Below are 144,179 nucleotides of genomic sequence, written 5' to 3'. Positions count from 1 at the left end.
ACAAAATAACTCTAAACAGTATTTGAACTAGGCATTTAAGAAAATAATGTAGTTTATTCTCAATGATCATGATAGCTAAACATTTTTTTGTGAATCAATTTTTTCTTACTGTTATTTGCTTTTGAAATCGTTGGGAATTATATTCTAGTGACATCTGTTAACACTGTTGCTCTTAACATGTAATTAGGAAGGGAAAAAAAGAAAACAGAAAACAAAAGCCTGTGCCAATCTAAATGTGCTTGAAAGGTGCCAGATTGATAACTCTGGAGAATTGAGTCCTCTGTTTATCCTCTGAATTAGTGCAGCAAAATCAATGGCAGCATAAACTTGCTCATGTCACCCTGAAATGTCTTGTGCTCACTCGGCTGTGAGGGTTGCCTGGGCTTCGCTTTGCCAGCAGTCCTTAGGATCCCAGTAGGCATGATATGAAGGATGCTGTGCTGTGGTGGAAGGACCGTACTGAGAACACTAAACTCATTTCAAATAAATTTCTGACTGTCCATCTGAGGTCAAACTTTTGGTTGTACTTTGCAGTTCCAGCACAGATTACAAATGGTGATTTTGAATTAAAAGGCTTTATAGTGCATTTCCAGTCTCTTAGCTATCTAATCCCCTGGTGTGTTTTATTTAATGCATAAACTTCCATTGACATGACAGAGCCAGAGGCATTACAATCTATCATGTCAAGACTTCATACATTAACAGTTCTTGTTAGCACGCATTGGCACAATACACTGTAATAGTTCTGAATTATGCTAATGATCCATGGATAATGGGTTGCAAGGAGATTTTTGAACCGTACCTTTAAACCAATGCCACAGTGCTTTTAGGATGTGTCAAAGTGCACAGAGGCTTGGCACTATAACACGCTTTAATGCATCTTCAGAGCACCTTATCTTGTATGCTCTGCTTTAATTGAGATTAAATGGCTTTGAAGGACCTAACACAATTTCAAGGACAATGCAATATCTCATATTCTCAGTGAAAGGTTTTTAATGTATTTTCTTAAAACCAAGACAAATATTCCATACAAACACATTACACCAAACTGATGTTAAAGGTCTGTCTCAAACTTAGAGAAGCCAATACAATTTGAATAAAAAGCATTGTGTTATATTCTGAGACCATGACTAGGATGGGCTGAGGGAATTGCATGGGATCTTGGGTTCTGCAAGAGCACTAGTTAGCAAAGTAGCATGAAAAGCAACACTTTTTTAAAGGAACGTAGAGGTACCTAGATCCTGTTGAAAGTCAGATTGAGTTTGTGCCAGGGCAAACTTGTGAGAGTAGTCTTCTGGGGGTACATACTCGGAATTCTTTGCACGAAGGCAGGAGCAAAGCCATCCTGAGAGTTTGGTTTAGTTTGTCCCGCAGCCTTTACTACATTCCTGTAATAATCATTTAACAAAATATAAATAGATGTCATCCGAAAAGAGAAATGACAAAAAGACAGAGCCCCCTTCCTTTTTTTTTTTTTGTAACTTCAGTTTAATACTTAGCATTTTATTTAGTTGCAAACTTGTCCTCTCTGCCTTGCTTCAATAGTGATATAAAGGTGCTGCAGTATCCTGGAAGATCTTGTTGTATTCCAGTAATGATAACTGTGTAGTTTCATGACCCTCCTGAGCTTACATTTGAGGACTCATTGGAAAAACTGCCATCATATCACAAGGATGTGAAGTGTAATACTGCCAATTTTTTGAATTATTCATTAGTCGGAAGGAAAAAGAAGCAACAAAGACACAGGCTGCTTCTTTTTATTTATGGTTTTACTACTCTTCATATCTTTTAAGTGAAGGGAATACAATTCTTCCATCTTTTCCACAACAATTCAAAAAGAAAAGAAAAGGTGTATGCTTGAAAAGTTGGGATTCCTGGGAATACATTTCCCTCTTTTAACTTGCATTTTAACATAAGGTAAAACATTTTTTTGACAAGGTAAGTAGAGTAAACAAAGATCAGTGAGAAAGCAGAAATTATTGAAGAACTGGAAAAACTGCTGCAGGCTACTTTTTCACACATTGCTGCTCAAGTCAGGATTATGCTATGACAGTTCTAACTCTCCTGCTGACATCCTTATAGACTCTATTACATTATTTACTTCTTGTAAAATAACATTCTATTACAGCTCCTTCATGTCCTGCTGCTACTCTAAGTTCAAGGGGAAGAAATTCTGCTCAACCATAATTCCTCGCTTCCAGCTCGTTAATACAGCTCCGAGGAGATCATTATTAAAGACTGATATGCAGCCTCTATTTCATGCCCCATTTTCTGTTGCAGTAACAACTGTATTTCTAGGGTGTTGGTCTTCACTTAAACCAACAGCACTGCATAAGATGCGTTAGCCTGTGTTTGAAGTATCAGATGAAGCACGCCCCACCCTGTGCTGGAGATGTAATGTCATTTTTATGTCTGTAAGGGGGAAAGCTTTCAGATATTTCTCTTGCTTTTTCATTGCAGGGAAAAGCAAAGCCAGGCATGCAATCATACGTGATTTCAAAAGAAAAAGAATTGATTCTCAGTAGGCTTGCCAGCCTGTGGATAAAACAGGGTTAACAGCAGACAGGTTACTTGAACAGTCTGAAAATTGGCTTAGGTCTCTTTTTCAATGTCAGGAGATAATCAAACACATATCACCGAGTCCCATGTAAGGAGTCTGTGGAAACTTGTTTTCTGGGAAAGCATACTTATTAGGACCCAGAAAATGAATTTGCCTACTGTCTCTGAATACTCACTGTAAGTCCAGTTAGCAACTAGGTGTACCACTAGCAAAATATTCCCACAGTATGGTAGACTGCTCCCAAAGCACCAGCCTTTGAAAAGTAGTGCTTTCATGACTGCCTGAAATCACCCTGGCAAGTCAATCATCAGCCCTGCTGCTTGCAGTGTGAATCTTGAAAGCAGCACTCGACACTTGAAGAACTGGCATCAAACCAAACAGCAGTGACCACATCCTTTGAGATGGTCAGAGGACAGGGAACCCCTGGCACTACAAACACAGTTCTGAGCAGTGCACCTCATCGGCTTTCAAAACCTGTTTGGACCATCCCTGATGAAATTTAGGTAGCATTTCATCAGTAATTATCTAATTATCCAGTCCTGGGGAAGAGATACTTAATAAACTTCCCAGAAAAAAGTGCATGATGCATGCTCTTTCTTCAAGGCAAACAGTGAAACAGCTGAAAAACCACCACCGTCTGTGGTAGCATTTCATTATGTATGTGGTGGGTCCTGATAAGAGCACTGCAGGGCATTTGGCTGTTGATCTCTGAAGGACTGTGTGGGAATCAAGGGTGACTTTTGCCACTTGCCTTTACCTGAACCAGAACTTCAGTCACTGTCTCTATTACTTTCACAGTTTGCTGCACAGCTTAGAGTTATGGTGCTGAAACTGGGGATAAAGTTACATATATATAAGTATGCTCTGTCAGAACCTGGTGATTGTTAACTCTTCATGGTAATGGACATAGCTAATTAAATATCTCATTCATCATGAGAAGAGTCTGTGGTGATCCCTCACAGAGCCAAGAGGTAAGAGGGGCAGGAAGTCCAATTTAAAGAGTGTGGTTACTAATTCTACTGGAATAATCCAACAGGATAGATACTTGCTGTTTCTTTCAGCTATGGCGCTATTGATCAATCTGAAAGAATTATTTTGATTCCTGGTACCCTTTGATTTCAAGGGAATTTGGGACAGATTCCCATTATTTTGCTTCACAGCCTTCTTGGTGGGTTAGTCTGTGGAGTCTCTGGATGTGTCACACAGGCACAAGTATGGGCCACATATTTATTACTGGCAAAATAAAAAGCAGGCTGTGTGCTAGTGCTGCAGATTTTCTTTTCCCTCAGGTGTGAAAGATGATCCTCTTCTTCATCCCCTTATTTCTCTGTCTCCCCAGTCTGACCTGCTTTTTCTGTAAGAAGGGTTGATTCTTTGGGAAACACATTTTGAAAGAATTCCAGTAAAAATAGCATTAATATCTGACCAGCTGTTAAAGTCATTTAGTTCAAGTGCCTGTGGAATGTTTTTAAGGTCTGGTGTCCTAGCTCAGTTTGCACTGGTAATTCAGTCCCTGAACCAGGGAGTCATTATATTTATCTGTTTGGGTTTGGGTTTTGTATACCACCAATTACTGTTATCAAAATATGTTAAATTAACTGTGTTCTAGGAAAGCAGATAATTTCACTGTAGACTGGTAAATATCCGATTATAAATGAAGCTACCTTTTATTTATTGCAAAGGCTAGCATATTCATCAGCATGCCTAATTAAAATTTAACAATTAATAAGCAGTGGCAAACCCTGTATGAAGGTCAGCAGCAACCTAAGCAAACTTATCAAAAATGCAAAGGGGTTTAGAGTTTTTAAAAAGTTCATTCTGTCCTTAATTAACAGATCTAATTACAGCTCTGCCATAGCAAAATGCAAAATGATCTCTTCAAAAGACAAGAAGTCAAAGGTTTAATAGTGCAGATAACCTTCTTCTTCAGTACATACCGACCCAAGTGTAGAAGGGAATTTTACCAAGCAGTCAACAGAGTTGATTGGATGGCTTTGACAGAAATTAAAGCTAAGCAATACGTAGAAATCCCCAAACAACAAAGGAATTGAGAGGGAATAAAAACTCTCTTGTGTCTTGGGATTTGAAATAACACCAAGTCAAGACTTTGGATAATCTCCTTTCTTAGCAAGTTGTCAATGTATTTATTCTGTGACCTTTGCTGGTTAGTTTTGAATAACACTTTCTATTCTATAGACTGCATGTGTTTAATTATCACCTCATTCAACCAAAATGGACAGTGCAAAAATCAGGGATAATCTCGCATAGTAGAGCTGTATACAATAGAGCAAAACGCTTAAAATTCCTGCAGTTAATAGTCAGCATTTAGGAGCTGAAGGGTGATTTTCTAAGTTTCACTGAAGGGTTTAGTTATGCCTTACTTCTTCAAGAAGCCTAAAAAAAGCCCTGAGCTTTATGGTCAGAGTTTTGCAGGAAGAGTCTGGAAATGAACAGAACTGGGTTCATCAGTAAGCGAATTAAATCTTCCTGGCTGATTTATGTGGGCAAGGGTCATTACATGTGGGTAATATAAAGTGGCTGAAAGAAAAATTAGGCTGCTTAAAATTAATAATATATAGCTGAAATAAATTGTTACTATTCATCTTTACATTTGGATTAGCAGAAAGAACACCAGTATGAGAGGCAAGATCTCTTCAGGGAAACCTGACCTATATGAATATCCTTACTGGTTCCCTTCGTACCCTGCCAGTGACAAAGTGAATGTAGACCTATGGAACATAGGTACATAAAGTAGAAACAATTGACTCTCAGTAATTATCTTGGAGAGGCTCAAAAACATAGGAGCCATATTCATCTTATACTGGAAACGAAGTGCATCATAACAAATTTTTCCACCAAAAGGCTCGTTAAACACAACGTGAAAACAGAGAGGCTGTTCTGAGCAATCTCCATGACTTGTCCTCTAGCTCTACAGCTGCACTATCATGACCTGAATTCATTTCATATGGTGTGATAGTTTTCTATTGGCTGTAGGAGGGAAAAAGATGAAGCCCACTAGACTGATGAGCTGATGAGCTCTTTAATTCCTTTTCTTAAAAAGAACATAATCTTCTGTTTTTAAACCGATAGGACTGACAGGAAGCATCAACCATCAATAACACAACGTACTAATGTGGCCTCATGTTAGTCCTGTGGTATGTATTTGAAAGCAGAAATGGTGAGGCTTTTAAATGGAACAGATATACTCTTTTCTCCTCAAAGGAGCCAGACATCCTGTGTCGCCATGACATGATCCCCACCTCACCTTTAAGGAAATTAGAGTGATCTGTCTAAAATGTGGGTGCTCAAAAAGATCGTTATCTGCTATTTGGTCCTTTTTTGCATCCTACCTCAGTAGAGGAGACAAAACTGGTCCTGTTGTGTTGCTTAAAAACACAAATAGTAGAAAACGCATACCGCATTATCACGTTCCTTTCTTTGGTAACACTTGCTTTAAGATAAGAAATGAACATAATTACTTGAGTTCTGCTGATGGGAAGTGAAATATAAGAGGTAGGCATTATTACTGTTACTGTTATTATTATTGAAGTAGCAGGAAGTGCAGTGCTATAAAAACTCTTCTAAGTAGTCACTCCCTCTTACAGACCATTAAAGGTTCACTTCACACTTGTATCTCTTTCTTCCAGACTGAATCCTGAATCATTAATTTTGCACTTGACGTTCCTAAAAGAAAGCTTTTTTGAAGCAAAATGTTCTCTTGATGTCTGAATGCACCCTGAAGATGTTAATCACCAGAGCCGTAAATCCAAGACAAAAAGCCATCCAGGTACCTTGAATTTATTGAGACTTGAAAGCAGTGAGATGAGATTATTTTTGTTTTATTTTTCAGCACCATACAATGTCCAAGCTTTAGACAATATCCTTTACTAATAGCAATGAGAGTAAGCAAAGCTGTTAAAAAAAATATATGGCCCACGACACTGTATGAAAGGGTGATAAATTAGATTCAAGAGCAAAGCAAAGCAAACCAAACCAAACCCTTCCTGCCTCCCTTGCCAAACTCTGTCAGTTTACAAATCAACTAGCTTTAAAGATAGAACTTGAGAGAAACTTAAAAGACTTGACAGTAAAGGCAAGTACAATGTTTGGGCTGTACAACTAAGGTACTTCTAATGAAGGGACAATTATTTTTTTAATTCTACCTATCTCTATAATTTTTTTCCTCTTCTCTTTCCCCCTTTTTTTTTCCATTTTTCCTACTGTTTTCCCTTTCCCCCTCTTCTCTCCTTTCATTTCCAAGAGATTTTTCTCTCTTAGTGCTTTACCAAAATACAAAATAAATTCAGGGATCTTAAAATGTCCCTTAATACCTTGTTTGGAAGAGACACCCCTTCCCTGTATGCAGATATTCTTCCCAAAAGAGTTTCTCATTTTCTTTTAAGAAAGCAGTGTGAAAGTAAGCAAGTGATTCTTTATTTCCAGTCTTCCGTGAAGCTTTTTCTTCCTCCTTTCTTACCCCAGCACAAGTCCTCTCCAAATTAAAGCAAACACATGAAGCAAATTATGAATTTTGCTTGACTGTTAACAAATGAAGACCCATCTCAAATATTCTGAGGCTCAGAAATTCTGAATATCTCATGCATTATTGCCCTCTAGTGTTACTTCAGAATCTATGTAGAAGATTCCATCTGTAAAGTTGAACAACAACTGCATGTTTTAAAGAGACAGGGCCAGATCTGAACTTGAGAAGAAGTGAGATCTGTGAAAACAGGCATTTTGCAACCCCTTGATTTTGGTTGGGTCAGTTATCTAAAGTCTTTCCTAAGAACCAGTACTTTGAGCATTCATTTCCACACAAAAGGAGTGGGGGGAGCACAGGGATCTGTACTTTGCTTTCCACATCTTTATTTGTACTCCAAAGAGGATGCCGCTGGTGCCATATGGGGATTTTGATCTAATCCCGGTTTTCCTGTGGCTGAAAGTTTCTCAGGGAGTTTAAAATGCATGGTTTAGTGATGGGACAATATAAATAAAATGAATAAACGTGCCAGAGTTAGCTCAAAACAGCATTGTTGTAGGATGGCATGAACAAATGGGAATGTGACCTGTTAATCATGTCTGGTTCATGAGACTTAAATGTGCATCAAGGAATGGGAACAAAGTAAATAATTATAATTTTCTCTGTGCTTCATTTTTCCCCTCTAGAAAATAGGATGTTGAAATATTTCTCTTATGTAGAATTCTTTCTGTAGATGAAAACGGTCCATCAGAGCTGGAGTTTTACTAGATAATATCCAGACTTCCTCTGAAAGCTCTACACCTAATAGGATAAATTACTAGATTTTTTTAAATTCTCTCCAAACTCACAATAGTTTTTCAGAAACGTTCTCTAACCTTCCTGAAAGTTTTGAGTCCAGATCAGCAGGTATATTCACTTTCCTCAAACTGTGCATAATACTCATTTTGCTGCCATTTAGGGAGTACTTTGAAGGAAAAATCCAGAGGACTCAAGTCAAGAGTCCCAAAGGGATCCATGCAAAGTACAGTTTCCAGTTCTCTCACAGGTGCTGCCATCCTGTGCTCATGCAGGACCTCACCTGCACCACTGGAAATGATTTTGCTGGGAACTCGCTGATGAAATCCATCAAAGAACTCTTTGCTCATTTCTGATTCAAAATCCTGAAATCCCCAACACAAGATGAATCATGAGATCCTAGCTGTTTACAAACAAGAAATATTACTATGTTTTTTGCATATTCATGTTGGGCATTAATTTTATCTCATACTGGTTTTACATCTGTGTACTGCAGTCAACTTCAATGACATAATGTGATGTATCCTAATAAAAGGAACAAAATCAGAGCGATGTTAAATATCCCACTGCATTTTTTGCTCTATTTATCTGCTGCTTTAAATGTGTAAGAGGTCTGTTCTATGTGTTCTTTTGCCAGCCATTTAAAGGCACTGATGATTAGACTATTTTAAAGTCGTTTGTGCACTTGCCATGCTCAGTACCTCCTGGAATTTTCAAAACAGCTGAGATACTTCTGGATTTAAAGAATTTTGACAGGAGTGAGGTACTAATAATTTTTTAAAAACTGTCAATAGCCATTTATCTACATCTTTAGAAATGAAATACCTTTCAAAATGTCCCTTTCTGAGAAGAGCAGACCATGGCATGGCATCCCAGTACTGAGTGTGTTACGTGGCACTTTTAAAACACACACTGCCAACAGTTTCATGTCTCCTTGACCTGCCTGCAAGATGTTAGCATTCAGACAACTTGGAGAGGGTGATTTAAAATCTGTTCTTGAACAAGACACTATTTTTCTAAAAGATTGCAAACGTCTCTAACATTTCATGCTCTGAAGCTCATTTTTTTAATGATGCTCATAACTAGATTTTTATGGTGAATCTTTATGATTCAGAGAAATCAAATCTCAGAGTGATTTGTGTCCCCCCTTAGCTATGGTTATAGCTTTATAGTAATCTGAGGACGTGCACTACTTGTTTTTTATATTCAAGGCCTGTTAAAGGATTTATATCTGAAGCTAAATGGGTAAATGTACTGCAGGTTGCACAGTTTCCTAGTACATCATGAGGCCAATTGTCTTTGTGTATGTGGCTGAAGTGAGAGGTTTTCCAGAGATGAGTTCCACTAGAGTCAGGGAAGGCTTCAGAGCAGCAGCAAAAATATCTGAGGATTTACTTCATAGCCCACAGCAACTGCAGCCATCATAGTTGTAAACACTTGTCTCCATAGTGGAACCTGTTGGGGTAAGCACGGCGCAGAGGCACTTGGCATAGCTCTACCTATGTGTTAAACACTCCACACAACCCAACAAAATACACAAACAGTGTGGAAATAAGCTCTGGCTGTTCACTTTGTGTTCAAGCAGCACAGCTGTACTGGCTGATACCGATGAAGCTGCCAGCTCCGGCCTCTGAGCAAAGGAACTGAATGTGGTGCATAAGGTACCTTCATCTGCTGGCTCCAGGACTCGGCTGCCTTTGGGCTGTGACTGAACTGGTTGCACTCTAGATTTACCGTTGAGCCAGTCACAGTAGTAGTATACATAAGGAAGATTGCACCTTTACCTCTAATTTGAACTTGACACAAACAGGATGCTTGTGAAAATTCTTTTGGGTTCAGAAAACCTACAGGTCATGGCTTGCACCTGCATGTCCCTGTGTTCCTTCTCTCCTTCTGGTCAAAAATGGAGCCACGTATAGTGGTCCTTTCATACTAATTAGATCTGTTCCCTGCATGCCTTTTTCCTTTCATATGGCAAAAACAATTTCCAGGGTCTTTTTATTCTTGTTAGTCCTGTAGAATCAGCGGAGCGGTAGGGAAGTAGTTTGGATTATTTTTTCTCTCTTACATTAACAATAGAGTTTTAACTAAGATGCCACTTCAGAAGAGTGGTAATGAAATGCACAAGTCAAGGAGAACACAGCTGTGACTTTCAGAGTTTGCAGGGTTGTCAGCGAGAAAAAATTGTATCTTTACCTGTAAAGCAGGCAAATTTATTCTGTAAGACTTTGAGAGAAAATAAATTTGGAACTTCACAATGCTATTTATTCAGAGTCACTTTTCAGCATATAACCACTTTTTAAAGTTCTCATAGGAGTCAGTAGGAATCTCATAAGCATCTCAATGCACCTTACATTCTTACCTGTGTCAAAAGTCAGCAACCAAGTTTATAACAAGACCTATCTTCTTTTATTTTGCTGGAGAGACTCTTTTAATCAGTTCACAGTTGCCTGGTATGTGTCTAATTTTATGCAGCAAGAAAAAGATGAGCATATCCATACTGACTTCGCAAGTTCAGAGATATTTTGCTTTGAAATTTACAAACAGATAGGATCCATGACTGGAATTACAAATGTAGATAAGCATAACACATTTAGAATTGCATTTATTTTCTTCTAAATTGTTTCTCTGCAGCTTGTCATTGCTTGTGTAACGTATCAGCAGACCTGGGACAGGCACAGGAACACAAATGTCACTGGGCCACATTCAGAGTAGGATGCAAACTCTGGTTTCATATATGCAAATACGTATTTTAAGATTGTTCACATTTTAACAGAAAGCTGTACACGAGCGATGCGGGAGAATAACAAGAAACAAGAAAAGTTCAGCTTTAAATGGATTCCTGCCACTATCTCTGGAAAATCTCCAGTCATTCTGTAGCGTTTAAATCTGTACTGAGAGGAAAATTTGGCCCTGGAAATAGCAGTCTACATGGTGTAGGTCTAGCCAGGAGCATGCTGAGCTGGAAAGGAGAATTGGATCTATGTGGTTTAGGACCATAGTTTTTGCCTTGAGTTCCATGAAGCAGAATGACAGAGAAAAGCCTATTATAAGTGTCATTCTTTAGCTCAGGAGCTAGTTTCTTAAGGGTGTTGGTGGTATTATGTATACCTCCAAGCAGATACTTAGCACCTAATGCATTTTAATGGAAACAATTTTTGATTCAAGGCTTTAAATGTTAAATAATAGCTTATGTAGGGTTTTGAAGATCCAAGTAGCTTAAACCTTACTGGGTTTGGTACCTGGAGTCAAGTTCCTCTTCATGTTCTCAGAGTCATAGCTATTCTTCCTGCCTGTAAGCTCTGAGCACAAGTGTGAACTGGTCTCCCTGTGCCTGGGCTTCCTCTGACTGAAGAGCCAGGGAAAGTTCAACATACAGAGCTGTATCTCTCAGAGTTTGGGTTCAGATCCTCCAAGGTACATGGCTTTCAGCTGGTATGAGATGCGATAGATAATAGGTGCTTAAGCTTATTTAGGATTTGGACCTCAAATGTTGGCACTAAATCAATGCTGAATGGAAGGGCAGAATGAAAAAACTTTCTACCCTCAAGATAGTCCTTCCCAAATTAGGATGTTTGCCGAGGACAGAAAATATCTTGAACATGCTGTACTTGCACTATACCTGTTCTGTAGCTGTGCTGAGAACTCGCAGTTCTGGCATCTCTCCCGGACTCTGCAGTATGTTCACTTTCAGTTTCAACCAGTTTAGTAGTAAAATATCCTTCCTTGGCAGTGGCTACAAATATCAGAATTCCCACTGTGAGGAAAAGTTTAAATATTCAGAAATTCCCCTTTCAAAGCATTAGTTGAAAATCACTAGAAGAAATTCTGCTCCTGTCTTTGCCTTTTATCTTGTGAAGAAAAGCAAAACCATAAAACCTTAAGAAACAAAATCTGTCTTTGACCTTGCCCTTGCCTGGATTAGGCACATATGTGTATGGAACTGGAGTCGTCTTAGTCAGCAACCGAATGTGTTTGCAAGTTTAATGATAGGGTGTGCACCCTATTCAATTACAATACTAGAGCTTAGTCACACTACCAGCGAACTCCTAGGGATCTGGAAGCCGTATTCTGCTCATACTTGATACTTTTCTTTTTACCTGTTACAGTGCACTTGGGCATCTGCTAGTTTTGGCAAATTCAAGTAGGCATTGTCTTAGAGAGGCAAGAGAAGACCACAGCTGCGTGTCCTGATTGTAATTCCTGGAGAACCTGAACTGGGCCACCTGTGAGAAATTAAGTAATTCTCTTGGTCCGGTATAAAAAGGATCTGCTAAGTGCTGTTCTGGTTAACTGTTTTTATGTTGGAGGGGAGGCCTTAAGGGGAAGACCTTTAGGCAAAAACACAATTAGAAAAAGTTTTTCAGAAATTTTCAAGCGGTATGTTGTGGTTCTTAATGAAATTTCTTTAGTGGCCAGGGTGAACAGAATTGGCCCTTTGTTCTTAAGCTCTGAGTTTAGAATATAGGAAATTACTACTTGTCTTTCTAACAGGCTGTAACTGTAGGCTTTGAAACTGTAGTTAACTTGATGTGTTCTTGGCTTGCTGACTTTGCTTTATCCTCTTAACAGAATAAATGATCTCATGTAATAACAAACCTGACAGATCTTCATAATTGATCACTATTCCTCACAGATGAAGGGCACAGGATGCAAACAGAATGAAGCAGTGTAAGTATTGTGCAATGTAAGTATTGATTCTTTTAATAGCAGTGCTGCTTTTCTCTGTAAGTGCCCACCTCAGCAATAAGAAATTATGGGGAAAAATAGAAGTGGGAAGTAAAATTAGACTTAAATGAAAAAAATATGTAACTGATAACTCAGTGAGAGCTTGCCAAGTAGTCCCTCATTGCCTAAGGGTTCAGCTTTACATAAAGTCCTTAACTGTATCAATAGATTCCTTTTGGAGTATAAGTGGGGGAGGAGTAATAAATCAACCCTGCTTGTACTAGACACAAGTTAGGAGTGTTGAAAACCCCTTTATACAATTAGAATGATTTACAGGTGAGTGATTGGCATAGGCAAAGAGGTGCTGTGGGTAATGGGTAGAGTGGTGTGGGAAGGGCTGCTCACATGTCTTATGGCAAAATTATAATCTAGCAATTTGTGCTTTCAAAGCCTGATGTCCTTGATAAACAAGGAATGGCAAGGCTTATTAAAGCGTAGTCCAATCATTGTTATACCCTGATACTGGAAGAGATAGGTGTCAGGTTCTGTTACTGCTGAAGTTTTCACAGCATTCGAATGATCTATTTTGAGGTGTGTGAGAAGGCACATTGGCACATAATATGTGCACACCTATTCCCAAACCTGCAAAACCACTGCAGGAACCCTTTAACCTGTTCTTTCATCTTCTCTTATACATCACCGTTGTCTCACAATCTGCTCCCACTGAGCATGCTGCAGTTGTCTAACGAATTTCACATTCAGATGGTTGACTCACATTACACTCCACAGGGTCATATAAATGTTCTGAAACTGACAGTTGTGATTACAAGTTAGTTGGGTAAGAAGAGGACCCCTGGGCATGAATCTCTGATGTACCTGAAAATTTTTTTGGCAGCAGTGACTAAATCTATCCCAAGCCTACAAGGTCAATTTGCAGCTCAGTTGCCATCCATATTTATCTGCCTCACACATTGAAATTTTACTATGACAGTGATAGGATATCTAGGAAATACCTCAAGTAGCTGTTTCCATGGATAGCCTGTAATCCTCATTCTCTTGAAACAATCTTCCAGGATATGTCTTTCTCCTGATGATGCTATCTTAAGTTTAAAAATGGAACGCACAAAACAAAATATGTTCTTGCAGTAATAGAATTCATCTTGATTTCAAATCTCAAAGGCCTGTAACTTGGTAAGCCTTGGTCACAGCACTGTCACCACATGTAGGCATTGTTCTGCTAAACAATAAAAAGGGGAAGGGTTGGCTGCTAGAAGGGACAAAGAATACAGTGTAAGAATATAAAGTAACTTCTTATGTTAGTTGTGACATCTCATATTATGGAGGCACTTACAAATAGAAAAAATACAGAAGACAAGGAAAATTATGTTTACATATACAGCCTCTTCTCTCCTAAGCACTTTCAGTATCTGATGATTTGTCAGTAGGAGCTCCTGCTGAGTACCAATATATTTAATCACAATAATAGTATGACAAAACACCAGATAACTACAGTTAGGAACAGAAACATTCCTGGATGTATTGTGTGAATTTTAGAGGCAGTCGCAATTTTAGAAGCAGTTAGTGGGAGGAGGAAATCAGACTGTTAAAACTAGTTTTGAAGTGTGTAGCATGAGGTGATATTTGAGACTTTTTCAGCTTCTCTTGGTCCATGATCAAGGCAGTGGTGTGATATAGGGACATGCCTGAAATGGAAGAAGGTTTTAACTAGGATTTTGTAATCCACTAGATGAAATGGCTGATTCTTTTCAACTCTCAACACAATCCATTTCTGAACTGCTAAATATTGAAAAAAATAAGACATCATTGCTTTGAAGTAGCTGTTTGATATTGAGACAATGCAGCCGATATTTTTGTCTGATTTTTCTTTTTTTCCAAGAACAAAAGCATGTAAAAGCAAGGAAGGTTTCTCAGTGGCTTGGAGAAACTAGTATTTTTTTTGTAGTAGACTGTAAAATGAGCACTGAAAGAGAAGGAAAATAACTTTTTCTAGCTCTGTTTTATATGTTTTGCTTCAGTCGTGAAATATCTGTGTAAGAGTTCAAGAACTTCAACAGTCAAACACTGTCACTGCAACTAGCTGCACCAAGGGCCTAATGTAACGCATGCTGAAGTCAACAGGAGTCTTTCCATCAGCTGGAATGGATGTTGGATCAGGTTCAAAACAACACAGAAATGCAAACTCTGCAGCTCTTGCTCTCAGAGCAGCTCTCCACTATGTCAGCTGAAGTAAACTCTCCATTAGCTGAGTTGGTGTTGTCATCTGTGATACTGAGCACAAGCAATTCTGCAAATAAGCAGAAGGTAGTGATAGGCAGTAGATGCAGGTAAGTACGTAACTTCAGAAGAGCCATCTCTGTGCTGTGTAAGCGCTATGATGTGCATTGTGCAAAGTTTCTGCTCAGCAGAATTAGTCTTTTTATTATTTTTAATTTTCATATTTAATCAAAAGACGGTATTTTATAGTCAGTCATCAAAGAGTGTTCCCTAAGATAGGGAGCTAATGTGCAGGGAGATGGACATGCGGAGGGTTTTTCTGAATCTAAACGCTGATCTCCCTTGTGACCCAAAGCAAAGTCGCTGTAGCTTTCTCTGTCGTTACTCAATTGATAAAATAGCAATAACACTTAACTAGGGGCCACAAAATGCTACCAGTGTTCTGTTGTGAATGTGCCCTCTTGACGTTCACAACCTGGAATCCTAGTCCTGCAAAATTTGGCTTTTTATTTACAGCCCTCTAAGTACATTTCAAAAACTAGATAATACAGATGTTGTCTGAGGTAGAAGCAATAAAATATTCCTGTAGAGCTGGTGTCTCTGAAGCTGGAATACAACCCAATCAAACTGACACAACTGATAAAATTCGGTGCTGCAACTCTTGTGAAGTCTTTGCAGCGTTCTGAAATGCTTGACTACAGAGTAGTCCTGAAATCAGTAGGATTTTGCCATAAAAACACACTACATCAGTGCTGGGGAATAGTGTCCTTCATTGCACTGATTTAGTGCTCCATGCCAATCCCATTCTCCTCAGGAATTGGTCTCCAGAGACAAAGTGTTTTGCTGGTTTTAAGTAAGAAATCTAAATTAGTGGAAGCTTCTAGTGGAGGTGTATGTTTTCTTTTACTACCAGAAACCCCTCTGTCCTTTGCATCAATAAAACCTATTGATTCTAAATTTGCTAATCCTTTTGAAAATGGTTTTATCGTACTCTCTGAGTCTAGTAAATGGGGATGGCAAGTGATAGTTACAGGAGGTGCAGTATGATGTAGATGGTGAGTCAGAACTCCTAAAGCCCAGCATGTTGGGTGTTCTTAGTTTTATTTGAAGAAGTAATCTAGAGCTGCATTATAAATGTACCTTCAGCCCTAAGAATGCTTTGTCACTTATTTCTTGAAGAACTAACTTTATATTAGGTAGCAAAGTATTTCTTCCTGTGTAGAAGAGGAGAAAGTTTTGGTCTCCTATCACTGCACATTTGATGACTGGAGAAAATACTAACCCTGTGTATCTCTGAAGTAGCTGTGGGGGTATGGTACATGGCATCACAGGTGCCAATCCTCCTGGATAAAACCCCTTAAAGAATTTCACTGACTCTTGTAGTTTATTGAGCCTGGAAACTTGTTCAGTACCTACCAGCTTTTAACCACTTGAGTTTTTTGTCCTCCCTTCTGTCCTACAGGAGCAACATAAATTTAAATGAAAGATGATTTACAGTGTTTTGAAATAACATGTTATATGTTAACGTGTAACTGTCAAATATCATTAGACCTGATGGGAAGGATGAAAAAGACTGTATTCTGTGCCATGCAAAAATGCCCTGCCTGTAACACCAGCTTGCAGCAGAACTCCCACCCCAGCACGTTTCCTACTGCTTTTCCATATTGCTGCAGGTGATACTAGAGAGGGAGACAAAAAGAAAACAGATTTTACTTTTTCAAAGCTGCATCTTTCCTTCTTTCATCTCTTCTCTGCTTATCTCTTGCTGTTGTTCAGACCCCCCTCTAGGAGGAAGATTAAAGAACGATATGGAAAAACAAAGGAAATAACAAGAATGTTTTATTTTAAAGAAACCTTTCTCAAGAATCTTTGTTCTCAAATGCTTACCTTCAGATTTTAATTTTGTTGTTTGTTTTTCTGTGTTTAAACACATTCCAATCTGTTGTAAACCCCCCTTGTGCCATATCCAGTGTCAGGAAGGGAAATCTGGGGCTTGAACTGATTGTGTAAAGCTACAGTTACAAGGAGAAGCAGATGGAAGATAAAACGTTGGGTGAGATTTTCTGTCTGTCTAGCCACCCATTCATTTATTGTTCGTTTCCATCTGTCTTTGCCTGGCTTCCAAGATTGCATTGTGTATTTCTCTAAGTGCTTTTAAGTGCCAGAGATTTAACTGAGTGCTGCACTCAGTGCTACATTCAAGAAGAAATAGTATTTAGTTATACTGAATTGGGTCTGTGCTCAGTGGGTTTTATAGGATTTTTTAAAAAATGTAGTTGTTCCTGGGTCTGCAGAAGGCTTTTGTGACAGGTTTATTGTGTAGCCTATCTTAACCAAAGATATGTTACCTATGTGCTTCAGGGTTTTTTTTTTTCTTCAGTGCTCATATCTTTATTGTCTTGCAAGTTTTTAATCCTTATTCTCACTTTTCAGATGGCTTGCCTCTTGATACCTTTGTATTATTTTCTGTAAGATTTATGCAGCAAAACACTTCTACGTTTTGTTAGCATGGGAAAGGAAAGGCTTCAGTAAAGGAGGTGGGATTGTATGCAGGTTTTAAGGTGGCTTTCCGGAATTCTAAGCCGGTCAGATCCTAATGGTGGGTGTTACTTTAGAAAGGACATAAACTTCTTGCTTCTGCCTCCCCAACTGGAGCATGGAGGTGCTAATGTTACTCTGTCAACTGCAAATGGCTGGTTGAAGAGGGTAGTTAAACAGTAGTAACTGTTGACTGTTTTATACACCATGCTGATAGTTGTAATGTGCTGCTGCAGCCTTAGAAGGACTCACAAAACCTGGACTTGACGTTTTGTTCAGATAAACACCAGTATTTTACATGTAACATGAAAATCTGTGTGTGTGTATATCAGAATGCAAAGTCTGTTGTTGGGATTGCAGCAGCTGTAGGTTAGAGGACTGAAATGGACAATGGGATTGAGTGCACCCTCACCAAGTTTGCAGATGACACCAAGCTGAGGGGTGCAGTTGACATGCCCAAGAGACGGGATGTCACCCAGAGGGACCTGGACAAGCTCGAGAAGTGGGCCTATGTGAACCTTGTGAGGTTCATGGCCAAGGTTTCCTAGAGAGGTGGTGGATGCCCCATTCCTGGAAACATTCGAGGTCAGGTTGGATGGGGGCTCTGAGCAACCTGATCTAGTTGAAGATGTCCCTTTCCATTGCAGGGGGGTTGGACTAGGTGACCTTTAAAGGTCCCTTCCAACCCAAACTATTCTATGATTCTGTGAAATGACCCAAACCAAAACCACTAAGATGTCATGGAATCCTACTTAGAATAATAATGGAAATGTCCGGTGAACTGAATATTGTGATGCTAACAATTCCTGGATATGGAGAAGGAGATAATGGCAAAGTTAAACAGTCAGAGCTAATGACCACATGCTGATGTCAGGAGCTTTTAGGGAACAGCTATGGGAAATGACCCAGGTCAGATCTGCAACTGAGAAGGGATGTGTGCTTTGAAGAAAAGATCAGGAGATGGAGGCAAGGGTCCTTATGTTCGGGTCATCAGAGCAAGATGGTAATTTGAAAGACTTAAAATATGAATTCTGACATCTTTCAACACCTAGATGTGGTTACTGCTTTGTTCTCAGTGTGGTTCTTTTTTAACTGTTCATTCATTCATTCATCCTTTCTCTGATTTCTTCTCCTGCAATAACAATTGTGTGAATTAGCTGAAAAACTCCATAAAGTTACCCGGGGTTTTAACAGATTCTCAGTCTTCTGGAGGGGCCTGGGGGGAATAATTTTTCCTTTCTATTTCCAGGATCCTTGTCCTATCTCCTCTTAAGGGTAAGTGCACTCATCTCCTTTGTTAGCTCTATGTGTGAAATAGTCAATGCTGAGCAACATTTAATTATCAATGCAGAATCAGCTCAGCTATGATATGCTGCACAACCCTATCAGCAACTGCTACAATGTTGGAGGGGGGGAATCCATATGCAAGTTATTTCTCAAGTTTGTGTCAACACAAACATCTATTTTTTTGTGAAGCTTAAATATGTTACTAGTTTTTTCATTATCATTTTTCACTTGCTTGAGAGTACTTTATGCAGTAGACTGCAGTGAAAGACATTTGGATAAGAATTATAGGATTAAGAAATGTAGGATTAGAAACTTTCTTTATAGAAAAAAATTTATTTTTTCTCTCTAAGCAATTATTTTATTGGAGTACAACTGGAAGTTCCCCAAAACTTCATGCCTGAATTTCTGAAAAGAGTAATTCCATCTTGATCATTCCCATATGTTTTGTAAAAAGAAATAGCTGTCTGTACTCAATTTGCTTCAACAATATGCATTAAAATATTTTTTTATATATTTATAGCAGACCCAGATACAATATGTATCTTCATGTCTTGTAAATAAATGCTTTTTCTGTATTCTGGCCAGTTTCATACTATAAGCCTTTCTGAGATACCATCCTGTTGAAATCTTAGGCGATATGTTTTTTTTCCTGCCTTTTTATAACATTTTAGTGGTTTGGGATCTGAATGTATTATAATTCATGACACATTCCTCGATCTGATTTATTTTGTTATATTATTTTTAAAGTTGCATGGTCACTGCAGTGCTACTAAGATGTTCAGAGTGAGAAGAATCTAGTTTTTCTTCCAACCTGTTTTGCAAACTTGGCAACACCAAGTTGCAAGCTGGTGTTGGCATGTGCTGTTTTCCAGATATTCTCAAGGGAATTTCCTGGTGTGAGGAGTCTCCAGTCTGTGTAAAAATACCACAACCAGATCCTTTGCCATATTGCCTTAGAGAATTTGAGGATAGGAAAATTGTGTCTAATGTCTGCTGAACTCTGACCATATGGGTATAGGAGATGTCACATTGAAAGCCACCCATTATAGATTGGACTAGTTGCTCTGGCTTTTCTGACTATTAAGACACTGTAGTTGGGTTACTAATTTTTCCAACACAGTCAATCCCATCTGCAGAAAATGTTTTCTTACTGTACTCCCATCAAACTGTGCAATAGCCAACTTCATCTCCATTTTCCTTGGCACCTCTACATGCAGATCCACAGATAACTGCGCTATCTAGGATGTTCTTACGAGATCTCTTAGGGTAGGACGAAGTCCTTAATGACTACCACAAGTTATTCCAATAGCTCATTGCCATGTAGTGGGACACTGTTCACATTTCCTGGTGCCTTTCTCAGAGAAGAGTTTGTTTGTGTTCTGAGAAATGCACTAGATTTTCCTTAAAGTGTTTATGAAAGAGGAAGAGATAACCATGGGGTTGGAAAAGCATCCTGCTTGACAGTGTAATGGCTATCTGGCAATAAATACTTGGATAGGAGTAAGTTGAAGTTGTGAAATTGAATCATGGTATCTCAACAGATGGTCATAAGCAGCTTAAATGTGAGGTGAGTGCATCATATGTTTGACTTGACTCTGAGAAGAAGATTTATACAGTTATGTTCTACCTTAAAAGGAGATACTTAAATACCTTTGCTAATCTAGATCTGTACTACATTAACTTTTGAAGATATACAGTATCTCCCTTGCACTCTTAAGGTAGATTATTGGTTCTTCTGAGCAAGGAGGCATGTAAAAAATGACAAAAGGGAATAGGCTGCTATTGAATTTACCAGAATAAGTTGATGAATTGCATGTGAAAAGGGAGGTTGGAAGTATAAATATGTTCTACATCCTTTCCATGACAGGCTATGGAATATTTATTATAAATGGAGACATAAAGCAGGAATAATCTTCCCCATGACCTCACTGTGACAAACTGGCTTTCTAATTCTTGCTGAGTGCTGATTATTACTTGGCTAACACTCTGAGCTAAAGATGAAGCATGTGCTACGTTGCAGGAATTCTTACAAATAGGCTGAGCTATTTTCAGAAGGGCACTTTTAAGGACACATTCATGTTTTTACTTGCAGGAGTACTTTTTTCTTAAAGCATACGAGTAGATCCACATATTTGCAAAACCTTCAGGCAAACAATATGAATGCAATTGCTCATTTATGCATTGTGTTTAGTGCCTGGTTCAATGAAGTAGGCTTGTGAAGGGGGGGGTTAGAGAGCTCGGTTGCGTGCTGTGAAAGGCACTCTCATTAAACACCTTTTCGGAGGTGTATATTAAAGGAACAGGTGTAACTTTAATAAGCTTGCTTCAATTTTTGTCAACTCAGAAAAGATGCTAAGAACGAAGGTAGCTCAGAAATAGGTATCGCATGAAAGAGTTAAGGGGTTTCTTGTTGAGTTTTGTCACTTGCTGGAAACATTTGAACTATATTTATGTACAGACTTTCCTCTTGGAAGGAAGCAAGGATCCTTCTTCATGTAGCAGTGCAGCTGGTTTGCCATCTACTTCCATACAGCGCTTTCAGAAGGCCAGAGAGAAGAGCTACAGTGAAATCACAGAAAGAAATAGAAAGTCATTAAATTAAGAATTTTGCTTTTCTTCATGCAAGGTTCCCCCATGTACTGTCTCGATGATTTTACTGTGATCTGAATTCAGCCAAAACTACTTCTGGTCTGTACTTGGAAGGTAGCAATGCCCTTAAGCAAGGACTCACCAGATCTGTCTGATTGTAATTAAACTATAAGAGCCAACCCTCCTAATGTACTCTGAGCAGTGTAACAGAGACTTTATACTGCTTAGATTTAACCTGGACGCAATTTAATCTAGTGAGCAGGTCAAGCCAGTCAGATCTGCCTGAACAGTTGTCTTGTTCCCTACCTTTCCTGTGTTGCACAATGTGCTCTTCCAAATCTTGCACTGACCTTTGATCAATTCCTCTCATGCTTACATAGCAACGAGCCATAGTCGGGGGAGCTCTACAAGCTCGCTCTTCCCATGTTTTCATGGCCTGTTAGTGGTAGCCTCCTTGCAGTTTTGTTCCGCAGCCCTCTTGATTTGTAGATACAGGAACATGAGGAAAAAAGGTAAAAAGTTTTCAGGCCTTACTGATACTTAACAGCCAGAATAACACACTTCTGGGAATGGTTGTTATAGTATTTCTTCTAATAATGTCCAAAAAGTGTATAAAGGAAGGATTTATCATTCATTTTGTAATAATCTAAACATCTGTAACTTGCTTTCAAAGTTTTCCTGTATGACATAAGAGTTTCTCTACAAGTTATTCTACCGTCTCAGCACGCAGTCTGCTTCTATGATACAACACTTCTGTTCTGAAATTAAGACCACTAGGGGAGATCAGTGGAGGGAATTGTCTCACATGAAGAGTGTAAAACATCAAATAGAATGAGCAAACACCTCTTTTAAGTTCTAGATGAGCTGTGGGAAGTTTTTGCTTCTATGAAGTTTCACAGACTGCCTGAATTTAAATCTCCTAAATCTGTGAAAACAGGAGGGTTTTTTTTCTTTCAGATCCCAAATACGAGACTTTCTCCAAAACTAGGTATGCTCAGCACTGAGCAACACTGACAAGAGAGAAAAGCTATCTCCAAGCTCAGTACCATGTTTCTGTTGGCTCTGTCATTTGAGCCCTGTGGTATTATCAGTGCAAGCGTACTGTTAATCCATGTAATGCTATTGAACCAGCAGGTGTCTTTTAGTTTCTCAGAACAGTCAATGTTTCTTCCGTTTTACAAAAAGTGTGACAACTTTGTGTCTCTGAGGTTGTTGTCACTAAAATGGAACAAATCCGTTTTTGCAAGCGAATCATCCAGCAAACGTAGGGTGTTTTTTCTCATATTCTTTATATGACTTTGAAACTTTGCTACCTGCAAAGAATCTCTGCAAAACATCTTTTGCAAGCACACACTATACATTAGTTTGGTCAATTGCAGCTCAGTTCAATTTGTCAAAAAAACTCAAGTAAATTTTAATAGTTAAATTTGCTTTCTTGTGCATCTCATGTTCATGGGATAACACAAAACATTTACATAAAATACACCAGTGATCTAAAGATATGCTTTCCTAGTACTGAGGGTTACTCTGCTGTATTCTATGTCGGCATGTCAGATTTGAAAAAAATAGAGCCATAGTAAAATAATATCCCGTAGATGTTTAATTTCATATGCTTGAGAGTGAGAGTGTTGTGTCGAGAGTATGATGTCGATGTACAATGTTACTCTGGTAAAATGGCTTTACTCTGACATCAGAGGTGAATTTGTAGTTTCATACTTCAAGTTCTGACCAGCTTCAGCTGTAATTTTATGTTCTTACCTGCCTTCAAAACTTAAAAAGAAAAACTTTGGTTAGTAAATCAGGGAGAGAAACAACAAAATAATTCAAAATCTGTTTTATGAAAGGTCTGTGAAGTTTTAAAATGAATTTCTATAGTTAAAGATCTGGGAAGCAATAAAAATCCACCAGACTGTCCTCTGCAAGAGAATTCACGGTTCTAATTTTGCCAGTCCACTTAGAGTATTTTCCAGAGGCTTTGGGGGATATCAGATTACCATTTACAGGAGTAGTTCACCAGGGAGAGTGGTAGCATTTCTTTCTAAATTAGAAGACCCTGGAAAGATATTTTTGCCCTGAATCATTAAAGGTTAAACCCATGATCTCAAAGATACTCAGTCAAGTCCTGTCCTTATTTTCAAACCACAGAAAGATGGATGCAGCTTAACGTTCATTTATATGAGAAGTATTTTTCCAGGGGCCATAGAAAGTTGGCTGCTTTCAGTTCCTTGGATCCTTTCAATTCCTGCCTAGACTTTTCACTTAATACAGCAGAGAACAGTATTAAACAAATTGTCGAATGAACATAAGTCCTAGAACAGAATTTCAGGTTATGTCTGAACCTATCTGTAGGTTCAGAAGTTGTTCACGTTATTGTTTCTACAAGCTTAAATCCTGCAATATCTTATGGTATTAATCAGTACCTCATGGGGTGAGTCTGGTTACAAAGTTGTGTTGGGAAAAAAAGGTCATGGAAAAAAAAAAGCCTGAATCAGGCTTCACAAGAGAGATGTTTCTCCATAGCAGATTCTGTAAACATGCAATACTCATCCACTTTGCAGGAACAGAGGTCAGATACTTTCAGAAAGGGACCTCTAGATACATGATGGGAACACATGGTCAAACCACTCCAGGGGAACTCAGGTATTCTGAAGGACTGGTTTAGGGATTGTTACTGAAAAGATTTTAACCACATAACGGAGAAATTAGTGCCATACCTAAAAGAAAAGCTTACAGTATAACTTTGACAAGTCTAACATAAAGGAAATGTATGTTCTCAAGTGTTAAGAAACAATCCCTGCTGCGTAATCTGATAGGGGTGAATTTTACTCACACTTCAGGTGAGCTGCATAAAAGCAAGAATTATACTTGTAGGTAGGAAGCTCAATGTAGATGTGGCTTCACAGCTAAAGAAACTGCTTCAGGTTAGAGCCCTTTTAACGGTAATTGCTAGTATAATACCTTAATACTACAGCACTAAGCAGCTTGCTTTGGCCAAATTAAGTATGATTCTTAATCTAATTTTTTTTTTTGCTTCAACCTCTAACAAGTAAAGAGAAAGGCTTCTAAATTTTGCTAGTAACATCTGTGCAGGTATCAGTACTAAACTGGAGAAGCACACAGAGAAATCATGGAGACTGGATCTTTAAAGAGGTTTGTGTGTGTAACTGAAAGATAACTGGAAGCAGATTTCTTGATAAAATTCTTGGAAAAATTGCAGTATTAAAAGTAAGATAATAAATGAGCAAAGAACCAACCCAACATGGAGGAATAGAACTCCTAATGGCAGTGCTGGAAACCTCAGCAGCTGCAGAAGTGGCTGGCAGAAGTTCAGACCAAAATGTCATTCACAGCACCTGTGAGTGCTGAATTCCAGCAGCAGGGGAGTGCTGGGAACCAGTGGCTGTTTGGGGAACACTTGTAGGTCACCCCAAGTGGAGGAGAAGTGTGACACTGCAGTGCAGATATTTCAGAAGGTCTGTGTTCCATGTTGTTAAGTCTTTCCAACAGCTGGAATTTAATCTTGGAAGTTAAAATTTGCCAGACTCCCTGATTTGGCGTTTACAAACAAACAAAAACCATTGAAAAGTCATTGAAAGATCTAGAATGAACCCTTGAGATGACAGATAAAAATCATTGTAGTAAACAAAAGTCACTCAGGGCCAGGATGAGGCTTGTGACACTTAATTCTGGGTATGTTTGAACCCATAGTACACACAAAAATAAAATCAAACCAAAAGCCTACACTTGCATGAACTCAGGGCCAGGAAAGGAGAAATCACACAAGAACGAACTGCAGGACTTTGTTAACTATGACAACTAATATCTGTTCTACTGGAGTGGATGAAGTAATTCTAGTATTAGTAAATATCTACATAGAGCAATATCTACTTACTGGATATTGATATCATTCCAATTCTCATGGAGTATAAATTTTAGTACTTACTATTAATAAGTATGACTGGGAAGGGGGAGGTGGAAGACGGTACTCTAGAGATGCCCCAATTCTTTAATGCCAAAGCCTTAAATATCTGGAAGTTGGAACTGGGACACTGCAGAGTGCTTATGTAGCATGTCTCAGCACGGTCACAGAACACCATGGGATCGTGGCACAAATTCCTCCCTGGGTACAAAAGAGATGAAAAACTGAGATTTGTGGAGAAAGATGGCAGAAGTGTGAATTTGTCGGGATGTCTTCTGGTGGTGGTGGTGGTGGTGGTGGTACGCACTCTCCCTCTGGTGATACCCTTCAGGGTCTGGTTGGCTGCCATCAGGATTTAACCCCTCTTACCCTGTAAGGCAGGCAGTGAGATCAGAGTTTGTATTCCAGTTGCTGGGCTGATAGCAGATCTGCTTGTGTCTGTGGAAGGATCAAGGGTCTGTAACTCTTATCTGGAATAAATAAATACTGTTTTTCCTCCTCCACAGATTTTGTGTGGAACCTTTGTGCATATGTTCAGCTTCTACACAGAAGCATGCCATATGTGCAGGCTAGCTCTTCCTGAGGTGGAAAAAAATAAGAAATCAGCAAATGGCACCAGCCCCACATGTCTGGGGGGTTTCAGAGCTGGAGCTCTGAGGGCAGGATGACAGTAAATTCTTAAGGAAGAGGAAGAAATTGGGACAGAAGAGCAGCAAGCAGTGTGAAAGGGAAAGGAGAGGCCTGGAGCACAGCGTGGAATCTCAGTGTGACTGAGTGTTCTGTGGTGAGCTGAGCCATGTGAGGCCAGGAAGATTTTGAGTGAGACCTAATTAAAATCATCTGGCCCTCATGAGGGAGATTCCTTTTTCCTTGCAATTATTTTTTGTGTGTTGAGGATATTTAATTAGGCACGTAGAGCTGGTGTTTCTGAGAGGAATTCAAAGTGAACTCATAGCTATTTTTAGTATATTATTGTATTGTTGGACTTGGGGATTATGATCGCTGCAAGTCTATAAGAACAAAGGCACTGTATGTCCAAGGCTGCAGCAATGGTCCAGGACTGACATGATCTGCAGCTATGGCGGTTCTCTGTATCTGATTTTTGGGAGACAGTAAATATCGAAGTAGAAATTCTACAGCATCCCAGAGTATCATCATCAGGGTTTAATTGTTTCTTCTTTGACCTACTCACCCCCCTGCAGCTACTCGGTGGCGTATTATGAAACTTTGGAGAACCGTGGTTTTGATAAGGTTTTCCACTAGTGTCTTAATTTTTTATTTCAGCTAAACTTTTTTTTTCGTTTTCCTTTTCGATGATCACAGTTATAAAAAGATTCCATCTGGGAGCTTTCTTCTTGCAAGTGGTCTTCATAGCAAAAAGTAATTTAGCAAGCAGTGCTTAATAGGTAACTGCTGGACTGATGAGGTGCCAGCTCCGGCTGCTTCATTATAATTCCACACATCTTGCATCTTTCTAACATGAGGATGAAGTTGCATGTTGTGGCTCTGTGAACATCCTGAGCGCTAGCACAGATATGAGACCGTAAGTGTGTAACTTTCTCAGAGGTCTCCCTGGAATAACTTTGCAAAGGCAAACTCAGAAATCATCCCTGAATGTTCTGCTGTGAACCCTTATGGCTGGCGGCTTTTTTTTTTTTTTTCTTCATTTCTTTCATAGAGCTAGAATTTGGCACACAGAACGAGCAAATGCAGGTGCTATTCCTGATATGAACTGGGCTCCTAGGTTCTCTTGTCTCACTCAAAAGACTTCATACTGTTTTCACAACCACATTCAAATAGAGGTTAGCAGAAATGATAGAACACAGAGGGGTGAAGCAGGCTCTCTGTGTGAATTCCCCAGCAGTTCTAAGGATCTCTCCCTCTGGACGTTACCCTTTTGTTTTATTGCACGGTATCAGGCTTTTCTGTCAACAGCAATGTTTTGATTTAGAAATGGGTATGTAAGAAAAAAGTGAGGTAAATATATATATATAAATATAACAACATATACATATACTTGTTCCTAAACAAAACTTTGAAATTCACTTGGCACTTGGACATCTTTTTTAATACTTGAGTTCTCACTCGAACATTCATTTCTAGAATCATAAAGCAATGAATAATCTTGTCTCACAACTGTTAAATAACTCAAGAGCCCTTGTGCTCTGCTGCTGCATTTACTACGAGGTGAAAAGCCTATGAAATGCATTGCTGATTTTAGCATTTAGCACTGTATTTGTAGTGTAACTCCAGTCTCTCTAAGAACTCACTGAATTTTCTTCCAGCTCCTGATTCCTTGCTACACTCACTAGGTGGCTGTCTAAGAACACTCATATTCTTTAACTTGCTGAAACACAGCTTTTCCGCTGCTCTGCCATTCTCTTATCTCACACTGGAGAGCACCCTCTCATCAGCCACAGCAGGTCCAGGCTCTGGGAAGAGGGAATCCAGCCCCACACGTACTGGACACCAGATCCCTTCGATTAAACCACTTTCTCCAAGACAGAATTAAGTATTTATATCAACTAATTCCAAGTGTCCCTTGAATGACTTCCTTGCAACACCAGTTTTTCAAATTCAGTACAGTATTCATAGGAGTTAGGTAAAAACAGGGAATAAGGCAGCCTGTGTCTGTCTAAGGCTAGTTTGTTCTTGCCGTAAGCTGGAGGAGTGAGGCAAAGCAGCTTCCAGAATCTGGAAATTGTGGTTTGTGTGTGCGGGGATAGACTGAGAAAAAAATATGTGCTGTTCACTTAACATCCTTCTTCTTGTTGAAGTTCTTCTTACCAGATGTGGCTTGAGTTTGGCTTGTACATGCTGATTTTGTATGGTTGCGAATCCTTTAACTTAAGGGAAATTATTTCTGATTGAGACGAAAATTGGACCCCAAGGCTCAGGCTGAGCTGAACTTTGGGCATGTATCTTGGTTTTCCAATGCTTTTTGCTGGAAACCCTGACTTATGAAGGAAAGTATGCATGGATCCATCTCCAGTCCATGTGTCATCCTATTGTCTTCAGTACTGCAGAATATAAAGCAGGGAATAAGACCACACAGGAATGCGTCTCTCTAGAGCACCTCTGAGTCTTACATGGCTTGTGTTCCTCTGCTCTGCCCCAGCAGGATGAGGTAGGGAATAGGCAGTATCTTGTCTCCTTGGCTTCGTGTGATTACAGCAAAGCTGAGTCGGCTGGGAGTGATCTTAATTACTTATGCATGGAGAAACAAGGGGGAGGATGGGATGATAGTAGGGAATATAAACGTTGTCTGTACTTAATCAGTTTTTTCCCATCACCGTGTTTTCAACAGGATACTTACATTCCATAAAACAATAATTTTTCTTTTAGTTTAGCCTTGTTGAAAAACCTGGATTTACCTGACACTTTAAACAATTTGCAGTTAGAAACACTGAAACGAGATACTTGGTCTGAGGGCTGGGTCAGCTCCATATCTTCCAGAAAATCTCAGACTGTGAAATAGTTTGTTTCCTGTCATCAGGACACAGAATGCTGATGTACAACTCTCCGGTGCCTTCTGGGAGTTGTAATCGCTTGTTCTCTGCCCAGCTCTGGTATTTTTTGGCACCTTGCAAGTACATGATACCTTTTCCACATGAAGATAAATGCATAGTTTTAAGCCTTCGTTTGCCATAAATCTTCATTTGCATATTGCAAGTTTAGCTGAAATAATAACAAATTGCCAAAGCGTTTTTGCCTGGGCGCAGGCGAGTACGAAAGCTAGCATTCTTGGCTCAGAATCTGTGGGATTAATATGAAACGCTAAAACATGATACTGGAGCTGATCAAACCGTGCAGCCTACACCTGAGGGGAATTTTTCTCATGGAATTCATAAAAACGTCCTTATTTTCTCTTGATTAGATGTGACTGTTAAGGTTTAAATAGAAAGCAGCAACTTGTACATGGACAGCAGTGGGAGCTTTACTGTTCCAAAGCCATAACTTTTAATCAGCAGAGCTCCCTGTCAGAGTGGATTACCCCAAAACACTTCACAACCCACTCTGCTCCCCACCCCCCGATGGCTTCGGGGGGGAGCTTTGGAACAGGAGGAGAGAAGCGGTGAAAAAGGGGATGCAATTGTCCGAGAGAGACAGAGCTATGTGCCAAAATGTCTGAAGGTTTCAGGACTGTATGATTCTCACATTATTGGTACTTCATTTTTTAATCGACTGCTGGTTTTAAAAAGGCAAATCCACTGTTTGCCTTCCTCCTCTATATAGTAACTACACCACAGTAACACAATTTGGAAACTGAGGTGTAAACTCCCCTTTCAAAGAGTCTTTTGCTAGTTGAAGGGTGCTGGCTGGGGTCCATCCAGTAGGCAACGAGGTTCAGAAGGTTAATGAGAAGCTCAGGGAAGAGCGTTTACAAAAAAGCAGCACCAAGAATAACCCAGTTCTTGAAGTACTTTGATCCTGGGCAAAGTGTGGTTGTGTAATCAAGGAAGCTGGGGAACTACTTTACTCTGGCTGTTTCCTGAATAAGACAACATAGCATATACAAAATAGTTGGGGTTTTTTTCCACCTTAATTAAGTTCCTTATATTAAAAAAAAAAAAAAAAAAGAGCTAGATTAACAGCTTGGAAGAACTATACTGTATATATTTTATATACATGGATAAGAAGAGTTTGGATGGCAGATGCTATATTGGCCTTGTTGGGGGAATCTCCGCTCTGACCTAAAAGAAAAATAAGACCTTTAATCTCCCTTTAAGTCTTGGTCTCTCAGCAGATCAGCGCGGTTAGCGGTACCAGTCAACACGAAGGCCCCATTGCACTTGCCTTCATGCAGACACGAGGTGTGAACCATGCCTGCCCTAAATAAAATTAACCATTTAACGAAACTAATCAGTGATTTGTTTTATCAAATTCAGTCCCTGACAACAACAGACTGCTATGTCATAGGTGCAGAGTCTGGAATGAACCAACAGAGTATCTGCTGTTCTGTTCCACTTCCCCTCTTCCTTCCCCAGCACAAGTACAAGAAGTTGCAAAAACATTATCTATCACCTTACAGCAGACTTGATACAAAAAGGTCAAAGACTCAAACCCTGGTAATTCACAGGAAGATTGTAAAAGAAGTTAAGATATGTGCAATATACTAGGAATGTATTTGAAAATGTCCAGATGATCTTAACTGGGTGAGAAAAACTCCTCCTTCCTGACCATAGAGTTAGCACTGGTAGTAAAAGAGTGAGCAAATCACTCAACCAAGAACAAGAGAATATTGGCAAACCCTGTGCAGTATCTTGTCTCTGCTTTTTGTCAGCCAGAAGACAGATTCCCTTCTATTTTGTATTTCCAAGTTATGCTTCAAGATGAAAAACCCATTCTTGGTCCCTGCTGAAGACCAGCAGAGACACTGAAGAGTGGGTCAAACTCAATACAGTACAAATACTGCACAGCAAACACAAGTCAGTCAGGCCTCCCTTCACCCTCACAGTTGTTGATCACAACAGGGCAAAGCTCAGAAGCCCTGTTAATCCCAAACTTTAATTTGTAGCTCTGGCAGCAACCTCAGCAGGTCTGTGGACTTCTGGCTTCTCAGTTCCTTAGCCCAGATGAAGGTTTTTCACCACTGCTCCCATCCGACCTGCAACGCTGCACTGCAGCGGGGGGCATGGGGGCTTTAGCTCTGCCTTCCAAACAGCGATGTGACTGGTGACAGTCAGCAGGATTCTCAAAAATGTGTAAGCTCTAAGGTAGAATCACTGTGCTAAGGAGTAAATGCAATGGCTGACGAGCGTGCCAGATGTTAAATGTGTCTTAGTGAGTTAAGTGTTTTATATCAGCTCCCTGGGAGTCGCACTGGTGCGCTCTTGAGTCAGTGTGGCTAACGTAGCATAGGTCCAGTCTGGCTAGAGATGTGTAGGCTGACGCTTGGGCAAGCTGGAGGCTTATGGGAACAATAAGCTTATAACGAGTTCATGATTTTCATGACAAGTTCCATTGCAATTGAGGAACGAAGAGAAGGAGTCAGCATTAGATGTTCACTGGCCACAAGACACAAAGCCAATTCGAGTTCAGAACATGTAATACGGTAGATGTGTCTCACAGTAGCCCATGTACCGTCCGACAGGCTCGTTCAATGGCTGAATGCTTTTCAAATTAGATGTTCCAGGTTGTTTATGTACAATTTTGGTTTTGCAACTAGTATTTTGGAAGTGGACACCAAAACCCTCAAAATTAAATTGTGGTAAATGATAGAGTTTGAAGAAGTATATACTATATTTAATTGGAGAGAACTGTGTTTATAGCCTGTTATTGTCTGTGCTGGTTGATTTTTCCCCACACGCCAGCAAAGACAAGAATGAGAAAGTCACGGCAGTTCTGGGCAACTTGGCATTTGCAGTGTATCTTTACAAAGTCTGAGCTGATGAGCTTTCTGCTGACGGGCAATATCTCTGGCTAGAAATGAAATGTTGTGATCCAGTTAAAATATTATCTATCAATGGAGGGTGCTGAACAGTAAAGTGAACTCTTTGGAAGTTAAAATTCCTTTAATGGACTTGGAAGCAGGGTATCTTTTTGTGGAGGGTGAAATAATGATCTGTATATTGAAACTTCTTATTCAGCTCCTGTGGTTAAAGAGCAACAAATCATTAATACAGTGAATAATCTACAAGCACTTTCTGCAGGGTTTATCTATTGATATCATTTGGGGAAAAATCAGTGGGGTGATCTCTTTGGATAGTCAGTTTCTCCCAATTCAGCCCTAATTCAGATATTACAGTGATATGAGAAGGTGAAGATCCCAAAGAGGGAGTTCTTGCGTATGCTTTTCTCTGAAATGTTTGCTTCCCATAGGTAAGAATTCCATGAGTAAACGTTTCCATTATAAACCCTTTCATGCTCTTGAATGAGCTTTTGTGTCAGCTCTCCTGTGTTACTAGGAAAGGATTAGTGAACATTATCACAACAGGATATAATAAATTGGCAGCCCAAGTCACATAAGGGGTACTACAGGTCTATCTTAAGTTGCAGGAGGTACATAACAGTTAAGGCTGAAATGTATAGTGACAATAGCTTGATTTAACACTTAGACAGTAAGCCTGGCAGTTAGGGCTTACCTGACGGTTCTTGCCTCCATTAGCAGAATCCAGAAATTGAAATGGATGCTGTTCATGATTGAACACTTATTATTGAACAGAAAGTACGTAAAATATTTAGTAGCTTGAAGTATAGATCCCATGATAGATTCTTTTCTTCAGGGAGCATGAGGAACACTGGTTTTGACATTACTACATTGCATTGTGAATTGAGAAATTCAGGTTTTGTCCCTAGTTCTGCCCAGCTGGGACATTGAAGGCGTTTTCCGGCAGCTGCATCTCCTTCTGTCAGAACTTTTTTTGATGGAAAGAAGACTTACTGCCTTACCAAAACCTCACCTCTGTTGTCCCTGATAACTGCCAGGCTAGCAGTGTGAATGACTCCTATGTATGAGTTTCCTCTTGTGATAGTCACTGTCTTGGTGAGGACTCAGCATTGAACTCACCTCATTTTTGACTGGTTCCACTGTCTCCCAGCTTCCCTCCTTCCCACTGCCTTCCCCCGCTGCTGTCCTCTCAGACCTCAGCAATGCTCAGCGTTTGCTTTTGAAACAGTGTCAAGATAAAGTTCCTCAATATTGTTCTTTCAGATCTTATCTGCACAGAGCTGCCTTTGAAGTGTTCTGCAGTGTCCAGGCAGCCACTGAGCCACCAGCAGCACCTTTTCACCCAATCACAATGGGCTCACTGTTAACATGTTCTTTTCCTGTTGTCTCTCGCTGTACGCTCAGGACTGTAGCCTTTCATGACATGTGTGTACAATGCCGTACACAATGGGGTCCCAGTGACCCAGTAGGGCTGGACTTCTATTACAATAGAAATAATAATGTCAATTTATTTTATTGATGCTTTTGAATAGGATTTTCTGAAAAATAAAGGAAATATGGGAAGTGGATCATGTTACCATAAAACCACATGCAGCGAAACGTTAATCTGTCTCCAACATTTCATGTCTTCTGGGCATCCGAGATAGTTGAGTTTGATTTACACAATCAAGCCATTCATTAAATATCTGTTTGAGTTTTAGGCAGATGCATCCTTTACCTGAGTGATGAAATCTGACTACAGGAAACGGAGCTATTCCTTTGTGAAAAGACCCCATTCTGCTTTATAAAGTGAGCCTTGCAGCAATATACTTCTAGAAAACTGCCAAGCTTTGTATACCAAATATCCTTGTAAGGGCTCAGCCATAAAACAGTTGTGGACTTGGGGTTGATCCAACCACACAATAGCACATCTTTATGCAATATTTCCTCTTTCAACATCCATCTCCAACACTGTAATTCACTGACAACCGTCAGTTCATTTTAATTCCAAAATTCTAACCTAGAACACAAAGCAGTTTAGAGTCTGAATTCTTGTGTGGGCATATTAATTATCTAAATCACTAGTCCCAATCATGTTCAAAAGAGCGCTTGCTGGGAATCCTTCAGGAGCAGACTGATCTATTGCTTATTATCGCCTACTAGATTATACTGCAAGCCAGAAGCATTTCCAGTATTTCCTATCAACAATACTCCATATAGTTCGCTGCTGTCGGAGAACTGAGTGATGGTGAATGAAGGGAAAAGCAGCAAATACATGTTAGAGAGTAAATATATATATGAAATGATCCAGTAAATCAGCGTATTCCCTACTAGGGATTGGCTTGGAAACTTCTTAGCTGAGTCATTTATAGAAAAATAAAGTATGCCCAGGCAGAGGGGAGAGGCTGTAAAACCTAACGCTATGTCAAATGAGGCTTCCTGTCTTGCAAACCACCTTCCACAGGCAGGAAGAATCACGCGGGTTCCGTGATACACAAGTTTCCACTGTCTTTGGGGAGAGAAGGGAGAGGTCAGTTTTGTCTTCCGCGTGGCGGAGGGGCAGCTGTATATTTGTGTGTTTTACCTTTTGTGTTGTTATGAAAATAAAATCATGAAGTTATGTCCATTTTGCATTTTGTGCCTGAAATGGGCACAGTCCAAGGCAGCTGCTGCAGGGGTAGGGTAGTCATTCAAATGAGAAACATCTTCTGCTCTTAAAAGGCAACTACAATATATTCACTCTGTTGAATAACCAGTCGTACATTCCTCGCTTGCCAGTATAATGGAACCTTCAAAAGTAGAGGAGTTTCACATGACCTTAGCGCATACGCCTGACTTTGAGTGCCTGAAAGGAGTGACCTCCATCCCATTCATCATAAGGGCTTGTTAACACTCAAATCCACTGTTCTGAGGGGTCCCCGCCAATATTAACCCATCCGTGGCCTGACTGGTTGGGGCAAGGGTACGCAGGGGTCATACTCAGCTGTGGTGCCCAAAGTTCCACTGCCCCAAAGATGGGGCCTTTCTTGTGGGCAGCTTTTGTCGCTGCCCCTCCTCAGAGCTGGCGCGGGCTCCGAGCACAGACATTGCTGTAGCCAATTACTAGCAGAAGAAAACAGGATAATGTTTTACTTAAAGGTACTATGGGACAATCAACAGAAATGCAAGTGAATGAATACACCACTTATGTTACTTGTTATTTACTTATAACCTCCATATTTTATTCATGAATTTTGCAATTCCAAATATAATGAAACAGTTAGAGTACTTTATTACAAAGCTTATAAAATAATTAAATATTACATTTATATTTTTTGCTTTTTTTACACCATAATTCATACTTCGTGACACTACCATTTTCTTTCCTCAGTTGTCACTTAGGGAAGTGAGCAAAGAAATATAAAGGAAAAAGCTATGCATTAATAAATTAATTATTTTACATCAAATAATAAAAAGGACACAATTATAAAAACAAAACAAAACAAAAAAAACCCTTGTAGTTTTACTAGAAAAAAGGTTATAATTACACAATGTCCGATATCAAGACAGAGCGGTGTAGGCTGAGATATGTTTCCAATCACCATTTCTTAGAGTATCACAGAATACATGTTTTTAATTTAAATTGTTGCAGAAGGAACTGCTAATTTGAAGTGACCACTGTCTGGCATTAGTGCTGAGCTGGCTAATCTTACGCTGAAACGATACTTTAAAAAAACAGTAAAACTGAACTACATTCATCAAACGAAGTTGTGGGATTGGGTGGAATTAGATAAATATGTCCCTCGTAGGCACTCCCCAGAAAATTACAGTAGAACACAGCTCTGTCTCTGGGTGGGTTTGGCAAAAAGGTTGGGGTTTTTTCAATGCAGAAACTTTCTAAATTGTACCATTTGCTGTATAGTGTCACCGCACATCTCAATACTGAGGGATTACAAATATCATTATGTTTACATTTCTTTTGTTTGCTGGTGGATTCTGAACTAAATAAAGTATTAGGAGAATGTATAAAAATAGAATTGACTTTTATTTGGTTAGAGTAAATCATCCACTTATCTTTTTCTCTTTTTTTCATATAACCTGTGTGAATAAATAACTATTTAGAGACATTTAGCATGAATTAATGGACTGTAATATTCTTGTTATTTCCCGTGGTTAAAGGCTGGATCAAAATTTGCGGAGAGATTTGAGATTAAAAGGAAGACATTCTTCAGTATCTTGGCATTCAAACAACCTAGCTTCTGAAAAAAAACTACTTTAAAATATCAAGTTTAAATTTTAAAATTACACATCTAATGAGCTTAGAAAGTTGAAAACATAACCATTGATCTCAGTAAGTCTGAGTTCCTTGAGTTAGCTGAAATATGAAATTCTATTTTACTTGTAACACAGCAATATTAAAAGTCCAAATATTCTAACGCTGAATATTTTTAGGAATACATTTCAAGTTACTAGTTAACCACCTCTGAGCTTCTACACAAAGCAGAAAATGAATTCTTCAAAACAATAAAACATTAGCATGATGCAAAACTTGCTTTTCCAGCAGCAAGTCTAATAGAGAAGCACCATATATCTTTGTAGTGCACTAGTTACTTCTTGTGGCCACACACGTGACGCTGCGCTCTCCAGACAACAGCCATTGGAATGTCTCTCTGTGACAGTGGCAGGAAACAGCTGCCTTACCCTGGCACCATCGTATCATAAAAAAAAAATGAAAGGCACCGCTTCTGGTAGTGGGGTCTGTTGTGCTGCCAGGCTGGAACCTTCCTCCTCGAGCTCCCAATCTCTCTTGCTTTGCATTCTGGTAAATTAGCCAGAAAAGGCTTCCTTGCCTTAATTTCTTCCTCATAACATATGACAGTGCAAAATGACACTTTTAAAGAAAGAAGAACTGCCCCTCGAGTCTCAGTGTTCAAGTGATCCATAGTACCCTGTACTTTAGTGAGGTCAGCAAATAAAAAAAAAGAAAGAAACATTCCTTTTTCAACATATATCCAACAATTACTGTACCTCAGACATTCCCGTAGAAAAAACCGTCTCTTCCATCAGTGGTTTATGTGGCACAGTGTCTTGCCTCATAGCAAAGTTAATTCCAACATAAATTGAAGAAGAGAATCCTGTCACTGAAGGGTTCAGATAACACGCTGCTATCAGTTCTTCTTCGTGCATGATTTACAGCATTGCTTGCCATAAAATTTGTGGTTACAGACACCGTGCTGGGGCACCAGGTGGCACCACGTGAAGAAATCCACACAAGAAGGATCATCTGAAGGAGAGAAATCCAGCAGCGTGGTAAGACTGTGTTTTAGCAAGTCTAGAAGTCGGGCAATTGTTCTGCACATTTGGTAATGTATAAAATGCCACGGGTGACTCAATCCAAAGAACAGGAACCATGCACTAGCTTTCATCTCAAAAATAACAAATCAGAAATGTTAAATTTGTTAAGAGATCAAATTTGTTAATTTGATAGAGCTATTATAGTAGGAGGGTGAGCAGCTAATTAAAACCAAAGATTAAAAATTAAATGAAAAAATAAAATAAAAAATAAAGATAATAAATATTTTAGAATTGAAAAAGTTAGAGCACACTTTGAAGTTCAGGAAAACTGTGTGATTGCGTTCCAACACTTTCTAGAGGGACTGAGACTATCCGGGGAGCCTAAGAAATCTCTCTTCCTAGACACTTTGGCCAGGTGGCGTGAGTCAGGCTTTTAGGACTTTGACTGGGATTTTGGTGAAATCTTAATTAACTGCAATGGGAAAAGAGGTGGGCTGACGATGCTTAGTTCTGAAAAGTCCAGCTTTCAATTACAAATAAACCATATTTTTCAATTAAGATTTTATTTCACTTAAGTTGATGTACAGATCATGTATGTACACAGCCCAGTCGCTTTAAAAACATCTCATAGCTGCGCCTTTCTCCACTTTTGTAGTAAATGCTTTGTGTTTCTTCAAAAGAGCAGAGTGATGATTCATATGGATGATTTATAAACAAATTCACTATGTCTGAGAGAGCAGTAGGACATTTAAATGAGGTTTAGCAAAATTTATAGCTAAACTGAAATCTCCTGTGAGCATGGGAAAAGATTCCCTTCGACTCTCAGAACTACTGTTTACATGGTCAATAAAAGGAATTTACAAGGAGACAGTGAAGAAAAATCCAGCCACCTTTGTCTGCGTTCTCAGATCAGCCGAGCTGAGCCACAGAAGATAAATGCTCCTTCACACAGCACAGACAACTTCTGCCTATTCTGTGGGCCAGGAGTCATCTCTGTCTCTCTGTAGGAACTTCTTTCGATTAGTCACCACTTTGCTCGTTTTGATTCCCTTTTATATGAGGGCAAAGGTGATTTTGTATAGCTTTATCACCCTTAAATTTATTTCAGTGAATAAGAAAATAATAATAATAATTTTTTTTTTTTTTTAAGTTGCCATTTTACTCCTGTTTTTAAAAACATAAGCCTGTCTGTAAATGTTAATGTTATGTAAAGAAGATACTGTCCTTGAACAAACACTTGTGCAGGGACTGGGAAGCTCGGTACTGAACTGCAGCCTTTCCGCTCCGCAGCGTTCCCTTTCTGCCCTTACTGGAGCGTCAGTGGGATGAGCTGGGAGTTCTGCACCGGCTTTCACCTGCAAGTTGTGCCGCGGGGAGGACCCAAAGCAGACAACGGATGACAAACACGCACAGCACAACGTGAGGAAAGCTGTTCTGATAAAGTCAGGAAGAAGCTCTGCTGCCATGGAAGGGTAAATTTTCAAAAATTATGAATTATTGTTTAAAAACACTTAGAAGCACTGGGAGGCAACGTTAATAAATCTTTATGCTCCTTTTGAAGCTTGGAGTGCAATGCTGACATTACAGAGGTATGGCCAAAAACTGTACTCTTGGGACCTAATCCAAAGACCATTGGAATGAACACAAAGAGTCCCACAAACTTCAGTGGATGTGGATCAGGCTGTCAGTTCCTTATTTCTATTTACTCAGTTCTATGTTGTTTAAATTTTCTTTCATTTTAAGCAAGTGGATTTACTAGGAGTTAGGGTGACCGTAACTGCATCTAACAGAGGATCAAAATGACCCAGTTTGTTGAGAAAAGTGTGTAAACTCTCCCTGAAACATTAATTTCTGGACTGTGATCACTGAGCCGGAGCTGCGTGGCTGATAACAGAGACTGACTTGCCTCGATGTAATTCCAGCACAGCTGGTCCCCTCTCTTTTTGCTGGTTTAGACAGAAAGAGAGAGAGCAGTGAGGAGATAATTGATCTCTAGAGCCTGACGACCCAGTTATAATAAAGGGGAAAGGGCTCCTGCAGATGTGAGGAGAGAGAGAAACAGGCCAAGGCCAAAATTAATAGCAGACATTATTCCAGACATGAAATATAGCGGAGGAAGGCAGGGGTGAAAGAAAAGTGCTTGCTGTATCGTGACAGAAAAGGATGTAATACAGAAACGCCAAAGTACAGCAGAACTTTTTGGGAAGGTTAATTTGAAGTGTTAAGAACATTTACTTTTAAAAACACCAGAACTATTTACGTATCCCTTTTGGGACCATTTCATCTATATATCCTTGTTTGGGTTCGGTATCGGATTGGTATATACCCTTGATATACCGGTCTGATACCCTGCAGCGGAGTGGCCTGTTAAGATAGCACTGGGATTTACGGGGTTTGGGTGGTGGAGCTGGGGGGTGCTTGGCTAATGTCAGTTCACAAGATGCAGGAGCTTGACCTTTGCTCCCAGCTCCATTACCACCTTTCTCTTCCAATTCCCCCTGGGTTTTATAGAGGTTACTTTCAGCTCCCGGTTTTAAAATGGTAACAAGACAGTTAATGTACGGTATTTTGAAAGTTAATGTTTAAAGTGCCTTAGCATACCTAGATAACTGGCGTTATATGGGACAAACCTGGACCTCCATGAGTGTTTTTCCCCGCAGTTAAGGAGTCACAAACTGTAACCGGCTTGTAAGCAAATCTACGGGATGGGGCTAAAGCACTGCTCTCTCTCTGTGGTGGTTCTGAGAGAATTCCCCTTCCATCATTCAGAGCGACACAAAACCTCTTGCTCCTGCTCCTCTAGGATTGCAAAACACCCTGAAGGGGTGGAGAGGGACACGGCAGACATACAAGTGTGGACAGAGCTTACATCATGTTCCCTGACTGCACGTCATACGCTGATCAGAAGCAGGAAGAAGAGAAGTAAATTCTAGACAAAGCATTTTTGGGCTCCCAGGATATGGGTGCAATCTGAAGCTTGGGCAGACTTCAGAAGACTAAAAATAAATGGCAAATTCTTATTGCTTTGTTCAAAAGTTGCTAATTTTAATCATAAAACTACCAGGATAGGATGCTTCTATGCTATTCAACAAGATAGTATAAAGCAGCAGCTCAGAACCAAATGGCATAACTTATTGACATACTTTTTTTTTTTAACATATCCCTGTTTTTTAAATCTCCTTTGTCAGTTACACTCTCAAGTCTGCTGTAAGAGGGTTCACTTTGAGAAGAGAGATGCTGTAGTATCAGAAAATAACCGTGGAGTTGGAACGCCTGGGAAAAAATCATTCATGAGGAAACATGCCAAATACTAATCTTCAGTGGGTGTAAGTGGAAAAGGTGATTTTTGCTGGATCTAGAGTTCTAAGCAGCCAGCCCTGCTGCAGCACGTAGAGCTGAGTTTTACCTCTTTTCACAGGGACTGGGCAGAAGTTCGTGTTGCAGGCTCTCAGGACTGCTGGTTTCTGATGGGGCAAGCACCCAGAAGCTGGTCTTCCTTGGCGCAGGCACTGTACACTCCGGGTCTGCACTCCCCCTCCACACGTTACTGTACACTGTGGAGAAGAAGAAAGTAAAAGCCATATTTCATTGCAGAGACTCTCTGGGAGCCTGTGAAAGCCAAAGGAGGAACTTTCAGGGGCTTCGGATGAGACTTTCAAAGAGAGAGAGGTCAGGATCGGATGCGTTGCTGTTCAGCAATCCCCATCAGGACCAGCTTTTCAAAGACATGTGCATGTTCTCCCTCCCAAAAGTTTGGTTATTTAAGGACTCGGCTGAAAATTTGGTTCCTTACTTAGGCGTGGAGACAGACACTGAACATTTTAGAAAACCTGTTCCTGATTGTCTGCACTGATTTCTTTTGAACTCTGGGCCTCTGGGCCCAATCCTGCTGTCTGAACAGAGATAAAACTCCCTCTGGAACCACAATTATGGCGGTATCTGGGGAAAAACACTATGCGTTTGCAGGAAGATCTATGAAGTATTTTAAAATGAATAAGCCTTTTACTTGTATGTGTTTCATGAAAAGTTGTCTTTAAGATAAATGTGATCATTTTCATCTGATTACAATTGTCAGGCATACATTGTTTCATGTAAATGTTATTAAATGAGTGTGTGTCTCATTGATATGTGACTCATAAAGTAGATAAGTTCCAGAAATACAGAAGCTTGTTTGCAAGAATGTAGAAACAAATACAGACTGATCCCGTAATTAATCATAGTATTTAGGGAATTCCAGGCAATCTGTGCAGACGCTCGAATACATTGTGCATATAGATATGTAATAGTTCAACCACAGTGCAGTTCAGAGAAAGTGCTGGAAAATGAGCATGGAATGGAGTGCCTCTCGAGCATGAATAACATTTTTCGGTGACATTCTTCAGTTTCAGGACAAAGAAATGAGCTGCACCAAAGTACATGACGGATGTGGACCAGCTGCATCATGTTTCAGTGGCTGAGTGGTGCGACCTTCTTTAGGGAACGGCTATGTGCAGGAGACACCTGTGGACTGTTAGCACTGGTGATACCTCCTTCACACCATCGGACGTTTGACTACAGCACGATGTAAGACCGGAGTTACCTTTAATCTCGGTAGCTTAATCTTTTAATCTTGGGAGGTGAGAGTTTCCCATTCCTACCTGCTGCCAGGGTGAGGAGTACCAGCCAGACACCATGTTATACAGCGTTTGGGATGGACAGGCTCCCTTGTTACAGGCTTCTTCCAGGTCGATGTTCGGTTTCTTGATGTTTCTACATCTTCTCTGAGGAAAGGTGATCAATTTGCCGTGGATGCTTTTCTCACCACATTTTAGTTCTCGCTTTTGCACACCTGGGCCGCAGGAGGTTGAGCACTGCAAAGGCAGAGCACACCTTTTAAATCTATAGAAACACATTCAGATAAAGGAGAACGTGCTTTGTGCAAGAGACCCCAAATTATGGGAAACTACAAAAGCATTATACAACTAAACCTACAAAGACCATGTTCCATAATGTGTAAACTGAAATATGAATTCGAGTCAGTGAAAGTCATGAAAAACAGAGACATCGGGGTGCATCTGACTACATCTGGATGTCAAAAACTGTGCTTATATAGCGGCTTGCCTACAACACCTGATTTTCAAGTGACAGCTCAGCTTTCTTTCCCCCGCAGGGTTTGTGTGTGTCCCCGAGTCTACGTTTCCAACACAAAGGCGGGCAGGGAGTCGGGTAACGGCACCACTTTACCTCGCTCCAGGAAGAAATCACCCACTGGAGTCGGTCGTTCTTGGGGCAGCGGCCGAGCACGCAGGTCTGCTGGGATTCAGGTTTATGGTCTCTGCTGCACATACTTTCAGGCAAGATTTTAACCTTGGGAGAACCAGTACTTTTGCAGTAGACATCCCGTTTCTTAACACCTCTCCCACAAGTCTTGGAGCACTGTGATGGAAAGAAATGCTCATTTGAACTAGAGGAAATGAAAATTGGCATTATTTGTATTTTACAGCAGAGCATAAAAACCATGGCTAATGTGCTGTGTAGCTGCCATTCTCATATAAGTAAACTTGAAATTTTTTTGGTAATTAAGTAACAGTAACATCTGTATGTCACTTCTAAAACACTGTTCTAAGTGCTTTCTTAATGTAAACTACGAACTCTTACAGCCCCCATGTAGAGCAGATAAGTAATATCTCTCTTCCGTAGATGAGGTAAGTTGGAGTTGTGAGCGAAATGCTTTTTTCCCCGGACAGCGCAGTTGAAAGCTGGTCCTAAACCTCCCATCGCAAAATCTCCCACGGCAAGATCTTCTCAGCTATTTGTTATTTTGTCCTCACCTTGGCCTAGAGGGATGAGATAGAGGCAGAGCAAACTACCCAGGGAATCTCTACATAACCAAAGGAATCTCACTACAAGAGTCTGATGCAGACAATGGTTTGAAGATATTCTAATTGCCAAGATTACAGCTGCAGCTTACGACAAGTCACCAGTGAATAAATACGCATTTCTGAACCGTGGTTCAGTTGAAAAGGCATCTATAGTTTTCCTTGCCTTAGCATAAAACAAAATGCAGGAATGAGCCATTTCTGATGAAATGAAGAAATAAATGGCCCCGAAAGAATGCTACCAGCTTTGTACCTTCTTACATCCTCTTTGAATTGTTCTTCTTTTTGCTAATAATTAAAGGGCAACGTTCCAAGGCAGAATCCTGCACTATCACTGTCTGTATTAAATCAAACGGTTTTAAAAGATTCCATGAAGGCAGAGTTTTACTCAGGATGCAACAGAAATATCTGCATGCTGAAAATGCGTGGTTTTAATCTTTCCCCCAAACAGACAAAAAACTTCTTTCATTTAAAACGACTCTGATTTGTGTAGAGAGGTTGGGTATTTTGCATTTTTTTTCCTCTTAACTCCCTTGAGCCTGTGATAGAACAGCTTTCAGCTGAATCTTAAAATCTTCTCTAACTTGTTCAATAGGCCTGTTCACTACATTTCAGCAGGACTTGCTGATTTAATTTTTATAGGCTTATTTGAAAATCCCAACTTGAATTGTGCACATCCTAAAGAGGAGGAAAATTTCACTGAATTTCACTGAATTGTTAGAGTTGGAAGGGACCATAAAGATCATCTAGTCCAACTCCCCTGCCGAAGCAGGACTGCCCACAGCATGTCAGAGCATGTTACTCAGGACTGCATCCAGGCGGGTCTTGAAAATCTCCAAAGAAGGGGACTCCACACCCTCCCTGGGCAGCCTGTTCCAGGGCTCTGGCACCCTCACCGGAAAGAAGTTTCTTCTCATATTTGAGAAGAAAAAAAATGGATTTTTTAATTATTTTTTTTTTTAATTTAGAGGAAGGAAAGTTCGAAAGTGTGACTGTTCGAAGACTTTGCTCTTCCTTTTTAAGTATCTAATCATCATAACTGATTTTTGTCATCTCCTGCCACACTAAGGTTTCCTTCACATACACTGAAAGAAAAACGTTTCTTTTTGAGTGTTAAAACTCTGTTTGGATGGACTATTGAGCCGTTAGTCGTCAGTCATGGTACGTTACAGGGCACACCCCTGGAGAGGCAATCTGTGCTTCTCAGCAGGGAACGCTTAGGTCAAGATGTTCCTGGGTAACTCCTAAAGAGTAACAATACCAAGAAGTGTACACAGAACTAAGAGATTTTTTTCAGTAAATTTAAATCCACCAGGTATCTCACTAAATGAAGATGGAAAAATAAACATAACGTAGCTCCTTTTGATGTAAGTGTACTGTCAGCTCGCTCTTAAGTCCCGTATTTCCCCGTACTTCATTTATCCTTAGATTAACAGCCTGTCCCAGCATCCGTAGCAGTGAAGGAAAGAGCAGAGATGTGGTTTGTGTGAGCCCGTGTGTGTTTTTTAGCCCAGGCAGTTCGCAGGTTTGGGAAGCAGGGTGTGTACACACAGGAATCTGCCCAGGGGCCTCATGCCCTTGGCAATTAACTGCAGCAGTGCTCTATTTGCAGTGGAATAGTTCCTCTAACAAAGGCAAAAGGACAGAAGTGATTAGTGAACGTGTAAATCACAAATTTATCAACCCACAATTCACATATGTGCGTGCGTCAATATGCAACTCTAACCGCAAATATTTCTTCATTCCTTGACTGCCTGTCATCTCTGAGAAAAGCTCATATTGGTGGGAAGTAACCTCAGAGGGAGGTTAATGGCTTTGAAGAATTGATAGAGCCTTAAATTATGAGACCAGAAAAAAATTATCCGTTTGTATGTGCCAAGAAGGACATCACATGTCCCCTTCCAGCAAGCCCTGTCTGAGCACTTGTGAAGTCTAGTTAAAATATATACACAGTTTACATATTACCTTCATGAACAGAGCCACTTGCGAAACACTGAGCTTCACAAAGTGCACTACTCTTCTTCTAGAGCAGAGTTTTTGGCAATATTTTCATTATGCCAGCAGACAAAAAACCATAAGTTTATCTCCAGATTACCTGAGACCATAGGCCGGGGCTCCACTGGGGCGGGCAGTCCTGACTATTGCACATCTGCACCTGTGTCGGGGTGCTGACAGGACACAGCGAATGGGCCACGACCTCCTCTCTTTGGAAAGCCCTCTTCTGGACACACTGAATGAGACGGCTTTGTTGCCCTCCTCCACAGGATTTGCTGCATGCGCTCCATTCGCCTGCTGACCAGCTTAAGGGTGAAAATGTGCGTTAGAAACACAGGAGTCCAGTTAGCTTTATAAAATCAATACGTAGGAGCCACCTATGAAATGTGGGTTATTCAGGAATTCTGCTTGGCCTGCTCGCCCGATGTGCTGATATCTGCTCAGGCAATCGAAAAGCCTTAGTTACAGAGCTATCTTCAAAGCATGGAACATTTTGCTAGGGATGAACTCTAAGTCACACAACTAGAAAAACTAGTATTACTTATTTACAGTTCTCATCTGCCAGAACCAGCTTGCCTGAATGATGAATCCATCCTGGAATCTGGAATTCCACGGGGACTTAGAGAGATGCTGCCATTGAGGCTGGTGGAGTATGTAGAAGACCTAAGGGTCTGGCTAAGAAATCACCATTCCTTTTTAACCATGCCTATGCTTTTAATTGAAGCAGATCTCTCTAAACCAGGAAAAGAATGCTGTTTTCCTAAAGAAATGGTGGGATGATCACTTTTTGTCACTTTAGCTGCTGCAGAGACCGCCAAACAGCCTAACGGACCTGAGGCCAGAGGGAGAAGCCAGTTAGATGGAGAGTTCTGTAAATTGATATGATTCGATTATTGGAAAGTTCTGCCCAGTTCTAGTACTTCTTTTCCTTTTTACACCTCTCTCAGAAGACGGGGCAGGGGAGGAGGATTCACCTAGGCTGGCAGGAGGGAGAAGCTGCTGTGGCGGGGGAAGAACGGGGCCAGTTGAGCCGAGCGTGTACCTCCCAGTGCATTTGTGCGTAGATACACTCACACGGGGCGACAAGTGCTGGCGTGGTGCTGTCCACTGGTATTTATGTCAAACCTCACTGGCCTCTGTTCACAAAAAAGAACTTGCTGCTAAAATCAGCAGCCCTGTCATTAGTGTCTGGAGGATTTAAATGTCCCCAGACTAATAAATTTGGCAGACAGATGCTGTAGAATCTAAATAAAACAGGAAATTTAACCAGCAAAAGCTGTCGGGCAAATCTATACTGTCCCAGACACGCTTCAGTTACGCATCATGTCACCGAAGTTACACAAAGGCTGAAAAATTATTGCCAATTGCTTAGGATTATGTTCAGTTTGGAAATGTCAGTAGCTGCTCGATATTCCTATGACTGAAGCACTGAGTGGGACCCCAGCCTTTGCGGGGCTCTTCACAAGTACAACCAAGTGTCTTTGTCCACGAAGGCTTGCAACATAAGACCGTAAATAACAAAAGACAGAAAGACAGAAATGAAGAAACAAAGGAAATTATGAATGACTAAATGATTGCTCGTTGAGAACTCTTATTCAAAGACCCAACGCTGAATTTAAACAGATTTTAAAACAGCAGTTTTACAAATTTTTAATAATTTATGCCACAGAAAAGGTTCTGGTCTCTAATCCAACTGCTTGGCCTGTCCTGCTTCCCACGGTTTCTCACAGCCCTGTGGCCACTGGAGCAGCAGCTCACATGCACATACAGTCGTAGTGACAAGAAAGCTATTTTTCTTCTTACTGTGTGAAAGATGAACAGCTTCCCATTTGCCTGTCTGTTCACATCTGCCTGAAAACAAAGCTAATTTTAATTTTTAAAAAATAGATTAAAAGCCTATTTTGGAAAAATTCCTTTGGGAATAGAAGAAATCCCAACTCTCCGTCTAGTAACTTCAGTAACTGCCAAAAGTAGTGGGAAATATAAAAAGCACTAATTTCAGGACAAAGAAATATTAATGTGAAAAGTCAATAGTTATGTAATTCCAGAACACGTCAGAAGTTTCCTTTTTGTCTCATTTATAAATACTTGGACTATTGCAATGCAGACTTCTGGGAATTAAGTTAAGTTTTAATCCCTTTTACAACTTTTAATTAGTTCACCTTGATGTTTCTGACATCAGTGATTGGTAGAACAACCAAAAGTGTTCATTTTAAGAGTTTATTCACCATAACTGCCCAGAAAGTTCCTCTCTTCACAGAGGAGAGGGCAATAAACCTACTTTAATGTCGTCTAGTAAACTGCCATTTTCCAAGATTATCTGGGCTGTGATCCAAGAGTATCTTTCATTAGCTCAAATAACGAAATAATTATGAGCAGATTTGGCAGCTCTGAAATCCAACAACAGTGTGCAGTAACGACGCCTTTCTGTGTTCTTACTGTTGGGACAGTAGTTTGTTCCTACTCAGACTAATAAGTCTTTGTTCTTATGCAGCAATTACTCCTCGCTGACCTTTATAAGTCTGGAGCCTCTTTTATGTCACAAAATTGACACGCTTGTATCTCATCTGTTATTCACCTCCTTCCCTTGCCTATTGTGCCGGCTATATTTGTGTTTGCTTTATTTGCTGGCTATTAAGCATTCTTTGTTTCCTCCACGGAATTTATTAATAGTACATTTTGTGATGCTGGCAGTGTCGGTTTTATGGGAGATACTACATGCCGTGACTTTCTGGGCAGATTGCTCGGCAGAGATATTCTGGCATAGTTTCACTCAGCGGAATGGCAATCTGTTAATTTAAGACATGGTCTTACATGTAGATCCTCCATGCATTAATATATCCTAAGGATTTTAAAAATAATTAATTCTTGAGTTGAATTGTTTTCCCTGAAGGCGGCTTGGGGCTTAATGGTTTTTCTTTTTGTACTTTTTTTAGTGTTCAAGTCATTAATTGTGTTTTAAAATAGTAAATCTAAGAATATCAGAGCAATTTCAGGATGAAAGCATTGCACTGCGTGTCAAAATGGATATTCAGCATTTTCAGTGACTGGTACATCACTGGGTGTTCACAATTCATGGGGATCTCTGTTTAATAGAAATGGAAATACTTCTGTGTGGTCAATAGAATTGAGTATGAATTTGGTGAAGCTTTGTATCCTAACAGTGCCACATCAAAACCAAGGTAAGCTAAAACAGCTCTAAGACTCCTGGGAACATCACAGACAATACATTTCTGTGTGTATGATACTGAGTTCATTGGATAAAGATAGTTCTGGCAGAAGATAAGTCGCAAATGAGAAGATGGTGTTTGGCTACAAAGATTACTTAAAATTGGTATTGAGAAAATCATGTGGCTAAACGCAATCTAAAGAAACTGCTGAAGAAGGAACATGGGGCTCTCATGTCACATGTTACCATTATTTAAACCTTATCTCTGTCGTTTTGTGGTCATAGTGTGTAATTTGCCATTTGGATTTTGTGTACTCTGCTGTAATCTTCAAATTTTGGAGGAAATTCCAAACTATTACTGGACTATTTTTCAGTATGTTCAACATATTGCAAACTATGGATTTTTTATGTAAGAACAAAGCCACTGCAGAACATACACATCTTTTTGCTTTGCCCCACCAACCTCTTCTGGACTGGAGGAGGTGAGGAACGCTTCCTATTAAACTCCATTAAATGTGATATTTCATGAAGTATGGGAATGGGCTTAGCCAGTTGCTTTTACCACCCATTGCTTTTATCACCGCAGAGTAAAACCAGCAGATGACACCGGGTCTAGAGCTTTCCTCCATTTCCTCTGCCTTCTCCTGCCTCTGTACTTCAGCGTATCTTCAACTGTCTTTATTTCCCACAGAAACACTCTTAATTTTTTCAACATAATTGCTTTAGCAAATCTCCTGTTCTGGCAGTCAAAATGTCTTGTCCAACATAATACAGCTTTTCTGATCTTTGGTATAAAATTAAAGCAATGCTAAAGTTGCGGACTCGGGAATCCAAAAGTGAAAACATCAGCAGAAGATGGCCACTGTGTCCTTAAATCTACCCATTTATTTGTAAGGCACAGAATACTGTGTTTAATTATATAAGCACACTTTTTCTACCAAGGGACCCGTACCACAGCTACTATAAATCAGTGTAACTCCCTTGTGTTTAGAGTTCTACTGATTTAGACCAGCTGGATTCTAAATGATTATCTGTATGTCCGTGTCTTCCTTTGCATCTCACCTTTCTTATGTCTTTTAGAAAATAAGATTGTTCACGTAGGCAATGTCTTCATATTTGTTTTTGTGGGCACAAGGAGCATTGCTGACGATTTATTTGGTTTAGATAGTCCTCTTCTCGGTATCATAATACCCTGTGGGACGTTTTGTCCAAAAATCACTAATTACACTTCACAAGATTCTTTTAACCTAATCTAATATGTGGAATCTGAGTCACGGGGCCAAGCTTCCACACAGGGAGTAGCACTTTACTCAGGAAATGGTCTTATTGATTCAAGGTGAGAAAAGGTGGCAGAACAGGCCCCTAAGTAACTGAGATTTACTCAGTGTCACATAGCTAACCCCGGCATGGTGACAGAGCTGCACACAGTCCTCAGGAGGGCTCACTTAGCAACGTTAGAAATACCGCCTCGATTGTTATCATTGGGCAGAAGCCTACACAACTAACATTTTTAAACAATTACTGGTTTATGTTACAGAATAAAAGTGGGTTCATCTAGCAGAGTATACAATTCTGTCGGAGAGGACTTCTTTCGTGGCAAACTCAGTCATAAGGCACAGCGAAAAGGTACAAAAATAAAGAGAACTTACTATGCTGGGCAGGGATCAGTATTGCATAGTTTTGTTTCAGTTAAAGGCTTCATCCTCGGGCCACAAAAGGAGGAATTCACTCGCGTACGATGATCTTCTAAACAAATTGCTTTTGCTGTAATGTGTCCTGTGGAAGTATTAGAAAAAAATACAGTAAAATAAACGTTTACTCAAAATACAATATTCACTCAAAATACAAGAGAAAAAGTAGTAGGGAAGAGTATTAACTAAACAAGTCCAAGCTCATCCTTGGTACAATTCCACTGACTTGAACTAAATAAAACGGGATTTAATTTGGCAACATGTTTTTAACATTAATTTCTTTCTCTGTAACACAGGTACTATTGAAGTCAGATGAAACATTTTAGTTATAAACAGCATATTTGCAGAATCTTCCCCCAGCAAAAATTAGTAATTCTTCAAATGCTCCTTCCCTGCAGGAAGTAGCAGCGCTTGCTGAGAGCTCTCCTCACGCGCCTGAAAACTGCAACAAAACATTTTGCAACTTTTTACAGTCCATCTTTACAGACTTTACAGAATTCCACAGGTTCCTGTACCTCAACTCTGCCCAGCGTCAGCGTCAGGACAGATTACAGAGGAGACTACAGATGCCGTAAGAGATGAGGTGATTTTATAGCTTCATCTTCTAATGGAGATGTATCGTTCACCTCACACACGGTTCATTGGGCACAGCAAGTCAGATTTGGAAACACGGTTGTTTCCATCATCTTTATATCCATGCTGCAACCTCCCTTTGTTGTAAAGGGAAGCAAGAAAAATGCAGTTGCCGTATTTTATGTCTGCAGGGCTCCTGGTGGGTCATTCTTCCATAAACAGTTTGCTGCAAGGCTGTGAAGCCTGACAACACACTAGCAAGATAGTCCTGAATTTGACCTGGACTTTGTTTTGCCAGTACAGGAGCACAACATGGCATTTCCTTGGTCACCCAGTTCTGTTCTTTGGTATTAAAGGCAACTGCACTGTATAGTCTTACTTAAATGACCCAGTTCCAATTTAAAGGCTGCTAAAATTTTATTTCTCAATTCTTTTTGCAGGACCCCCCGCATGCCAGTTTTCTGCTTTCATTACAGCCTAGAATTATTTTCACTGACAGAATATCCAGGATTTAGAAAGACAAATAGATGGTCTGCACAAAGCAAATACCTAGAGGAATATGGTAATAAGAAATCCTTAGCTTATATAGAATTTCAGACTCTGACCTGGCAGAACTCAAATATTTGTAATTAAACAGTGAGAAGATCAGGGTGCAACTGTCAGTAAAGGTCTTGATAATATTTGGGTCTTCAATTACCCTCTACAGGTAAAATAAATTTTACTTGTTATTTGGTATCTTTCTATGTTCCCAAATTACAACAACATCAAAGCACATATTTAATTCCCACGTTACTTCAACAGCAAGGTATTACGTGCACTGGATTGACCTACAGAAAAAAGACCGAGTCACTGCAAGTGACATGAATTGAGACTGGTGTGACTTTTTTTGTACTATAAAGGAAGTAGAAGGTACTTCATCTATGTTATAAGTTGTCAGACAAAAAAATAGGGACCGGCTGTTCAGTGTAACCCCCTGTATGTATGGATACACGTTTGCAAAATTAAAGGCAGCTGAAATGTTTGATATGCTTTAAAAAAAGTGAAAAAGAAGAGGATTAGCAATTGGGAAGTTACCTACCACCACCACAGGTAGCTGAGCACTCTGACTGCACCGTCACCCAGGAGTAGCTGTGCTTTTTGACTGCTGTCTTGTTTTCATTGTTGGTTTTGGAAAACGTATATTCCCAAGCAATCCCAGGATTTTTGCCTTGTAACAGGATCTATGGAGGAGTGTTTGGGGTTTGTTTAAGAAAAAAAAAAAAGGGGGAGGGGGTAAAAAAAAAGAAAGTGATTCTGTCATCCTGCAGGAAGATGAACTAAACGTGATACACAATATATTTCTACACACCATGTTCAGGAGACCTAATTTTTTGATAAACTAAATACCATCAACATAATTCCTAAACAGCAAAGTGTTCCCTTGGACTAGCACCTGCAGGGCGTATAACAGAAGAGTGCAGAAATGCGCGGTTCAGCATAACGCTCCTTTAGATCAGAATCCTGGTGAAGCAGAAATGCCTTCAAGTAGATGTGAAATATCCAGAGACTTTGGGCAGTGCAGCATTAGTCACTGCCCCAGCCCTCGGTGCTCTGCTCCTGCCACTGGCCCTCAACAAGTGGGTCCCTGCGTTCCCTGGGGACTCACTGGCAGTGCAGTGGGTAGATTAAGGATTTAGGGATGGGAGAAATTTCCTCTATTTTAGTGAGCAAAGTCCAGGCTAGTGATCCTTCTGCGGTGCCTTCTGTGAGTGAGTGCCTTCTGTGAGCCTGTGCCCATGGAGTAACCAGGACTCAAACGCGTTACTGAAGAAGCCTGAGCAAAGCAGGAGTAGAGCTGTGTGGGGACTGGGAATAGAGGTGGTTAGAAATGGCTTCCTCTTTTCTTGAGGCTGAGGGTATAAAACAGATCATTTTTTTTGCCTTGTCAAAAAATTTTTTCTGTGCAGACTAGTGATAAAGTTTGTTTGGAAGATCCTCAGCTGGTATTTTTCTTCTGCTGATGGAAGCTGATAAAGCTTCAGTCCAGGGAAGGACCCATCCCTGAGTGTCTATGAGGGAAGAAGGACTGGAAAAATCTTTTATTCATGGTGTTAGCATAAAGTGTTAGAAAATTTATAGAAAGTGTGATTACTGACTATAATAACAATCTTTGCGTTTAACTTGGGGAGCCCAGCTCTCAGGGGATGTACTATTTTAGTGGTGAATTATATTGCAGTTTTCATGTAGGCAACTTCCTAAAATTGACTGCATTCATTTCAAGTCTGAATTATAATCAATGCAAGATGCATGAACATCTGACACATTCCTAAATTTGGGGAGAAATGTCTATTTAACAACATTTATTTTAGAAACTATTTTTGGCAGCAAAGTGCCTTTATATTCAAACTTAATAGAAAAAGTTACAGAGCTCTACTAAGTTTTAATTCTTCACCAGTATGGATCTGGTCATGGTAATATAAAGAGCAGGTGCAATTAATCTCAGTTCCTAAATATGCTTTCTGATAAGCACTAGCATTTCAAGTACAGTTTCAGTCTATGCTAATGACTACCATTCAAAAGACTAATAAAATATCAGTTAAGTTCCCACAATGTCTAACCTGAGCGCTTGAGCAATCCATGTAGGTAGAACTGATCTCTGTATAAACTGGTTTCATGAAATAGCAACAAATGTGCATTTATGTCATTTAAGAGCTAGAAATATAATAACATTTTGAAATGTAGCCAAGGGTTTTAAAGTATTCTGAAAATGTACCTATTGGAAAACAGAAACTACCCATGACAGTGAAAATTCAGACAAAATTTACATGACCTGCAGCTCAATAATGTTGAGCACATGAAGGAGCTGGACTGCATAATGTTTACTTTTCTAGAAGAAAGAAAAATGGATGCTATATTTTACGTTCTCAGTACCTAAAGATTTTATTTCAGTCCATGAACCTTAATAATGATCCAAACTGAGAACACAGCAATTAGGACTGTAAAAGGCAAAATACTTCCAAATGAATTGGAGAGTATGTGCCTTCTCGTTGGAAGGTTCAGGTTAGAAGATCCTCCAAGCACAGGAAAATTAAAGTATTTAATATCAAATTTTTCATCTCACCCATCCAAGGTGAGATCCATTCATGAGCACCTTGGAATACCCATGAGATTACGGAGTTAACAGATCAGAGAGTGGTTACTGACCTCTCTGTTTTTACTGAATATTCTTGATAGAAATACTATTACTATCTCTGTTTTAGGTGTAAGTCATATATTTATGTATATATCACAACAATTTTACAAGAACAGGATTAAAATCAAACACTGTAAAATTAGGAAACGTTGGAATTGAGACTGCTGCCCTGCACAGATACTCTCTGAATCCCTGGATCTCATACTCTCTTTCCAGAAAGGCTCTGCCCCGTTCCGTGCTCACAGCACAAGCTGCTCACTAATGGGTGTATTACAAAGTTTCTGTATTTTACTTTATGCTCATTCATCACCCTGCAGTTCTGTGCCCTGTTTGCTGTGCTCTATTCAAACCGTTACCAGTGTAACTCTTTTCAGGACCTTTCTCTTTTCCTTGGCTATTCATCACTATATCTGATGTAAAAGTTTTATAAGATTTAACAGCCGCTTCAAATGAAGGAAAATCTCTCTTCTACATAAATTTTTATTCTTAGAAAGCTGTCCAGCTTCTGATAGCAAAAAGTCCAACTCTGTTAAAACAGCTGTTCCACAGTCACTTTGAATCTTGAACTTCAAGTCCACGAGAATTAGAGTTTTTAGAAAAAACAGGTTGCAGTAATATGTTTTCGCTCTACTGTCCTTCTCTTAAGGACAAATGAAGACAAACATCTAATGCGTAGAGTTTCAGAACATGTGCTTCAGAAAAAAAATAGATGTGTTAACCCTAATAAGAATTGAGCCCTGCAAAACTATTTAACTAAAACAATTCGTTTCCTGGTTCTTCTTACAGACCAGACCTCAAAATGCTTTAATTTGCTTTTACTCATTGGAAGGTCCTACGAGTCCAAGGTATTAGCACAGATCTCAGCGTCTTAGGCAGCCAGAAACAATTTCAGAGCGGCTTTATTTTCTTCTTGTGTTAGAAAAGATCTGGCTAATGTATGAACAGTCAAAGTCAGATTTCCTCTTCCATGGTCCTGTGAGGATGCACTTTCTCCCGTTTCAGTGGGTGCTCTGTGTTCCTTCAAGTGCAGCGGCTGAAATTCTATCTGGCCTTTTAGCAAGTCATGTGTCAACAGAGGAGGAGGTTTTGTCCGTACCTCAAGACCTTGTGGAAGGGTTAGCCCACGTCTCATTTCATTTTGACAACTGTCATAAGACTGGGCTATGTCAGTGGCCAAAAAAACAGTAAAGCTTAAAACTTTTCTAATAAAAATACCTTAAAGTATTAGACCGAACATGTGTCTTCTGAAAGTGCCCTTTACTTTGTGATAGTAGAGGCAAGAAACGGGACTAATGCATCCTGAACAGCAGAATTCAGAGCACAAAAGAGGGAGGATGAGAAGATAAAAGTGGGAACCAGTTTTACTCCTGTTAGAGCAATATTCTCCCGCTGCTCCAAGAGAGTGAAGGGAATGAAGAGGAAATGATCTGGGACGAGTTCGAACAAGACCTGTTGGCATCTCTCACTCCAGAGAACAACCCACAACGATGTACAAAACTCTCACCCTCTGGCTGAGTGAGTGCCCGGTGGGTAAATCCTGTACCCCGGCCAGGCGGGGCCATACACATACTGAGACCTCGGGCTACACCCCCTTCTCGCGCCTTGGAAAGTGGACACGAGTCTAACAGGCAGAAGAAGTGAAGTTCCTCTCCATGCCCTGGCCGGCAGCCAAAGCTACAGCCCCTTCTACCCAGCAGGCTACAAGAGGGAATGGTTACAAAGCAAGAGCTGCATCAGGGTCTCTTTCCTCCTGTAGGAAAGCTATGTAGGAAAAAGGCAAAATCAAACTCTGGAAAAGCACTGGAGACAAAATATTGCAGGGCACAAACCCATAGACTTAACATCCCTGGCACTCAGCTGAAAAACAGTATATACCATGTATAATGTTCAACCACATTTTCATCAGGAATGCAATACTATTGCGAAGTTGCAATTTTGCCAAAGTAATGAACATATAAAAAGCTTTCTATCGTATTTTCAAACATTCATTATAAAGCCCTTCCTTAACAACCCAATAACTGAAGTCTGCATATACAGCCAAGTTATCAGACCTACAAATTTGGAAAGACCTCCAGTGCTAGTCTACTTAACTGGATGCATTCCAGCATCTTTTCAGCCAACTGGCATTTGCTCCCAAATTTACAGCTGGCAAACAACCTCCTTAAACATTTCCAGTTCCTCAATAGAACTGTTTAATGTCTACCTTTAACACACCAACCACCTGACTTCAGACACAACACTCAGCAGCTCTGACCGCAGGGCGCAGAGTTATAAAATTTACAGCTTCTTGAATTTGAAAACCACAGACTCTACGGCTGGAATCTGCCAGATCTGTGCTGAAGAAAAAGAACTGTGCCTTTCGCTTAGGGCACAAAATGTTAAAACAATGGATAAATTGAATTCTCTTGAGTAAAGAACCTTTTCCTTTTGCTGCTAATTTTGATTTCAAAGCTAAACCAATACATTTGCTAAACTAGCTGTGCATCTGCTCCTTTGTTGGAGATTTTGTTTTTCCCATGGCTAGCCTAAGTTTCCGATACAATACTCCATTTTGCAGGTCAAATTGTTGAAGAGTCTATCAACATTGCTTTGTTAGGACTGACTCGCTGCTTTTCAGGTGTTTTTTATTGTAAAAAGTGTATGTGAAGTTACTTGCAACACACTAAGTTAAAACTGATTAATTTACACAAGATAAACTCCTTTTTCTTCCATAATATTCTGTCCAGTGTGTAGGAAAGCATACTCATGCCTGGCATGTAAGAAGCCAAAAAAAATGACGACTCCTCTCTGTGAAGGACTAATCGACATTTACAGCTGACTTAGGGAGGGAAGCTGAGCATAGAGAAGGCGGCAGGTAGAGGAATAGCCACTGTTTACCCGTCTGTGCTTCGTCTATTTTCATATTCACTCATTCTGCATGTGCCTAATTTACAAAACGGGCACAAGCCCAAACCTTGAATCCCATCACCCACGGCAGCTTTGATCCGAGTCTTCAAATCGTATCTACATTTCCTGGGTGACTCTCACGCATTGTAGGTCTTTGGTAATTTCTTTGGGTGGATGTAACAGAGTTCAGCTCTTTGCAGTGGGCCATCAGTTGCACCAGTAAGGGCAGTGGGGAAGTTTGTGTGTTTGGAAGCCCAGTGCCTGGCTGTGTTATACCTGCAAGACCTGCAGTTTTCACCCACCGTGAATCTACCTGCTGTTTAGGAAATGTTGTAACATCCAAATCCTAAGCCAGATTCTGATGTCTCTGTCCGATCAAGATTAATTCCATTGACTTTCATGAATTTGCTCTGGTTTCAGTGGGATAAATCCAAGCATGTGGCTTATGACGCTGGTGGAAAGCTGTTTTAAAACAGCTTTTAAAAAAGGATCGTTGCCTTGAATGGGCAGTTATTGGATGGGATCCTTGTCAGTGGCCAACACCAGGAGCTTCAAAGGAAAGTGAGAGAACACCTGTTTGGAAAGCACCAGTACAGGAAGAATTATCCGTTGCTTACTTAAGCCAAACTTTAAAACAAAAGGGGTTGTATCTCTTCAGTATTTCGAAAGTCACTTTAAACACGATCTTAACTAAAAGCTTATGACAAACTATTGCTTTTCAAGAAAGTCCACTAAGGTCATTAAAAGGGAAAAAAGAATATCCTTGAAAGGTCCTATATGATCTCATTTCTACTTCAGCTGTTTCAAATTTATCTTCTGTTGTTATTGTGTCTCCATTTTTTTAGTGTTCACATGCTAAACGTACACCCTTCAGGGACACTGTCCAGCTAATCTCTCCTCACCAGAGGAGAACCCTTTTATCCCTTGTATTGAATCAACATCTGTATCTTATAAGCACATCTTAGCTCTCTTTAGCTTACTTTCTCTTTAGGGGAAATCAGTACAAATTTATCATCTAGTAGCTAATAATAAATGTAATGCTTTATAACTGCAACTTGGCTTTCTCCCAGTGGCAGCAGGATCATCAGTAAAGTCATTCCACCTGGCCTCCTTTCTCTTTTTTTCCCTATTGATAAAGAGGAAGTGATTTACTGGTTTTAATTAGACGTATTCCTGCCTTGAAGCTCCCTTCACCTTGTCTTCCTGTGAATGTCTGCCTCTTCACAAAGCATCCTTTCCATCTGTTACTTACTGCTGTCAAAATAAGCTCTCTTTTTTCCCACAAAGATTTCACAATTTCTCGATTCAATATTTCACCAAGTTTGAGGTAAACTTCAGTGCGGACACTGATCCTATCTTGTCCTGAAAAACTTCACAGTCCTTTCTCAAATTGGCTTGGAGTTCTCGAATCAGTCAATTCTTCATCCATTTATTGATGGAATGGAAAACAAATTATTAATCTTTCGTGTTTTTAAGTTCGTTTATCAATGCCTGGTCACGCAGTGGTTTTCACGCCCACATAACAGTTCAGCTTCTTTTGCCCTTTCAGAATCTTTCCCGTAATTTGGGTCAGTCATGGAGGGTGACTGAATATTTCAACAAATGGATGTGACAAGTGAACCCCGTACAAGTTCTGTGTCACCAGAGCCCTGTGATGGCCATGGCCCTCGTGCTCTGCCAGCCCCTTCTGGGAAGTATTTTCAGCAGTTAGTGGTGCCACTGGCAGCCCTGGTTTCCAAAGCTAGATAAATGAATGATGAATTTACTGTTTGTTTCTCCTCAAGTTAAGTATTTGTCAGTTAACAGAAACACGCTGACAAGGTGTTTAAACTGAACGTGCTGACCTTAGATTACCTATGACCAAATGACAGATAAACGAGCTGAATATATTCAACTACATTAAAAAAAATTGCAGCATGTTTCCATTTAGGATGAGACAATTATGCTACAGAGACCATATTTTAAAAACCTGGTATTAATTTCTGATCCTAGATTATCATTTAACTATCAAATTTCTACCATTTTGACCTTTGTCTGTTATTTCGTCTAGCCTGAATCTGAACATTCCGGGAACTGCCTTCTGAATCCATGAATATTTTTTCATTTCAGCTTTTATTGGTTTCTACAAACCCACAATCACCCAAGTATCAATAATACTGACTGCAACTTCAGAAGGATATAGATACACAAATTCTGAAGGGCACTGGTTTGCTGGGTTATCTCCCTTGCCTTCCCCCCATGTGTGAAATTAATTCTTGAGCAATGCAGAAAGGGTTCTGATAAATTCTAACATCTCATCATGGATTTACACGTCCAGTAGCAGTGCTCAGGAAATGCTAGGCCTACACATATAATTCCACATTCTTCTCACAACATTCTCCTCCTCCTCCTCCTCCAAAAATATTTGGCCACTATAGTTTGTATTTTTTCTCCCACAACCTTGTTAAATTACAGATTCGCTGCCCTTTGCCTTCTTTGGTATAACTCGTTCCCATAATTACATACATAGAATATATGTAAATATGTATGTGTGTTTATTCTTTTTGTGAAATTCCAGGGTAAATAAGAAAAGCACTTTATCAGTCTTTTTCTTGTCTCTTATCCGTTTTTGAACAGTGTTTAGGACTGCAAAGTCTGATTAAATAATACATGCTCTGCTGAACAACTGAAAAAACCTGATAGAAAAATATATGCATGGGGCCATACTGTAGGTAAGATATAAACACAAAATATTTTGTAGAACTCCAAGGCCGAACTTGTGATATGCAAGACAATAGGGAATTTTAAGATTTTTTTTTGTTCTTATTTGGGTTTCATCCTTCTCTCTTAATACATGCCTTAAATGTCTCTTTCAAGAAAATATTTTGGAGAATGACTGCATTTCAAAGGAAGTGATCGCCTTGAGCGCAGACTTGCCAGACCTGTCTGGACCTGGAGCGCGCTGGTCCCATCCTCTCCTGGGAGTGTTGCTCAGAGGACGTGCAGAGCCTCAGTTTCTGGGTGGGAGCAGGTGGATCTGCAGCCAGAAACCCAGTCAAAAACGTGGGCCCTTCGAGTCACCACACAAATGTCTAGCAAAAGTCTGACTGCAAAGTTAAACAGGCACAACCTGTGTTAATCTGTCTTTCAGATCAGAGTGGAATGGCAATAAATACACCTACAAAAAATTATACTTTCTGCTCTCCTGAATAATAAAAGTTCCTGTATTTATGCATGCAATTTATTCAGTTTCTCAATACCTGCAGTGTGCGTTTTTACAAGGGCTTGCACTGAATTCTTCTGGGAGAAAAAAACCTAATCTAGAAAATAAGGATTAAATTTCTTTTGAATACAACCTAATTAAAAAATGAAGAAAAAGAATTCTAAGCATTACAGGAAGAAGTTGAGGTCCAAAACCCGCAAAGCCTTATCTTACTGAAAATGAACTTAATTGGGTAAAAAATTGCTAGCAAGACATTTTTGGGTTGTTATGCTTCTTTGAAAATTACAGATGAAATAAAAATAAAACCAAAGCGACAATGCAGTATGCTTAAACATTCCTTTTTTCAGCCTTCTATCAGTTTCTGGTATTTAGAGTTGAAGTAGGATTTGTTTCATTATTACTGCTCTAAACAGCTCTTCAGCAATATGTGTATATTCTCATAAAAGCATATTTCTTCAGTTTTCATTGGCATTTTTGCTGCTTAGTTATTAGTAAGTCATAAATTATGCAGATCTCTGACCAGACAAAATTTTGCATTTTTTTTTCAGAATTCAGCTTGCTGAATGTTGCTTAAATTATTGAAAGGAAAAAAAATCTTAACTACAGCTCATAGATATATATAATTGGGGAACACGTAACTGTAACATTTTCAGTCGTTAGAATCCCTAGTTACCAATGCCAGTGGTGTAGGTATTTCAATAAAAATACAAGGGAAGTTTAAATAAGCTCTCATAGGAGCAATAGCCTCCAGTTAAATGTTAAATCTTAATAAAACCGTTTAGCATAATTTGATAGGATGAAAATAGAAGTGCTATTTGGCATTAAATTTTTTTTTCTTTAATCTTTATTCTGCAAATATGTGCACAATATGCAGCCAAGTAAGTCATCTTGCAGGCAATTTATTATTCATACTTTAGCTCTATAATAATAAAGTTCAATCTACTTTGTATTATGAAAAATAAGATTCCTGAGAGTTCAGCTTAACATTTCATAGTATTTATAAGTGTGCTCATTTCTTTGGTGTAAGGCTGTTTTGGAGATGATTTGCAGACAGGGAAGCGTGATCCCTGTTAAACCAAACCCTTGCTTGGACTAAAGCACCCCCATTAACATACATACCCAGAATGAAAATTCTGCAACTGAGAAAAAATGTTTTAAAAAGGCATTGCAAATTGTGGTGGTAATTTGTGAAAATACGTGCCCTCAGCCCATGTCAGACTGTCCATTCTGAACATGTGTTCATCCTAAAGTACTTTAACGTGTTCAAGGTCCACGAACTTGAGTGGATCTTAAAAATACCATGAAGTACCTTACTCAGTATGAACAGCAGAAAGGCTCTTTGGTACTCCAAATAAAAACTTCACTGAATACTTGTGAAAGTTTAAATAATCCTTGTAGAATGTATTTCATGTCGCAGTCTACACTTACTGTGTTTCTTAGTTTAAGGAAGCAAAGCTGTGTGAGGGAGACAGGATGCAGAGGTCTGGGCTGAGCGTTCCCACTGAACCTCTGCAGAGAGCCGTGTCCTGTCCCGGTGTTAGACGATGGGTGAAGAACCACAGATTGCAGCCTCCGGAGCGGGGACAGCACTCGCTCTCCTGCTCCCCAAGTGCACGTTTGAGAGAGACCACAGAACTGCTGTGAGGGGTGGGGAGGAACTGAATCCCTTCTTCTCACAGGAGAAGATTCATCAACACAGACATCTCAGATGAGTTACAAAGCCAAGGACTTGCTGGAGCTTTCTGACAAAGCAGGCAAAGTAATGCAGCTAATGGGGAGTAAAGACTTTGGCGATTCAGCCAGAAACTGACCCTTACATGTTCTTACACATTTTAAAAGAAAACCTAGTAAATTAACCTAATGCAGAAAGAGATTTTCCTTAGAACAGAACTATTAGTGGCCAATTTCAAAATTGCAACACTGGAACAGACCATAGATGTACCAAATTTACTTTCTACAAAAATACAGTTTCAACACAAGACATCTGGCAGAGTAGGTGATACAAATTTGACTGGGAGATAAACATGTACAAACTTCACTATTTTAGATGTTTTCACCAATAAAAGTGAATCAACAAAATTGCACAGGAGCCCACGTGTGGTACTTTGACTACCTGTGTCCCAAGGTGGATGTAAAAACGAGCACATGTGCCTGCACTTTCAGAAGCGTTATTTGAAGCTGTTACCATTAAGCCTTGCCACAACGTTACGTTTAATTTTTACATCACTGAATTTTATTGTATGCTATTTATGGGATGTGTTTATAATCTCTATTACTATTGTGCAGCAACTGAGAAATAATGCCGTATGGTGTGTTTTATGCACCTTCCTTTTCACTGAATTTGTGACAGTTTACTAAACTTCAGACCTTGATAAACTGGTGAAAGGCCTTTCAATCTAGCATGACCACACAATTAAGCCTGAATACTATCGTGACTCAACGCTATTCTTTAATCTCGCTGAGAGCTACAGTGCAGAGCTAAAGCTGTCGTTACTAATTCTGTAATAGACATCAAGGGAAGAGGAAACAGAAGAAAGCTTACTTCAAAGACCAGCGTCTCATTAGTCGGTCCCGCTGCATATAGACTCTCAGGATGGTTAAAAGAGCGTTGATAATCAAAAACTGTTCCAGCAAAAGAGAACTTCCCTGGCCAGTCAATTGTCCAGTCTCCTGTTAGGTAGTACTTTTTACCGAGGTTGCGCACAGCAAGGTAGCTGGTGGAGATCTGCATCTCGTGGAGCTGGATACTGCGTGCTCCTGCTGGAACAGTGACCACGGCATAGTAGTCTGAAATGAAAGAAGTAAGCAACGTTTTTGCAGTTCTCATACAGATAGTGATGGCTTATCATTTCTGACCTGATTTGAAATTTTTGCCATTTAAAAGACAGCTGTTCTGATCCACCAATGTCAGTCTGTTTTCACAAGGAGAAAACAGGGCTGATTTTAACCTCCCTGTGCAGCCTGTAATCAGAGTAACTCAGAGGTATTTCAATTCCTGGAATTTTTCTTTGTGATTAAAGACAAGAAAAAGCAAGTTCACCTTAGAAAAATGCAGAACAGACTAACGGTGGTTTCGCTGTAATTGTTTTACCATGTTTTCCCTGTAGTTCCCTACAGTAGTTGGAAGGTACTACTTCCATCATGGACAAGGTTTTTGGGGTGAGATGCACTGGGATGCAGAGCTTCCACAAAGCCCCGTACACCACTGGATCTCCCTGCTGGGAGCTGTCACGCTCCGAGCGTGTACAAACCTCAACCACTCTGCAGCCAGATGAGACACCGCTGACGTCTCCAACAGGCGCTGCGCACAGCTAATTTCACAAGCAGTCAGTTCAGATTATTTTTCTAGCATTATGTCTCTGTATTGCTATATCCTAAACAATTTCCTGCCCTATATTACTGTAGTATTGACATATCTTATGATCAACAATAAATGGACCCGCAAAATACCCGCAAAATGGGTAAAGAAATATTATCTGCTTTTTATGCCTGAGAAACTGAGGCATAGTGAGATTATTTCACAAGAAGCCTGTGACAGTCCACTAAAGAAAATTTCACCTCCCAGTGACTGGATCATCCATTGAATCAACTGGACAGCTTCCAGTCAACTTAATTTGAAAATGGACATGGAAATTCTGTCATTTTTGGCATTCTGCTGTGTATTGCTTTTTATATCTTCTACAGTCCCATTCCAGTCAGAGCTGCTGACAGCTATTTTTTCACTTGCCTGAATCCTAAAATCTCTTTTAAGAGGAAATTCACACGTGAAAGGAAAATGTGGCTTAAGAAACAAGAGGAATGCTTGCGAATTAACTAACCAAGACTTATGCTCATAGCTTTCTTGTTACCAAGAAACAGGAGAAATGTGAACTCTCCTCTCACTCTCCCTGTGATTTTCAGTTCACATCTGGACTTTTAGCCACTGCCCTAATGAGCAAGGAGTCATATATATTACATGGGGATACAGCAGAGCAATGAGTTGATGATCGTGTGGAACAGCTTTCCTTACCATTAGCTTTGTGCTGGATCAAGTATTGGCCTTTAAAGAACTTGCACGTTGAATTATCTCCTTTACAAACTCCACAGGCATCCAGTACAGCTTTGGAACCAAGTCCATGATCACACCCTACTTGCTGCAACCGAAAGGCACAAGTGAAGGACTCAGACACAAGGGAATTTGAAAAAACAGCTGGATTTTCCATAAAGGAGTCAACTGCCCACTTAAAAAAATATAGACATTAGGATTGTAAGAAACTTAGTTTTATCTTACTTCACATATTCCATCAATGCAAACATCATATTTATTTGGAGAACACAGGGTTCCGTCCTTCACTTTGCTGGACATTGCAAAGAAAAAGTCAAAGTCTTCAGCTGTGCAGTACAATTTACATCTGTCTTCCTCTGGGAAAACAAAAACAAAAACAAAAAACAAGACAAGAAAGTATTAGCAGAGCTGCAGCACAGTTTAAAAAAAACCCCAAACCAGTACTATTCTATTTTGGAAGAACGTGTGGGTTTGACTGTCCACACACAGAATTCGGCATTCAAACCCAGTGTGAAAACACGCACATTGCATTAGCTCTGCTGATGTGGCCCCGATTTCAGTTCCACTGGTTCCCACTTTCAAATTTCATTTTTTATTAAGAGAAATGGGAAACTGTAATAATTTTATTTAATTTTTAATTAAAATTTGAAAAAGGTAAGATGGCACAAATGATCAGTTCAGCTGAAAGCTAGGACTGGGGACAGAAATTCCCCTAACAAAAGCACTTTTCCTCTAAAAAATCCCAACCATTGTCAATCAAATTTCTTATACACAGATGGTATGTTATGCTTATAAAGCATATAAAATAGCCATGCAATTGTAAATATTGCAACAATTGCTGAAATACACAATTTTAATACAAAAAGTGCAAAAACTAAAACAGCATAACCAAATTGTGAAGAACATGAAATTGGATTCAAAATAGTATCCTTTTATTCTTAAATAAGCAGCTGGATTTTCAATAGTAGTTTCTAGAGAGGCAAGGCATCTGTAGCAATTTTGAAAACCACATCATGTTTTCAGGACTATAAATGTAGATCTTGGGGGAGATCTTGAAAAGCAGCAAAGAGACTAAGGACAGGCATTTTCAAGTTCAGAGTCACACGGAGACATCTTGCTTTTGAAAATTATGCCCTTTGTCCCTAATTTTAAGCTCCTATTTCTTTTACTAAACGCAGCCCCTACCTTTAAAACCAAAGTAGGCTGCCTTAATTTCTGTTTAACAAGATGCATTATTCTCCCTATTGTACAGCATCCATTGTTACACGTTGTGAAGCCATATTTCCTCTTTCCTCTGTTCACAGTGGCTGTTGGGACACAGGTTTGTAAATACTCATGAAAATGCCTGCAAAGTCCTTTGAAGAAAATATAATCAGGCTATGAATGAAAGTTACATGTAAGTGTATATATATAATTATACACTTACTATCATTAAAAGCAAATTTGCGCAAGTGCTAAATGAAGCAGCTGCAATGTGACATAACCCAGCCACTTTTAGTCAAGTAGTAGCAATTTCAGCTACAAACTGTGCTTTCAAACTACAGAAAATATTTGATGTATCTGGTAAAAATGAATACCGATTCCAAATATTTGCAAAATAAAGATGTGTAAAGTAAAAATAAGCTTTGCTTGTACAAAAGACAAGAAATAGTTATTGAGACCTTGAGATCTCTTAGTAAAACATGACTTTAAAAAATTTATGCCAGTGCATTGTTTGCTTTTCCAATTCTCATGGGACTATACCAGCAGAAAAGTCAAAAGGTTGATTTATTGTTACGTTTCGAAATATGAGAACATTCCAAAGGAAGGAAGATTCTGGTGGTGTTATTGTGGGAGCTCACATTTCCCATGCTGAAAAATCCATGGAAATTGTTTTGTTTTTACACTACCAGATATGTAATATAAAATGAAAGAGAGGGGTAGCAACAGCCAGGGAGTCACGCTAAGGACAAAGATTTGAATTCACAACCCAAATCAGTTCTGCATGTTCCTACAGGCAGCAGTGCATGGAAGGCCGGATTCAACTATGCTAGAAAGCAAACACATCTCAAATAAGCCAACTGAATTTCTGTTTGCTTACATCGGGGTGCTATTTGCCCAAAGAATATGGATGAATTACAGCTTATAGCTTGCTTCCTGCAATTGCCTTTGTCCATCAGGGCTGTGGCATAATTACCTTCCACTTTAGTGTATGGCTTCCACTTGTAGTACCATCCCCGGAAAGGTTTGCTGTTGTATTCTGCACACTGCTGGGCTCGGAAGTCCAAGCTATTTGCTGGACAGGGCTGGTGATTACAAAGCTGATAAATACGACTGGAACCTTGGCAGAATTTGCCGCCATACTGTGGCCTAAAATAAAGAATAAAAAAATTATTTTGCAAAACCTGCTTTTTTGTGATTGGCATGTTATATGTGTATTAACAGAGAAAATGAGAGGACGCATTCTCTTAGGAGATCAGTATCTCCTATAGAGGCCATTAATTTTCATGGTTCCTAAAACCAAGCAAAGCAGTTGCCATGAATTATCTACTTGGATCACTGCAAACTCAGCAAAGATGCAACCATCTAGAGGTGAGTCATGTTTTCACTAATTTAAATTTATAGGGCTATTTTGTATTGGCTGGTTTCAATCTTGTTATATGGCTATTTTTGCTCTGCTGTAACCCAGGAATGAACATGTGCAAAGAATTACCTATCACAATAAGAGTTAATAGAGGATAACATAACACTGATCAAACATAAACAGAATGAATAATTACATGTGGTTGTTCATTTGTTTTGTAAATCACTTTGAAAAAATGTGCTTTTAAGCAGTCAAAGGGAAGGAGGACTGTGCATAGTTGTCCTGCTTCGGGAAAGTGCTGGAATTCATGGATAACTTTAAACATGTCACATCTACTTCAGCAAACCTTACCTGGGCCTTTCCCTTCGTTCTGGCCGGAAAGAAAAGAGCACATTCTATTACTTTGCTACTATCTTATGTTACCAGAATAATAGTTTTTAACTATTTGGTCTAGGCAAACGACTGTAAAACAATGTAAAATGTAAGACTTGCTCTTTTTAAAGTGACTGAGAGGTCTCATGAGCTGCTGAGAAATGTGTTCACTCACTTTTGTATTCCTTATGGATCTACACAGGAATTCACTGATGTTATTTTTGCAGTTTCACAATGCTCAGATATACATCTGCAAGTACTGAGCCAAATCTTCAAACCACCAAATTCTAAGAAGTGTTTGTTGTACTATACAATTCTTGCGTCAAGTGAAAGGAAATGTAACAGTGCTGCACTTGCATACATTTAGATAATGATTTTTAAAAAATAGGGAACATACATACTTGGAAGACAAGCTATGGACAGCTTGCCCATATTACACACGCGTTAAGGAAAAAAATAAAAGATACTGAATAATAAGATATAAACTAACAATAATTAATAATAATAGTATAAAATATACAGTCGCAACAAGTATAACTGGAGTTGTTTGTTTAAATCCCTAAACATTATAACTATTCCCCATAGCAAGTATCCCATGCAGGTTCTCTGAACGTGCCTCCGACTGGAGTAATATGGAGACAGCCTGGTGCAACACGGATGAGAAAATCCAGGTGCTTTTCCTGTTTGCTTTATTATAAATTTTAACCCCCATATGTCTAACTGCCTAACCAAGCTGGAGTTTGGGTTTTGTGTTTTGAATTGGCTTTGATTGTACACTATATCTGACTTTTTCCAGAATTCTGGGCTACAAAACAGTCTTTCAAAGGAAGAGGTGGAAACCCACCTGCTGCTCTATTTAAAACTGGGATAAAGCACCAGCAAAATGTGTTGTGGAAAAAGAAAACGACTTCCAGTGGCTTTTCTTGAGGTCACCTACTAGCTAAACTGACACTGAGTGTAACAGCCGAGGTCTTAAAGTCAAATTTTCTGTCATAGTTGGTGGCAGTTCAGTCTGTGAGGGGCAGGGAGGGTATGTACCATCAGTGAAGTGGGAATATTTATGTTGACTGTGCAATTGGTGAGAGCTCTCAGTTAAGGCAGCCAAACTGCTGGGTCCTTACTCAATTCTCTGCTGACTTTCTTTACAGCTTCAGCACATGTATGGTTTTTGACCTCCTTCAGCCCCAAAGAACAAATCTGCTTTAGTGTAAGGAAAAGAAGCAACCTCCTTCCAAGTAAATGCCACCAAACAAGCAATATAATGGAATTATTTATGGCTAGATCGTGATTTCTAGCCACAGTCTTGCATTTGCAGATGGTATAAAATTCCACCAAACTAAAGGAGCGCTGAGAGAGGCATTCTGCTTCCCGGCTCTGTTACAGCATTTTAATATTCCAGTACACTCCCAGTACTGAAACTGTTGGCCGGAGAACTATGGAAACTTCCCCACCTTCGTTTTTTACCAACAAGATGTCAGTAAGAGTTAAGCAATTCATGAGAAACTAGATGTATGAAAACAAATTTCTGAAAAAAGACTATTACCTACACTGACAAAATCACACTTCTATTGGTGACGTTTATACCACCCGTAGATTTTGGGTTGACTGTCTGCAGAAGCTCTGTTGGTAACTGCACTTACCATGGAATTGTAATTGTAAGCTCAGAGGCTGTTCCAATATTTCTACAGTTGTACACTGCTCCTAATACAGATATAACCTACACTTTTCACCCATCTGTACACCTCCCCGGCATTGGCTGGGTAAAGACAGGTATAGGTACATATGTATATATAGGTAAAGATACCTGCAAGAATAGATGCTGTTAGAGCTGAGGCCTTGGAGAATAATTGGAAAAGGGAGAAATTTGGTGACAAAGTCCAGCAAAAAAAACAGTCTCTGAAGAATGATTTGAAAAAGAAGTGTAAGTGCAAAGATGTAAGTGCTCCACTTCATAAGAGACTCCAATATTAAAATGCTACAAGAGTAGCTTACGTTAATTCTGCAGTACTCTTTTAAGAATAGACTTCATGGACAACAAACATAAAATGGATAGTCACTGCAAAGCAACACAGAGAGTGAGAAATCCTGGAATTAATCTGATCAAGGAAAGTATTTTATGCGTTACAGGGAATTTGACTCTGAAATTCTGGACTCCTGCTTTTTCATGTTTTGTAATCATTTACATTAAAGTGAGAACATTTCTGCTCATATTATGACCAGATTATGATAGTATCACAAAGCTAGACTATTTTATTCTGCCTGAATTTGAAAGGTCCACAAGGTCTTTCACAGTCTTCTGTTTAATTAGTATTTTAAATGGCATCGTTACTTTGCATCAGTTTACATCTGCATTGTCCCTAATCACTGTTACAGATATTGTACACAAAAGATTAAAAAGATGTGTTCAAGCAATTTTGATTTAGTCTTTTGATTGCATACATGCCTAAAACTCCATTCTGCTCCTCCTGAACAATGCACTATTGTGCAGTGGGCAGGATGCAGTCCCGCAGATATGATTTAGGTATTAATTTAAATCTCTCGGGCACTCTTCAGGTTCTTTCCCAGCTAAACTATTAAATTATGTAATCTATTTCTATCTTGGAAAAGTACCTCAATTGTAAAATGTTGTCATGTATGAAAACCAGATCCATGAAATTATACTGTGACAATTTACAGAAACATAATGATTTTAGCAAATCTGCATAGTCCTGTGTTCTGCAGATGACCTCCGTAGGTGTTTGCTGGTATGAATTCGTACATAGCTCCGGTGGTAATTCAGAAGCCATACTGAGAGCTGTCTGGGTGTGGGCACAAGGTCTGTCTGAAAATTGCCAAAAAAAAGGGAACTGAATTGGTTGGATATTATTTGCAAGAGGAGAATTTCACATACAAACACAGGTAATGAGATGTTCATAAGCAGCAGCCTGAATTTGTGTTCTTCACCTGTCTTTAAGCTTCTAATAAGATGTGTCATCCTTAAAATCACTGGAAACCTAGAAAACTCCCTCAATGTTCGTAAGAACTCAGTTGCTTTGAAAAATGACTACTTATTTAAAAACCTCGTTTATGGTCCAGTCAGTTCTTCAGAGATCCACACCTTGTATTTCTTACAGAAATACATTTTATTCTTTCATTCTCAAAATTTTGCTATCCAAAATCATCTATCAAGCTTTTGAACAAAATAAACATTAGCTCCTACACAAATCTGGATTAGGAAAGGGAAATAAATATATTACATATGAAATAATATACATATATATACTGAACTATATAAACATCTGAAATATATTTCAGAAATTGAAAAAGAAAGGAATCATTATTCTTTGTTTATGTGTAGTTGTAGAGGTGAATAATGAACAGTGACTGGGTTATAAATCATTCCATGTGGTGTAACACTGAAAATGGATAGTATCATTTTTCTAATGATTCCACATTTATACAAAAGTGCTGTGATGGGAAACACAGCTACCTGGATATTCGTACACTGTTGTGTGGATGGCTTATTTATAGTCCTGTCATTTCATCACACTAACTCTGAGAGGGATTTATAGCATCTTCTCCTTGCTCTAACTGAATTATCACTAATATAACAAAATTAAATTTAGTATAAACATCATCCAGTTCTAGTATCAAGCCTTACTTGGTTACATAAGTCTTGCATCAAGTCTTACTTTAATTAGAACAGACAGATCACTCTGAATGCAAGTTTTAAATACATAATGCTACAGTAACACCCTTCATGTTAAACAGCTTCTTTTTGAAGACCATTGGAAACCTTAATCAGTTATAACAGTGCACCAAAGTGAAACATTTCAACTACTGGACATCCTTCTGTCACACAGGGAGAGCAAGGGAAGCCTTATGACTAAATGCAAAGAACAATGTGCATACATGCAAATTTAGCAGGCAAAACAGGGATCGAAGTAGGAAGACCAAAAATGTATGTATGACATGTAATTGAGACCCTGCAGTCTCTTGTTAAATAGTTCAATAAAGCAAAATATCCAAGTAACTTTATTTATCCAAATACACTAAGAAACAACAGAAAAGGTTGAGAAAAAGCTCGGCTACGGATCTGCAAAAACTGGCTTGACTGAGTAAGGGTAATAAAGACTATTTTAACTAACTCACATTTTCCTATAACATAGTATATGAAGCGTGGATATTATTACTGCAGCACTGTATAGTAGGTGTGAGGCTTCTTTACAGCCTCATATAAACTGTGTCATATTTTCTCTGTTTTTTATTGCTGCAGTTTAAATGCTGTTTTTATTGTGTGCAATGAAGAATACATGTGTCTATGCCTGTTGAAGTTGTATATGAAATAAAACAGTGAAATCCTTTTTCCTTGTAAGTTGAAGTGAATTGAGTAGTTGGGAAAGATGCTGGTGAGATAACACTTTACCTCTACTTTGAAATAGTATTCTAAGGAATAGTAGTATTTACAGTGACAAGACATTCACTAGAGGAAAATACCAGAAATGTTTCATGAGTTTGCATATGACTCTAGGGTTGAGCAACTTTATTCTGACTCGTGAAACATAAAAGAATGCAAAGAACACAACAGACATACAAAGACATCTGTCTAAAACCATTTTGATATTGGCTGCAACCATTTTTGGTTTAGTATCCTGGATAATATGATCTGATCAGAAGTCTTAATAGCTTTTAAGACCTTTTTTCCTTGCTCTTAAATGATTAGGTGTGAATATGTCTGTGTGGTGTTTCCTTACTTTTGCAGGTATTTGATAAACTGTAGTGAAACAAAATAAATTGAGAAAGTTGGGCACTGTAGATGTTCTAGTTCTCTAGCAGTCCTCAGACAGCCACTACTTTCCAGTATCATGACACATTTCTGTCTTTCAGCTACTGACTGGTCATGTTGGACATGAAAGAACGGTCTTAGAAACATTTTCACACATACTATTTCCCTACAGAAATGGACTGTAGGACTTTTTTTTTTTTCTTTCTAATAACATCAATAGTTAGCACAAAATTAATACCTTTTCACATCTATGTCTTACTTTGGATTATTGCAGTGTCTTTCTTGATATGTAACCCCACCTCCACAAGTGCGAGTACACTCTGACCACTCCGACCAGGCCGACCATTGGCCATTTACAGGCTTGGGTCCATGATCACCGTATTTGACACACTGACCTCTTCGACACCACTGCCAAAAGAATGCCAAAAAACATCCCATCAGAGTTAGCGGTACCTAGTAGATGCAAAAAAGAAAAAATCCACATTTAAAAGCTCCAGTGCTTAATCCTAATAAACCATGAGGTCACCCATTGAACTCAACGAGATGGTTCACAGTAGGCAAGGACTCTGAAGTAGGACATCGATCCATACAATGGTATAGATAAGTTATGTCCTAAAATTTGTCCAAGTTCTGAGTTGAAGATCTCTGAGGTACACATTTTCAAAATTGTTCTCTTGGAGAGTATCTTTTTGGCTTACTCTTCCCCAAAAGATCCATGTTAATTTATGGTCCTGTGCTGTCAGAACCTCAAAACTTCCCATGTAATTCAAAAATAGCCTGCTAAAATTCTAACAAAATTTCTCCCTTTTATCAATCAATTATGAAATACTGCACAAAGAGAAAAAGTGAAATGGAACATTTGTCAGTAACTTGAAAATTAAAACAATATTCTACCGGAAAAAACATTACAACAAAAGAAAATATTTTGGGTAACTATAGCTGAGTGTAAATTAGAAGGTTCAACTAAAACAAATAACCATTCTCTTTTAGTAGCGATCACTGATGATAATATGCACGATGGTCTTAGTCTGTATAGCAAATATTATGGCTTAAGGAATGTTTATATCAGAGTGGAATTTGAAGCCTTGATCTACTTCAGTTATAATTAATGGATTTTCTTAGTGATTTAGATTTGCCAGATGTATCTTATTCCATAGCTTGTTGGGAGAGGCATCACTCCTACCATCAGAGAGTTGTCACTGTGAGGACCAGTCCTGACTATGTATCGCATCACAATCTTTTAGAGAGCAATCCTGAAGCCCATGGTAGCAAATCTGGAGGGATCCAGATAAAACTGGTTTTGACAGGAGCTGGTATTTGACCCAATATAGTCTAAAAACAAGTTAGAATGACATGGTCCTATTCATAAAACAACTTACCATACTTATACCACATGCTGTTCCTTCCGCTGCTGGCATGAACTTTGTCTCACACCGATGCCCCACTTTGTGACACCAGAGAGATTTACAAATATCCTGAAAAGAAAAAAGTACTCCCTATAATACTCATCATTTCCATTATTTCCTGGTGTTTAGAAAGCATAACAAAAAATACACGCCTTTGCTACCTTAAAAGCCATATAGATAAAAACTTTTCTGAATTTAGAAAATCCAGGGTTTAAAATTCATAGCACAGCCATATCCTGTATATTGCTTTCTTGTTTATGCTTCCCTATGTATTTTTTAAAACTATTTTTTGTGTGAGACTATAATAGAATAAAATCTGTGTTAAAAAGTTCAAGGCTAAAATTTCATCAAGTCTATAGTGACTATAATACTGTGAAGAGTAGATTTTCTAAAGCGCAGGAGGTATCTGGAAACAGTCTCTTCACGGTGCTGTTCACTCTCTTTGTTTATGAGCTGTAGAAGAAACACAGCTGCCATCACCTGATAAACGTGGTCAGTATAAAATAAATCAAAATACTCCAGGATAATAAGAGGAGTAAAAGAAATGACAATACTGCTTTTCAGAATGAGCACTCCAGATTATTTAATAAAACGTCTTCTCTGAAGAGACCAGCAAGGAGTGCAGCAGTCACTAAAATAATGGGTTAACCTAAATTAATCCTTCATCACGAAGACAACAGTATAAGTTACATTTTTATTGTTCTAAAATAACTCTTTAGATCTTTTCCAGACTTTGCTGTCAATGCATGGGTAAAACAAAACACAAGAAATTTAGGCCTTTTTACCCCCCACCCCATGCAAGTTTTGATCAGAAGTCTGCTGCCTGCTCATTTCCTTAGCACGGCAGGCAAGGGCTCGTGGGTCTTACATATTCGGCTGCACTCCTTGTGACTCCTGGAGAGAACACATTTCTTTCTGAAACTCCCCTCGGATTTAGATATTCCTCAAAACAGGCCAGTACCTTCAAAGCAAATTGCCAAGCAAGATAAGGTAGAGAAATAGCCCAGGCCTCTGAAGAACACTGTATTACTTGTACTTATTTAGTGTACTGCAGTTCTCTAATATAATTTTAAGTTTTCAAAAGTATATCCATAGGTACCTTTACAAAGCTGAGGTTGCACAGTTTTGCTTTCATTCCAAATTGCCATTTGCACTGGGTATCAGCATCATAGATCTGCCCTGGCAGTTTGTCAGGGTATTTATACTGTCCTGTTTGCTTAGGTTCATCAATCAGGCAGGCAGCTTGAGCTGTACTATAATGAGAATGTATATTAATCATGACTATGATCTTTATATCAAAATATTTTAATTTGCTACAGACCAGCAAAAACACATAATACGCTATACAGTACCTTTAACTAGCTTTAGAGGTATGCACTGAAATGAGAGTATCTGCCTGCAGGAGCCAAAAGATCCTAGCATCTTGTTGGTAGCCTGACCTGCCAACTTTTAAGGAAGCAGGAATTTTCAGGCTTTAGGACTGTTGTGACAACAAGAAAGAAGGACGTCAAATTCTCTTCCTCCCATTATTCCTGTGTAACCAAGAACAAGGTGGTCTAGTCTGCTTCTTTCCCTTCAATGGATTCCCAAAACCAGGAATCAACAGGCACACTGCCTCATTTCAGCATTCGCTTGGTGTGGACAAACAGAAGGCTGCTGCAGCTCGGCTGCTTTGGGTTGGCTGTGTCCAGCTTAATACCAAAAAGTACCCTATGGTCTACTTTTTTCCTTTGTACATGCTTGAGAACCCATCTATGCGTACAGAAGGTGACTACACTGGATTTATCATCCAAGTGTAAGTCTCTTGGACCATGCTGCACGCTGGAGGGCTTATGTGACTGTTGAGTTTGCAATTTACTCAGGTACTCAGACTATGTTGCATCGTTGCAGCAGAACAAAATCACCAGAACTCTGTCACCTTTCCTGCTGCTCTGAGATACTAACTTGGAATCCAAGGATCAGATCCACAGACCTATCTAGGAGCGTGATTCTCACTCTAAGGAATTAACACGTAAAATGGCTGGTTTGGGTCTGGGTTCTTAGTACCGCTTACAAATTTTTTAGTAATGATGTACAGCCTACCTATGTATGACAAAAAAAATAAAAGGGAAGTTGTACAGGACTGCAGTTCTGATGACATTAAACACAGACCAAAAAACCAGTTCATTTAAATGCATCACTGAGTAATGCCAACATGCTAGATATCTTTCTTTTTTTCCTTTCTATTCCCCCCAGAAACAGTATATGACAAATGTAAAATGTCCTTACTCGTGACAAGAGCTAGATCAAGAGAGAAACTCCAGTGAGAAAGGCCACTAATGTTAATTTACATTTTGTAATGACTTTGGTACCACTGTGTCTGCCCTCTTTTGTGTTCACTTCCTACTAATTCTCTAATAAACTCAGCTGCTGACAGGAATGCCTGGGAAAGAATGATATGCCAGTCATTACTGCAGGATATCCACGGAGGGCGAAATTCCTTCTTTTGAAATGAGGCAGGAAAAAACCACTTCTATGCCATACCAGCTATACGCTTCATAAGTCCAAGTGTGTGGGCTCAAACAGTGCACGGGTTTCAGTACATTTTAAAAGAGGTGAATTTCACACTTAAGTAATTTTTATGTCTGTTCAAGAGTTCAAGCCCAGTTACTAAAGATACATTCCCTGGCACCGGCCCAGATTTACATCTGACCTACCTGAGAAATTTGTTGAGATACTGCCTGCTGCATACTGACCAAGAAAACACTCCATTGTTTCCTGTGAGTGTGGGAGACATAATATTACCCTCAGCTTTTCTACAAGGATTTCCTTCTCCATCATGAATCATACCAAAGCTGAAAAGAGAACCAGGTGTGAGAGTGAAAATTGAGGTTAATCAGAAGCAAAAGACAATTTGGGGCAGAAGAAACACTTTCTGGGTAACAGCTCTATGCTCAAAGTCCACAGGGAATGTGGAATTCATCCCTTTCATTCCAAAGGGATGAAAACACATGCACCGTACAAATGACTATTAGTATGAAACAATATGTATCATAGAATCATAGAACAGTTTGGGTTGGAAGGGACCTTTAAAGGTCATCTAGTCCAACCCCCCTGCAATGGGCAGGGACACCTTCAACTAGATCAGGTTGCTCAGAGCCCTGTCCAGTCTGACCTGGAATGTTTCCAGGGATGGGGTATCTACCACCTCTCTGGGCAACCTGGGCCAGTGTCTTACCACCCTCACTGTAAAAAATTTCTTCCTTATATCTAGTCTAAATCTTCCCTTTTTTAGTTTAAAACCATTACCCCTTGTCCTATTGCAGCAGGCCCTGCTCAAAAGTTTAAGCCCATCTTTCTTATAATCCCCCTTTAGGTATTGGAAGGCCGTTATAAGGTCTCCCTGGAGCCTTCTCTTCTCCAGGCTGAACAACCCTAACCCTCACAGCAGAGCGGCTCCAGCCCTCTGAGCATTTACTCGTACCTGCCTATAAATTTATCAGTTTAAAACACACATGCAGTCTGAGCCTTTCTTTGCCTAGTGGTAATGCCTGTTGAGATGAATGGTGTGGAGATCAGAATCCAGGGAAATATCAGTGTTACACAGCTGTGAGAATATAACATCACTGTCCTCCTAATAGGAGGGAAGAGCTACATAGCTGCATTCCATCTGTGGCAAAAGAAGTGGCATTGAATGAATACAATACAAAGTATGAATATAAAAATATTATTCTTTTCCTAATTCTGGCCACTAACTTGCTATATTATCTCAGGTAAATCACTTTCTTTTCCTTGCCTTTGTTATACACTGTCAGTAACTTTGTCTAGACTGTAACCTCTGTAGCGGGAATATTGCCTCTTGTTGGGTGCTTTGCTCAGTCTGCAGCACCACCAGGCCCTGCTTTCAGGAGGAGAGGTGTTAGGATAATATAAAGAATAATACACAATAATAAAAACCACATTAAAAATGACAAATTATGTGGAGCCTATGGTTATAATAAAGCTAATTTTCCATGGTTTTTTTCCTTTCACTGTTTTATATTTACTCACTGTACAGGACAGCTGTGAATTTCAATGTGTTTTGAATAGAAGTTTCATAATCTGTTACTTTAACATTGTAGTACATTGGTGACTTTATGAATGTAATCTGTGCACATGCAGGGAATATCTAATTTACTGGACTCGATCCTCTGCTGTTATAAATCATTGCAGGCTCATCAGAAATACTGCATATGTTGCCACCAGCTGAGGCTCCAAACTTGCTAAAATATATGGGCTTTTTCTATAAATGGACAGAGAAAATCCCAACTGAACTAGTATTTTAGAATCCTGTATAAAATACGAACTTTGTTCACATACATTGCAGCCAAAGAATCCACAGTTTGTATGCCCACTGACACAATGGGCTCTGCACTCCCAAAGGAGCTGTCAAGCTTTCAGGTAAAAACAAGAGAAAACCATAAAAAGGTGTAACAACTGAAGCTACTCAGTGGATCACAGAGTGTGATCTATACAATATACAATATTCTCTGACTATGAAATCCTTAGGTTAATATATTCACAGCACCTCCAAGGCTGTCACAGGTTTTTTTGCTTCCAGGAATCTCTGTATCACAGAGACTGAATTCTGCTGTCTTACATCACGTACTAGGCAGTCTCAGGAACACGAACAAATGATAATAAAGACTTTTTGTATCTGGCACAGATTTTTTTCCAGGAGGTAAGATGCATTTTATTAGACAGGAGTATGGAAGTAAACCAAAGAAAGGCTGAATAATATGAGAATCAAAGGCAGTGGTGAAAAAGAAAAAAAAAACCCAACATTAAAAAAATTCCAAGCATAATCTCTCAAAGCAAATAAGAAAATAAACAGGAAGGAAGGACATTAAGAGACTAAAGGGGATAATTCTTGAAAAATAACTTCTGGTCCTGACTTTCTCCTAATACTGTTCGAAGGGTATTAAAAATGTACTGAGGTCAGTGAAATTGTATCAGTGTGACAGGAGGATCAAACAATATATATTTTACATGTTTGGTCCCATTGAAAGCGTTGGCACAATTCCCACGGGCTTCACTAGTAGCTGGATTATTCTTTAATTCCTTGTTTCCCTTCAGATGTACAGAAACCTCTGAAAGGGTCACTCATGTAGACATTAGGTCATAGTATATACTGTAGAGCATATTTGTACAATGAAAACTAAATAGTCCTGATTCAGTCACGCAGAATAGGAAGGATTCATGCCGTGACCAAACAGCAGAATACAGTACCACCACTTTTCAAAGATACTCTGTGCAGTAACATTGCTGCACAAAATAAAGATCCTATGCCCATGTTCTATCTCACCCTTGATTTCAGGTTTGTACCACATAGAGAAGATATGCTTCTACACTGCCAGTGGTTAGACAGACTCCAGCTTGAGCTATGGTGAAACTGAAAAGCAAAACCGTGCAAAAAGTTGTGAAAAATTATTGGGGAAAAAAACAGGATAGCAAAACCTAATCATCTTCTTTAGATTTAATTCAACGATTCAGAGAACAGCTGAAGCTCCATGGAAGATTATTACTGATTTTGTTTGAGAGACGACAAGTTCTTAGGAAAATTACAGTTCCATTACCATAGAAATCAAATGGAAATCCAATGGATATAGACACAGAAAGGCAGAAACCACCATAACGGCTGTTTTTAGTCAAATCACACATGAAATAGTAGAGAGAACAAAGGAGGACAGGTTGGATGGAATGAATGGCTGCCAGATCCTATGAAACACCAGGTCTTCTGGGAAAGGAACCTGTAAGAGACTCGGAGAGATCATTTCTCCATACTGTCAACTGCAGTGTCCTTTCTCTTTTTGGAGCAACCACAGTGATACTAAAAACAATTTGTCTACCAGAACATGGCAGCAGCGTGGGAAACTTGTAGATTATTGTTGTCAGCTTTTACTGTTTGTTCTGGTTATCACCTGGAATATATAAATATATAAAATGTCAAAAGTAAAAAAAGAATATAAAAGGAAAGCACCCTGAGCAGCTGATTCACCATGCTAAAGAACACACCTCTGAGTGAAGAGTCTTGACTCTGTTTGGCCTAAAATCGCTTGTAGTTTCCTGTCAAATTAGAAATATTTGTGAGGTACCTGTATCAGAATAAGGTCCCCTCTGCCTATGGCAGCAGAATCGATCAAAATCCCACAATGCTTATTTTCACAATTGTTGAAGAGATGATATTTAATAAGGCAAATGCATTAACTGGATGCTCTATATATTGTAATCATATATAGTTCTCTATAAATTATCCATATTTAACCTTTTATATTAACTGGTGTTATGTTTCCATTCACTTAAATATTTATTTATAGAAGGAGCATGTAAGACTTATGAAACTTACTTGTGTCCAGATTCATGAGCAATTGTAAAAGCCAGTCCAAGGCCTGTATCTTCATTAATGGTGCAACTACGGTATTTGCTGCACATGCCACTGATAGGTGCAAATCCTGAAGGAAGGAAGCAGCAGAATAGCTTGTTGCTCTACAGAATTCCAAATACATATATCATCTGCACTGGTCCCAACAAGCCAGTCTATTGTGGTGCATGAAGATGGTTGTCTACTGCATCAGGTTTATCATGAAAGAATTACAGCAGACTTTTATTTGACAATAAAGGGACTCCTGTATAAGAAGTATAATTCAAACCTCCCCTCCCGAAATACACTTTACTTGTTAAGATTATTCTTTCCCCCCGTCGTGTCTTTACTGCTCCCAAATTAGGGAGGAATCCCATTCTAAAAGGGCAAGTAGTCATAAAAAGAAAAAAAAAATAAATCAGAGCATCTCAGATATATTATCGAAGTCAAAAATATTCCTTGAAGAGGTGACAATCCAGAAGGATGTCTTCAGATAGCTTATTTTGCCACTTTTTCTGGGGCAATGATACCAGTAATACTCTTTTTCTTCTAGGTACCTTAAAGACAAATACGTAAAAACAATACTGTTCTTTCCTCTTCAAGAAGGCTAACATTATGTGCAAAAATGGACTTTTTTATTTTAAAATATTTCAGTCTCTGTCAATCAAGATGACACCCACGAGTTTCACAGAATGTGTTTTCAAATCATACCTAAAGTATCACAGGGCTCATTTTTCCAAGAGCAGATATCAAAACCTGTAAGCAAGATGGCATGGTCATGGCGCTTTCCATTCTTCCCAACCAGGGCAGATTGCCATTGGCAGAAGCTGTTCAGCGACTGGTCCGCATGGTGGTTAATCAGTAATCCACCCTGCAGATAATTCACAGACACAGAAATAAGGTGCTTCCAGTACTTGAGAAAGGTGATTGGAAAAATAAGAGTTGGTTAGGGAAAAAGGAATTACTTTTTCAGATTCGTTCTACATAAACTTCTGTATTCCCACATTAACTCTCTGTGATGAATGATTCAGTTGATGAGTGAATCTATTACAAATGTAAAATAAAACTGCACCTCTCCCTAGACACATAGATATTTTCAAAGTCAGTGGTTGGAATTACAGTGTACAAATATATTTGATTCCTGATAAAGCTGAACACTAAACCATTTTTAACCTTGTGATTAAAATACTTGGAGATTTCTGTGGAGTAAAATTATTATCCAAGTAGATCAACCTATCACAAATTTCTTTTCGTCAACACAGATTTTGTCTTCTTTTGTCTCAGCACCCTTGGCAAAAGAATTGGCTCCACTCCCACCTTTTGTTACATGTTATTTTCAGCTTGGGACTTCTGACTCCTTCCCCCTTCTGATCATCACTGAACTTCACTGAATTTCACTGAATTTTTTTAGAGTTGGAAGGGACCATAGAGAACATCTAGTCCAACTCCCCTGCCGAAGCAGGACTGCCCACAGCATGTTAGAGCATGTTACTGAGGAACACATCCTGGAAAGCCCAGTTCAAAATCTTTTTATTTATTTAAACACTTCTTAAGTAGATTTCTCATTCCAGCCATTACTGTTAAAGGAAATGCTGGCAATTGTTAAGTTTTATCTTACTGGAAGCATTTCATTGTTTCTAAAGAACATTTATATGAAATGAAGATTTTAGTATCAAAACCCGAGTACTGAAATGCAGAAAGTGTGATTTGGGTGTGTGTGTGTGATTTTAATCTTCTCATGCTGTATGTCTTAAGAAACCTCTAATAAAAGTTCAAGTACGTAACATGGGCACACCCAGTACTCCCTGTGAACAGTAGCAAATGACGTATATACCACACAAAAAATTCTGACACAACTTACAGGCTCTTGTTCCAAAAGAAGAAGGCTCACAACTATAATGTTTATATCACTTCCAATTGTTCCATCTTTAAACAGACTAGAGACCTGCAATAATTATTGAAGAGGAAATATCATCCACATGTATAATGTGTTTTTCTTTTTAAATAGACTAAATGTATTTATTGAGTTATTACATTGGGCTTCAATTTTCAATACAAATTAATGGAGTTTTAAACCTTGCAGAATTAATCCAAAAGAGCTTAACCCAGAAGAATTGTGCCCCAAACCACTACACTTATTCAAAAGACTTGAAAACCTTCTACTGATTTCAGTGGGCTTTGTTCTGTCCTTGGTCTCCTGGATCAAGTGTAATCAAGTTCAAAGTTCAAGTTCAAGTTTTGTAGAACAAAACTAAAGAGCAAAGCCACAAAGGAAAACATATTTCTAGTTAAATTACTTTTCTCAAAATAAATTTGTGCTTTCTCAAACAAATTTTTGTTTCAAGGGGAGACATCAGACAAAACAGACTAAGCTCCATGATACTAAATGAAACGAAAGTTTCAGAGTACCTGCCTTTTTCGTGCTACGTTAGAAGTGTTTTAAAATTTAACATTTTAAATATTTTACTATTTTTAAATTTTTGTTTAGCCTACAATACTGTTACCAGAGCTGTGAGAACCTAGGGACGTATTTTTAAAGAGCTTTTTGTAATGCATTACATGAGGCTTGAAGAAAGGCTTGTGTAAGGTGTCCCTGCTCTTTTTGGTATCAGTATTTGTCTAACGAAAGATCCTACTCTGACATAACAGTATTCAACAGGGAAAACATACTTCAGTTACGGCACATCTTACCATATTCATAACTGTTAAGATGTATGTTGTTACATTTTCCTTGCCATGTTTCTCCAACATTTTTTTATCTGCCACAACAAGGGTTTCAACATTTAGACTTCCATTTTTCTGGATTTTAGCAGATGATCTTTTGAACCTTGAAGAAGTCCCATACTCATCTGAGCGAATGTATGTCTCTTCTGTGGGTGGCTTAGGTGCATCTAAAAGGAGATATAACTCAGTTTTGGAAAGGGTTCAGATCACCCATGAACAGTTTCATCAGAAAATGAAGCATCAGAAGTTTAGAGCTTTAGATTATTTTTACAGCATGTGATTTAATACTTATGGCTAAGTTCTTGTATATTTATTAAAAAAGACCTGATTCATTGCTGAGGGAAGGATGGCTACAGGGAGAGAAGGAAATGGGAGAACCACATTCATATGCAATAAGCAGTTTAAAATAAGGAATTAATCTAATAAAATGGTAGCATCTGTTGCAAAAAGTACACACAGAATTTTTAACAGAATATCTGTATTTTTCCTTCCTTTTGATAACTTCCTGAGGTGTTTGGCATGTGCTACTTACATAGCAGTTGGTAAAAAACTCCTTTCCACAACAGATGCCCACAGTCAGTACAGAAAGCAGACACACACCACAAGTGAGATTCCTGCCAGCCTGCTATTGTGATTGACATCAGCCTTCTGATGTCAGTAAGGAGAACTTACCACTGAGATTATTCCTGCTGGGAACATATTTACAGAGTATAGGGAAATGTCAGGCAACAGCAAGGAGGGCCTGACAACAGGATACGTGCGTCCAGCCTGCACACCCCAGTGTCAGGGTGCATGTTTTCCCTCTGTGATTGTGTACCATGGTCAATGGCAAGGCCAGAGAATGGGCTCTACTCCATTTCTTCAGGGAGCCAGGAAATGTGGAAAGAAATCTATGTCCTACATCCTATAATGCTCCTGTTATTCATAGCTTCTTTTGCATGAACCTGCACTGCCTTTGCATCAGGAATTAACTCAAAAACCACTTTAACATACTATTTGGATAACAACAGGAACAACATTACAGGATGTAACATGACACAAGTGAGGGAGCCTCAGGTAATTAAAAAATCCTGCCTGTGCCTCATCAGAAAGTTATTCCAACAACAGAGCTAAAACAGACGCTACTTCCTTCCATGCCAAAGTGGGAAATCAAGAATACCACAGAATGTACAACAGTGATCTACTTTTGAGAACTAAGTTTCTCTGAACTATATTTAACATTGCAAGTGACTGTGCTAGTAGATTTTCAAATGTATCACTGATTATAAACAATTGTCCTTTACAAGCACTTCTGGAAGCACCTCAAAACATGACAACATGCCTCACCCAAGAGCGAAGCGTTCAATTCAAGGCACATCAGCTTCCACGTACTATTTTGAAGGCAAGACAACTTCAAGGCATTTGACTCATAAACCCATGAGCAGTGGAGTTTTGCTCTTGAGTTAACTTCACTGCTACTAATAAAACCTAAGCAGCAGCAAAGTCACAAGCACGATTTACTAACTACAGTCCAGTCAATTCTCATGATCTAAAAACATTTAGATTGTGAAGAAGAGTTTGAAAGATGATTAACTGGCTTCTCTAGTGCTTACAAATTGCCAGTATATGAAATTTTAGAAGACAGTGAGTGGGACTGTTATGACACTTTAAGTGTCAGCCTGCTCTTCCCTGTTACTTTTCAGCAAGCTTGGATTCATTCTTAGGTTAGGATAAATTAGCCTTGACTAGGCAGAGCTACCAGCGGAGGACTGCCTTCCGTAAGACTGCATTCTCAATGCCTTTGTTCAGTCAAGCTGAAATTTTCTATTCCAGGTGACCAGACTGGATTTTACTCACAGAAGGGGTGTTGTCTTTACTCAAGTGATATGTTTTTCTTCTACATCCTATATTTGCCCCTAGTCAATTAAACGATGACACATCATTTTATTCGTAGGACTGCATTCATTCAGTGAACACGAGATCCACTTGCTCTATAGATTAATCAAGGCTGGGTATGGAAATAGGTTGTTATTTTTCAGAACTCCTCCTTCCTTTCTCTCAGAAGGTTACAGGTTTTTACGACATGAAGTGAAAGACTGCAGGTTGTGAAAAGAAACAGTTTCATGGTTAAGGTAATTAAATGCAATCTTGCTTAATCGGATTCTAACAATGCAACTGACACTGAGTTCCAAAGCAATGATGGGTAAATCACTTACACTAAACTCATCACAGTTGGGTGCTAATTGCGTGTTCTTCATGTAACATAAACCCAGCTCGAATATGCAGCTAACAACTCATAGTTGTAACTGAAATTACTGAATATATAGATACATATATACAGTTACAGAAACACATATTCTGATAAGTATTTTAAAGATAAACTCAGTTTATCGATTTGGTACCCAGAAGCAATGGTTATTTTTGACATCTCCTGTGTCTGTGCATCTCATTTATAAGACAGAATAATGGTAATATCTTCTCACATCCCAGGAGGTTATGAAAATACACTGTTCAAAATGCACTCATTTATTATAGGGATAAGCAACATGTAAAACATCAAGAGGACATGAATAATTCTGATTTTGGACAAGCAGTCACAGGGGGTACAGTAAATAAAGGCGCAAGACCACAGTGGACAATGCAAAGAAAATAAAAGACTGCAGAGCAGCTGAGCTAACAGCACCGTTACCCTCTGCACTGCGGCAGGAAAAGCAGACAGGAGGGAAAGGGAGTATGCAATGAGGTAGTTTTGAACTGCATCAGAAAGCAATTGTTTACAGGTTGAATTATATATAGCTCGTGTATCTGGCATTTGAGGTCCAGCTTTCAAATCTAGGGAGAAGGATGTTTGAAGCAGCAGTCAAATTTCAATAAGCAGTTTTCAGGCCTCAAACAGGCCTCAGTCTCAGCCAGCCACCTTTTCCACTACCTCCTTTCTATTCCTTCCCTTCTGTTTGTTTTTCTCTTTTTTCCTTACATGCCTTTTGGAAAAGGAACCTGCTCATTTTCTCAGAACTCTAGTAGGAAGTTGGAAGAATATAACTGGAGTGAGACTGTTTTAATACTGTGTGCAGTCCTGGAGACCCTCATTAAGAAACTCAGTTCAGAAGCAGCTCAGCTTTGAAAAAGAACCAACCGAATGCTTTAAGTACAGATAAGGGTCCAAGGGGGCTCTAAAATGTTCTGCAATTTGAGGGCCTAATGAAGGACTCGGAATAGACCTTGGCAGGATAACGTATTCCAATATGTTTTTTAAGAGGTGATTCCAAAATCTTATTTAAACAATTTACATGGGAGGTTGCTTTTGAAGACCTCCGTTGCTGAAAATTTCATTATCAAATGGTGAGTTCTGAAAGACTTATTCTCTGTCCTCACAGAAAAAAAATGACTTGGAAGATTTTTTCCTCCATCTTCAAGCCTAATTAGTTATATACCCCCAAACTAACAGAGGGCAGTTCAGGGACTTGGCATCCATCACTTTGCAAAAGCAGAACCTAAACCAGAATTGCTTACTGAAAACTACGTCAATGTCAAAAAAAATCAGGCAAGGGATCTTTTAATCTAGGTAGAGAATAAGAAAACCAAACAGCAATTCCGGTGGCTTACTAAAACAGATGATGACATCAGTTTAAAGGAATGATCAAGTTTCTCATATCTATTTCAATTAGAAATGTATAATTTAAAAATGTTATGTCTGCCTCACAAAGGTGACTATAAACCACACCTCAGAATCACCATACAGTCTCTAAGAGCCACTATCTCAAACAAGGAGAGAAAGTTTCCTTACATACATTTCTTGCGACGTCCACAAAAATGTTGCTTTTGAAACCTTCCATGGTGGTAACCATTCGCTTGAGCATGATACTTGTGGGAAGTGTGAATTCTGTGATGACCAAAAGAAAAGTATTTGGGATTGGACTCTACTGTGTACCGGTGCACCTTCTCTTCTGCGGTTCGTTTGTATAGTACATGAGGATGGTGTCCAGCGGGTGACGTGTAGTTGTGCTCCTGTGCTAGCTGCTGAGGTAATGGAGATATAAGGAACTCGATCTTCCGTGTCCTTATCAAACCTGACTAAAAAAAGAAACACCACCACAAGTTAGAGAAAAGACTGTCAAAGTTCACAGCTGGAACACACCAGCTGTTACAATGATCTCCCTTCAAAGCCCAGAGTAAGATAATATCTTACTCAAGATAGAATCTGGATGGTCTTCCCAATTAAAGTACGCATTTTTTCACTTTGGAGATGACCAGATTTCACATTTGGTAACAAACAAAACAAGAATGTTGTGGGACTGGCAGCATAGCACCTTCACACAGTACCATGAAGAATTTCATATGCAATACTAATCCATTCTTCACAGTATAGATCTTTTGTATGCGTGTTTGTGTACAGGATATACAATCTCACATAAAAAGAAAATGCTTTTGCAAAATGCAACTTCTAATAAACGCATACATTAGTAAAACAAAATATTTGAATTAAGAGTCAGGTTTTTTTCAGAACAAGGTATTACCAGACGTGAATCCCAGACTTAAAGTTACTCTACATAGAAACGTAAGCGCATTACGGTACAGCAGCACAAAGTTGAAGCATCTGAACGTTTCAGTAGTATCATTCAGTAATCAACTCCCTGCAATTTAATCCTTATAAAGGCAGTTTAAGATTTATGCCCTCCTACAAGAGCAAACTGATCAGTGAAAGCAAGTATCTGGTTGTTTTCCTTCTTGGTTCCCTGAAAGACAGAAGTAAGTATGGGAAAACTACACTGTATTTTTCACATAGTATCTGTGCATAAAACTGCACATGTGATGAAGTGTTTCCAGGATCAGGGCCAGGGAAATGTGGGTGGCACTGAGGAAGTATTTCCATGCAGCTCATTAATCAGTTATAATTTTATTTCATTTCTTGGTTTTGTAAAACATGTTGTAATAAACACTCTTTTTTACCAAGTCAAAAACTGAGAAGAAGTTTCATCAGGTAATTCTATTACATTATATACATAATACTAGATACAGATTTTTGTTTTGGATCAACGAGGCTCTACCATGTGCCAACACCTTCCTGCCAAAATTGACATCCCACGAGGACTATATATCTCTTAGGCTTCAGAAAAACATGTGCAGACAAACAACTGTCAATTGCAAACCATCTTGCCCGACATCTTAAGTCCTCTTGATCATGATTCTGCTTCCTTCCTCAAAACGTATTCTTTGAAAATGCACATATTACACATGTATCACCTATTTCTTTCTGAAATGGATGCTTTTCTTTAGCCTAAACCCCTAGCATCAAAATGCCAAGGGTATCGAAGGAGAGCAGTCTGAAGGCCTAGTGTAAGCATTGTATTTCTTCAGGATTTTTGGAATTTTCTGCACTTTCAGAACTGTTTCCCCTGAGAAAAACTCAAGAGAAAATGAAAAGCAAGTGAAAATAGAAACTTACATATGAAATCTTTGCAGCTTTAACTATTTACTAAGCTAATGCTAAAATTGACTTTTACTATATTCCAGCTGAAAAGATTTATTAGAGACATATAGGTTTTTGTAAGCCTATAGTCAAACGTTATGACCTTTTCACGGAAATTCACTTCTGTCTTCCAAACCAGAGGTATCTTCACAGTACTCCCCAATAAAAGCATCTTTCACAGGGGCCTAATAATAACACTCATAAAATCATAGTGATCTTTATTTTGACAGTAGAAGAGATTCCATATTATAAACTGGGAGGGTCTAATTTCCTCCTGAAGAATAATATGAAAACAAACATAGATGATATTCAGATTAACAATTTGCCCTCTCTTTTCTTCAACATGAATTCATAATTACATATTTCAGCCTATATCTACTTCACATTCTAAATGAAGGTTAAAATTGCCTCTGTCAATAAGAAACAGGCTTTAAATAATTGACAAGAATTTAAGTTGCCTGCTCACTGCAATAAATTGGCATATTTCAAATGTCAGATCACATTTGGTCATGACAAAGTACTTTCCTGTAGGGAAGAAGACTAATATTTTAATCCTTATGATGTGTGTCATCACACAATTTAAAAGTGGTTTTGAGAGGCAATCTTTATCTGCTGAGAGTGCACTGATAACTGGGCACTGCTAAACAATTATTTTTTTTCAGCTGGAAAACAGAAAAGTAGTGAATCTGTTCTTTATTTCCCCATTTTAAAGGTTTCCACATCTGAAATTATTCCTGTAGGATTCATTTTGTAAATGATTCAAACCATATGGAACAAAGGGGGTTCTACTTTTTCCTGTAAGAAACTGTCCCTGATGTACACAAGTTTCAGCCTCAAATGTAATTTCTGTATTTAACATTATATCGGTGGATTGAGAATTCAGGGTGGGGGGAAAAGAGGGAACTGAATTCTGGCCCCTGTGCTGCACGTATATTGCTGTACCTTTGCAGTGGCTGTAGCTGATTGAGTGCCTTACAAATGTACTCACTTTTTTTTCCAGAAGAACTCACCCTAAATCTCCAATAAGACTTCTTCCCTTTGAGTTTTACATCAGACACATCCTCCAAATTGAAAAATGTTGTGTGAATGAGAGATACCTTCTTTTTTGATAACATCTAGTTTTATGAAGTTGTCAAGAAGAAAGGGGCCGTGTCACAGAGCAGTCTGGACACTCATTTAATCACAGACTATTTTCCACTTCTCCCAGGTATGGGATGGTTTCAAGGATTCACATGAAAATAACCTCTGGTAATTTCAAAGTAATGCTGAGAATGCTGACCTGGCTTCTGGCAGAGACGCAATCCTCTGGATCGCTGCAAAGGGGGCAATTGGGCAATAACTGCCAGATACTTTTCTTGCAGGTTCTTGAATTTTAGCCTTAGATAAAGCAAAGTGGCCTGTGGCTCTGGTTGTGTTGGCTGCAAAATCAGCCAGCTGAGAATCGCCAGAGCACAGAGGCAGGATAATAGCACAGAATCATCTTTTCTAACTTATACTGCCAAGGAATTCCAGGTTCTTGAAGGCCAGATTTTGGCTAGTTTGTACTCCTGGGCAGTTTAAGTGTTAAAATTTAAAAAAGTGTTTCTGGGAATTTTTTCTACAAATACATGGAACATGTCTCTAATTGTGAGTTAGACGCAATATGTTTATCCAGCTCAAATCTTCAGTAGATGAACAAATACTGTTAAAACTGTCATGGAAATTTATGCATTAGGCTTCCTAGTGCCAGCATAGCTTTAAGTATAAATGTGAGTTTCCTTGAATCTGAACTCAATGATATCTTGCCATTAACTTTCATGAGTTTGGGACCCAACAAGGAGAGAGTCAGATAGGTCAAAACTCCATTTTTATTTCAGATTCTCTCCTATAAGAACACCATGAGAGGAAGCAGAATGACAAAATCTAACATTTTTACTGAGTCTAGACAACACAGCATGAAAAAGACCAGGGACTCTTGTCTATTCCCTCTCTCTCCCACCGTGGCTATCACTAATAATAGCAGTAGTTGTGAGAATATGGTGGGAAGGAAAACCCAAGAGATTGCTCACTTGGAATTTGCTGTTCTCTTGTTCTTCCCTCACAACACATTTGCTGTCTTTCTGTAAGGTATATTCCATGTAAACAGAAAGACATACGTTGATCCGTTTGGGTAGCAAATAATTCTGAATCAATAAATTAGAAGACCTTGCAGTCTGTTTGCAGAAAAGTTGAGAAGGGATGAGAAGGCAACATTCCTCCCAGTTGTTATTTGTTATGAAGTGTTTGCTTAGCTCTGGGCTAAAGGAATTTTCAGATCCAATATGTCTTTGTGAAATTCCTCAGTATCAGGGGGTTATCACCAAGGTAAGGCACTTGTTCTGTTTTCTTGGTGTGCTCCAAAAGGAGGAAGAAACTCAAAATGAAATTTGGACAAGGGAAATAATAATAAAACATTTGCTTCATGATTTAATTGATGTTGGATTATAAACTGAAAAATAAGGAGAATTTTTTAAACCACTGAAAGTTCATCTTAGCTATACAAAACCAGGTGAAATTTCCAGGGATTTTAGAACCCCATGGAATGGTTTGAGAATTCCACTCTATCCTACCTGTCTCTAACAGATCTCATTGGCCTCTTACTGGAACAGCACAAAGGCTGCTCTCATTTGTCTCCCCCCATGTCCTTAGGCTCTGAGTGATGCCTTTGGCAGCTTATCAGCCTGTAAACCTAATTCATTTTGAGGTTTCAGCATCTCCAGCAAACAGACCCTCCATAAGAAACAGCAGTGACAGCGAGTTAAGGATTTTCAGAACTTATATTTCTTGCCTATAATTTAACAAAGCTAAGTTCTGAGACAGCAGACAAACCCTGGCTCTAAACTAGAAGAGCCTCACGGCTGTGGGTTCCCTGTTTGCAAACAAGGCATTTTCATTACATGCTAATTAAGTTAAAGGCAACAGCTTGGCCATATGCATATTAAAGTTACAGGAGTTTCATAAACCAGATGCAAATGATGAGGTAAGGGGCATAATGAAATGAAACTGAGAATTAAAACATATGAATAAATGAACTGCAATGTCTCTGCTAAACATAACTACTTAATAATGACTGATGCAAAGTTAAATTACAGTCTGTACAAAGACAGGAGTATCTCAACTAAATAAAGTGCTAAAAAGTTTGCATGTACTGTCTAAGGAATACTACTTACATCCGGAATGCTTTATTCAGTGCTATGTGTACATACATAAAATTAGGTGTTAAAAAACCACTGTCTTAACTGATAGCAGCTAAAAACACGGCCACAGAAATCAGTGAAATCTATACAATTAGATGGGTGTGCATGTACTTAAGATGAAAAATCTCTCAGAAGGAGTTAAATGTAGCTTCACACCCATTAAAATAGTTCCAAATATTCATGCAAAGTTTTAAAAGACTTGACAGAAGGCCAACTGAAATTGGCATAAAGCTTCCCACAGATTTCAGTGGACATTGATCCAAGACTTCTGTTGTGTTATTTCCCAACTGTCCAGCTCCTAAAAAATACAAATCCTTGATTCAAACACATCTTAACGAGAGTTACAGCACGTAAAGTACAGAGACATTAAGTACAGTTTTTAGTTCTACTTAAAACAAATAAAAATGTAAATTAAGAACTTCCTTGAAATATAAATAAGAAGAACAGATGACCTAAGAACTACAGTTGCTGGTTATATAAAATAATCTGAGGTCAAAGATGCCTGTATATCTAATATTCACATCACAATATTGTTGGGATCACCTCATGTCACAGCATATTCGAGTCTTTTCTCATTCAATTTGCAGTGAAATCTCAGGAAATTATCCTAGCTACAGATCATTTTAATCAAAGTCAAACTCTTATTTTCTGCCCTGATGCTCTGCTAAGTCTCTGGCACTTTGGCATCACAAAAGAAACATAAAAGACCTGTCCCTATCACCAACAAATTCCATTGCCATTGTGGAGATGGCAGTCCCCTTTGCATATCCCAACAGCCTGATACAAAATCCTGTCAAGGCAGCAAGAAAACTGCCAGATGTTTAGAATGGGTCAAGCCTGGAAAATGGGGTAAAGATATAGTTTTCTCACACATGCCAAGGAATCCCTGGAAGAATAAAGTCACGTTAAGTTTGCCAACATTCATCTTATGGAGTCCTCTCTCCTCCAAAGCAAGGATATTCAACTGATATTAGTACAAGCAATCCAGCATCATGTGAGCAATCTAAATAAATTACTACATCTTTAGAGAATGTGCAATGAAGTAGACTCAGCTCTTGGGATGGGTTAAGTCGGTAGTCTGAAAAATATGTGAGACTATGACCTTACTACAGTCATACACAAAACTACTTCCAAGAACTATAGCCAGCAGTATAGTACAGCCTGGAATTGTAGATACCCAATATCACTAACTGACTTTTGAGAGATGGGTTATTGAGCACCTCTCAGGTTAGGGTCAAAATGTCAATGCTCTGGAAAATACAATCAAAATGAGCAAATTAAGATGTGAAATTAGGTAGAAAAATGACAAGCAATGTATCTGGCAAAGCAGAAAAAAGGAGCCAAATTGCAGAATGTGTTGCTGAGGTGAAAGATATCCTTACCCTTGGGAAGCATCATGAGCAAACAGCCAAACCAATGGCAGTAAAGAAGTTCATTCCCTCTCTGCTCTGACCTACAGCCCCTTCTCTGGGTGGCGACGGCAAAGGGGACAGAAGGAGCCTGCAGAGCCTCAGAAGGGCACTTCACACCGATGCGCCCATGTTACTGAAGCTCTGGCTAAATTAAACAAGCTTCTGAGACACATGATCCATGATTCTCCAACAAAAAGTGAAAGGTCTGAACACTAAATCCATAGACAAGGTTGTTAAATAAGTGACAGACTTTTAGAGAGTGTTAAGCACCCAGGAGCTCCCATTAAGCTGAATATTGTCTCTGCAAGCATTTCCAGAGCGCATTTATACCAATTTGGGAAATAAAATGTTCTGGGAAACTAGTGAGAATGGACTCTCATGAGGTTTCCAATAATACACATGTATTATTGAAGTCAGAAATCCCATGAGTAAAACTCAGAGCCTGTTCATTTTTGATCCTATCCCAAACCAGGCAGCACAAAGGCATGTGAACATGCTAAATGAAAGAGAGAATTTAAGTTAACTAAACTTTTCCCTTGCTTTTATGTTTGCCAAACAAATTCACCCATCCTTTAGAAAAGTATCACTTCTGTCCATGGGCAGTTACCGACGACTTCCCCAGAGTCAGGGAAGTACAAATGTAATGTTTTATTGGACTGGGTCCTTGGCTGGTGAGAATAACCTCAGCAGACTTTTACTGATTTTCACCAGATTGGAATATCTGGCTCTGAACCACAGCAAATGTTTAGGTTAAATTAATGGCCTTTATACACACTAAAATATTTTATCATGAAAGAAGCATTACAATCACTGGTTGCCTATTCTGACTTGAGAATTGTATAGCAGATCACATGATTCTTTAGAATCGAAGTGACTCACAAAAATAACTCAATTTATTCTGTTTTCTAACATAATATAGATTTCTTGCAAATGTAAAACGTTAAGTGTTCTTAACAATATAGCATTTTATTATCTGAGGATCTGACAGAAGGAGAGTATGATGTTTAAATTGCCAGTCTGAGTTAGTCATGAAAGACTACTCTGTTTGGTTGCTCAAAAGAAGTGCTATGCAGAACATTCTGCAATTATTAAAACAAGGTAACAAAATTGCATGTCTTTAATTATTCCTATATGAACAAAGACAGCGTTATCTCTGAATAGTGCCTTTGTATTTCTGCAGTTGACTGAACTTGTTTAAAACATCTTTATGCAACCCTCTGTCAACATATGGCAAATAAGGAAATATTCTTATTTGTTCCTCCACTTACAGTAATTGAACCAGTCACATTGGTATTTACATGTATTAAATTGGTATTTATTGCAGGGTAATGAGATATTCTAGAACTAACAGAAACTTGACTGCTTTGGCCCAGATTAAATACTTGCTTGTCAGTGTGTGAGCTCCCTCATTTCTCATGTTTTGGGTTTTTTTTTTGAAAAACAGAAATAGGCATGATAAATGAACAGAATAAAACCACCCATGTAAACTATAGTATTACGACACTAACTATACACTAATAATATTTAAGTTAATTGCCAAAGGTTTACCAAGTTGCACTCACGACCACTTCATTAATGAATCCATCAGTATGGCTCTCTGGCTTGCTATTACGGTTCTGGAAAGCAATTAGCTAAAACCAACAGGTCGAATTTAGTCTTGGTAGCTATACAAGCACTTGGTATGGCCTGTTTAAGCAAATCCCTGCAACTGTAAGATAAAATCTAGATATTTTATTAGTTATGACAGTTCTGAAATCCATCACAAAGCAAACAGGAAACAGCAGGATTGTCTCATGAATGCATTTATGCTTCACTTTTCCTAAAAAGAGGCAGCCCTCTATTTGTCATGTGCTGTCTTACAGTTGATTAGTTACTTACATCAAGAATAACTGAATAACCAACTTCAGAAGGTAGCTTAGTTACTCCCCTGATCTAGCACCCCATGCAACTGAGAGCACACCTTAAGAGAATCCTTAAAGCCCGAGGTGTACCTTTTCGAAATTGTAAAGCGTAGAAAATGCAGCCCTCCCTGTCCTCTCATTCTGTGTAATCGCACAAAATAAAGCGCCATTTCTGTTCCTCTTAAAGCTCTGAAATGTGACTTCAAGACGCCTAGATCTTTAACAGACCTTTGGACAAGGCAGAATTTCATCCTAAGGATGGTTTGCTATGAATTATTCATGCTACTCAAGGATTAGGTGCAACGAAAATGTTCTGGCAAGATTCTCCTCCTCCTTTGTGTACAGCTAATTGATTTTATGTGGATGGAATTCGGATGTACTAATATTCTAGAGAAGGTGCATACCTTCTTAATGAATTTTATGCTCCTATTGTGACAAAAGAAGAAACAATAAGAGTAGGGCATAGTGACACAGAAAATAAACAGCTTAAAAGAACTGATGATAGAGAACTGAAAGCAGTTCTTGGAAATTCTTTTCCATAGGTACTTGGCATTAACAGATGCTTGCTTGAGTGTTTCTGATCAAGAACACTCCTCCCTATCAAACATGCAATTCCAAACATTAACAGTCATGAATCAGGCCTTGCAGGAAACAACAGTATAAATTATGGGATTTTTTAAAATAATGCTGAAGGGCTTCGGAGTTTTATTTTCTTTCTGATTTCTTGAACCATTTTCAACCAAGTTTTTAAGAGGTTTTTCCACCCTTTACAATCACGTGTACTAGAATCAAACTTGGAGAGTTTTTTTTTTTTAGTGAAAACACAGCTTTTCCTGTGATGATGAGACTTTGGCAGCTGGACCTTTCAGAAGAACATTTCATGTCATGAGTGAGAGTGGCAGACAGGCCTGAAAGACTCCCTCTCCCTCACACGACACCCTGTTGAAGCTGCAGCCAATACAGACCCTTACCCAATGCATCTGGACACCACCATAGGGCTTAGCTGATGGTAGATCCTTCACGATGTCCAGAGGTCTTGGCTTCAGAGTGACTTACGCTGACTGCATCAAAGCAAATGCTCTAGACATTGGCGGCTCACTACCCATAGCCACTTTTCCCCAGCGAAGATCCTCCAGATAAAAGCTTCAGCCTGGCAGAGCTGATGCAAATGAATTTGAGGGGGCAGAAGATCTGAGCCTGTCTGACCTGGGATAATTTGCATTCAAACAAAATAAATCCAGCTCAATTCCCATAGCAATTTTACTTTGCTATGAATAGCTCAGGCAGCTCCAATAACGAGGAGCTCGGGTTACATCTGATTGCCAGCTGTATTGCTTACTAAGAAGTTAGGTCAGTGGTTCCCAACCTTTTAATTTTCCTTGTTGGAGTATACATTGCTATGGATTAGTTACATGAGAGAGTGGTCACAAGGAACTCTGTAGGGAGCAAAGTATCAGCTTTGCTGATATTCCACATACACAGACATATACATATGTTGAAATATCTCTGTGGGAAGGAGAAAGGGAGGGGAACAAAAAAAGCTTAGGCCATTAAGGGAATGGAAAACAAGAAGCAAAGATGACCCAAGAGTGAGAATGTCAGGCTGGCGCCTGGGTTATCTGGATTAAACTCCCAGTTCTTCAGCAATTCAGCTTCTCTGTTCCTTGTTTCTCAGTTTTGTAGGCAGGGGTTTGTAATCAAGCCAGTAAATGCTCAAGAGAGACTTCTGAAGGCTCACATTTGACCCCGGCTGGGTTGTTCTACTAAAATGCCTTCATCTTCCTCACTATAAGCTGCAGCCCCAGCCTTCAGGATGTGACTCCTTGAGCTCCAGTGACCAGTTGCACCAAGCACAGGAGATGACAGCATAGCTAGGTATGTGCCACCTAGCAGGGCTCCGTGCCTGCAAGCACCCTGTTCAAAGACACATTCCTCAAACATGGCTCTGCCCATGATCTGTCCCTTGTCACGTCATTGGGTGAGCTTCTGCCATGCAACCCCCCTACAACAACAACGATGCTACACAGTAAGTGACCCAGAAATGTGCAATTACGTTCATTGGAGTCTGAGAAGGTTGACAGGTTTGCTCAGAACTAGGAACTCCCTTGCTATAATGCTTTCTGCTTCACACATGCCTATAGAGAAAGCATGATTACTTCAGATCACTGTGAAAGGATAAATCTAATCTACTCTTCTTTTGCTGTAATCACCTCTTTGACAGCAGCCTAGGTGGGTTTGAATAACCTTTTTCTTTCCCCCCAAGAAATGACAAATCAGTAAAACCTTGAGTGTAATTAATACTATTAAACCTGGAATCCCAAAGATCTGCTGATTTAAAATAAGACCTCACCATTTTCTCAGCTTTTCACAACATGAAGAAACCCGTACAGTGGCAATTCCATGTAACTTTAGATAACCATACGAACTATAAAAACATCCTTAGCATCCAGATCTTAGTTCACAATGGGCATTTGAATAGGAAGCAAGTTATTTGCTAAAATAAATGTAGTAACTTACATCTATACTCCATGTCACGAAAAAGCCTTATATTGTAGGCACCATGTACAGCCATGAAACTTGCCTCCACAATATTATATTGCATGCCATGGGTCCAAAGATTCTTTGCTTTCCTACTTGTAGCCAAATGCTACCAATCAGCAGTGCTCAGACACGCTGTACTAATCCCTGTCCTGCTTCAGAACCGTGCACACTCATTCACACTCCTCTCTCCCACAAATTAGCCCATGTTTCCATTTTAAGAGAACGATGCACAAAGGTGAGGATGCTATAACTGCTCTGCTGGTGTAACTGCACTGAAACTAAAAGCAGAAAACCCGGGTGGATTTGTCCCAGACTAGACATTTTTTTTTAATACTGTTATGAAATATTTTTCAGTACAATTATCTAAGTACAGAAATCTGTACAGTAGGAATAACTGTGATCACATGGAAAAACTGCAATGAAGAGGTCCTGATTTGATATGAAATAAAACCTCATGCCATAACTGTCTTCTTAAAATGGGAACGGTAATACTACCTTCACATTTATCCAGAATTTCAGCATAAAATGAGGGAAATCCATTCTTCAACCCAATACATCAATTTACCTTTCCTGACATCCTGTCTGCCAACAGGGTCAGAGTACAATGTACAAGTCTAAACCAGTACTCGGAGTGTTAACACAACAGTTTCCAGGTATTCAGATCCGTGTTTGACTTGTACTTACTGAACAGGCCCACAGAACTAAACTCGTCATAAAAGGTTACACTGATTTTACCATAAGCAGACTTTAGTAGAAGCCTGTGATTTATGTGACTGTTTAGCAGGGATGAGTCTTAAGTATGAAAGATGGTGTGGGAACATTTACTTAAGTCTTTTCATTGAAGAAATCAGTTCTATTATGCACCCCTGAGAATTAGAAATGAGAACAGAGGACAAAGAAACAGGTGAGGAGATGACCTAAAGGTTCTCATTTCTACAGTCTCACAGAAACTTATGTGAGAAGGGAAGCCTTTGACTCCTGTGTCAGCCAGCACCATTCGCTATGATTTTCAAGCAAGTGAACAGCATTTCTTCATGAAAGCATTCAGACAGTAGAGTGTTTTCAGTGCACTACCTTACACATTAGACTCTCAAAATATAGTCTGTGGAGCACCAAAGACCTAAGTAACCCTGTGATGATCCCTGAGATCTCAGGAAGTAGGGGAGATAAAGTGACAAAGGGAGGGTTGTGCCTGCAAGCAACTTTTTCTTCTATGAGATATTATTTATGTTAAATTGGTCCAAGAAACCTAGAAATCTATTGCCACTATGTTAAACACTATAGGCCTTCTTATTGAAATAAAAATGCAGTAAAGTAAAGGGAGATACAATTATATGGAATTTGTTAGCAGCTTAGCACGCTGCAAAATTACAAAAGGATGGTAAAAGAAAAAAAAAAAAATCAGCAGAAGATTCAGGAGGAAAAATTTCCTAAGCAGCCTGACCTTCTTTCTGCAATGAATCTACTGAACAGTAGGTTAAGCAAAGGTCAGGTTAAGCATAGGTTAAGAAAAAAGCTCCAAGAAGAGAAATGTGCTGTCAGGGTCACAGAGGCTCTGGGACATCAGGGAAATGTGTGAGAGTTGCAGACACTTCAGTCTCATATGTAGTTCCCGGTCCCAGGGCCCGAGTGTGCTCTCTGCTCCATCCTGACACCATGGAACACAAGACCTGAGTTCACACCACGTCACACCACAGCCAGTGGCTGCTCTCTGGGGACTTTGGGCATAACTGGAGAGAAACACTGCATAGCTTAGCTGCTGTTGTATCTTCAGCCCTTACTCAGAAATCGGGATACACTTGGTGTGCTGAGATGTGCTGCATGTGTCAAATAAGTAGTGTGTTAAAGCACACCAACTCCCATAAACAAGAGATAATTTCTCTATGTTCATAGGCAAGAGTTAGAAAATTGAACATGAAAAGTGAAAAATGTGGTCCTCTCAATCTGAGTCTCTCTGAAGCTCCACATCACTTTCACACCCACTGATTTATCATTCTCAATTTTAACTTCTCTGTGAGAGCCTGCCCTCAAGCCCCCGTCCCTCACACTAGCGTATCCCTGACTTTCCCCCAGAATAATCTGGCTGTTTAGTGGCAGAAGACCAGAAGACCACTGGCATGAAGGTAGTCAAGCCCTACTTGTGCCTACACATTATCCTACATAAGATTATATGGTGCTTCCAGGAGTTAAGTGCAATCCTGCCACTTCTCAGTGTGAATTTGCCCAGCTTAATGTGTCATGACTAAAGATGTGACTGTTCATGCAATCCATCCAGATCATCAGTCATTTACTCCACCTTTTCTTCTCTCCAGGTGGTAACGTAAACAGAGGAAAAGCCAGAAGGACCTCTTGTTGTGAGACATTTCCTCTCTTCACAGCACGTTACTCTACAGAGTCCTCCCACAGCATAAACCCAGCAGTGTTAATGTGCTATGGAAGTAAATTAGTCACAAATAGCACCATAGGGAACTTAAATATTTTGAACGTATACCATATATCAGGAAATGCCCACCCTCTTTATCTGTCAGGAACAAGGAAATTGAAAGCTTTGTAATTTTAAACTGCCCATCAGTTGCTATGAGTCAATCAAACATCTTGCTGGGGAGAGGTAGCATGCACAAGAATGCTGGTAAGATAAGAGAAGGTTTCAACTACACTCCCCATCCTGTTGGAATAGTTTCAGCCCAAGATTCCACATTTCATCACCCCTGTCCAGGCCTTCTCTTTATAAACCTCCAATGAACTCCTCGAAAGGACCAGAATAGGGCACTGAACTTTCATATTTTTTCAAATAATTGATACTATTACCAATTCTCACAAATTTCACCAATCTGAAATAAATTTAATTTTTTTTCCAAGAGTAAATACATTTTATAAGATAATTTACAGACTTACACTGACTTCTTCCTTTAACACATATTAACATATAATGACAGAAGTCATGCAAGACTGATAGACATCCTCTACATTATCATTTTTTGCAATAACCCTATGTCCATCCACTTACTACAAAGATCAGAGACAAATCACATCAACCTTCACTTTAAAATTTAAATCCCTTCCTGGAAGTAACACAAAAGGTGTTGATTTAAATGATAATTACTATTTTGCTAGCACATAATAAGAGTTACTGAATGGCAGAAGAAACAGCAGCTGTAAAAAGTATTGCCTTGTGCAACTTTAGAGAAATACAAATATATTAATATTTCACAGACAACAGACACTGAATCACACTGTGCTTTGTAAAATCAAGATTAAAGAACTGGTATCAATTCAGTGCATTGGAATAGATGTGTATGTATAGAAAAAATTTCTCTTCCTTTTTATTGGCAAATAAAATGCCAAAAGTCGGGTCCAGAGGCTGAGCTGTCATTAAGAGCATGTGGCATAGCCATGGAGGTATTTTGGAGCACATGGGCACCATTTAGAGCAGGCTGATGGTGAGCAGGAAACGCAGACCCATGTGGAAATGCTCCACATCTTCTTCTGTTAAACCTAAGACAGAAACAGGGCTGGGGAGGCAGAGCGACCTTTGCTACGCACGAATACTAGTTTGCAGAAGACATTCTGGGCAACCAACATTTCCTTCTCTTTTGTTTCTCACATTAGAGCATGTTCCTGACTTTCCCAAACTGTAATCTTTAAAATGATTAAATAAATCATGTGAACAGCCACAACAAACAAAATTTACTATTCGCTCAGCCCTCAAGCTATTTCCAACTAATTTAGTGTTGCGGTGCTATTGTGCGCACCAGAAAGCTAGTTGTCAAGAAATGCTTTGAAAATTACAATAAAAATAAACTTCTCATGGCATTATAACCCAAAAGCTGAGAACCTGTAAATAGAACTGGTGCAATATTCATAGGCCAAGATCAAAGCCTGGCACATTTTTGACCACAGCTTCAACTGTCCATAGTAATCTACCAGCCCCTCTTTCTGATTCAGCTTCTGGTCCAAACTGTCCTTTCATTGCTATTTCATCTGTCACACAGGCTGATGGAGAAAGCAAGCCTTTGTCACCATACCATTAGTCCAATATTCAATGACACATGGCACCAACTGTATGCTGTTTTGTTATGGCTCCCACCCTGTATCTGGGTTCACGCATGATCTTCATTAAGTGAGACCCGCAAGACTCGCTGTGCCTCAGTCAGTTAAAATGACCACCCAGGACTCTCTGGTAGGCAGAGGAATCACAGGAATCAGAGGAATCAATTAACTATTTCCGTAACAGACTACATGTTCTCCTCTCTGCAATTACTCAGTTCTCCTACCAAGAGCAGAAGATGAATGAGGTCTTGCCTCCTCCAGGTGTTCCCAGGATGACAAGTGACAATGTTGCACATCTTGATAGATCAAAACCTGTGAAGTCGGTCTCCTAACAAGGGAAACAAGCCTCAAAAGCTACTTTCTTACTCCCAGTGCCAGACTTGACTTTACCAGGACTTTATTGGGATTAGACCATGTAACCTCTTTATATTTACTCTTGACTTTGTATTTTTCTGGTGGCTTTGTGCTTCCTTTACTCCTTCATTGTCATAATACTCTGGCAGCATAGCAGAATGAAAACAGTCAGTACACTGAAACGTATCTGGCAGCTGCAGGCACCAGATGCCAAGCACTTCAGTGCATTTTCTAGCAGGAGTAGCAGCAGCTGGTTCTCTGGGAAACTGCCTCAACTCCTGCCTCATTTCACTCCTGGCTGTTACTAGTCCAAGTGGTCCATGAGAACAGCATAGGGTCAGTCCACAGATGGGTTTCTCTGCTCTTCAAGTAGGCTGTTTTCCTCCATCTCACTTCTGATTCAGAGAAATCCGATTATACGGCACCACCTTGGATTATTTACAAGATGTGTTTTGGGGTCTGCCAGTAGAAATGGACACGCTTCACTTTGTTGGTAAGTCAGTGATCATTTTCCATTTGCAAAATGTATTTCTAAACCAACTGTAGTAAAGTTTCCCAAAGAAATGGTGTGCCCTCTTGACTCAAGGGCCAAGACAATGCAGGGAGGAAGTAAAGAAAACTCTCCTGAGGTCAGGTTCTGATACAAAGCAGCCAGCATAAAACTTTTTACTCACTATAAGCTTCAGATGAAGCCCATAAATCAGCAAATACCTGTCAGTAAGAGTGGAAGACATTGTGCTGCAGGAATCAGCAGTCATCAACTGCTCATTTGTGTCTCAGCCTGGAAATTGTCCTTTCTCCACCCCCTCACTCAAGCTTTGCTGCTGGAGGCAGGAAAACAATCTGATCACCAGTACGTGGTGTTGGGAGTGCAAAAAATATCCATATGGCCTTCAGCATGGCTTCTAGCATGAAGAGAGGCCAGCAAACAGGAAAAAACCTGGGGGCTGGGGATCCTGGTGTAGCAGCCTGGTTTCTGCAGTGGTTTCACAGACACCAAATACAACGTAACAGAGGGGACTAGAAGGGATGAGCCTTTCCCGGAAAGAGCAGCAAAAAAGCACAAAAGGGACAGAAGTGTTTTTCTTGTCCATAATGCAATCATCCATAGTGGGCTACAAAAAATTCATCTCAGCCCTAGCCCAAGACTGGTATTTTAACCTTTAATTTATACTTGCATCTAACAAAACAAATAGCATAACTTCCTGTCAAGCGTTAACAAGAAATGAAGCTGGGTAGCCACGTTTTTAGAACAGCTTAAACTTTCTTCTCTGACACCGTGTTACAGCATCTATACCTATCCCTTGCCATGACCAGCTTACACTTTAATTACAATATTAACGTGAAATATTTCTTGAGGTTTAGTCTAGCCTAATTTTAAGACTTACTGTTTTGATGACTTCTTCCTAAAAAAAGAATGAGTGCGTGGCGTAAGAGAAGCCTGCTCAAGACAGGATTATTTTTAAATGCTCGCTCTCTTCACCGAAGTGCAATAATTTGCATGAAGAAAAAACAAATCTGTTTTTAATTTCATGATTTAAAAGAAACTAATTACATTCTGGTGTTACATACATTTTATATCGCATGGCAAAGAAACTGCACATCTGAAGAGTAATCCATGTTTCATTAGTTTGTGTATTCTGCCACGGAATATAATACTACGCTCTTAAATGAGTTGGAAGCCACACTGTGCCACAGAGTACAAAAACAAAAGTGAGGGCTCAAGCTAGGTCAAGCATATTTTGTATAGGTCCATTAAAAATCTCATTCCATTAATATTAATAAAGATGTTGAGACACAAAAGTCCTTCAATTAACATATATTAGGCAGGCAGGCACAAGCATTCAAGTGATCCCACTGTGAACAGCAAGAATCCAGTCCTCAAAGAATAAAGCCATGAGTGTGCTGTGTACATAGTGGGGCAGAGAGAAATGCTAATGCCACCGAAGAGTGAAAAGGCAACACCCTATTGTCCGTGCAAGCAAATACCACTTTATTGCCTCTGCTTCCTCTTCTATTAAGCAGGTTTGTGCTGGGCCTTGTTATTCCAATAAGAATAACTTCAAGACCTATTATCTTTGTCATCAAGCTTTTTTCTTTTCCTATTTTCTGGCAGGCACTAGCTGGGCAGCCACATACGAGATTCAGGAAAAGGATTTTCATCTGACTATACAACTTGTTTGTACATTTCCCCAGCTTATGAACTAACATTGTAAAAAAGAAATTAACTTGCATGTTCCAGAAATTACTCTGGACAATAATGGTTCCCACGGTACTGAGCTTCAACCATCAAGACTCATTCACTTGCATATGACCTGATTATTTGACATTTCTTCACCCTCATTCTTGGTGACTTCCGAGCATGATAAACAATAAAAGGTTACTGATGTCAACCTATTATGAGCCAAGATGCTGTTCTCCTCCACCACACAGTAAAGCCAGTACTGAAGCTTAATTAATACATGTTTGTAAATTGTGCTGAGCTGCAAGGCATTATGATTTCAGGTTTCTTATGTAAATGTTTACCTCGAAGCTTTAGTTTATGCTGTACTGCCTGAACCAAAGATAAGTTCTGCTTCCATCAGCTATTCACATAGCTGGTCAAATCACTGTCAGAGCAAATCAATAGGAAATTCCTTTAGCATACTGTAATTTATGGTAGACCTGCAGCAACAGAATTGGGATTAAAATGGGATAAGAAAAGGCAAGAAAGAACCAACATTTCTGCTCCCAGTGACATGATCAAAAAGACAGAGGAAAACCTTGTTTGTAATGTAATTATCCATTAAAGTTCAATTCAGATACCATTTAAGAGCTAGTCAGAGCCTTCCTAACACAAAACGAATGGGTTTTAGAAAAAAGATACCGAAGTCTGAGTTTCAGCTGATAAAACTCACTGTAGGTTCACTGCTAGCTCTCACTGCGGAGATGACTAAGTTTAACCCCGCTCCTGCCAGCTCACTGAGAGAAGACCATTACAAAGTGAGGCACAAAGAGCTATCAGCTTCTGTACGTGGTCACCAGTCAAGTGAAAGAGAACACTTCTGGTGACAAAAAAGGCTGCTGACTTTGTGGGGCTATAGTCAGGGTATCACTGGACACTGCAACTTCTGAAAAGAGAAAGCAAGTATTTTCTAGAAAATCCCTAGAAAGCTACATATCTGTAAGTCAACAACATTATTCATGCTCAGGAGAGAATGAAATCAGATGCAAATAGCTCTGAAATTGTCTTAAAGAATTGACCAATACATTGGCATCACAGCTCTGGATGCCTTTGCCTAGCATGGCCCCAGCTTTTATCTTGCCCCCATCCATGGACAGCAAGTTTCAAAACTGTAGACTTTGAAAACAACCTTTAGATCTCCATCCTTCTCTCACTTTTTGCAGTACCGGGCAGCAGTCCCAGTGATCAATCTACAATCTCTTTTGAAGAGTATGGGACATGGTGTGCATCAGAAAACACAAACCTGTCCCTAAAAAGTTGCAAAGTAGAAAACATTCTCTTAAATATCTTGTAGACTTAAATGTAACCATGACAAATAAAAACTGTAGGTGCCAAAATGACTGAGGGGCTTATGGAGTTGGTAACAAATTCCCAGTGATCTTCCAGACTGGTTACAGCTGGGCAGCTGACATTGAATCGAAGTTCCCAACTGAGTACAGGTGTGCAAATCACCAAGCTGTCATTATAATCAGGGCACTAGTTTTGCAGAGAGGCTGAGAAGGAAGTAAGCTTGGGAAAAAAAAAAAAAAAAAAAATGTTTAAGAACAGTTCTGAAACCACTGTTTGCTCAAATTAAGTGGAGTCTGCAGCAGGGCCAGGGCACGACCAAGTGACTGCTGTGCTTTCCAGTCACTCTACTGCTGTGTGTCAGGTCCCCAGCTCCAGGAGTGGGCGGCTTGAGTTGAGCTAGAACTACAGTTTCACAGACTGTCATTGTGTTTTGGGTAAACAAAAGCCTTTACAGTCCAGGCCTGCAAACCTGGTATCTTCCTCAAACACTTCTGAAGTGCAGGAAGAAGGGGAAAAAGACAGAAGTAAAACCTTGTTTAGGTTAATTATTAGTGACTGAAAGCTGCTATTAGTTATTACAGTCTGCTTCTATAAAGAGAAATATTTTAGATATTCAGCAGTTCACAGCTGTGCAGAAGAGAAAATGTTGCATCTCGGCAGCAGAGATGGTATGGTCTAAATGAAAATAGTGGCGGTTAAAATAAAAATCCTCATTTACATCAAAGACATCCTGTTATGAAGAGGTCAAGCCTGTGCAGACAGGTCATCCTTTCCTGACCCTTACGAGGGCATTTGACTATAAGCTTCTCTCTAATGGACTAGGGAAAGTGTGGGAACTAAGCTTTTTGGAAAGACTTTGCTACAGCAAGAAAAATGCTGATGTTTCAAGTATAGACAGAGTCTACTAATTCCTTCTTTAGAAGTTACGATAAGACTGCTGCTCAGCCAGAAAGGCCAGGATGAACTGTCTTTCTATGTACAAATGGACGGCTCCCTGTTTCTGGAACTGCTTTAAGGGTGCAAGCAGTGGTGCTTGCAACAGCCTGAAGTTTGGTCTGAAATACACCAAATAACAATATTTTTTAATACAAAGCCTGGAAGAAATGCAACCTCTATTACTTTTCCGGTCCAGTCAGTGGAAGGAGATTATTTCTCTATCATTAATCCTCTTTCATTCCATTTCTTAACCATCAGGAATCAGTTGGGTAAAAATGCCTGGGATAACACTGTCTTTGTCTTGCAGAGCTAAAGCCAGAGTTAAACAGAAAGCTTATCAGACAGATATAGAGAAGGGCAATCAATAATCTAATCACACAATTCATTCCCCATCAGCAGTCAATTCAAGGCTGAGACCAGAAACAGTGTCTTGTACCTGTCTACTGTGATTTAAAATGTCTTCAAGAATATGGTTTCTTCTCATTGTCACCTCATTCTTCTGTAAAGATTTTTCTTATTTTTATCTTTACCATATCATGGAGTGAATAATGGCAAAGTGTCCATCAAAATGGTGGACAAAATGATGATCCTGTAAAATACAGTTTGTGTTTTATAAAGGATGGAGATGTAATGGTGTGTGAATATAAAGTAAGTCAAAGAACTCATATGCCAGCTGTTGATCATGTTGTACCGGTATAATGGCAGAAAATGTAAGATTTGTATATTGACTTGTGGATGGACTAAAAATAGTTTTGAGAATGAGTCAAATCATCAATTCTGTACTTACTTTCTCTTCAAGGTCCCACTGGGCCAAATTTTATCCTATTTTTACAGCTGTAGGTTTCTAAAGGAACCTCATTGCAAACAGCAATTATTTTGTACTTTTACCAGCAGTCTGGCTTACTGATTTTGATGGGAGTTTGTCTGCATAAGAACCTTGGGATTTGTCTCAACATATTTAATTGGACTTAAAGTGTGAGCTCTAGGAATAAGAGGCTGTTGTTAGCATGAACTTAAATAATGCTAATACAGGGTGCAATTAAATGACTACAAAGAATGGGTACATGAGTTGCCTTGCCTGCCTCTTAGGTGGCCAGACTGCATTAAGAAGCTTTAATTTTGTGGCTTCTTTGATACTTTGAGCAAAGTCCTGCCCTCAGACATGCACACACAACTTCTATTGAATTAATACACTTCATGTTTATCTCTCAGTGCTACATCTAACCCTTTCTCCAGTCGCAGACTCCTCTGACAGCTCAGTGAGTGTAACATGATTCATCCTCCCCTCCTCTTTCTCTTCCCTTGACTAGACACTAACAAACATAACAGAACTTGAGACAAGCAAGAGAGGCCCCTTATAATGAAAGATTCAATCACATCTTACCAAAAACAAAGGAGGGCACTAGCTAGTGCATGAAGCTGACTCCACTCTTCTAATTGAGGTACATAAATAGGAGGGAAAGAATGGCCCACATTCACCTCTAGTGTAAGCAGGTGCAGCCTCTCAGGCCTCCAGGCCAGTGCGTTTGCTTAGCACTGAATTTGGCCCAAACGGTAAAACTGCATATCATGTCTTTTTAAAGGACCTGATCTGTTCCACTCAACAGTACTGGTTTTCTCTCTGACCCAAAACACACATGCATGTCTCCTCTGGATATAACGGCAGGAGAGTTCCTTTATGTTGTATGTATGTTTCCTTCCTCTGGGTGCATGTTTTGTACTTGTTCTATACTCTCACCTGTCTCCTCCACCAAATAGCAGCAACATCCCCACAAATGCTATATAATGAACATAGTGAATGAGTAGTTTATTATTTTCTATGTTGTGTATTGGACTACAGTGTAAACTTGTTTGACTTTGTAAGAGAGTTCTTGTTCACAAGGGCAGTGTGACTTCTGCTCCTAAATGCACAGTTATAAATTACTTTTAAGAATGTCCCTAGAACACAAGTGGACTACTGATAACTCTGGGGTTCTCTTGTATTCTGCCCTGATTTACTGTGTGACTGCAAACAACTCACTTTATACAAGAGATTATGTATACATAGACCTAACATAAGCAGCCCATAAGGAGACGGAAAGGAGATAAAAACTAGCACATAGAGACAAACAACACACAGTGTATACACTGACTAAGACAACAGTGGTAAAGCTTTTAGAGACAATGTCATCATAAAAGTGGAGTTAAAGATGGTGAACCTACAATAGATATCTGTTTTTAATGCAGATGAGATAGCAAAACATGTGGATAAGGGAAGAGGAATGAGGTAGGAATACAGATACAGGCACACTGAGTAAAAACAATTTCTTATTCTCACAGTAGCCGGCACCATTTCTTTCAGAAAAACCAAAAACTTCCTGCATTCTGTGGATTTGGCATAGTCTGCCTCCCAATTAGAGAGAGTTAAGGGCAATTATAAGTAATAAAATATTACTAAATAATAATAAAAACATAGTTTGGGAAAAAATTAATTTGGGAAGAATGAATAGTTTGAATTGGAGAACATAAACAGAGGATGAAGCAACAAGACAAACCAGTGGCCTGGATATGTCAACTGGGAGAGCACGAGGGACTGAAGGAAACTCCAAGAAGTCATGCTGGAGAAACAAAAGAGTTCTAATAAAAGTAATAATGAGTATCAGTGGAGAAGGGAGTTGAAAATTTCTATTTGGGACACATTAAGATGATGCCAAAGAGAGAACTTAGTTTTGCATTTACTAACATTAACGAACTCGTTGACCCAAAGTTGTAAGAGTAAAAAAAAAACACCCCTGAGAGTGAGAATGTATTAACAAAGCACATGAAAAGGAGAAAAATTACCACAACTTCTTTGGAGGGAATGTATCATATTCTCCACAGATTGTCCAGAACACATTTTTCTGAAGGTGTACAAAATGCATCCGTCTTTTGAGCATTTTTGATAAAATGACTGTGCAAATCTGTGTGATGTACAACATAAGCCAGAATTTTAATAAATCTGTCACATTCTGTTATCTTTAAGTAAGTACAATGCTGCTACTCAAGGCCTGATGGTAAAACAAACACTTAGGAAGATCTAAACAAGATTTCTTGCGTACAAGTTCATTTCATTAAAAAAAAAAATAAAAAAAATTCACAGCTTTCTTGCTGCATAAGAGATGCTCTAGCAAGTAAACGATGCCAACTGAAGCAGGAAAGGGCAGAAGAGAGAAGAAAGCAAGTTTTCTACTGAAAATCAAAGCACCTAAACACTTTGATGGTGAAAAGGCAAGAGACAGTACCCATAACATACTTGTACACATTCTCCAAAAATGCTGCCTTCATGTATTAGTTATTCCAATAAAGAGCATAGATCCAGTTTTGCCTTCTGACACATCAAATTGTGTTGACTGATGGAAACATTTGGTCTCAAATCAACAAACCAGCATAAAAAAGCGAGGCCTTACTGTCAACAAAGCTATTAAAACATGACTAAGATACACACATCTCTTAGCAGATCTATACCAAAGCAACAAACTCTTGCTCCTTTCCAGTGTTAAGTTGAGGTCATCCTGCCTAACAAATCATTTCGTATAGACTCTCTCAAAAGTCTACTCTGCAGGCAATGGCAGATAACAGACAGCTGAATGACTGAATACTCTAGGTCATCCAAAAAATTAGATCAAAGAGTCCCTGTAGTCCATTGAAATGCAATTGCTTCCAAATCACATTGTGGTGTTCCAGGCTTGAAAGAATGGGTCACTGCAGTTTTATTGTAGAGAAGCTATTGCTAATGAAAGGAACAATGGAAAGATTAGTGCTACCAACCATATAGAAGAAACAACACTTTCGGTTTAATTGCAGTGAACAAAGCAAATAGGAAAGAAGGGCAACCAAGTGACAAAAGTAGTTGGCGCAAAGAGGATATAGAAGCTATTCACAAGGTTCTCTTGATCAGAGCACAGCGTCCAGACTTAACATATGATTACTGAATTTGGATCACAGTAAAAATGACGTGGTTGTCATTACAGACAGCTGACGACACATTTTTAAGAAGGCAGACTGAGAGACTAAGAATCCTGTTGATAATTTGCCTGGGATTCATTAGGTGCACTGAAATTAATAAACAGATAGGGAGAAAGGAACAATTATACTTTATTTGTGATAGCTACTCTGCAGGAGATTATTATAAGTAAAGTTTACTTCACTTACCAGTTTAAAATAACAATTTAAGGTGAAATCTATTGAACCTTGGAACTGATTAAAGAAAGGGAGAGATTCTAATTGGTGATAATCTAGGTACTGAAAAAGGTTCTGCCATAATAAATTTGTTCATGCCACAGTATTTATTCTCTTTTGATCAGTTTCTGGATCTTTTCTAAGTGAAGCTTACCAGTCATAACAACCTCTATGTCGAGACAGTGGTAAAAGATCCATTTCAGTCTCAGTTAAGATCACCACATTCTGTTCCTCTGTGACCTGAGGCAGACTTGAACCTTCCTTCTCCAGACAAGACTTGACAAGCCCAGCTTCACTCAGCTCACAAAGCATGTTAAAAACCACAACGTGACCAAACAGGGGCAATCACCCAAAGTGTAACTGTTGTGTGTAGGTAGAGCATTTCTTGTACAGGAAAAGATAAACACTGCAATAAGTGAAAACATTTTTTTTCTGAATAAATACGGTAAAAGCTAGCAGTTGTGAAAACGGAGCTTCCACAGAAAAAACTAAGCACATCTGATACTGACAGCTCAACAAACTACAGCACTACAAACACAAATTTAAAACAAAACAAAACAAAAACCCCAAAAAAAGCTTCATTCCAGTTCCTGGCACCTGCTCCAAAGTCACATTTGCAACTGTTCAAATGAACTATAAGATACTAATTCCTCTAACTTGCTGAGAAAAAAAGGCAAGCAATCAAAATATAATCCAGACCACTTCAACCAGTTATCAGTATTCAACAGCCCTTCCTAATGAACAGTCTTCTCAAGTCACTGATTACTGTTTCAAAGGAAACACTGGGTGTCTCAAGTGCTCCTTTTTTGGTCCCGTCACACAGTTTAATAGCCCTTGTGGACAAGTACCTTTGCAAAACAAATTTCTAGAGGGTGACCCAACATATCCTCTGGACCTTAGTCGACCACAAAGCCTACAGAAAGCTTCATACACCTCACACTATTAAATGCCACTGCTTTAATCTGCATCCATAGGAGATTGCTTTGCAAGTGCAAGGGCTTAAGCCTAAAAAACATAACTAATAATTCTGTAGATTATTCTTCTGAATCACATCAGTAAAGATTTCTCTGCAGGCAATAAGCACTATCAAACTTATTTTGAAAAAATCATTTACGAGTAATAATTTTTCATGAACTTGGATGACAGCCATAAATGGAAAATATGCAGTGACAGTATTTAACACATTCATAAGAGATCAACTAATCAAGACTTATAAACGTGAATAAGGCTGGAATTGTCAAAGGAAATGAAGGGAAACTGGTTTGTAACTCCTGCTGAGCTAGGAAATTCACCCTTCCTTACAGCAATTGACAAAACTAGGTATAATATTTTTTCTCACAAGCTTATGGATTGATTTTGGTTTTTTTCATAGTAGTTCACAAAAGCAGGAAGAGCAGTTATTTAAGAGCAAGCAAAAATGTATAAACTATCACAAACTATAACAAATGAAAATTGCCATGGGATAGTTACTACGACTACCAGCCAGTCTTCTGTTTTTTCTGAAAGACTGTGATCAAAAAATACAAGAGTGTGATGCTGTTCACTGGCTATAACTAAACTTCTTCTGTTAAATGCAATAGCAACTAGAGGTATTAGGAAAAAAAAAATAAATCACTGAATGGTGTATGGTACCCTGAATATTATTAGATGCATTGCATACCTTCAGCTACTATTCCACATACGAAAATACTTTTAACGATGATTTGGTTTAAATAAACACTTACCAAGCCTACACATGTAGATATTGCTACCGAAGAGGTGCTATCATTCCTTATAAATCCCTGGTAGAAACACTGCTCAATGTCATGTTCCTGAGAATTTGAGACTCCATCTTTCCCGAGTACCTGGACAATAAAACTGTTGCTTAAAATGGTCGAAGGTTTAAGTTCTAAGTGAAGCTCCTGTCCAAATGCTGAAAATTTGTAGTGCAAGGAACTCTTTGAACTCTGAGTTGATCTCTTTCTCCTAGTACTGTGCAAAACATCATGTGAAATGTACGATCCACTGGAATCCACTTTGACAGGTGTCACAAATACATAATCTGTAAGGATAGAAAGTTAGCCATCAGCTTTTGTATCCAACAAATCTGGTAAGTGTCATTCTAACATGGTAAGCATCAGGCTTTCCTTATGGCATGAAGCATTCCCTCACTGAGGGAACGGCCCAAAAGCTCTGCAGGGTATGTGTGTATAGGACTGACTGCATAAATTCACCCCTGCAAGTCACACAGGCTCTCAAACAGTGTTTGTTTCCTTTCTGCCCCACTGAGAGGTACAGACTAACTAGCATAGCTGTGAACATTCCCACAATCACTCTTCTGAAGACATTTGTCATCACCAGCAGATCTGTAGACTTTCCCCTCCCCCTGTATTAATTGCTGTCAAATGTGAAGGCCACTCTGGTTTGAGAGTTCTTTTCCTTCGCTAAGAATGCAGCAAATATTATATCACTGTAGGGGTAACCATGACTGAGACTTTGTAGAACTTGTTCAAATGGATTAAAGGATTAATTTATTAATGCCTTAACTGAGTGAGACCTCATCTCTTTGTAGTGACTTGATTAGACTGGGTTTCAAATTGTAACTGACCTTCAGCAGAAAGAGATTACATCCTACCTAATAACCTTTAGTCAGCCATTGCTAATTGCATGTCAAAGAAGTTTATTGTTTTGGATGAAATATGTGAAAAATTACAAAACTGTTTGTGAGGAGAAGACTAAGATCTACTCACAGCCACCTAAGAAGTGAAAAAAATAGAGGCCATGATTCAGCGGGTGGCAGAGGCAGGTGCCCAGCTTGAAGTACATTAGCATTGCTGTTGACTGAGCCATACAGGGATTACTTGTATCCTGGAAGCTGGGCCCAAATTTTAGCCGTTTGCTGAACAAGGACCTCTGCGCCTATTCCTGGTTATATGAGCAATTATGCTGAGTAGACTAATTCCCAATCCCATTGCATTTTTGCGCTGTATTCCTCTATGAATACTTAAAGATGTCCATGCACTTGACAGTAAAACAATTCACTTCTCTTCCTAAATTGAAATAACACCATTAAAAAGGAAGAAAACACCCTCCTTCTTGTATTGTAACAGATGTTGCAAAAGCTATCCATCTCTTTGCCTGAATAGACTTTACTGGACACACATTAAGCTGAAAACATAACCAGTGATAGGTTGTTTTTCCTTAGACAGTGGAAACAATACATCAAGAACTCTCACTTTCCTCAAGTGGTGTTAATCAACGGCAGAAGCTGAGGACGCTAAGCAGGCTGTTGGCCAAAAAATGCAAGCAGCTGCTGGAGAGAGGGAATCCCCCAGTGAGCAGACGATAGGGTGCAAGAGGGTTTTCCTTTCCGCACCCTGGTGTGGTTGTCTATTGTACTTTGTTCCCACTCACACCCAATAAAAAGTATATACTGCCCTGCAAACTTCCCAAAGTCATCAGCATCTAAGTGTTAGTCTCTGCAACCTGGGAACAAACCGCTCCTGAACTCTCACTCAGAGTCCTTTCTCTCCAGGCTTGCTGTCCCTTACACCGCACAGCTTCCTCCACTCTCCCACCCAAACCTTTTCATTACTTTTGTCTCATTGCTTCTATAACAGACACAGGAGATTTTGTTGTTGTGGCTACATACACATTCATCTTTCTAATCACACGTGTAAACGTGGATGCATTTACCATCTCATTCATTTGCTTCGCTGTTACATATTGCTCCTTTTAGCTTTTGCACACAGGGCTTAACAAGTTAATCTCTGCCCATGGTTAGCTATTTTACAGCAGCCAGCTTGGTTGCACGTTATGTTCCCCAAGCACTGTGGCTTCTTCCCTTTAAATGCTCAGTCCACCAAAAAAGAAAAAAAAAAAAAAAAAAAAAAGGCATCCATGCAAATGTTCATATACACAGACACAGAAAGAGCTATACAAACCATGATTCAATTCACTGATGCTGTCACTGGTTAAAGTTGCTGCATGAGACATGCAACAGAGGCAGCACAGCTGAAGGGTCTGCAAGAGAACAAAAAAAAAAAAAAAAGAGAGAGAGAGAAAAGGAGTATTGGGCGAGATTTACTTGACAAGGGGAGGCAGAAAGACAAGGCACCAGAAACTGCAGTAACCTGGTATGAAAGTACACTAGGCGACTGCAAAAGAAAGTGCTCTCGACCTGCCTTTACAGTGCTTCCAAGCCACGGGAGAGCCGGGAATTGCATGGAGCTGCCGCCGAGAATCGCAACAGGTACAGTCCAGACGACAAGCAGGAGACAGTCCATGTTCCGCCGCGCACCTGGCCGTGCTACCTGCTCCCCGAAGCGTGCGGCGGCCGAGCCCGGATCCCCCGCATGGTCACCTGGGCTCAGCCCCGCAGCAGCAGCGGCTCCGCCGGCCGGCCCGCAGCGCCGCGCCCCCGCCCTGCGCGGCGGCGGAGCCCATGGAGCGGCGCCCAGGTGAGCGCGCCCTCGCCGCCGCCGCGCACGCTTTAAGCCGCCGCCGCCGCCGCCGCCGCCGCCGCGGGGCAGCGCTGCCTCCGGCGCCGCGTCTCGGCGCGGCCGCCGCCCGGGGGGCGACGCGGAGCGGAGCGGGCGGGACCAATGGGGAGGCGGCGGCGGGGCCGGGCCGGGCCGGGGCAGGGGCTGGCGGGGAGGCACCTGGGAAAGGGGGTGGCGTACGGCCCCCCCCGGAGCTCGGGGGAAGCGGGGAAGCGGCAGCGCCGGCGTACCCGGCACACCTGTGGCGATCTGCAAAGAGATGGCGGGGGGGGGAGGGAGGGGGCTTCAGTGGGGCAGGAGGGGTGCGGAGATGGGGGGGCGACACACGGGGCTACATCAAAAGGACCGGAGCTCTCGTGGCGATGCTGGGAGAAGCGGGGTCCGGTATCAGCCATTCATTCAGCTTCCCACGCACCATTCACTTGGAGAGAACATGCTGTTATTTTCTATCATTTTTAAAGGTAGCTTCATGGGCAAACAAGCAAACAAACAAACAAAAGAAGCAAACAAAGATTAGATTGCCTGGGAAGAAAATACAGCTTTGATAGCCAAGACCAGTTACACCGATGTCCATAAAGGAGCTCACGTTCACACCATGGCTTCAACGTATTGAGCCAAACGCAGCACCAGGTTCTTGTCTCCACTGATCTCGTCCATGCTACTTAGGTTACACTTCACCTTCTACAGAAACTTCAGTAGAAGATCAAAGACAAATAATCTGAAAGGAAACTGAAGTATTGAAGTGAATGGGACTGGTCCAGGCTGGAAATCAATACAGAACTCGTTTCTGATGGTTTTGGCTGCGCTTGGAGAAATGTCCCTCACCCAATGATTCTACGCTAGAGTGGCTCAGTCCAATCTGACCCAAAATCTCACTTGTCCCAGGGTCACACCATGAAAATGAGGGTAGCCGTGTCAATGTAAGGTGCCTGGCTGCCCCAGTTGGCACACAAGCTGGAGAGCACAATGGAGGCACAATGGCACACAAGCTGGAGGTCATCTCCTCTATCCACCTCCTTCACCGGGGGGTTCGTGGTAACTAGTTTGGGGCAGTGGATTAGACAGATCAGAGATATTTTCCCTTCTGGAGCATTTCCTGTCTTTACACATTAAATGCGTTCCCAGGTGTGGAATTTCTCCTTCTCCTCCCTCTATTTCCCAGTGGGTTTTACATTATCACCTTGCTGAATATATTATGATAAAGTTTCAAGATCTTTGTGTAATAGCGCACCTGTCACCTCCTGCTGGGTATATTCAAACGAAATAGCTGGCTACAGGTTTACGATGGTCCCAGTGGAGCAGAACACATAAAACATGCTGTGCATTGCAGATAATAGGAGAAAAATATAAAATTATTGGGCCGTAATTTTATTATTGGACCTCAACACCTCGAACAGACAGACAGACTTGACTGTTTCCAGTAGACTACCTGACTGGGAAGACTGACATTTTGTTAGGTGAGGGAAATAAATAGAGCTCTCTAGCAATTACAAGGATTGTTTAAGAAAGAAAAAGCCAACTTTCACCATAAACCTAGCGCCACTGAAGGGAGTTTTGCTCTTGATTTCTGTGGAGTTAAGATTTCACCCTGAGGATTTATAGTTTCTGAGTCTGATCAAAGAAAAAGAAAAAAATGTGACACTGCTTTGCATGACTATAAATGACATGCGTCCAAATTTGAGTTGGCATTAGGCAGGGGACCCCAACCTTTCTTGGCCTGTAGGCAGCAACATTGATCAGTTAACATGCTCAGACAACATCATACTTTGCTCCCCGAGTCAATCAAGATCCCAGCAGTGATGGCCATAAACATCAGAGAATCCTGCAGGCAGCTCGTTACCATGTGCAAACATAGTTACCATGCAAAACATTAGAGAAATAAAGCTCCACAGTCCGCAGTGTAGTAAACAATGCAGTCACAGGGGGGTTTTCCTGCCCCCGCTCCCCGGCAATTCCCACCTCAGATGACCAGCAAGCATATAGTCCTTCAGAGACAATCCTTACCATACCACACTCTGTTCTTGGACTTTATTCTCCCTAAGCTGTCAGGTGGGATGCTGCTATCACTTTTTTAGACCGATCTGTTTTGTCATGTTTTCAGCTGGTCTTTTTCTTCCTCTACTTGTTTGTATCTAGCTGTTCTAACTGTGTTCTACCTACACGAGAAACTCCTCCATTACTGGTCCCCAGAAAGTGTGGAGACCCAGCAGAAGGTTGTCACCCTTAAAGCAGCATTGCACTGCAGATAATAATGCCCTTCTTGGGGAGGGAGCTCCAGCATAAAGAGATCATTTCTGGGCCAGGACTCAGGCAGTCAGAATTTCTCTCGTACCCGCAAGGGAAAGAAGGGGGGTTGCTACTCTGTACCAGCAGTGAGTTACTGCTTTGCTTTCCTCACCACGCTGAGGCTCGCAAGAGCGTAGCCCGAGTTTCACCAGGGCTTCTCATCCACCCGCTCTAAACACATCACACCTGCCTGCAAAGCATCCATATTGCCCTCATGTCTAGATGCAAAGATGTTGGATGTTCTTTTTTCCCCAGAAAAAATGGATTATTTTTTAATAACTCTATTCTTTCTAATTCTTAATTAATTCTAATTAATTAAGAATTAATTAATATATAATTAATTAACTAATTCTTTTTTCTTGTGAATTTCTCTAGACTTCTTTTCCCCAAGAACTATGCTGTCACGGCCATTGTGATGGAGTCTAGCCCCACACAGAACTCACATTATTGGTAATGTGACAGACAGACACGCAGAAGAAATATGCCCTGAATAAAAATGCCATCGTGTTTGTTTTGCCGTCTTTGTTAAAGCAAATTCTTTATCTTCTGAGACATTCGTGACCACTGAGATGAGTGAATGATGCACAGAAGCCTGTTGTCTGATAGCTGTCACCTCTTCCTCTGTCAGATTATTTTTCCAGATATAATTGTATTAGAAATTAATATGAATCATTTATACTGTATTTAAATCATATGTGATTGGATGACTGGAAGCAGAGTACTTCCAGTGGGAAAATGGTGCGGTGAGGGCTTGTTTTATTCAGGCAGTCACACCATATTGAGTGAATATGCAGAGTAGAATCGGAGCAGATTGATTTTTTGCTAACTCAGTATTCCGTTTCTGCAACTGTCCATTCCTACTTGACCATTTCTGTGACTATTTCTGACCAAACACCATGTTTGTTGGGTTATTCAGGATATGTGTAAGCACCCCACAGGATTCTTCCTGCTCAACCTTTATGCTCTCTTTGTGTTTATCCTCATGAAGATGTTTCACTTGCGTGAAACACAGAAGCCCTTTGCCTTCATTTATAGTGAGTGGTGATTAACCACATGCTGGGTGAAACTCCTTGTGGAGAAGCCTTCATGGAAACTCCTTTACAAATGAAAATGACCCTCTTTAGAATGAGCTGGTAGTTTTCAAAACCCATCAAGTTCATCTTTGTCCCGAGTTGAAGAGGCTCCAAAGTGAAGTTATGCTCCAAAGTTGGTTATGCTCTGTGCATACCACAACTGCTAAGGAGGCTTTTCCTTCCCATTGTATTATTCATTCAATGATCTCAAGGCATTTTGTGAATTTATACAATTTGTCTAAAGAGTTTAGCAACTGTTACTTAGTTGTAGCAGGACAAAACTGCTAGTTGAACAAAATATGAGCAACTCAAAAGAGTTGTGGAAGGGTCCATACAGATTAAGTGTAGTCGCAGGGACGTAGTCATCTGCTATCAAATGACATTTGCATGGCTATCTGTACATTCTCTAAACCCATTCAATACCATACAGTTTAGGAAAAGGCCGAATCCTTTCAGCTGGCATAAATGAACATAGCTCCTCTACCTGGCTGAGTTACAGAACTTGAGAAGACGGTTTACTGTATCCTTCCTGCCAGAAAGATGCCTTGAGCAGAAAGGAGGTTGTAAATAGAGTCCATGGCCTCACTCCCTGCCACAGGGAGCACCTCACCTATGGAACAGGGGCACAGCTGGAACACGACACATCCTAACAGGCTGATGGTCTGAAGACACTGGTCAGCTTCCCCTCCAGCTGGAACGGCATTAGCACTTGCTCTTACTTTCACGGAGTAGGTTTAGAAAGTACTAACAATATTGTACTGCCCGCTGACAGCAGATCCACTCCTCCACCGTGTCCTTACCCCCCTCCCCGAATTTTAAAAGGCTACTCTCATAAAAAGAAACGAAGAGGACTTTGTTTACTTCCGTGAAATCTGAAGCTGACTAGCGTATTCTCAGGAATGGAAAATGCTAGTCTAGTGTGGTCCCAAAAGCACATTTCTGCATTTCTAACCAGTGTTCAGTTTATAATATGAGCTACTGTAATAAAGTTGCTTTTGCATGATGGCTAATTGCATTCTTCAGTGACACACAGCATGGGCTATACCATGTCACTGGTTATTCTGTTTATGGGTAACTATATTTCAGCTGACATGGAAACTGTATAAGTAACAAAAACATCTACTGGTTGACTTAGCGTGGCTCCTCCATTAACTCCTGTTCCTTAAGGGCCTGAAAGTTCACAGAATAAAATTCCACTGTCTCACCAGTTTCTGTATTAAATTCTGCTTTCTGCAGAAGCCTCAAAACGTGGTGTTAGGACTGAAGCTATTTCCTCAAACAGTCCCTAAACCCACAGTTTTCAGATTGCATCCTATAAATTCTGGCAAACACCATGTAATACAGAGTAATCTCTGTGGAATAGGTTTTCACCACCATTTACAGTAATATTTTCTGTCAATAAGCCCCTAAATTCATTTCACATAGCTTTTTAATCACAGCCACTGGAAAAGAAGCTTGATCCAGCATTCCTGCTGTACCCTAACTCCCAACAAAATCAAAGAAACAATGTTTACATTTTTTCCTCACCCAATTTGCACATAGCACTGAGCTGTTATAGTCCCAAATAAATGCTTTTGATTACAAATATTAAACACAATTTTCTGCTTACATGCATTTCTCTGTATTGCACAGCATGTCCATCCTAATTTGATTAGTTCTACACATTTATTTGTGCTAGCTGGACATCCTACTTTCTGGCATGGAGTGCGAAGTTCCAGCCGTCCTGCTGACTTGTTACCATTGTCCTTGCTCTGTCCCGCTACACAAGAGATTTGGGCTCAGGAGCGGAACTAAAACCACCTCCACGCTGGGTGCTCAGGGCTGACACGCGGAGACTTCACAGAGCAACCTTCTGCCTTTCTCTCGCAGCCAGTGCTGTAGGCGAATGCTTAGATTTTAGACGAGATTAACCGACTTGCGTTTCTAGTGTCACCAGCAATTTTTTAAAAGGGGGAGGGGAGACCAAGGAAGCAAGAAAGACAACCTAAAAACTCCGCAAATAGCATTCCCTTGGCCTGGCTCCAAATGTCACAAGTTGCTGCGACAGTGTCCCGACACACTCTGGGGCTGAAAAGTGAACAGGGGGAGGCTGCAGCTCAGTGCATGGGAGCTCTGTCACACACCCGGCCCAAAATTAAATGAAAATGTCCATCACTAATAGAAGAAAAATAAAAGCTGTCATTGTGGGTGGCCCAACTAAGGCTTTGCAAGCACTACATTTTAGAAGAGTTTTCCTGGAAACTTGCCAAGCGTAATTAAAGCACAGGTACCTCCAAACTCACAGAACTCTAATAAAAACAATTATGCAGTTTATAATGTTGTGCACGTGCCAAAATTTGTATTTATACAATGGATCAAAAATGGCATGGGAGAAACCGTGCAGTCCAGCAGGTTCAAAGATCCACTTTGAAAATGCTTTTTTATAAATACTGATTTGCACTATACCCGGAAGGCTGTGTAGCCTACGGAGTCACAAAGTTATATTTAAAACCCCTGCAAATTACTTCTAAGACACTAGTATTGGTTTCAGACATACTTTGGCATCACGTGCAGGAAGGAAAGCCCAGTCTCTGTTACAGTTCGCCAGCATCTGCACCCCAGAAAAGGATAAGACAGGCCAGGAAAGAAAATCCATATGGAAGTTTCAATCTCTGTCTTCCATGATAGGAATGTATGAGGTTACTCCACCCCCAAAACCAAATGGCATTGGGATGAAATGGTATCTCATTCATTTCTCATTGGTTCTTCTTTTCACCTCTGTAAACAAAACATGCTGGTTTCATCCAATAGACGCTAAAAGTTGGGGTTTTTTCTCCCTTGCTCCTAGTAGCTCTGCTTCATCTCACCCAAGCGTGACATATTATCTTACTTTTTCATTTTATTTCTGGACTGGAAAGGTAACTTTTGCTGATGTGACTTGTTCCCACAAGCACTAGTGTCAGTTTGCATTGCTTTGTAAGATAAGATCTCTGATGACAATTTTCCTGCTTGTATCCAGTTATTTTCAGGGTGGGAGTCTGAGTTCTGGGATGAAAATTTCAAATGCACTCTGGGGACTTAATTTTCTGAAGTACCAAGAATTCACAGCTCCAGTAGATCAAGAGGAACTGAACCTGCTCAGCATTTCTGAACATGAAGCCCTGTACTCTTTTGAACAATATACCCAGAGCAAGAGTGTTGCTGGGAAGATTTAGTCTCCAGTCATTTTTACATGTGTTTCTTCTTTTATTTGCTACTAATTTCACGGGCCAAGCAAAGAAGAAAATTGGCTTCTCTCTCCTCTGAATTTCATTATTTGCAGATTTTTTTAATACGAGATAATACTTCTTTGGCCGGCTCCTGGGATTCCTCTATTAAAAACTTCCCCCCCTTTTCACATCAATGAGCCTTTGTTACTTCAGCCTTCTTGCTGGGAACATGGACTGCAAAGAAGTTCAGGAGCCTTTTCAGTCCCTTCTGTGTAACAGTTGCAGTGTACCCACAAATACTTTGTTTTACCATTTTCAATTATCAGCCCATTTCCTATGAAAATTAGGTGCTTTTACTCCTGGTTCAGTGTGTGTTCGTCTTCCCTTTGTAGTTGTCTGCCCAGACCCACCGCCTTCATCTCTGTCTTGCTCAGAATGGACCTCTCGGTGGGAATTTTAACTACAGCCTGGCAATCAAACAGGAAAATGTCTCCCACAGAATTATGGAGCTGTTCCATATTTGCTTCTATAAGAAAGGGCTTACAGCACCATGCAATACTATACAAAGAAGGCGTTGTCTAATAAATCTGCATAGATGTTCTATTTGCTGTGTACTGAAAGACTTCAAACTCTTGTACCATAACAAGAATGGGGTTTGTGTTAGACATTGGAAAGCTCTATTTTTCGAGGACTGGATTCTCGTTTCTTGTAGGCTATTTTGCACCACAATGGCAGTGAGCAACCACTTCACAGCTTTGTATAAGGGTATTAACTCTAAATATTTAACTTGCTTTATACTCATTCACCAGGAAAGCAAGGCCTTCATGACTTACCTTTTATTTTCTGCAAAGAAGGATATTTTACCACTATTTTTTCTTGCCAAAAGATGATGATAACAACTGAAGAATATGGTAGCAGTAGTTGTACAGGACCCCTTGAGCTAGGTGCTGAACACACGCAGAACAGAAAATTGGTCCCCATCCCAAGAGCTCAGCTTACAGTTTTTAATTTACCACAGCCTTCTTTGCATTCCTAATTTGCAAACAAAACTATTCCCTCACTGTGGTGTTGATTTCCAAAGTGATTCCAGCATGTTAAGGAGTCAAACAGTTGTTTTACAAACTCCGTGTTGCACTGGTTGCTCTGGCAACATTTAGTAATATCTTACTGTGTGCGTGTACCGAGTGGAAAGTGTTTGATTTTTGTCTATTTTCAATAGAGCTGGATGTTGGGAATTAAAAAGAATGAAATAATGTCAGGCTATACGCCTGCAACATTGAAATTAACAGCCTCTCTTCAGCTGAATTCAGTAAGGGTAGAGTTGGACCTTTATGGTGGCAATTCTGAACTTGCATATTAAGACAAGAGCCCTAGTAGAGCAAGAATGTAAAGGTAGCTGGGAGAGTTAAAGAAGAAGTGATTTTTAGGCATGTTACAATAAGAGAAATGTAGAATAGAGTAGTGATGAAGATCAGAGTCACGTAGGTTGAAGTTTTAGCCAGCAAACCCTTATGCCCCCGTCTAATGCTAGGTATGCTGATGTTTGCTGGGAGGTGCCTTATAATCAAAATCCTTCCCTTCCTCTCCTTTAAGATATACCAAATACTGTGCAAGTGCTGTTGTTTTGCTCCATGGATGAACTCTTTAAGAGTGTAACATTAATAAAAGTGATTTCATGGCCATTTCAATCATTTTACTTTTAATGAGAGCAGGGTTTTTTTAGCTTGAATTTAAATGAGTTTTAAACTTTCTTGGCAATGCAGACACTGCAACATTGTGCTAGAGCTTCATAGCCAGACACTGAAACTGATTAGTCTATTTGAGAGTAACCTGATTATTTTTTACCCATGCTCGCAGGATAATTTTACTGCGTTGCATCTAACAGGAAGAAACGCGCTCTGCCAGCCCAGTAGCAATGCCCACTGCCCCCGCGGTCTGAAACTGGAGTCGCACACTGCATGATGTGTACCGGGACATGCACTGGATCTTTCAGAGGACTATGGAAGGCATTGCACGTCTAGGACTTAGCCACGGTCAAGCAAAAAGTATTTACAGTCAGAAGTCTACACGCTAAAGTCTACAACTTGAGTTACTTTGGCCTATTTTCATGATCCAGAATAAACTGGAATTATAAGTAAACAAAAAAATGTGACAGGTAAAATATGAATTAGATTGACAAAGTACTTTTGGTTTTTATGACCTATAATAGTCTAAGCTGTAAGATGAGTTTTTTCCAGGCTCTACCTTTTGTGTCCCTTTGATTATATATATATACGCTTGTGTCTTGCTCATTTGCAATCACACACTAAGGGTGTCAAGAGCAACAAGATATAAATACTCTTGTCACGAGTAAAATTTTCTTATTGCAAACTGAGGAAAACCGGCAGTTCAATAAGTCTGTGTTTTCCAGATACGTTTTTTCTGAAACCTGCCTCATCACAGTATGGAGACAACGCAATCTGAAAGCATATTGGTTTGGATGAGGGCCAGCCATCTGGGAATCCTTCACAAGTACCTGAAATAGAAGTAAGGTAGGGCATATTGAGGTGAGCGGCTTCCAGATTTTACCTGAAAGCTCTGTAGGTGGCCTAAGGCCACTTGAATCTAATCCAAAACAGGCACCTGGCTCTGGCCTGGATGCCTGCCAGTTTCATAGCATACTCTATCCCTGAATTATGGTGTCTGGACTTATTTCATGGCTTATTGTTGTATGTCTTTTAAAACTAATTCCTCACTGAAAGATGTTTGAAATTCAAAGCTTTCTTCAGTTTCCCACTTTATTCTGGAGCTGCAGACACTTGCCTTATGAGGTCCAGGAAAAACCTGCTCTAACAATTCACTAAATAAGAGCTTAACGCTTTGGTAGTGTGCAGGTTGTTGTTCTTGGGAGGAGGAAGAAAAGGGAGAAGGGAGGCTTGTGTTATGGCTTTACCTTGTTGATGAACATGACGAAGTATAACTTTTGTAATGTCAGAGTTCTCACTAAAGGCCTGTGCTGCTTAACTTGGAAAGTACTTTTTTATAGGTGTAAAGGGAGCAATCTACTTGCAGTGATTAAAGCCTGGTTGTTTAGTAACTACAGATGTGGCTTGTATATGCTAGCCCCTGAATTATCACAGTGCTTTTATTATAGCTCAGTCTTTCATATTTCAGTGAGATTATTCTAACTTCTTCCTTATGAGCTGCCCAGAAGCAACTTTACTATGGAGCTTCATGACAATTAGACTTTTTTGGAATACCGAGTCAGACTTACTCAAAGTTTTTTCAGAAAAAAAAATCTCCTAACATCCAAATGTGAGCAGTATAGTCGATATTTCCTCCACAGAGGACCAAAACACTTAAAATACTTAAGGGAGAGTTTAGCAATGGGTGATACATGTAAATATGAGAACTTTTCTCTGAGAGCCAAATGTTTAGCTTTTTATGTTGAAATATTTTAAGTGGAAAACACTACAGGATTTCTCAGTGCTACAAGGGCAGCTTAAACAGTAATGTATTCATCTTTCTTCTCCCTATCAGATCTGTCAAAATGGTTTGTATCTTCATGATTTTGTATAACCAGCAAATCTAATCCTTACCAGATGCCTGGACTTTATATTGCAGTGTTGCATTTTCTTAATTATGCTGCTATCTGCCCATCCTAATACTTGATTATCATTATCGCACTAAGCAGTCTACTTAGCTAAACTTTTAAAGAAACAGAAAGGCAGACTTCTGCAAACTTTCCTAAGTTGGGTAGCCTCACTGTTACAGAAAACATGTTGCTGTTTAAACAGCCCAGAAAGGAATTACCTGACCAGAATAAATAACAACTGCCTTAGGGCATGTTCCCTCTCAAATGTTGATTTGAAATTGCTGATCAAGTGTTAGATTAACTGAATTACTTACAACTCTCAATTAATAAATACCAAAGCAACTTGGGTAAGAAAACAGCAGAGAACATTAAACAAAGAGAACAATGCCCACGTCTGCAAAAATCGCTGGGAGCGGTTTGTCAGATACCAGGGCATTACACAGAGAAGAGATTTCTACCCAATCACCCTCAGAGCTAAATCAAGGGGCATCTGTTATTTCCCACCTAAAAGTCTAATAAGAGACTTAGAAGGATTTAAAGACTGTTGGGCCTATAGGAAAATCACAAATAACTGCAAAGTCAGGAGAACACTTAACATGAGATTTATGTGTTGTATCAACAATAATGGAAAGCTCAAGAGAGACTAAGGGTTCAAGACATGAACCTATTATGTGTGTGTGTGGAGTGTGGAATGTGGGAAGCTTAGGGCTACCATATTTCTGTCCAGGTTTTCCCAGACGAAATGAAATGCAGTGAGACTAATGTGTCTGGGATGCGTCCTTGATTTATACACATACGGTAGGTTCAGAGTGAATTGGATTTACTGTGCTTACACAGATCACCTATTCAGCGCACACACATTGGATCCCAAGCAACGCGAATGCATGGGATCTTTTCTTCATATACTGTAGACTAGATCTGATCATATGCAATAGATATGTCTGCAAATGGCCTTGATCAGCTCATCTGAGTCCTGAACAGGCATCACATTACCTGGATTTTTCCTGGACAAAATATTGAGGTAGAAAAAGAGGACATACCTGGAAAAAGTCAGATGCAGACCTAGGTAAACTGCATCAGTACAAATTTCATTTAACGGTATCATTATAAAAACATCTGAAGATATAATTTATATCAGGTCAAAAAAAAAATAAAGGAACTGAATCCATAGATACTTGAAATGGAGAATTCCATTTTATTGCCCTGAGTGCTCAGCAGAGAGAGATTAGAAAAATATGTCATTGTCCACTCTTGTCTAAAGAGGGAAAGAAATAAGTGCTGGTGTTCAAGAGGGAAAGATACTTCTTGAAACATTAAAAATCCAATAAGCCATTTTTTTTCCAGCGTAATAGATGTGTTTGATTCATATGCATTAAAAATCTTGAACTTAACCGTAGATTTTAAGGGTTTTAAGCACTTTTGGAAACGCACTTCAATGTATTTGTAGTTTGAACAGGCTCTGCAGTCTTCAGATGGGGAAAGACAGTCCTTCATATTCAGAGTGACTGAAATGTTTGGAACTCCAGAATGCACACTTACTGTACACCCACACGTTCCCTGCCTTGGACTATAAAACTGGAAAGTCAAATAATGAAGTAATTTTACCCTCAGCAATGTACCATTAAGCCATCTAGTGTGGCTGAACAAGCGCATGTCAAAAAGCTGCGCTGTCTGTGTGTCTCCTTCCCTGAGCCCTGTCTAATGTCACTGTACCATGACCCAAGTTCTGCGCATACTTATTGACTGGCATTTACAGAAACACTTTGAGACAAAATCTGATCTTATTTGGCAACGTACACTGATGGCTATCAAGCTATGATATCTTATCTGACTCCTATTTCTTTGGATAAAAAAAAATAGGGCCACTTTTTCCTTAAAATCTGTCTCATTACAGCGTACACTGCCAGAGGGACACTCCATGTTCAACTCCAAGCTTATTTGTCTGAGTAACCTAACTTAAAGCATACCCACAAATATTTTTGAAAACAATATGAAAATAATGCTAAGCAATTTTTCTAAATTCAAAGGGTAGGATTCAGGCAATTGCAAACCCAGAAGCACTTATCTGGTGACATTTGCATCCTGTCCCTCTGCACGCTCTGGCCTGAAAAGCAGTCAGCGTGGAAATGGTGGAACTTGCTATGCACATCCGAAGGATATGCTAGACCTAATATGTGCATAAAGGAATTTTGTTCTACACCACCGTAACATTTTATATCCTGGCTCCACTGCAGCCAAGGAGCAAGTCAAGACAAATTCCCTTTGCCAGTAAACCTGAAATTCCATCCAGCAGATGTCAGCAGCGAGCCTCACACGCCGTCTCCAGGTTACACACTCTTCTGTAGTTCCTTCCAGGGCATTTACTGAACTCAATTTATACGAAAAGTAGAAGAAAAATTTATCGATGTATAAATCAAGAAGGAAAAAGCTGTATTAAAAAATCAATCAATATTTCCATTGCAAGGGTGATTACATGGGAGGCCTTTTGTCTTTTTAAGAATCTCTGGCTTCCACCTTTTGACTCTTAAGCTGAATGATGCTATTTAAAACTATTGTTTCAGCATATAACTTCTATTTCTTTAGGCTTGATTTATCAGATCTGCTGCTGTCTTTTATAGCTAAGCTTTTTAGATTTTTCAAGCTGCTATATAACTCTGAAACATGGAAATTCTGTAATACCAAGTGTTATATCACTGAACTGAAGCATGGCATTACAGTCCCATCATTGCCAAGTCATGATGGGCTCAGTTCTGTACATGCTCCAGATCCTTCACTCTGTCGAAACTGAAGTGAAAGTTTGCAAATGATAAAAAATTCCTGCACGACCTTTCTCATTCAGAAGAGAATCTTCCTGACTCATGTTCTGTTAACCCACGTAACTGACAACTCTTACACAGTGCTCTGAATTTCACACCACTTCTCAGCAAATGTATTTGTAGTAAAACTGAGTATCAGTTTACTTAAAAGCATCAGTGAGACTTCACAGGCTCCTTGCTGTGAACAGGGGGTCAGATTCTCCCAGAAATCTCTGCTGGTGTGAACTGGTATAGCTTGACAGAAGTCATGTTTTGCTGAAACCTATTGCTAGACAGAATTTCAGGCCAGCTCAGAGTGTAACAAATCAACAGAACTGGAGCAATGTTCATCAATAGCATTTTTTTTCTAGGGAATATAAAGCAATCCAAGAGGCTTTTTAATCCAATCTGGATGTCTCATATTGTCTATACCCATAAACAAACCGTAATACCAAATAAATCCTATGGCCAGAGTTTCTTGAGGGAAAGAGCTTCCTCCCTCTCTGCTGAAGGAGAGAGGAGGGTGCTCTCACAGAGAGCTTTGTACAGCCTATGTACACAGAATTATTCCAATGGTTCCTGGGGAGTCACTGTGCAGGCACATCAATATGTTTGGGGACAGCTTCCAGAAAGGCTCCTAAGTAGAAATGAAGGCAATTCCTCTTAGCGAGTAAGAGTTAGTATTCAAGAAGCTGACACTTTTGCTATGGCAGCATAAACACACGTTTCTATCTTCACAGGAAGACTTTGCTGAAAAAATACTTTTCGGAGCCTTTTGTTGTGGAAGACACTGCAAGATTGAAGACTACTCCAGAATGCCCCCTAAGATTGAAGACTACTCTAGAATGCCACCTATCACAGCCTAAAGAGCTCATTCCAGCAGCCTATCTACAGTTCCTGGAGAGGAAGATGGTCCTCCAGAGGATTCTTCAGAGGAGGTCTAACTTGGATGGTGTTCCACAAGAGCCTCCAGCAATGGCAAAGTGTTCTTCTACCCCACTAAATATACACACACAGGTTTAGGTCTAGCGGTGGCCTCAAAATCAGCTATACAAGGTCTATTGAAACCTGTAAATAGCATCAAGTCCACATACCCAATGCTCTGAGAGCCCTGCTTGAATACAAGGGTATTATACAAAAGGGGTAGAAGTTGTTTAGTGCCCTTAACTTCAAAGAAATTCTGGTAGTTCATTTTGTTTTAAAAATTCTCATTCCAAATTTTATCTGTAAGTAGCTGTTGTAACTCTTCAGGTTAAACTTATAATTTAAATTCAAGAGACTTTAAAACTGTCTGGACAAATTAGATACGTACTTAGAATACTGGCACTTCTCCAAGACAAACAGTGTCTGTTATTATCAACAGTGCTAATGTTACCAGAATAACTAGGAAGCTTTACAAATCAGCATGACAAATTAAAAAGAGGAAAAACAAAAATCTCCAAAGGCAAGGAGTTTTTAGCACTCATTTAAATTTAATCTTCATGGCTAGATTTGTTTCCATAAACATACGTTTGTTGTAATTAGCTACTGAGACTGGAGCTTAATGAGTTTAATAAATATTTCAGGCTGTTAAGAGATGGAAGTGGCACTGTGATGACTGGAGATTTTCTGCAGTTCAATGAAATATAAATGAAGAGTAGAAATTAATAATTAAAAGAGAATTGGAATGACTGAATCACACATTTCCTAAGGGCATCATCCAACTCTCTGTGGAGTGGAAAAAGTTATTAGGAACTGGGCATGGACCATAAGCTTCTAAACGATTGTCCAGCACAAGAAGAGAAGATCAGTCCGCTGGAGGTAGCCATTAAGGAAACCTGAACAATTATGCACAATGAAGAGAGCGTATTTTCCCCAAACAGGAGATTGAAGAGTGCAGTAGAAGAATTGCTATTTGCTTCCAAACTATTTTCATTGCAACCCCTGTGAATATCACAGTTTGAAGATTCCCTATGAGGAAACAAGTAACAGGAGCCACACGCAGAATTACAGGGTTCATAAATCTTCAGACAACACCCCTCTTCATTGAAACTTCTGGCTGATAAAATATCTTCCCTTTTTTTTGTTGTTCCTTTATTTGAGAATATTTGGGTTTGAGATGTTATAGGAGACACTAATTTTCACAGTGTTTGGATTTTGTAGTCTTGAGTATAGATGCAAGGACGTTTCACTTGTATGTAATCCTGGGGCTACTTATCAACAGCTTTAGACCACCTCTCACTACCCAGTTATCCATGTTACCAGAACACAGAGAAGGCCGAGACACCATTCCAGTCCTGACTCCAGTATTTCACATCAAATCAGATGTACGAGAGAATCATGAGAGAAATGCACAAGTCATTAAATCATTATGTACTGATGTTTGCGTGAGGGTTTACGCAGCAGAAGTCAGTTGTGCACAGGTTATTTGCTTTAGCTTTTCATAAGCTTTAGCCTTTCTTTTATGACTACAAGATGGAAACTTCTTTTTTTTTTTTAGAAGAAAGGTAGTATCTTTAAATAACCACGATTTCAAGGAACTTGGGGCATTACCTCCTCCTTAAATACTATCACTAAAGTTGATAATAAGCATCAATTCTTGGGCCTAAAAAGCAAAATTTTGGAATTTGGAGCTTCCTTTTAGTGCAGGGACCATTTTTGCTTTTAGATGATCATTCTTCAGAGAAAACAAATTAAATGCTGCTTGTTGTGAAGATTCTAGCTCATATGCTGCCTTCAGGCACCTGTGGCTAGAGGTAATTCTTAAAACCAGCCAAGGAAAATTCACTTCCATAATCTTGGAGCAAGTACTGAACCAGACCTTGCAGCTTGATGTAGGGTGTTTGCTCAGGCTCTTGAGAATCTCATGATTTGTGTTGCATGGAAGATAATCTATGGATAATCTAGTCCATACTGTATAATAATTCACTACTTCAAAGAAAAGAGAGAACTGTGCATTTATCAGATAACCGTAACATCATGAAAGGCTGAACGATATAAGAATAAGATTAAACTACAGAGATAGAAAGTTAAGTATTTAAATGCTAATGTGGAAACACTTGCTACATACCATAAAACACATAAAAAATCTTAAAATAGAAAGACACACTAATAATGGAGAACTGACTTCAGGCCCATTTTCAACTGTTATTTCAGTATTTGATCACAGGTTATCACTCAACAATAAGGTGCAATCTAGCAAGCAGACAGCATTTTGAAATGAGGCCTTGGAAAACTACCCCTCACTTTGGTTATCAACAAATACTGAAGTTGTTACTTTAATGTGGAGTGCAAATGTCATGCCAAAGGACACCAGTGAGGCTCTTCCTTTTCTTCCTCTCTGGCTCTTTAAATTAGCCTCAGTCACAGACTAGACAAAACAGTTAAACAATCTAAACTTTTGTTTGTAGCTGGTTTTTTTTTTTTTCCTTATTTCACTCCATCTTTCTCCATTTTATTCAGTGGGTCTGCAAATGGAGCACTGTCAAACTTGTTCTCCTGGTTTGACTTATGACTCATTCCTTATGCAGATGCAGAAGAGGGGGAAGGGGGATTTCTACATGGGTTCAGTGTGTTCTAAATTATCCTTATTTTATTTAGTTCAGACAGGCACTTCCACTGGTTAAAATATTTTGCAGAGTACATATGTCTCAAGAAATATAGCAACATGTTAACTACGAATATAGCAACCACAAAAATCAGCTTATCTCAAGCCATTCATAAAGACAAGAAATAAAATGAATGATGAAATTAAGAATCAGCTGTCATCACTTTGTAATACTCTCACCCTATAGATTTTCATAATTTCACATGGTTATGTCACAGAACTCTTTAATGATTGTACAAGTTGTGTGTCACGAGGGGGGAAAGATTTAAAATTGCTGAAAAAAAAGGAGTATGTTCCTTCTTTCTTTTTCCTTATGAATTTGACAAATTTCTCATCGTCCTATTAACAGAGGGCTCAGTAGTTGAAAGCTGCTAAACCGTATACTCCAATGAATATGAACATGGTTTAAATAACATAGATTAATAAAAAAGAAATCATAACTTCAAATAAAGCAAGCTAAACAGAAACATGTTTGACATTTTGCAAATAAATCTTCAAAAATTCAAGCCCCATGAAAGTATATTCTCATGCACTCAAGTGGAAAAATGTGATCTCAAACCAAATGTTTATTTTTCAAACAAAGGAAGAAGTAACCAGTCCATTTTATTCCAATGTCTTCATTGTGGTCTAATTAATCAAATCAAAATGAAAAAAAAGGGGTAACAATATGCCAAACACATAAAAGAGATGTCTGATGCTGATGACTAAACAAACAACTCCCCCAAACAGTCTGAATTGTTTATAGAGGAAAGAATTTTAGTGGCTTTTGAGCTTTCTGAACTTTTTCTCATAAGTTATTTTCAAAAGATCAAATAGAAATTTACCATTTATCAATCATATTACATACAAGAATTGGGGGCTTCTTTGAAATTCTCTTAACTTGAATTTCTGCGTCTATTTAAAAAAAAAAAAAAGTCTGAATTTTTTTTTTCCTCTAGAAAAGGCCCCATTTATGAAAAGCTCCATTAAAATATATATGACTACAAAAATGAGCACAGATGCAGGTGTTTACTACATCATTTATAACATGCATTCCTGATGAACTCAAGCAAGTAATTTCTATTCATCTCCCAAGTAAAAAGCGAATACCAATACTTTTATGAAGTACCTTCATTATAAGAATTCAGAGTTTGATAGATGCTTCTTTCTTGCCATAATTCCAGCAGCTTGCCAGGGGCAGCCTTAGTGCCTGATGGCAATTTACTTACATCATTTTACACCTACGATAACAGTTGTTTCCAGTGCAACTCTGTTTTTATATTGACGCCACGTTTATGCTCCTACATCCTACACACATGTGGCTCAGAGACATCACCGAACAGGTTTCCTAGATCTGAAGACTAAATCTATCAGTTACCAAATATAGAATATCCCTGAGGCAGAAATGAATGTCAATAAATAATGAAGAGAACATAAATCGCTGTTACTTTGCTATATGGCAAGAGGTTTCAGCTTATTTACTCCAACCAGAGATATAGAGGGAAATCATACCAAGCATAAGCAAACTTGTACATTGTACATTGGAATAATAAAAGGAATGTGCAGGCAAAACTTCTCGAACGCCACAGCCACATGTTCCCACTGAGAGACATTATGTGAACCAACACGCTGGGAATTTTAACCACAGCCTCTTTGTGTGCCCTACACAATATTTTAAGGCCAATTAATCTGTGTGTTCACACACCCTATGTGTGGTCTCCTCTCCGGTCCAACCCCTTGCTGATTGCTGGTGCCATGAATACCTTTTCTCTGCCGGGTCAAAATAATGCACTGACCCTCTTGTAATGCTGTTATACTGGTGCTTTCCACACAGAACCAGTTCATGCAGAGAAACAGGAGTTTCATCACCTTCTGCACCAGAGTGGACTTCACTTGTTTTGAAAATTGGTAATACCAAAGGTCAGAGAAAATAATTTCAACATGCTGTGGCTGCTGCTCTGTAACTGTAGCTGCTGTGTTCCAGAGAAGTGTGTAAAATGTTTTTCTATTGCTTTATTTGATTTCAGCCTCTATATAAAGCAGGTCAGTGCTCTAAGCCATCTTTGTGCTTATTTAATAACCAAAATCAAATGGAAATTTGCACACTTGCACACTTATAGACAAGAAACAGTCCCAATGCCAAAAGAAATTATCATCAAGAACTGACAGTCAATTTAAAGGACTAATACATGAAGAGGATGTAGAAGTGCATCTGGGGGCATGCGCAGATACACATAAACAGTAGCATATACTGAAAAATGAGATAAGTCTGTTTGAAGTACTAATTGAGTTATTGCTATTGTACAGGGAAAACACATTTCTGATAACATAGCTCTTATCTGTCACTTTCTTATATACATCAACACACTGAATTTTCTTGTTGATAAATATCAACTCTGTTTTACAGAGAACCTGACACAGAATTATTAATATTTATGGTCTGCTTAATAATAATAATTGTGAATGTCATCTTTTGATGAGTAAATGAGTACTCTCCATATTTCCAGCCTAGCAGAAGATACTTTACTAATCCTGATTAATGTTACCATCTACTCCACTGTATGATCACAATACTGCCATGTGCCATTTGAGGGACCAGAAGACAGTCCATTCCCAAAGGACATGTCACAGAAGAGTCCTTCTCAAGAAAGTTGAACATTAGGATAACAAACAAATCAGTTGAGAGAGATTTGATTGCTTAAGTAACTAGTTGTTCATCTCAGCACGCTACAGTCTTTAAGGATCTGAATAGCTGATTAATTTCTTAAATCAAAATCCCCATTAAACTCCAAAAGCTTTACCCAGGCTACTATGCAGCTTTAGGTTTAGCATACAAGGTTTTGAAAATTACACTTTTTAAGTAAAAAAAGAAAAAAGGGTTTTGAAAACTGACTTCCTTCCCAGCTGGCTGACAAAGCCTGAAATCCACCTGCCCACACAGGATTTTCAAAAAACACTGGAGGCAAGGAATGATGTTGAGTGGATCTATTATTGCAACCTACAAGCATATAAAATACTTTAACGGTCTATCCGCGAAGTTCTTACTGTAAAATAGAGTTGTCCTTAACAGCCATGGAAAGAGAAGTTCCCTGACTAAGGGAACTGTTGTCAATACTACATCAGTCCCTTCACCCAGGCTACAGTATGCTGTTGCTTTTACTCTGTTTGAAAGGGTATTGATGCTTTACTAAATTACCAGAGGCCACTGAAATCAGTAGGGGTCTTTTCCGTCCACTCACACACTTGTTAGATTAGGCTCGTACATAATCCCTTGCTGTAACACGGTACCCTGATAATATCTAGAGAAACAAGTCTCCCTCTTTCCAGCTGTGGTCTTAAGACAAACCTACCGAACCATCTGTCAGAGAACCCATGTCGTGTTAGCAACGGGAGGAATGCTCAGAACGCACACTCGTGTTTCTCGGACTCACCTAGCAGCCTGGTGTCAATCATGCTGACTGTGGGTTGGGATCACGCATCGCATCGCCCTAAAGAAAGAACAAACATTTTACTGTTCTTGCAGTTACAGCTATGGAGCTTTACCAAGGAATAAATTTTCATCTCACTAAAGTCTTCAGTTCTATTATTATTATTGCTTTTGAACTAAAAATGTCTGCTTTAATCAATATGGTTGTAGTTTTCTTTCTGCCATCCATTGAAGTCAGTAAAGTGTCTCCAATACAGCCCAAACCAAAAGGACATTTCCGCACAAAAGAAAGGAGCAACATGTTTCATGAAACAATTTATTTAAAGAACATCTGCTTGAATTTTCAGAATGTTGCTGTAGGATATGGTTACACTGAACTGTAAGACAAAAATGTCTGGTTTTACTGTGTTCCGTATCTCAGTTATTAAGTCAATTTTATAGGACCACTTACGTAGTCTGAAAGTTTTCCTAATAAATCGTTAGAGGATATTTAGTCCTCTCTCTCAGTTTGTGGTCTTTGTTTGTTTTCCAGTAACCACAAAACATCTGAATTAAATTATCTAGCAAATTCGATTACTTGTATTCCAGAAGTTGTACATCTTCAAGATATGCGAATGACATTGCTACATCAGCAACCCCATGTTCTGACTGTATTTAAATCACTCGGTTCCTCTTCCATTGCATTGCTATCACATAGGTGTTACATCATATACAAGCAATATTATACAGCTTCAACTGTTTCTAAAGCTGAATATATAAATTTTTAAAAATATTTATGCTTGGATCACATCACATGCCCTGTTTCACCTTTTTTAGCCATAACCCACTGCCCCAACAGCTGATGAAGAAAAAAATAAGCTGGCGCTTTGCATAATGTTATAGACTCTATGGTTTTAGGACAAAGGGTTCTGAAAGAAGGTTTGTGACGATACCTCAGTGACTACTTTGTCCATTCCCAAAAATTCTTTAATGAAATAGAAACTACTGAGTTCAAAAGTGTCTGAATGTTCCATTTGGTTATGCCTCACCTTAGAAAGATTTAATTTTATTTAAAATTTTGAAATAACTTTTGGAGAAAACTCAATGCATTTTTCAGAATTTTGTTTCTTCAAAATAACTAACAGCCTATGTTTCCATCTTGATCCAAAGTGTTTCTTTTCTACACAAGCTCAATATTTTTTACAAGATAAGGCATTTATGTTCCAGTCAGCTCCATGTGTTTGTCTGTTTGTTTTGTTGCAGTCACAGTGTAAATGAACTTAGCACAGAAGAGATGGCAGATGCCGCAGTATGGGATTGCATACGCAAGAACTAGTCCCCCTTTATTTACTAGAATTATGATGACTTCATCTAGACAATACACATTTTTTTTGACAAAAGAAAGCAAAAGTAAAAAAAAAAATTCCAATGTGAGTTACTTTTTTTTTTAATAATATGAGAAACCACTATTTTTTTTAATTTGCTTTTGCTGCTTGAAAGTGAGCTCTAATTGTATGTAAAAACTCTTAAATCCAAACCCAAAATAATAATTTAAAAACAGCTTAAGGCACCAGAGAGCAAGTGTAACCCATGAACGGCATTGGCTATAACCTGGGAGGTGTCTTTCCATGTTAGCATTTGTCAGCACAGGGAATACAAAAGTTAATTAAATTAGATATTAAATTAAGCATAGTTTTGACACAATACAGTTCATTGGAATTTTATACAATAAGTTCCTGGAATCACTCAGGGTCAATAAAGAATTACCTCAGCAATCCCCCGTGGCACAGACATTGTCCCATCAGGCGAGACAAGAATGTACCACACATTCCACTGCTCAAACTGGGCTTTTAAATGTTTAGATTTTTTGGGTGGGCGACGCAGAGAAAGAAAAGGAAAATGAACAGTCTTTCAGCAAATAGTTTGATAAAACATAATAGGAGCAAAGAGTCTTTCTACTCTGCATTGCTCCCCTGGCCCACAGGAGCAGACAAGGAGGCTTTCAGGAGCTCAGTTTGTGTCACACTCCAAGCTACATTCCACATTTCCTTGCTTTGGGCACCATCTGTAGTTTGCATATTCCTTCAGGATGCCAAACATCCCTGGGAAAACAACACCAAAACCCAAACATACACAATATGCAGCCCATTCTCACACAGCAGAAGCCTCAGTTGGAAAATCTAGACAATAAAAGCTTTAAATAAAAAATATTATCTCTAGGCAGAACTGTATTTTCCTGGTCCTCTAGAGAATTTTTCTCTTGTTTCTGGCTTTGTTTTTTGCCAGTGGGTACCCTGCTTCCCTGTTGCTTGAGGTAAAGAAATCTATAATGATGTCTCTTTCTCCATTAAAATGTCCCTGCAAATGACTAGAGATAAATTCACAAGATTTTTAAAAGCCTCAGCGGATGCAAAGTTGGAAAACTGAAGTGTTTTACTGCCACACTAAGACTATTACACAATGTCAGCAAACCTAATGAATCAGTACAAAGCGCACAGGTTGGTCCGTTGAGACACAGGCTGCCTGCGAGCACCAGGTTTGTCTTTGCTGATCTCCCGCCCACGCAGGCAGAGGTGCAGGGGGAGGTTTTACTTCCCACATCTCCAGTGCTTGCAGAAGCTTCAGTAGCAGTGTGTTACTTTTCCACACCCTTTTGCCAGCTGTTTTATCTTACAGATCACTAAGGGCTTTCAGGATAAGGGAATGTTCCTCCAGAGGAAGATGGTGAAAGCAAGCAGTGTAACTCCCTTCCTTAACGTACTTCCATTTTCAAGCTGTTCCAGAGGTGACCTGCTGAGCATTAAATACATTAGTCACCACGTCCACATCCAGGGGTTTGGTATTGCCAAGACTCAAGCAATGCTCCATTCTGTGAGGAGTGAAGTTCCTGCATTTTGCAGGCATTGTTTTCTTATTATTTAATGTTCACAGTGTACAAATCGTCTCACCTGTGCCTTGTGGCAAATCTGCTGCAGGCTTGAGTTTTCATAGGTCACTGGGAGATGCCATTATGGCCTAATATGACTCTTCTTCAGAATGACACCATACTGTGGGACTGCTTAAAAGTGGAGTTTTGAGAGTAGCAGGAGAATATTGCAAGAGGCCTCAGTTATTCTGAGCTATCAGGGAAGCAGCAGCAAAGCATGTTGATCTCCTCTAGCAGATCCCTGAGAATCTGGAGACATTCAACCTGACCGCTCCTAAGCCATACTCTTTAAGTATCGCTCTCTTTTTAAGGATCTCCATTAAGGCTCCAGCTCACTAGTTGTCTTGCAGAATAACATGATCAGGGACTTAGTTCTTTCATTTGCTCCTCTAAGATATCATTTATATCAGCTCTTTCCATCTAAAGATATCTCACGGAACAGTACAAGATAGCCAGACCTCAGCAAGGGAGTATGTATTTGATCCACGAGGAATGCAGAGTTTACAGATGAGTATATTTTTGACATCCAGGATCTGTGTGGGTTTGCTCTTCTCTTTTTACAGGTGCACATTTTAAATCTTGCTTTAAAAGACCGACTTTTTGCTGAAGGGACATAAAACTGAAGTGAGAAGGATTAGGGGAAAAGGAGTAATAAAAATCTTGATTATTTTTTATTTCTTCTGTTGCTAACAAACGTAAGTAAGATGAGAAAGCAGCCTGGATGCAGTTCTGTCAATCACTTCCCTGAAGCTAAGCTTCACGTTGCACTTAATTCTGAAAGAAGTAAGGCCGAGGAAAGACAAAGATAAGTTGTATCTGGCTACAGCAGTAACAGCCCCACAAAAGAAACCCAGTCCGGTTGCTGCAGACGCGGCTCTGTTTACATGTCCTATATGAACATTAGGGGGTTCCTTTGTTAGATTTTCACAGAGTTAACAATAGTCTCCAGCTCTGAAGCCCACCAACATTGGAATTTTTATTTCTCAACTTGTACCAGGTTTTCCTGCAGCTCTTTGACTTGTACAGACTTGTACTTTGTTGTTTTGGTTGGTCAGGAAAAGCACAACAGGATTTCACAGGGAAACTTAAGAAGGTCTCAAGATTCTTTGGTTTCAAAGTTACTAGTAGGACACTTCAATTGAATTTTTGGGTGGCTCCAGGCTCAGAGCCCTCCTGTAGCAGGCACCCTATGGTACATTTCTGCCTGCTTCCAGTGAACTAGTAGGAGTTGATTTGTTTTTTTTAATACAATACAAATAGTTTTTATTAAAGAAAGTATGTCTGTAGAAAGGGATGCTGTCTTGTCATGATTAAAGGATCTTTAACCTGTTCAGTGTCGGTGCAAAACTGGGTCTGAACAATCTATGAACATCTACCACTATTAATTAAATCCTGTGTTTTAGGTTTGATATGGGACAGGAGAGATCACTGTAACATCTCAGAGACATGTTTTTCTTTCAGCACCTCTCACATGCTTTTTATATCCACCCATCAAGTACTTTGTTATATTTAAATTGTAAACTCTGGTCTGGGACCATCCCTTTGTATAGGTTTGCCCAGTGCCTAACGTAACAAGCTCCTACTGTTGGGGAGTTCTGCAGCACAAACTAACCATGTCAAGTCTCCCAAAACCTATACACAAAAGGACATTAGGTTTGTGAAGTAAGGATTCAACAACCAGGAGGTACCAGAATTAAGGTTTCCTCTATAAGTGCCTATGTGATACTAATTTGGCTTGCATGCATATATATATTATGGTACTGACTCTCATTATACATATGCCTTGCACAGGAACAGGCAATGCTCATTACCGCTATTGAGTGTTTTATTTTGTTCCCCTCCCTCACTGCATAACCTCCTGCAGTCCCTGTCGCACCTCATCAGATGCGCGAGTCCTCCATAATTGCCAAATGTGCTATCTTGTTTTGGTTTAAGAACATAGGGCTTGACTTTTTAAAGCAATTACAATGTATAGTACATTTCCACTCGGAACAGATGTCAGTGCAATAGAGATCTTGCCACATCTGCAAAGCAGAAACATTAGCTTAGATGTCTCAAGTTGGATCCCCAGAAAATGAGGAACACAGCATTACCACCTCCAAAACTTTGGTTTAAATCACTCACTTTTACTAACTCCATAGAAGCATTTGCCAAACATATAGTTCACCAGACATATATTGCACTACACAAGCACTGATTTGTCTTGATTTTTGAACCCTTTGCCCCTTTTACTGTAGGCACAACGTGTCTCCTCAGAGATCTCTTTGAGCTGTCAGTCATTTAGCAACTTCTTCTCTGGGCTAAAAGCTTCTTTTAGTCTGTGTAAACTAAGCACCTGAAGATAGGCACAGCTCTCATTAGATTTGTGCCTGGGAGGAGAATTTGGCACACATTTACTGCCTTGCCGAGGTCTTCCAAGGGAGTCCTTGTGTGATCCTGCCAGGTTCCGAATCTGAACAGTTTGAAAAAACATGGCTGTAGAGCACGCTACGTCACACACCTGTGTTGGGGTACAGCTACAGCCTCAGTAATAAAATTCACTGCAGCACCCAAGAAGACTAATTTCTCATAATTGCCTACCATGCAAAATGCACGAGTCCAGTTCATCAGAGACTGATCTTTTATAAATCTGCATTGATCTAGGACATTGCTTGTATCGCTCACTTCTTTGACCTGAATTTGCCTACTTGCTATACTCCTCCTCACTGGTTTAGGCTGTGAAAGGTGCCTATGGTCATGTTGTTACCTTACAGCAAGATCCACAGAGCAGCAATCTCCTCCTATTCTTCTCTAATCAGCCTCAAGACATAATTAACAGTTCCCTTCCCCACAGTGAGTGTACCATGCAAAAGCAGCAGGACACTGAGCTGGTCTGGTGCAGAGTCTCACCCTTGCAAACCTTTTTCTTTGCTCAGACACATTTTTTTTTTGCCCTTGAGCTCTATTTTATCCAAATCTGTGAAGTTCACTGCAACTTTTGAGGACAAGTAGCAAAGAACGCCAGTAACAAACTACCTGGACTACCTACACTTGCAAAAATAATACATACGAACCAAACACTTTTAGAGTTTACTAATGTTGGGATGAAGATTCACTCTCCCTTTAAGGAGACAGAGATAAGAGTTTCTTCTGCTGAAATTCCTGTATTAATTAAAAAGAAAATAGTGCTTCACAGGAACAAATCCCTTGTGTTACTTCCTAATCATCAATTTACAAGCACAGGTTCTAAAGCAAAACAACCCGTGGGTGGTTCTGAGATCATTAACAAGATATAAATCTTTTAATAAATAATCTCATGGGTATGGCATCTTAGGAAGACTGGTACCAATTTCTACACTATTTTAAAGCCTGCTGTGCAGTTTGGCTGGATGCCAGCGCTGAAAAAGAACAGCCTGAATCTTGGCATGGCAAACCTCCAGTGGGCAGCTTTAGTCTGCGAGTGGTCATATTGTGCTTTCCAGGGCACTGCTCTGCAGAAGCTATCAGAGGAAAAGGCCCATATACTGCAGTTGAGCATTAGTGATGTGTAAATCCAAGTGTTTTCATGCTGTCAACTGAAGCCTACTTAACACAGGCTGTGTGCACAGCATGTAAAATAACTGGGTGAGCACTTCCCTTCCCAGTGTGCTAAGGCCACCCTTACAGCAAGGACTGGGAAAAAAAAGTAGCTTGCCTGTCAATTTTCATTTAAATCTTTCAATAAAAATATGGCACACACAGTCTCTAAAGGTGTGTATGTCTATGGTGACAGCAACAGAAGGAAGAACTTGCGGGAGGACCATACTTCTGGATTTGCTCTCCCTGCTGGCACGGCTGTAAGTGATGGGTGATCTCAGAGGTGGCTGAATTCAGTGCCTTTCTGACTGGAATGATAATGCCATCAGGAAGATAACAAACGAGATGAAGCATCCAAAATGCCTTATTAGCCTTTGATGGGATGTGAGGAGCTGCCAGCAGAAGCAAAATATATACGATCTGCATTTCAGCTGCTTTGTGTATGGAAGTGCAGTGCTGGAGCAAAGTGGAGGGTGTGCAGACATCAATTCTCCTTCCATGTGGCAGAGTAGGTGGAAAAAAAGCCAGGGGGAAGAATTATAGTAGTCTCTCTTTTATTGTTGTGATTTTATTTGTAGTCAGCTTTGTCCTTTCAGTCAGTTATTTACAATCTGTTATTTGCTCTATTTATTGTTACAGGATCTTACGCTTGGTCCACAAAGCGTATTTTGCATGGGGACTGTATCATTTTGATGTTTCTTTTAGCAGTCCTTTTTCTATTCTAAACTGCTTGCTCTGGCTGGTTTGAAGAGTTAATATAGAGTTAGTCTATTCTGTTGGACAGCAGCACAAGGCCTAGGACAGCATATTGGGGTGTATTACAATGAAAAAGACCTTAAACAACTTAAGAAAGAGGCTTTGTGTATTCCCTGCCCCAGCTGACTTGACTGTTGGTTGGGACAGCAGCACAGCATGTGCTCAGGCTCCTTCTCGGCCTCTCATTGTCTTCTCGGAGGCTACGCTAACTCTATATTGCTGAGTACAAGCCTTCATTTGTTTATGCTCTCCTCCTCGCCTCCGCCCTGGGAATACATATAATGGAAGAGAAGTACTTTGACCCGTTGTTACACTTCATAGTATTCTGGCATCAGCCAACCTTCCATGTGTAGCTGCTATGGTTAAAATAACACTGTTATACTAACACCACCCCGGCGAAAGGACGTAACAAAGTGCTGGTACTGCAAGGTATGCAGTCCCCATGCTGATGCCTCTGCCAACCCCAGCTGTTAAAGCCATCGTGAGCCAAACACAAGATTATCAGATTCTTTTTTTGAAGACGATACATGGAGCTCTCTCTGTCCTCTGATTTTTGAACTTCACAATTTTGCCTGCTACGAAAGGTAGAAATACAATCTGTTACGCTCACTGTTATTAACACTGTTTGGAGATTCTTCATTCACACTATTACAAAAACTATTTTCAAGGCAAACACTAATTCTGTGGTTTAGTTCAATCACTGTAAGACTCAGAAATAGATGCGAGGCTTTAAAACTAAAGGAACTTGAGTTTCAAGGGACACGTGACACAGAATCATATGACTTGCAGCAGTGGTACATACTATAAGTAGAGAGAGCTCATTTTATCAATGGGAATCTAAGGCTTAAACTATTTGTGTGCTCCCTTATTTTCTCAGCAGCTAGCAAGTATCTTCAAAATACTATTTTTATTATTTTGTGTTATTTAGGGCTAGTTACATTCTTGTATCTATTATGTTTAATGGATCAAAAAAGGGTGGACCTTAACTCATTCTTATTAGTGAATGAGCTGGTGAAACTGCCCAGAAATAAAAAGGCTGCTCCACTGCTGCTCCAAGGCTGCTCTCGGCTCCTTAAACATTGCACTAAAAGTGTATTTCCTCACACTAATCTCATCAGCCATATGTCTCCTGTCCTACAACACTATGTAACTGTTCAGTCCTTGGAAAATCGGTCATTTCTTATAGTGAGTAATTTAAGCATTTTAGCCACATGCCCTCAAGATAATCTCTCGAACAGGATGTGCAACAGATATAAGTTAACAGCAAAGTATTCACAAGGAAGTATTCAATAGTAAGGCATTACAGGAGTTGTCAGAGCAGAATAAAAGAAAGGAATAAATGCAACTCTGCTTACAATTGCATAGCTGAGTGATTTAGTTCGGTGCATTCTGTATCTATAGAGAAAGTCTCAAATTAGACTCTTTTCACAGACCGCACTGAGGGTTCTGCTATGTCCATTTCTCATCCCTGCAGTACCTGGCAGGATAGCACCTGGTAGGACTTTGTCTTAAAACTTGTGTTTATCTCAGGTAATTTACATCTCTCCTTTGCAAACATCCTACTAGTTTGAGAGAAGACAGAAATAAATATCATCTTCCGTTTTGGACTTTTTTTTTCTTTTTTGTTTGTGGGAAGCCTTAAAAGAAGAGTTTGAGGAAAGCATGACAGAAACCCACTTAAAAACATTTTATACTGCAGATGTTGCCATCCCATGGGAAGAAAAGTATGTCAGGAATTCTTTTACCATCCCATATGATTATGTGACAAGCTTCTAAATGCATCTCTCACAATCAGCTCACAACTGCTGAAGTATGAGGTAAGAAAGATTAGTTTAGCTGGGAGCAGACCAGGATCTGCCTGTATACTACATTCATTAGCCCTGCCAAACATAGAGCATCAAAACGTCCTGGTACATTACCCAACATTTACCACATTCACTGCACCGTACATGCCAGCATATTGCTTTCCATTGTAGGATTTCAGCAAAATGAACCCTTCAAATAGGAATTACAGAGAAGTAAACCTGAAGGTCTAAGGCAAGTGAGCAACAGCTGCTTACTCTGTCTTACACGACTTTCCGACTGGCACCAGGCTGGGTCTACGCAGTATCTTCTTTGCTGAGAACAGAAGCAAAATAGAGGCCAACTCCCTTATCACACGGTGAGATGCACTAGGTAAAGATTCAAGAGAATGCAGAGATTTTGACATTAACTGTAAACTACCTTGACAAAAATGCAAATGATATGGTTGTTTAAGTTCCAGGGATTCAGACTGTGGTCTGTCTAACGAGAACCCATGTAAAAAGAGATCTCTCAATGGCATGTGGGTAATGAGGGTGGATATACACATCGGGGGTTTTGGTCAAGCAGCTGTAAGTTAATCAGCAGACCTGAACATGATTACTGCAGCGTAAAAGCTACTGTAACAATTTTCAATGAGCTGTCATCAGCCTTTTCTTCTTTTCACTCGTATCTGATATTCCCAAGTCTTAACCTGGCCAATACAGTCCAGAACCATCTGCCTTCTGCTTGGAAAGTGCCTGAATCTGACCCTGCAGCTTCCCAGCTCCCGCCCTTCTCCATCAGTCAGGCTTCCTGCCTCATTTACCCTTTTCATCAGGAAAGCGGGATTGCTTTTCTAAGACCCCATGGCCATCAGACAGAGCAATCATGAATCTCGATGACTGCCAGAACAGAAAGAGACCTGTTTCTGCCCACAGCTGCAGGAGAGGAACAGTGCTTGTGGATAAATCATGGCACTTGGTGACAAATGCTTCAATACCCAGCAGGAGGTTTTCCCACTGGCTATCCCAGTCCCCAGTGCTACCAGAGGAGCATATCTTCCTTATCATTAGATCAATCTTCAATTTTGCAATACTTATAAATGATAGGGTCCTTATAATTGAATTAAGGTTTATTTTATAGGCTTAGAAACTGAGATGATCTGTGAAATATATACATTTTTTAATGCCAAATGCTTTAATACCTATGGGAATGCCTTCTTTGATGAAAGATTTTAGCTATATGATCTCTACTGAAACATTTGAAGCAGCAGCTCCCGGCAACAGTAATTGACAGGGCTTGTTATAAGGAATTTTAACTAAGTAGAATAAGAGATAATGATATGTGGTTAAGTAATTTAGGCAGGATATCAGAAGAAAATTCAGAGTGAGATCTGTTAGACAATGAAAATATTGTCCAAAGGAAGTGATAAAAGCCACATCACTTAAAATATTTAAAGCTGGTTTGTTTAAAGCTCGAGAGAGGATAATTACATTGAATCAATCTCCATTCACAGAGAATGAAATCAGCTTCTATTCAGGAGCATGAAATAAATTACTTAACGGGCCACTGCAGTCTGTAAGTGAGGTGACTCCACGGTTTTGCTTCTCTTCAGGGGATGACGCTTCACTCTATATGTTTGTTTTCAGAGAGAAAAACACTTCTAAAAAGGAATTTATCAGGAAGACTAGTTTAGATTGCTTCCCCA

General features: G+C 39.5%; 1 protein-coding gene across 2 annotated transcripts; it reads right to left on the bottom strand.

Moving 5' to 3' along the window:
• Window positions 1-34,632: 34,632 nt before the first annotated feature.
• On the bottom strand, window positions 34,633-113,349 carry ADAMTS18 (ADAM metallopeptidase with thrombospondin type 1 motif 18). 2 transcript variants are annotated; one of them, XM_074157936.1, is made up of 23 exons: window positions 113,197-113,349; window positions 113,008-113,086; window positions 110,809-111,125; window positions 85,286-85,568; window positions 81,483-81,682; window positions 80,653-80,736; window positions 79,503-79,662; window positions 78,777-78,882; window positions 75,109-75,246; window positions 73,512-73,665; window positions 72,386-72,481; window positions 71,266-71,414; window positions 65,483-65,655; window positions 63,532-63,662; window positions 63,271-63,394; window positions 61,804-62,048; window positions 51,080-51,221; window positions 49,387-49,513; window positions 44,669-44,873; window positions 41,939-42,130; window positions 41,353-41,565; window positions 40,122-40,269; window positions 34,633-36,704 (listed from the first exon to the last, which is right to left on the bottom strand). In XM_074157936.1, exons 1-23 carry the CDS (start codon window positions 113,347-113,349, stop codon window positions 36,589-36,591), a joined length of 3,735 nt encoding a protein of 1,244 aa, XP_074014037.1. In that variant the 3' UTR covers window positions 34,633-36,588. The 2 variants fall into 2 exon arrangements, with proteins under 2 accessions (XP_074014037.1, XP_074014038.1); XM_074157937.1 differs by having other exon boundaries at window positions 113,248-113,349.
• Between the last annotated feature and the right edge of the window lie 30,830 nt (window positions 113,350-144,179).

The sequence above is a fragment of the Numenius arquata genome, chromosome 13 (genome assembly GCF_964106895.1).
Source record: "Numenius arquata chromosome 13, bNumArq3.hap1.1, whole genome shotgun sequence".
NCBI lineage: Eukaryota > Metazoa > Chordata > Aves > Charadriiformes > Scolopacidae > Numenius > Numenius arquata.
This window is presented reverse-complemented; position numbering and strand designations above follow the sequence as displayed.

Bases quoted from the DNA above. Each gene is read 5' to 3' on its own strand.
- ADAMTS18 (XM_074157936.1), bottom strand. From the start codon at position 113,349: ATGGACTGTCTCCTGCTTGTCGTCTGGACTGTACCTGTTGCGATTCTC. The intron at 65,656-71,265 runs GTAAGACATAGA...TCTTTATTTTAG, and splicing joins AGACACTGCAATAATCCAAA to GCCACAGTATGGCGGCAAAT. The intron at 62,049-63,270 runs GTAAGGAAAGCT...CTTTCATTTCAG, and splicing joins GATCCAGCACAAAGCTAATG to ACTACTATGCCGTGGTCACT.